The following is a 144179-nucleotide window of genomic DNA, read 5'->3' as shown; positions in this document are numbered from 1 at the left end:
TATCCGAGTTTATCATCAGTGTTTTGTTTCAGGATTTTGTCGTGTGCACAGTCTTACATTTGTATGTTTTCCCATCTTAATTTTTCAACTACGTTGTCTTTTTTCGATTAATTGTGTTAATGCCACTACAACAGTGTCTTGTCTTTTTTTATCATTTCCAACAATCGCCAACGAGTCGATTCTTAAGTAACAATTACTGATGTAGATTTAAATGTAAAGACGCAATCCCGCAATGACAAAATTGACTACTTTTGCTTCTGTTTCGGAGCCATGCTCCTTGAATGCTTTAAACTTATTTGCCAACGGATGAAAGTTCCCGCATAATCACTAAGTTTGGAGAAAGATGCTGCATTGTGTTTATTTTAATATAATTTTCGATAGTGATAGACACATCTTTGAAATCATATAGCGTACAAATATCCTGTTCGTTGCTACTGATGACAAAGCCATTTACGCCGTATCAATTATATTTCAGTAATTGAACGTATTGGTTATGGATTTTTCAGGGTGTCTAATAAAACCTTAAACAACTACAGATAACCGAATGATTTTGAACAATGAGTAAAGGCCATACTGTAAATTAAGCTGTAAAAAGACCTGGATTAACAAAATATGAAATGACATAAAGACCGGGTTTGAGTACAATTTGTTTTATGATTTTAGTAATATTATTATGTAAAACACATCTATGGCAGACGACAACCAAAATAATTAAATCAATTCTTTATAAATTTCATTCATCCGAAGCGCTTTTATGGATAACCTTGATCAGGAACGCCCAAAGTCGAATGTTTGGATGCGAAGTATGTATAAGAACCGAAATATTTGACGAGCTATATAACAAAACACAAACCTGAGTTTTAAAGTTTTATATATTGATATACATAGAGACAATTGAAAGCAACATCACCGTCGTCCTCAATATGAACGAGAACCTAAACTAATAAAGGTAAAAGCTTGAAAAATCTTAGAAATTAAATTTACGTTTGATTTCATTACAGATTAAACTTTTTACAGCTTCAACATGTCTTGATTTAAATCTTGATCAGCTTCTATTGATCCATCACTATAACTAATTGCTATAATAGTTAATAGTTAAAGTCAATGACACATGTTCGTGAAGCAAGTGAACAACAAACTGTATGTACTGGTTACGAGTCAGTAGAACAAATAAAACAATGGACATATAAATTGTATATACACTTAAATTCATAGTAGAAAGATATATACATTTATCCTTATTAAGAAGTACCTTATTCAGTTTTGGAAAGGAAAACAAGATGATACCACAAACCTTATATAAAAATGCAAATAATAAACAAGGAAAATATAACAAAAGACAAAAAAAGGTCCACAAACTTTTTTGCATAAAAGTGTAAATTGGAGAGATCGATTTTTACCGGCAATAAACCTAGGTGTTGCAGGAAAGTACGCAGTTGTTTCAACATAACAGCGAGAATATCTGTGATAACCAGATTACAATATGCTGATGAATCTAGGATGGGATAATTTCGGGATCACCAGACTTAGTCTTCTACGATTGTTTTCAGTGACCCCAAACATCTTTACCTATGTTCTAATCTCATCAATGTATATATTATTGTCCTGCTTATCGAGAGTGAAAATTAAGTATTGAGAACTAACTAAAAACTTAATATATCGATGCAGTTGTCCCACAGCAAATTCTTAGTCAGCGTTTAACATTGTTCAGAATTAGAATATGCCTTTTAATTCCTTGAAGACTTTATAGAGACCTACTGTATTGCTGAACAGAAAAGGCCATCATATTATGGTATAACTATAACAACACGAATGAAAAAAGAAAAAAAAAACCAAATGGTAACCATAAAAGAAAACAGAAAAAAACATATTAGGAAAAAAGGAAAGAAAAAACTAATTATATTAAAAACGTGTATGTTGAAATCTGAACAAAGCAAAAGCAAAAAATACAAAAAAAACAAAAGACTGAAGTGATACATAACTTCACGTACTACGAAATTGATAAATATTTTATTGCAATCGGCACATTACGTTGATTCGAACATTACGCAAAGAAACCCGGAAATTATGTCGATACTACTTCCATGCTGTCAACTAATTCCAAACCAGTTTCCGTCATTAAGTCAGATATATTGCCATCTTCTATAGACAAACTCTAATAAGCTTTCTATGGAGTAATAGAGGTTGATTAGTGAAATCAGACTTATTAAGCTATTCAATCGTGGCTTCCCTTTATTCTGAATCCTTAACAAATTGGTCAATCAACTTTTGTTATTGGATTGAATGACTTTCCATACTACAATGTCTGAATTCAAAGTAATATGGGTTATTGGATGTCTATAAAACATATTTTCGTTCAGATGCATGTTAACAAGAGTTTCTATTCGTTCCTTTTGAAATACAGATTGAAAGGATTCTTCGAAATTAATTGAAATAATAAAATTTACAACACGAATGATTCTGTGACGACTTATTATGCCTTGTGGAAATCGTTTTTATTTTGAACAAGAAACAATAAGAGTTGGAAGTAAGCAAGAAAAAAACATCCCATGACATTCATGAACTTGAATATATCAACGGAACAGTGCTTCTATTTGTACATGTATTATATGTTTCTTTGACAGGGTTCTCAGCTTGTCAAAATTATTGCGGTTTCAGTTAAAATCCCGCTCGTGGCAAGGTGAGTTCGTCTCCCATATTAATTGACTAGGATTGCTAGTTTTTCCGGCGAAGGTCAATGATTCTACCCAGGTAATGTGGCCCCTATCATGTCTATTGTTGTCGTGATTACCGAAAGTAAAAATGAAGTGTTGGGTACTAACTGTCAATTAACATGTCGGCATAATGGAATTCTATGCGACTTTCATGCAAGTGAGAGGTTTAGCTAGCTGTGGGGCCAGGTTAATCCACCGTTTTCTACATGGGGAAATGCCTGTGCCGGCTGGGCAATATGACAGTTGTTTTCCATTCGTTTGATGTGTTTGAGCTTTTGATTTTTTCATTTGATAAATGACTTTCCGTTTTTGAATTTTCCTTGGAGTTCGGTACTTTTGTTATTTTACTTTTTATAATATTGATGCAGCTGGCAAGACCTTTCAGAATGTTTGGCCCTCAATGCTTTTCAATTTTGTACTTTATTTTGCCTTTTAACTTTTTTTATTCGAACGTAACTGATGAGTCTTTTGTAGAAGAAACGCGCGTCTGTTTTAATTGGGAGTCATTTAGTATGGGACACAATGTGGGATTATATATACATTAACACAAATGATAGCATGCCTGAACTATTTGCCAAAAAAAAAGGACTTAAGGATGTTCGCTCCTCTTGTTTTTGATTTTTTGTCAGATATTCCGAATCCTCTGGTTTTATCCATGTTTTTCCATTAAGTAATTTTGTCCACTAACCCCTACTTTTCTTTTCATAATTTTATTACATATAGTTTAAAAAGCCATATTTGAAAATCTTATAAAATCCTTGTTATTTTTTCAATGTTTTTGAAAGAAAAAAGGTGCCTATGTTAAATGTATGGAAAATCTAGAGAGAATTATTTCCCGCCAAATTTTCAATGGCTTATATCTCGAAAACAAGCACACGGACCCTTCATCTTTTTCTGCTTTTTTAGTTTCTTCATTTATATACTATCAATTTATGACAGTCTTTCAAAAAGCTTGTTATTTTGAAACAGAGTAGCGAACATCCTTAATGTCGTGCTTTGTCAAAAATGTAATACAAAGTATAGGGTGGTTACAGGCTTTGCAATATTCTCATATTCTATAAAGAATATAGCAAAAAATAGCATCGTACATGTATGTGACTAGAAAGAAAACATTTGAAATGAAAATAGAACATAGCTCTTATGAAATGTTTTAGAAGAATTATATCATCGTACTCGTTTTCTTGCTGCTTTAAAAGATAAAAACATTTACAGTACATATGACTATGTTGTCAGAGCTATCTTAATTCGAGCATCATTGATGAGTCTTGTGTAGTCGAAACGCTCGTCTGGCGTGCAAAATTTAATAAGGCTGTTTTTTTTTTAAACATACACAATGTTTTTTTTATTTTTTGTATAAAAAAAAGTCTTACGAAAAAATCAAATTTCTGCCTCCAAGTTTATTTATTTTAGTGAAAATCTGAACCGATCGCTTTTGGTAAAGTGTTCCTGACTCTAAATGAAAGAAGATTCCCATTCTGACATGACGACTGTTCACAACCTATAATTACCAGCTATCGGTACGGCATATGCAATAGGTAACACCAATCAAAATATGCTGTATCTAGGATTGCAAAATCATATTTATTGCAAATGGAAACAGAGACAATGTGTTGTACACAAATAGCAAAAAAACATTTGTTTTAATACCAATAGGGAATATAAATCCTATTGTATCTATCGTACTTATTACTGGCAATAGCTTACCCTTTTTCTGTTTTATTGGTTCATATGCATTGATTTAATGTGCTCAATATATTCTTCTGAGTGTGTCTGGATTCTGATAGCTGTGGGATAGTTTAGACGTCGTCATTTTAGATGTTTTTGTAAACATTGGTATGTTTCCATGGTAGATGGGATAGGAGAATGTGGTGGCTGAGTTGGTGCTGGTGATGTTGACTTGTGTGTGCGCTAAGATGCTGCTCGAAACACGGTGTGTGATGCTAGAAAGATGTAATTTACGATATAGAAATACTACAACAAAATAAATTGGCAAATGCTTTTTATTTTAGCAAATTCTGTATTCTGGTATTGTACTTCTGAGGGAAAGAACGCATGTGATAATAGCCTTAAACACACATGAAAATAATCATCCAGAAAGTAGGAGCGTGGTGATCACAACTATACGAAAATGTATACGTATAGTTTTGAATGTTGTTATTGGACTGCACGTGTAAAGCCTTTCGAAATTTTCGGCACTCAAAGCTTCTCCACTTCGTACTTTATTTGGCATTTTTACTTTCTTTATGGGAGCGTTACTGACGAGTCTTTTGTAGACCAAACGCGCGTCTGGAGTACAAAATTATAAGTATGGTATAATTGATGAATCTTGATTTTATAGATCACTGTACATTTTCAAAAGGAATGGCGTATTTTTTATTAACAATTTATCTGGATTTTAATAATTTATAGAAATTTCATTGCATGCGTGAATTTTGAACTGCAATCACTGACAATAACAAAATAATGTTTTGTGTTTTTGCTTCATACATGTCCGAAATCGAAAAAACCTAACTTCCTAAACATGCAGCAGATATAAAGCTACAACTGCACACCTATGTATTGGCCTATGCCATGTACCATCACCATCACGACTACAACGTCCACACAACAAAAATAACCAAACTACACCACCTCCTCCTTACACGAAAAATAATCCCCCCCCCCCCCCCCCCAAACCAACCAAAAAATAATAATAAAATAACAAAAAACATAACAAAACAGCAATACATAAAAATAAGAACGAAACGAGACGTATGGTTTGTGTCGCATTCAATGAAATAATACCGAAAAACATATACTACCAAAATTATTTAAAGATTAACATACAATGGTATCTATTATATATTAGTCAGAAAAGAAAAAGAAAAAGAGATAAAACATCTGTATGCGTGTTAGTTTTCTCGTTTGAATTATTTCACATTTTCCATATCGAGGCTTTTTGTAGCCGACTATACTTTGTGTTGGTGTTGCTCACCAGGAAATTTAATAAAGTCATTCTAAGTAGTAAATTAACATGTATTTATAAAAATAAGAAGATGTGGTATCTCCACAAGAGACCAAATGACACAGAAATTAACAACTATAGATCACTGTACGGCCGTCAACAATGAGCAAAGCCCATGCCGCATAGTCAGCTATAAAAGGCCCTGTTCATTTTTTGTTATCGTGAAACGGTTAATTTTTCTATATCGTTTTGGCTTCATCAAATCAAAATGGCTGCCTTTCGAACGTGTATTATAGATCCGCTTCAGAAGAATTCTATCATTCCAAATAATTATTTCTTAAATAACCCAATCTCTGCAAAAGTCTATCTTTACAAATAATGGATTTTGTTTGAATCAAATCGCAGTATTTCTTATATACATGTATAATATGCATTCATTTTTCGTTAATCCTCCGTGTAACGCTCATCGCTCATCGTGCGTGGATCGTGGATCGTTCTTTCACCGTGCGTGAATGAAGGGAGAAGGGGGCGGGAGAAGGGAGAAGGGGCGGGAGAAGAGAAAAGAGGGGCGGGAGCAGGGAGAAACTTAACCCCCCTGTCCAGCCCCTCGTGTATCGTCCGTACGTGTATATGTCTACCACGATCTATGTATTTCTTGATATTAGGTGTATCCTTACTTATCATTTATCCACATAGTTTGATTGGTAAATATTTGTTCTTTCGTGTATATTGACACAGTAACATTACTCAAATTATAATCTTCTTACGAACTTAAATACCCGGATGTACTTCACGCTGTAATGTTCATTCCAATTAATAAAATAACAATAAGGGGATGTGGTATGATTGCCAATGAGACAAATATCCACAAAAGTTTAGATGAATTGGATGTAAGCAATTATTATAAACTGTACGATCTTTAACAATGAGAAAAACCCATACAGAACAGTCGGCTATAAAAGGCCCCGACATGAAATATATAAAATAATTCAATTGAGAAAACTAACGGCTCAATTCATTACTATACAATTTGCGAAACATAAATATGACAGACATAAAACAACAACACGCTAAACTACAGGTTCTTGACTTGGGACAGGTACATACAGAATGTGGCGGAGTAAAACATGTTTATGAGAGCTCAACCCGCCCCTAACCTGGGACAGCTGTGTTACACCACAACATGAGAACATTCTATAAATATTAGTTGCAAAAGGCTTAACCCTTCAGATCAATACAAAGCAGAAAAACATCTAACAAATAGACCGGACGAGGCAGGGTATTTTTACATCCCTAACTAGAAAAAAAGACACAAAGTACAGATCTGAGAGTATACTCGCAGTTACTGACAGCTAGTTCAAAGCCAATAACAACTAATAAAAAAGCATGTATAAAAGACTAAAATATCAATCAGTACAAGTCAAACATCCAACGGATTTAATGTTAAGACGTCATTAACAGTATCACCATCAATGATTAGTGGCAAACTAGGTTCAAAGCCTCTTTAAGGGGATATATGTTAAATATGACTTTGAAGACTAACAACTTGTTTGTGAAGGACATCAATTGATAGAGTGTTGTTTTGTTTGCTTCACGTCCATTGGCAAATATTGCATTCATCCTCAAGAAGAGAAGAAATTAATATTATAAAGGTAGTCTCTGCAATATAGGGATCGACCGGATTGACGGTCGGGACCACCAAAGGAAAATTAGGGTATGTTGGATAGGAACAGAAAATAGCCTAGCAACATGCCACCTATGGATCGCTCATAGAGTTGTTGAATGGGTTCTTCAACGTGCAGAGAGCATGGCGATCTCTCTTCATGGGGCATTGGATTAAATATCACCATTTCGATCGGACGTGCCTGTGTATTTATACTTCATACAGTCAAACAGACGCACCACTTTAGCAACAGTTCAGTTGTCGGTACGAGTCACAATCGGAAACTATTAGTTCGTATAAAGTTTATTATCCGGACGATGAGTTACATTTTTTACAAACTAATGGCTTTCGTTGTGTATTTTACTTTAAAAAGCGGAAATTTTGCTTCCTAATTAAACTCTTTTTATTTATGGGCTCAAATAAACCATAATAAAATAAGAAGTTAAAATCCTCGTTCTTTGGTCTCGGCTGGATAGCTGTCTCATTCAAAATCATACAACGTCTCCTCATTTTTACTGAGAAGATTTAAATTATGAAAATATTTAAAATAAAATCTTATCAATTTGATTTATTTATAAAAGAGGCGAAAGTTACAAAGGGAAACTTTATATTTAAAAGTTGGAAGGAAACTGACAACGCAATGACAAAAACAACCTATTACATAAACCACCATAAGTAGACTGCAATTTAACGAAAGAATATCAAGACGTAAATGTACAAAAATTATAATATAATTCAACAATTCTTCATTATGTTTCGTATACTTCGCTGTACTTTTACCAGTAGAAGATCATTTTGAGTTATTCTGAATATTTACCCAGCTTTAAACACTATTTTTGACCAGGCAATTGCAATATTAAAACATTGATTGTCTTTTCGCTATGAATGGGTCTACTGTGTACGTCGGATAACATATGAAAAGGACGGTGTTTTTCTTTTTTCAAATTATAGTAAGAATAGAAGAAAAATGATTTATTTCATGCAGATAATTTCTGAACAGATAATTTTCACACTACTTCAATTAACCCTTTTAAGGTTTCTACAAAATGATAGACAATCTTGTAGCTATATACCACACAGATCTGATTATCCAATCCGACATAAGAACAAGACAACATTCGTACAATTATTCTTACAGACCTATACAGACCACTACAGATCCATACAAATATCATTTTAACCAAGAACAATATTACAATGGAACTTTCTACCTGTATCTGCAGATAACATGCACTACTATTTACTGTTTCCAAGAACAGATTCCAATATCTGTTCTAAGCAAACATCTTAACATCTAAATAAAACATACGTTGTATATAGTTTTTACCAAAATGTATAGTACAAAAACAAGAAAAAGGAAATAATGTTGAAATGTTTTATTACTTTATTTTGTATATAATATTGTTTGTAAATAGAAATTAGAATCCACACAGGCGCGGCATAGTAACATTTGTGCCCGGCATGTTATCATCAGTAAGTTGATGGAGTAGTGAATTATAAAGAAAAACGACCATCTTTGGTATTTTCTCACTTACGGGGGAGGGGGTGTCTCTGAATATGATGAACGGAAAATAGCAAAGATTTGATAAATCTTTGAAAATGAGGCCTCTTTAATGGCCTATGTTTTAATCATTCTATATTTTTTTTATGATTACAATTTATTCAAATACATATACCACAAATATAGCAACAAACAGATTTGAAATGTTCTTGTACGTCAAGTTTTATCATTTTTCAAAATTTATATACAAAGACAGCAAACAACATGAACAATGAAACACATTTATATTGAACTTTAGTTTTACAATGTTGTTTTTCTCATTTACTCTAAAAGATAACATTTAATGACTATAATAGAATTTTATTCGACTGTCATACAAGGGAGAGGTTAAGCTAGCTATAAAACCAGGTTTAATCCACCATTTTCTACATAAGAAATTGCCTGTATCAAGTCAGGAATATGACAGTTGTTATCCATTCGTTTGATGTATTTGAGCTTTTGATTTTGCCATTTGCTTAGGGACTTTCCGGTTAGAATTTTCCTCGGAGTTTTTTGTTATTTTACTTTTTGAACTCCATGAAAAAAGAAAAATCATACTTCTGTAGCAAAAATAATGAAACATAACGATACAAACAGATCCGGGAGATCAAGCATTTTTGGTCGGAATTCCATATTTCGGAATAGAAGGGTGTGCTGTATTAGTTCTTACATAATAGCTATTTTTAACAAAGTGGTACGTGACAACATTCCCATCTGACTTTAGGATCTATTGTATAACACCTTGGTGCACCGTCGTACGGTAGTCCATCATCACGACAGTATACTATGTTACTATGGGGATCCATCGTAGAGAGGTCCAGGATACTGGCAGTAGTTACTATGGAGATCATCATAATGTGATGGTATACGTTCTTTTTTTCTTTTATGTGGATAATCACGATCCAATCTTTGACAAGCACGATCAGTTGCTGTACATGTAATCTTTCCTTTATATACTGCACCCGGAAACCGATTGTATAACATTCATTTGCTGTGAAAATAATAAATTATTCAAAGTGTAAAGAGAAATAAACATTTATTGTGTTGATTCAGCGATTTTATACCACTGTCTTATTTCATTGTTAATGTATTAATAATTTGGTGTTGGTGTTTTTGTAAAATATTGAATTTTAGACCCGAGCGATTAGCGCTCTTTATAGAGCATTTTCAAAGCAGTTTTTTGTATTTTGTTGGAGTTGTTGTTGTTGCTGTTGTCGATTTTTCACAAACGTTTACCCAATAAATCTTCCTTAGATTGTGCTTTATTATCTTAAAGGCTTACAAATGGTGAAAATATGGGGCATGAGTAAAAACATAACATAGGCTGACTTCATACAGGAACTTCTTATTTGGAAGAAATGAAGAAGTTATCAGTATCCTTTAACTTCACTTTCCGCTATATAGATGGTGTTTTCTTGACTTAATAATTCAAAATTTGGAAAAACAAATACAGTTAAGTCTGCCTCATATCTTGATTTACATATAGAAATTGACAAGGACGGTCAGTTGACAACGAAATATTACTACAAAAGAGATGATGTCAGCTTCCCAATTGTGAAATTTCCATTTCTATGTAGCAACATTCCAGCAGCTCCTGCATTCGGAGTATACATTTCCCAGTTGATACGATATTCCAGGGCTTGTATATCTTATCATGATTTCCTTGATAGAGAGTTGCTGCCTACAACGAAGTTATAAAACCTAGATTTCTTAGTGGTGAAATTGATATCGTTCCTTCGTAAATTTTACAGACGCCCTCACCAGTTGGTTGACCGTTATGGAATATCCGTTTCACGGATGACAACGGATATGTTCCAATTATTGTAACTACAATCTCGTCTCCTTTTCCCCGAATGTGACCTACCGAAATAGACTTATAACCGGGTTTGTATTAACATGAGAAACACGACAGGTGTAACATGTGGAGCAAAATCTTCTTACCCGGCTGGAGCACCTACGATCACCCCCAGTTTTTGGTGTGGTTCGTGTTGCTGCTCAGTTTTAGGTTTTCTATGTTGAGTTTTGTTTACTGTTGTTGGTCTGTTTGTCTTTTTTGATATTTTTTGCCATGGCGTTGTCAGTTTATTTTCGACTTGTGAGATTGAATGTTCCTTTTGTATCCTTCGCCTCTCTTTTTCTCTCCTTCATTCCCCCTAAAATGGAAGGTATTGTACGGCGTGGCGTCATTGAGTTGAATTTGTATCACATGTTGGCTCCTTTTCTCTTCCCCGATGATTTAAAGGAGATAAATTTCTATATGAACACATTGAAACCATGACACACGTGATCATACAAAATGGGCTCTTGGTATATCCTTCTTAAATACTTATAATGTCGTGCCTTCTGCTTAATCTGTCGGATGTCTTTGCCGTTTAATAATTTGTCGATCTAACAACTGTATCCGTTACATATTACACTTGTCTTTAGTCAACTTGTTTTCACCACATTCATTTCTATCCTAACCAAACTATCATAAGTATTGTTCAACCAGCCGCTAAAATGTATGTCAAAACATAGGAAATAGTTTTATCTGGTGTTATGATGGGTTATAGTGTCGGCGCTGAAATATCCACTTCCCTAATAGTTTGCAATGTGGCGTCGAAATGTCCTACGCCAATTTTTAAAATGTTTTTTTTTTTTTGGCAAATTATATTTTTTTTGCTTGTTATTTTCACATAATTCCGAATGTGTCTGCACCAAAGCGTAAATATAACATTATCAACATCTATATCTAATTTAATAATTCCGATTGATGCAATGTGATATAAGTGTTTGTTCTATTTTTTAACACCGCCCTTGCCCATGAGATAAAGAACAATAATAAAAGCACTTATCATTTGCTGTTGTTTTTGTCAAGTTTATGTAGCTGATTGTGTCATTCATTGATCCATAATATATCTTGTCTTTTTTATTCCACTTTATAGAGTGCTTCACTTTATTGAATTTGAGTATTCTTGTAGTAGTGGCAAGTTATATAAGAAAGCATCTGTAAAGCTCATGAAACTGGAATATTTTTACTAATTTTGGATAAGTCTAAAGTTGTGAAAATATTCCGTCACCTGATATTTACGGTTGAAAAAAAACAAGGGACAAGAACAACGCTAAATTGAAACATCTCGGACAGGGTTGGCCTTTGAAATCACGAAAGGTAAACTCTACCAACATTAACTCACTTTACAGCACTCACTAGTTAAATTGGCAATTATAGCTTGTATCGTTATACCAAACTTGGATTTAATAAACAAGCTAGACAATAACCTAGAAATTTCATTATAACGTTCATTGGGCCGTTTTTTCCTCTTGTTCATATTTTACATACCTGATAAAGACGCATCGAACACACTCCAGAAGTCTTAGTTATTTTGGGACAATAATCAAATGTATCAACATTCTGTTTAGTTAGTTACGTATAACGGATGGATGTTCTGCCATCTTTAGATTCAAACATACATTCCATTCTATCTTTCAATTGAAGTGGTTGGTTACATCCTCCTTAGAAAGAAAGAAACATGCATTTAAAAAAAATAACTGTACTAGTTTAGTTGCATGCAATCTTTTTTGGGAAGGTGTGAGGAAAAATCAGATTTCTTAGCGAGCTATGTATAGTAATATTAATAGTAACATTAACGGTACCAATTTTTCTGCACCAGATGCGCATTTCGACAACAAATGTCTCTTCATTGATGGTCGAGGCCAACACATTTGAAAATCCAAAGCGTATAAAAAATGCACATTCAACAATACCTACCGTTATCTTGATGATATTTTTTCGTTAAATAATCCAGAGTTCTTTAAATATACTACCGAAATTTACCTAAAGGAACTTATTTTAAATAAATCTAACATAAACAGCAATAGTTGTCCTTTTCTAGATTTAGATATTTTAATTTCTAGGGGAACTCCATACTAAAATTTATGATAAAAGAGACGAATTTCATTCCCTATTGTTAATTTTCCTTTTTTAGACGGCGATGTTCCTTTGGCTCCATCATACGATGTTTATATATCCCAACTCGTTCGTTATGCCCGTGTGTGTAGTGATGTCATAGAATTTAACAAACGTAATCAATGCATCACTGGTAAATTATTAAGTCAGGGATTTCGTTACCATGAATTACTTAAAATTACCATAAATTACCTAAAACTTTTACTAAATTCTTTCATAGATACAAAGATTTGATTAGTAAATTTTGCTGTTCCTGTATAATACAGTATTCCACTTCCTAAATTTTACGGTAATATTGTACTAAAAGCGGAAATCACTATGTGATCTGTGTAAACTCATCGAACCTTTAAACAAACTTATTAGTAAAGGTTATCTTATTAAAATTGTAATAAGATCTTTGAACATTGTTTACCTTGGCACAAAAATCGATTTTGTCATCAACAAATTAAACATAACTAAATTTATATTCTTTTCGAATGTTTTTTTTTATGTATAGATACACATCCACGTTCATTTTCTATATAGAGATTGCTTTATCTATATATAACATTATACATATCTATTATAAGGTTAAATCAAAACTATCCTACTGCTTGTCGATACTTTTATTTTGGCATTGCACAAGTCATGTCTTCTTTGAATGTCCATGGCGTTAAAACACTAAATCCCTGGGATGTGTTTTAGTTGATGTTAGTCTCTGATGCATGAATTATTATAATTAATTGTTTTTGGCTTTTAACTAGCTTTCAGTAACTGCGAGTACTCTCAAATCATACGTTCGTGTTAATTTGACCTGTTACACATTTTGTAATGCATTTTGTAATTCAATGTTTACTTGTTTTGAGTTATAACTCGTCTCACTATTTTTAATATGTACCACATTTGATGAGTATTTAGTATGATGATAAATTTTCACTGCTGTTCTCGTACTATAAAAAACAAATTTGTTTATTTCGTAAAAAATATCTCGGTTCTCTTAACAACAAAATTATTATATTTAAATTTACTTGTGTACGTTATTTTATTTAACGCCATTTTGTCCAAGGTTATATAGTTGTCGTTTTGACATTGTCTCATAGATCAAATTTATTCGTTCAGTGTATGTTTACTTGATTTTGTTAATTTGTCTTTTTGATTGAGTTAAGCCATTTCAATTAATATTTTATAGTGTATCTTTCTGTGTTGTAATGTTACACTACTATTTCAGGTTAGGGTGAAGGTTGGTGCCTGTTAAAACGTTTAAACCCACTGCGTTTGTTTGCACCTGTCCTAAGTCAGGAACCTGTTTCAGTGGTTGTCGTTTGTTGATGTGGTTCTTAAGTGTTTCTCGTTTCCCGTTTTTTATATAGATTAGACCGTTGGTTTTCCTGTTTGAATTGTTTTACACTAGACATTTTTGGGGCTCTTTATATCTCCGTGTTGAGGTTCGTACTTTGACCTATAATTGTTTACTTTTTACACATTGTGACTTGGATGGAGAATTGTCTCATTGGCACTCATACCACATTTTCTTATTTCTAGAGATATAAAACAGAAAGGACAAAAAGTATAGCCAAAGCCGGGCAAGGAATCAGAGGTTGTTTTGTCATTGGGTTGCTATTCCATCGACGGATACCAAACATCACTTTTTATTGATAGTCATATTATGTATATTTCAGACAATAAAATTAAAAAAAAAAAAAAAATATAACGTTATTCAGTGTTCGTCGTATGTTGCTGTCTGTCATATTTGTTTATGTTTATTTATTTTAGCATTGATCTTGTCGTTTGTTTTGTCGAATACATTTTTTTTAAAAACTTTATCACGTTGGAACCATTCATAATCTACTGTACGTTATGAGTTTTGCTCATTAGTGAAGGCAATGATTATTATAGTTGTTTACACTCTAGTCTGTTGGCCTGTTTTGGATATTTTTCTGATGGGCAATCATATCACATCGTATATTTATATAATGGAACACTAACTCATTCCAAGCACTTTATACGAAATATCCTGAAATCAGTAATACCTTTTTTTCTAAATATCTGAATGTGTGTATGATGGATTATCAAAAACAAGAACACAAGTTTATATGTATTATCTTATGATTTTGAAATCTGAGGCAGTTTGTCTTTTTTCAAACGACACTACAAACATTGACATATGAAAATGTTAGAATTTTAAATCCAGTATCGATTATCTCCATAGGGATCAGACAACTTTTCTTTGGAACATTCAATAATCAACAAAATCTGTAGTTAGAATATCTTGCATACGATTGTACAAAATACTCTCTGATTATATATATATATATATGTAAGCGGCAACAAGTGAAACTATGCATTAAGCTTAAATCCTAGGCAATAAGCTAACGCGTAGGCAGTAAGTCTATTGTCTAAATGATGTTAGGCATTATTCTTAAATCCTAGGATTTAAGCTTAAATCCTTCAAAATGTGTCCAGGCATTAAACTTAATGCCTAAAATGTAAATGCGAGTAAATAAAAATTAACTGATCTGTGTACAAAGTTAAAATACATTTGGTACATAATAACATGATAAAAACTGAAGTTTGAAATTTCAACTACCTGAAATAAAGTCCCTAGTTCCTGACACCTTAGTTTAACTCGGATATAACCAATTCAAGACCATTGTCACTTTGCAGTTTATGGGGCGCACCAAAAATTGTGTTTACATCAATTAAATCAAAAGTCATCTCTGAAGTACATTTTGACATAAGAAACCAATGTTACAAACTTTTGTTAGGTGATTTTAATACACCATAAGAAATTTATAGTTTCCATCTGGGTTTGATTCGGAAATCCATTAAATCAACCTGTCCTTCACTGTTGAACTCTTTGGATAAAAAGGGTTTCACTACTAATCCCTATCCCAAATACTTTTTCTTCATGTTACAATTTTCACAAAGTGAAAGAAATAGTTCGATGGAATCACGAGAAGTATTTGCATAGTCATTATTAAGATGTTTAAATCATACGGTATCTGTCGCCATGACCTGTGTATGTGCTTTTTCCAAAGTACCATACAGTTCCTCTAGAAAAACATATCTTTTTTTATATTTTCCTCATCATTCTCCTTTACTTTGCTTATCAACTTTTTTAAACCTCCAATGGTAAAAATGTTATACCTTTTTTAATTGTAGTAGTCTATAATTACCGTCTTTTCTGGGGATTCTAAAAGTTAAATGTGTAAAAGAACATTGTACTGTCTTGGGTATATGTTCCTTATTTTCCCTAATTCAAATTTAGACCGCAAAGATTCAACACTTTTTTCTTTATTAGCATGTCACTTAAATGACAATACTCCAGGTTAAGAAGTAAAGAAGACCAGAAGGCAAGGGGATATTTAACAAAATGTTTAACAGTTATTGTTTACATATCCAATAAATCCAACGGAAAGATGATGTGAGGAAAACTTCATATCTACATATGTCTACTTTTGACCAGACCAAAACCATCCCGACCAGTGAAGTGTGAATTTTCTTTAAATAATTTTCAGACAGAATTTTCAATCACCTCTCCTTTCATTAGATACAATCACTTGTTTGGAACATAATATTTTTGTAATACCACAAATAAATACAAATTAATTATGTAATGAATATGGAAAAATACTAAACTTTGAAAGCCTGTTAAATTAATGTATATTAGTATTTTGAATATAATTTACATCATGAATATTTCACTGTATGTACATGTACTTGTAAGATAAAACAAAAATCCCAAAATTCACTTATTGCCTGAAATTATGTTTGGCAATAAGTTGAATAATCATCATCAGATTTCAGGAAATAAGCTTAAAGCCTGAAATTTTCAGGCAATAACTTAATGCCTAGGCGTTAGTTTATTCAGTGGCGTAGCTAGACCATTTGTAAGTGTACGCCCGATACTCGGCGAGGCGTATGAGGGCCCAAAGCGGGTCCAGGGCAGAGGACCTCCTGGTAGGGGGTTGATGTGGCGAAGCCCCAGCTACTTGCGTTATCGAGAAAGAGATACCATTTCTGTCATTAAAAACTCATCAATAGCTACATATTTAGAGTAGTTTATTTATTTTTTTAAGTTTAATTTATTCATTGTGTTGATTTTGAATCCAATGATCACTTTTGTCTTAGAGAAAAATGTCCAAACCAGTTACTGCAAAATATGTTTATGATACTAAACCACTAACGGGAGGGATTGTGCTTGATTTTCATAATCTTTCAATCAGTTTAATTGAGGTCTGGAGCTGGCATGTCAGTAACTGCTAGTAGTCCTTTGTTAATTTATATATCATTGTCATTTTGCTTAGTTTCTTTTGTTACCTGTTCTGACATCGGACTCGGACTTCTTTTAAACTGAGTTTTACTGTGCGTATTGCTGTGTGTTTGTTTATTCTACATTGGCTAGAGGTATAGAGGGCGGGTTGAGATCTCACAAAACATGTTTAACCCCGCCGCATTTTTGCGCCTGTCCCAAGTCAGGAGCCTCTGGCCTTTGTTAGTCTTGTATGTTTTTTAATGTTAGTTCATTTTTATGTTTTGGAGTTTAGTGTGACGTCCATTTTCATTGAACTAGTACACATTTTTGTTTAGGGGCCAGCTGAAGCCCGCCTCCGGGTGCGGGATTTTCTCGCTGTGTTAAAGACCCATTGTTGGCCTTCGGCTGTTTTTTTTTACTCTATGGTCGGGTTGTTGTCTCATTGACACATTCCTCATTTCCATTCTCAATTCTATTAAAAGGAGATGCGGGGTATAACAATCAATCTACAAAAATCCAAAAGTTTAGAGAAAATAAAAAAGCAATTCTCCATTTCAATGTTGTCGTTCTATTAATTATTTTGACTTCATTTAAATTTTCACCCATTTTTATGCGCAAATTCCGTTAATAGACACATGAAATAAATAATTTTAATAGATTTTCAGGTGAAATATAAAATTCTTAAAGAGTTCCGTGGAACCCTGGGTCTCGCCTGGGATTGCTTCTGTCTATGTAAAAGTGTACTGTTGACTATGAAAAGTTATCTATTCATCAGACAAATACAGGATTTAAGAAAAAAAAAACTTTTTCTTTAGATGATTTTTCTTAATCTTGAAGATAAGCTTATTCCTAAGGTTCATAACAATCTAAGAAGGTTTTCAAATTTATCATGTAAAAAAATGAATAAATAATCGCAGACCGTCTGTTAATTGTAAAAAAAAAAGTCAGTAAAATACTGAAAAATAAAAAAACATCTTTTTTCAAAATTATCTCTTTTAAAATCATTAAAAAGCTTCTGCCAAATGTTCATATAATTCCATGAAGGTTTGACAAAGTAATTGATGTGTAACAAACTTTAACCTCAAAATGCATCTACTTGTTAATTACAAAACAACAAAGTGCTTTTATCAGTAAAATACGGAAAATAAAAAAAAAAATTTCATTATGCTCTGGATACCGACTTTTGATCATAAAAAAGTTGTGTCCAACTTAGGTAAAATTTCATGAATGTTCGACAAAGTTATTGATGTCTGAAAAAAAAACTTTAACCTTGTACTGCATCTAAATATTAACTGTAAACAAAAACGAAGTCCATTTAGCTGACCGAGCGAGACCCTCATTGGTAGTCAAGGTCGTTAAACACCCCCTAGTAGTAAGTCCATTTGTCACTATAAACTGTTAACACAGAGATATGTCTCGCCTTTTTGCTATTTTGATAGTAAAATGCAAATGTTAAAATTAAAATAGCAATACTTTAACATGTTTATTATGCAAAATATTCAAAGTCAATGAACCATGACTGAAAATAAAGGGCAAAACAATATCCATGGAAATGAAGTGCCACTGCTTATACAACTGCATACCAAATATATTTAACCTACCACTAGTGGTTCCCCATTAACTGGTCTAATCACAAACTGATACGTGTAAACTAAACAAACGTTTCAAATTCAAAGTCAATAGACTATGATTGAGGGGAAGGGGCAACATAAGTTCCATGGAAATGAGATGTGCTAATGTTAGTACAACTGTATACCAAATATCGTTGACATAACACTAGTGGTTCCCCATAAACAAACTAATGCATGTTAACTGAGCAAAAGTTTCAAAGTCAATAGACCATGACTGAGGGGGGAAATGAGATGTGCCAATTCTCATACAACTGCATACCAAATATCATTTGCCTACCACTAGTGGTTCCTCATAAACTGACCTAATCACAAATTTATACATAGTTGACGCCGCCGCCGACGACGACGCAGGAAACAGCATACCTATGTCTCACTTTTTGACTCCGTAAAGGCGAGACAAAAATAAAAATAAATATTTATAAAATTTTGATCTGAATACTGTCTTAAATTTGGTCTTAAAAAGCTTCTGTCCAACTTCCGTAAAATTCTATGAAGGTCTGACAAAGTTATTGATAAAATCAAAAATAACTTTAACAACAGACTGAACCTAAATGTTGACGACGCCGACGGAATCTAGGATCGCTAAGCCACGATCTCGTTTTCGCGACATAAATGTCGCAGGCTCATCAAAAAAGCAAACCACATATCGAATGAATTGCTTAAAACAATAGAAAACTGAGTAGAATTCACAGTAGATTCAGACTTTGACAGAAAATGAACAAATATGTAATATGATACCATTTCATTAAAAAGTAAATTTCGTCACTTTTATTATTGAAGAAAGAATAACAAGGCTCGTGCGCTTTTAAGGTTTTTTTTCTTATTTGTTTAGATTAAATAATTTTTTCTCCTAAATTCATGTGTACGCCCGGGCGTTTTGACGTAAACGTAGCTACGCGCCTGAATATAGTAGGGTATGTTAATGGTAAACGAATTCATAAGTGTGAGTAGGATTTTTGTCGTTGAAAAAATTACCAACTCGTATTAAAAGCATATTATTTTGTAAAATGTATATAATCCTTTTTTTTTTTTACAGTCGACGGAATTCTTAAATTGAGGAGAGTATCTGACTGCTATACAAGGAATGCAGACTAGGCGTTTAAAGGGACATAACACAATATGGATAAAAGACAACTACATATATGTAAACAAATAATGGATATTGTTTAAATCAAATCGCAGTATTTGTTGTATGTTGCTCGGTGTTGAACGTACCTTGACCTATAATGGTTTACTTTTATAAATTGTAACTTGGATGGAGAGTGGTCTCATTGGCACTCATACCACATCTTCCTATATCTATTTATACAGACTGTGTAGGTTTGAAATTGAGAAGCAGAACTGTTTACATACTATTAAAACTATACATTGAGAAGAAAGGAATGTGACGCATTTTGACAATACGACAGCAACCCATAAGCACAAAAACACAGAAAAATATATAATTTTTAACGGTAAGTTTACTGGTAATGATAAGGCAAACAAAAGTAGGATATGTTTTTATTTACACGAATTCGTAATATTGAGTCAGATTTATTTTTATAGTTGAAAAAAACTACCAAATCGTATAAAAAGCATAACGTTCCGTAGAATGTTTATTGCTTTTTTTAACAGTTTACTTACTGCTTGAATTGATAGGAGAATCCGAATGGTATACTAGCAGAACTGGTATCATACTATAAAGACTATGCCGTCTGAATATCGGAAAACGAGGCTTGAGAGGTACTCGTCAATATAGCAATGACACAAGCATGACAAGAGTATGTTAAAACACCAGGAAAACAGTACACAGAACAAATAGAAAACTAAAGTCTGAGCAACACGACCCAACAGAAAAACCGGATGTTGATAGCAGTGCCCTGAAATATTAAGCAGATCCTGCACCACACGTGTCTTTTATGGGTGTTGTATAATAACGAAAAACGTAGGATATATTATTGTTCAAAGAATAAATTAATAATAAATCATACATTTTGAATGAACTGTTTTCTTGATCTTGTTTGGAAAAAAATCTGAATAAATTACTATGATACTGAATGATTGATTGATTGTTTGATTGATGTTCAACGCTACTTTCAGCACTATTTTGTAAGTTTTAATTGGGAGAGGAAGGCGGAATGCCCGGAGAGAACCACCGAACCTCGATAGGAAAATTTACAATCCTAGTCAACTAAGCACACCTGCCACGTGCGGGATTCGAAATCACAACCTCGGTGTGGACAGGCTAGTAATAAAGTAGTCCATAATACTGAATGAAAGCAATTAATTGTAACGCATAAAAGATAATTTGACGATGAACTAAAATGAAAAGTAAATATACGGTCATAATAGAAAAGATTTTTAAGCAACGACCACAAGTAGACTCATAAACGTCAACTATGAATATAATAAGATGTTGAGTATACGTCATCAAAATTTGGGGGCCTCGGTGGCCGAGTGGTTTAAGTACTACTGTACTACTGGACTACTGTAATCACTAGCCAGTCAACACTGAGGTTGTGAGTTCGAACCCCGCTCGTGCGGGTGCACTCGACTCCAATCTTAATTGACTAGGATTGTCAGTTTTCCTATCGAAGGTCGGTGGTTTTATCCAGGCCCTCCGGCTTCCTCCACCATAAAAACTGGCCGCCACGAAATAGCCAAAAGCGGTGCTTAAAAGTGGTGTTAAAACACCAAAAATCAAAATTCAAATTAAATCATAAAAATTGCAATTCAATGCTACAAAAAACAACTGGATGTGTCGGAACGACACGAATGGCCCCTCTCGCTAAAAAAAAGCTTGAAGCCATTTTTAGGAGTGAAAAAATGTACAAAATTTTCAAAGTCCAAAGCTCCTTATTTCAGCAAAAATTAATGGAGCGAAACCAAACGTAAACTCGATCTGTAACTCATCACATTAGACTCACATACTAAAAATCAGCTCAATATGTGGAGGCGTTTAGAAAAAAAGTCCGTATAATTGATATTTTCATGCAATTTTCAAAGTCCAAAGCCCGTATCTTCGGCTAAATTTAACGGAGCGGAACCAATCGTATACTTGATCTGTAACTCATCATATACTAAAAATCAACTCAATATGTGAAGGCGTTTAGAAAAAAATTCCGTATCACTGTTCGTTGCGGAATGATGAAATGACGAAATCACGGAAAGAAAGAATGATGGAATGACGGAATGACGGATAAGGGTAAAACTATATGGCCAAAAGTTGTAGAGAGCCATAAATAGACGTCTAGAGGTCAACGAACGGACATAAGCAATTGTACAAGTTGCAGACATTGATATTATTAATAATGTAATCTCAATCTCTGTATTTCTTAATATAATAATTATCTTTTCTTATCAATCCATAATTTGAAGACTTGGTGACGACTTGTTCTTTCTAGAACATTGACACATTAACAATACCCAAATGTTAAGCTTCTTTCTAGCTTAAATACACGGATATACTTCAAATTGTAATACTCAATTCACTTAATTATTATCACTATCAATGATTCGTGGCGAATTATATTGAAGTGGATATTTGTTAAATATGACTTTAAAGAATAACAACTTTAGAAGGAGATCGATCATTGATTGATTGTTTTTTTTTCTGCTTAACGTCCCGTGACAAAAAATTCATGCATGTACAGGACAAAATAAGATAACAATAAATACATTTGGTAGGAATCGATCGGAATGAAGGGCGGGGATTTGATTTGCCACGGTACAATAACGGATCAAATGGATATAGGGACAAAAACATTTTGCCTAGTAATTTTGCCTAGTAACAGAACACCTACGGATCCCCCAGCATTGTTGCAAGGATTCTTTAACTTGAAGAGGCATCGAATTTAATGTCGCCTTTCCGACCGTGCGTGACTGTGTTTATATATCCCACATAGTCGAATAGACGCACCCCTTTAGCAAGGGTTTTACTAGCGGAATAAGTCACAATCGGAAAAAGTTGGTTCGAATAAAAATAACTACGAGGTTCAGCCCAGAGGGTGTCTGACATTTTTAGATGTGCTTACGACTTTCATTGTGTCTCTTACTCCAAATATTGTTTGTCATTTTTTTTTCTTTAAATTAGAAATAACCGTATTATTAAATCTCAATCAGCCAAAATAATCGTAGTAGTATAAAAGTAAACATCCTCGTCCTTTGTCCCTGGTGGATAGCTGTCATCACGGAAAAAAAATCAGTTGCAAAAGTTTGATAAATCATACAAAATGAAGCCCCTTTACTGGCTAAGTTGTGGTTTTATTCTTTTTGTGACATATTTAAGTAAAGACCCGAGGGAATTACGCTCGTTTTATAGTGCATTTTTAAGGAAGTTATTTGGTATTTTGGTGGTTTTGTTGTTTTTACTGTTTTTTTGTGGGTGTTGTTTTGGCACCGACGTTTAACAAAATGAATCATTCTATCTAATGTGTTTATCATCATTCTGATTTTCTTATACGTTATAAATAAATAAAATACATTAAACACAAATAAAACAAATAACAGATGAAAACAGATTATCTTGTTTACTCTATAGAATGAAATATTTGGTGAAATAGATAATCCAATATTCATGAAAAAAGTGTATTTAAGTAGTAAAATTAAAATAAAAGAAAAAAAAACAATTTCGGGAAATAAAGCGTTTTGAGTTCCGGAATTCCACATTTTCCCACTGAATACACCAATGTGCTGCATTAGTTTTTACAATAACTATTTTTTAACAAAGTGGAACGTGACAAAATTCCCATCTGACCTTAGGATCGGTTGTATAACACCATGGGGATCCATCGTACGGAGGTCCAGGATCCCGGCAGTAGTTACTATGGAGATCATCAGAATTTGATGGTATATGTTTCCTATTTCTTTTTTGTGGATAATCACGATCCCATCTTTGACATGCACGACCAGTAACTGTACATGTAATCTTCCCTTTATACACCGCACCATAGGAACCGGTTGTATAACATTCATTTGCTGTGAAAAATAAATTATGCAATGTATATAAACAAATAATTTAATTTTGGATGTAACACGTCTTCTGATTGGCTGAAGGCTTTTGTCTATCAGCTCATAGACATAATTTTGTCATGTGACCGTAACGTCATCAACGTTTTTATCATGATTTACTCCTTTTTAGAATTCAATTATAAGGAATGACTGTAATGTTTTTTTCTGTCTATTCGAAATAACAGAAACAATTTGGTGCACACTTTTAAATAACCCGCGTAGCGGGTTATTCAGTGTGTACCACATTTTTTATGTTATTTCTTCATAGACAGAAAATATTACAGTCATTCCTCAAATAGACGTTTATTGTGTTGATTTTGAGATATTACACCTCTGTCTTATTATATTGTTAATTCATTAATATTTGATGTTGGTATTATTATGAATTCTTATTTTCTTTATCATGATTTGTCTACACCGCAGTCTTTGGTGACTGGTATAGATCCGAGTATTTCACGTAAATTTCATAGTGCATTGTAGAGGACGTTGTTTGTAATTTATTGTTGCTGATGTTAATTGCTGCTGATTTTGTCATTGTCGTTGCTGCTAACATTAATATTTTTTTTGTTGATTTTGCACTGATGTTTACATAATGAATCTCCTCTAGATATTGTTATTCAACTTAAGGTTTCGAACAACTAATTCGGACCGGTCAAAAAGTAGTACATATTTTAATAAAACAGTTCCTATGCAAAGCTTTTACTTTGTCAGTATATGTTGGTCATTTTGGTATCAAATGAAAGTTTAAGGACTTGGCATCACTGTAGAACTCTTGGTGAAAGTTAAAAGATATGAAATTTGAATAGGAAGGCATATTTGCGCTGTTGCTCAGATCAGAAGTATTTCCGCGAAAGTAAATCACCTTACAAGACTTACTCATCACTTTGGGAATAGCTGAAATTGTTTTTTTGTATCGTTAAAAACACTTGAAATCATAAACATGCCAGAAAATAACACAAAAGATATATTATAACGATTATTGGGCCTTTGCTGTCTCTTTTTCGTATATTACATACCTGATAAAGACGCATTGAACACGCTCCAGTAGTTTTGTCCTTGACAATACGACACCGGACAATGATCAAATGTATCAACATTCTGTTTAGTTAGTAACGTATAACGGACAGATGCTCTGCCATCTTTAGATTCAAACAGACATTCCATTCCATCTTTTAATTGAGGTGGTTGGTTACATCCTCCTTAGAAAGAAAACAAATTGCATTAAAAAAAAAATAATTGTACTTGTTTATATAGTTGCATACAATCTTTTGTTGTGGGAACACAAAAGATAAGAACATAAAAAAATCTTTTGTATGAAGGTGTGAGAAAAATATCAGATTACAATAACATAATCAATTTCCTGTATTTAAGTACTTTAATTAATTTGCTTACTTTGACAAAGTTGAACCAAATTGGCTTCTAAAAGCGAATTATTATTTCACTATATCACTTTCATTAATGGTTGAACAAAAAAAAATCACATTTAATTTTTTTTATATCTCTTAGCTACTGCTCCTTTAAAAAAAAGTAAACGCACAAGTTTATAAGTATTACATTATGACTTTTAAACGATGACTTTGATATATTCGACAGTTCTTTTAAATGAATGTTGAAATTTCTGAATTAAGTATCTATTATCTCCATAGGGATAAGACAACTTTTTTCTAGAACATTCAATAATCATCAAAATATGTAGTTGGATTGGGACTGTTCAATTTTACATACATGTACGGATGTACACAATATTAAATTCGATACTACTCTCAGTTTATCTATATAAAGAAGTATGGAAAACGACCTCAGAATTTTAAAATAAGTTTTATTGGGGGAAAAACTGTAACTTTTATTAAACAGAATTTGAGAACTCAACATTTCCCTTTTTGATATGTATCGGTTGGCTACTAAATGGTAAATATAAGAATCCACAATGAAATCATAACAAGAAATTTATTATTACTAACATATATATATATTTATTGTTGTTATAAGAAGAGAGACACATTTACAAGCGAAAATGCTATTATGGTTATTTGATCGTTCAACATGTACCATTGTAAATCGATCCTTATCTTGTTACAGGCGCTTGGGGCAATGCCTCCCTCCCTTTTAAAAAAAAAAGTGTTTTAAATTTCTATATCAATTTTTTCTTAGTACAGTATTTCATGTTATATTTGCTTATTTTATGTGTTCATGTTGTTCTTATCCTTAAACACACTACTAACGATAATTGTAGAGTGCAAGTATAGAAATTAAATTAAATGAAAACAATATTCAACGTTAAACGTACCCAAACAATGAGGGTTGGGGTTTTATTCAACAACTTGATCAAAAACGTCTAGTCAAACACTTTCAATAAGTCTCTTTATATATTTACAGCCTCCTTAAATCACACGACTGAGATCACTACAGGAAAAAGGTACTCAAAATAATACGTACATGCCGGATTGGACAATTCAGAAATATAAGCCAATCGTAATACTTTTAGTATTAAGATCACTTAGTCAAGGTTTTCTTTGTTTATAAAATTTCACCTTGTTTATTTCTTTGTTATTAATTCCTTTCTCTTACGTATCCTAGTTTCTAATAGGGTAATTTGTTGCTATTACTTTTTCAATCTATTAGCACGATGCTAGTAGTATTTAATTTATACGATTGAGGAAAAACAAACAAACAAACGACCAAACAAACAAACAAACATAACGAGATAGAACTAAAATAGACAAATTAAAAAATGAAAATTAATTCTCAGATAATGATTTATGCATTTTCATAAAAGCAAGTTTAAAGAGGTAGACTAAATCTCAAGTAATTCCGAATTCCACCACAAATCAAAATTGGAATCAATAATATAGCCAAGTGCTTTTATAGACACCAATAACTAATCAATCAATCTTGTAAACATGAACTTTTCCCTTTAAATAGAGCAAAAGTACCACAAACAGAACAGAAAAAGCAAAAAATATCGCACAAGATAAAATTAAGCAGAAAATAAACAATTACTTTAGGATTGTTTGATTGATTGATTGATTGATTGATTGATTGATTGATTGATGTTTAACACCAGTATCAGCTCTATTGGCTATATCGTGGCGGTCGGGTTTTATCGGCGGAAGAAGCCGGAGTGCTCGGAGAAAACCACCGACCTTCTATAAGACATTTAATAACCAATGGTCTGCATTTTTGCGTAACAATCATGGCCAGGACAAAATATAGTTATTTGTCTTGATAACAGAGAAACAATATATATTTGTAGATTTAGACATAATACTCGCATTTTCTGATTTTGGTACATGCTGTTATTTAAAAATATAAATGCAAGACAGCTTTTTTAATTAAAATAGCCACTTAATTGTTTGACTTTGGAAATTAATGTAATACTATACCACAAGACTATGTAAATATAAAAGTTACAGATAAAGAGAGGAGGAAGATTCCGAAGGATATTCAAACTAACAAGTCGAAGAAAAACTGACAACGCCATGACAAAAAATTAAAAAAAAGACGAAAATAGTCACAACAGTCTACAAAACAAAAAATAGAAAACTAAACACTGAGCACTATATTTTTAAAACCTTTTAGTCTATGTTAACGTACATAGGTGTACATGAAACATAAATCGAATAAAAAATAACTCAATGATATTTTGACGGTGCAACTAATAATACATAAGCTTTGATTCTAGAAATAATATCTTATAAAAATACAAAGATGTGTTATTATCGCCAATGAGACAACTCTCCACCAGAGACCAAATGACGTAGATGTATGCAACTATAGGTCACCGTGCAGAATTCAAAAATGGGCAAAGCCCGTACCGCTTATTACAATGTAAGCTACAAAAGGCCCCGAAATGAAAAGTGTAAAACAACTCAAACGCGAAGAAAAAACGGCCTGATTTGTGTACAAAACAATGGACGAAAAACAAATATGATATCCAATGTACAGCAACAATCGAGAACCACTGAATAACAGTCTCCTGACTTGGGACAGGCAAATAAAGAATTTGGCGGGGTTAGACATGTTTGCAGGCGAACAGCACTCATCTAATCTTGGACTGTGGTGTAACAGCACACTTTAGAAATAAAAACATAGTACAATTGGTTTCGTCATCTCTGTCAATGATAATTCAGTAAAACGTATATAAAATGTTTGTCCAAATGCGATAAGAAACAAAATTTAAAGGAACATTTCAATTTCGCAATACCTGCAACTTGGCATGTGTGCATTGTTTTCTGAGCAGCAGTGGATTGTGGCTGATAAAAAGTTGTCGTCGCTGGTGTAGAAAATTGCTTTATATCGATTGTAATTCCTTCACTTTCATTTATAGATTTGTTGGCCTGGTACTGCAAACTTTGACTTGATTCTGAAAAATAAATTCTGATATTATTTCATATAAAACCAATGTAGGATATACGTCAAGGAGACCGTAACCTAACGACAAAAATGAAAGAATAGAAAACATCTGGAGTAAAGGATGTTATCTGCAACAATGAAAGGTATTCAAATCGTTCTGAGGTGGTTATTTGCTATTTTACATTGTTATTGGAACATGTGGGCATCCTTGTGAATGATAATCACCCTAGTCAGAAAATTAATGTCTATATGTCTACGAGATTTCCAATAAATAATTTGCACTTGCACATCGATACAGGAATATATTTGTTGATCCATCCTAAATGTCTTACAAGGAAGATTTAAAAATGCATTCTAAATAAAACCAAAATTATCGGGGAATGACTTTTAGAATTCAGTCAATTCTAAGGTAATATCTGTATGTCAGTACAACAAAAGTACTAGCTTCCATGCCACCCGACAGTTCAAAATTGTACAGCTTGCAGTTTTAAAATAATTAATGATTAAAACGTTTAAATATTATCTAACTGACATCATTTATTTATCTAATAGACTGCGCAATTATTTTATTCAATTATATATAGCCTCAACCACCTTTAAGAAAGAAAAAGAAAAAAAAAAAAAAACACTAACATATTAAATTAGTTATAACGAAAAGCTATTGATATTTACCCTCCGTGAATACATTTTTTATCACACTCACCACAATTAATATTTCTATGACATCCCTTGAACAAAATAGTTCCAGCAACCAAACAAATAACAATTGAGATAAGTATACCAATAGCTAGACCTCCACAGAATCCCTTCCATACCGGTCTCTTGTACCACATTGACTCGGCTTCATTACTGATACTTCTGTGAACATTGCAGTCCTCGTATTGCACACTATGCACGAGCTTGTAATCCATTGTGTAGCAAGTTTTCGGGCGTTGGAAAAACAAATGTTCTAAATAACGCACTTTAACAAGATAAATATGATATACATGTATATTAAAGCGCTTTTCACCTTTCAAGTTGAAATTTCCGTTCACAGTTTAGTAAATGCAGAGTTAAATCTGTTTAACGTTAATATGAATACTTATAAAGAATTAATTTTAATGATGGCATAAATACATTTATCCCAAGTAGCATGCCTATTTTGTTTGTGTACATTTTTGTAAACTGAGAGAGAGAAAAAAGATAAGAGAGAGAGAGTTAATATTTTGTCTTTTTTGTAAATATTTTTAACTTGTGTGCTTATTTTTTTAGATCTTAGATTTGAATTTATCATTTTTTTCATAATGATATAAATATAATTTGACCATTAATCTAAATGAATATCACGGGAAAAAATTATGAATAAACAAAACGGTCTTCAGTATTAAAACGTAAGAGTGACATGGCTATCATGAGTGTTAACACTTCTGACAATACGGGTCAAGATACCGCCGATACTTATCCAAACATAATAGTCTACTTAAACATGTCAAAACTAAATACTAGTATTTTACCCTTGTTAAGCTTCCTAAGATGGTACAATATGCATATAATTCTCTCATTCGTCACAACTCGGCCGATTCCGTACCTTCATCTAAGGAGAGTAGCGGATTCAACCGAGGATTGCCGATTGATAATTCTCTATGTTTGATGTGTTTTATTAGTCACTATTAACAAAATAGACCTTTCTTTATTTTATATAGGTTTGTTAAATACTTTTTTGTTATGTCATCTGAAATAGCCACACGATCAGATCGTACCATATAATTTACATGACGAAGACGGGCATGAATACATGTAGCTAACAACACAGAAAACCAGGGCACATTTAACATGAACTATAGTTCAACTATGAAAATGAGAAAATACACTTTATGAATTTGGTGCCTTTTATGCAATTATCTTCATTAGGAATGCTCAAACCCAAAACACTGAACACCAAGAAATGGTAACAGGGTTATATGGTAAAAAATTGAAACAACACGTTTAATAATTTCATGCGTCCGAAGCGCTTTTCTGGATTTACCTTCATCAGGAACGCTCAAAGCCAAAAATTTGAAATCCGAGGGATGTATAAGTACCGAAACAGTTAAAGAGCTATATGACAAAAATACATAAAACAAATAGCCAAATTCATCTAAGGTCAACTTTGCCTGAGGGAGTTGAAACCTTAGTTTCTTTATAATTTCAAAATTTATCAACGGACAATTTTAGAAAGGTTTGTTATAAATCATGTCAGTACCGAAGTACTGACTACTGAGCTGATGATACCCTCGGGGACTGATATTCCACCAGCAGAGGTATCGACCCAGTGATGTAAAAGATTGAAAACAACACGTTTAATAATTTCATGCGTCCGAAGCGCTTTTCTGGTAAGTTATGAAGTCAGGGATTTCGTTACTCTAAATTAAATAAAATCTTCACCAAATTCTTTCACAGTTACGCAGATTGGGTTAGAAAGTTTTGCTGTACCTGTAGAATTCTTATCAAAAATGAGAAATCGCATCCTAATTTGTACAGTGATGATGTTTATAAGGCCCGTAAATTTGGAAACGATCCATGAAAACTCATTGATCATTTGAATAAACTTATTCTTAAAGGTTATCAATTTGATATATTAGTAAAACCTTCAAATATGCGTGTTATGACGTCTTTACATATATGTTGTTTGTTTGGGTTTTTTGTCACTGGGTTGCTGTCTCAACGATGTATATCTTTCCATACGTAATGCAGATATTTGCCATACACATATTACATGTAGTAGTTCATTTATATGTAAAACATGCCTTCAGATTACTTATAAATGTGATATATATCAGGATTTAAGCACACTGTACACATATTCTTGAGAGTACAATACTTACAATATGTGATACACATATTAAAATACTCTGAAAAGCACTCGTGAAGATCATGCGATTTACGCATATCGCTCGATATATATATGACATTTACTTGTATTGACCTTCATAGATACATCATGCATGGCACCTTTACTATGAAGCAAACCAGTAACACAAAAACCCAAAAGCTATATTCATGCTATATTTGCAGAGCAGTATATCCTTAATTCATGACTGGATGTCAAAAACTTTATAATAAATCAAAACGTAATTTTTTCTTTTAAACCATTTTTGCGTGTTGATGTATCAGTTTCTTAATGTTACAATGACAGAAATGTATGAGGCAATATTATACAATGCTTTTTTTATTGAAAATAAAACATGTACTTTTACAGCCGCAATACGGATGTTTCAGAAACGTCCGTAAAACGGATGTTTTAGAACGTCTGTAATACGGAAGATCTGTTTTACGGACGTGGTACTGTTTCTCCGAAAAAAGTCCGTGATACGGATGTTTTACGGACGTATTTCATAACTTCTATTTTACCTGTGTACTAGCAGTTACTGACATGCCAGCTCCAGACCTCAAATAAACTGATCGAAAGATTATGTCTTCATATGAAAATAAAGCATACTCCCTACCGTTAGGGGTTTTAGTATCATGCCATCCTACATGTGTGTAGTTAGCACTGAATATATACCCAAACTAACCATGTTACCAGTAAGACGACCAGGAGAAAACTATTAAATCTGTAAGACAACTTCGGAAATAATAACTGCAATTGCAGTCTCTGGAAGCTGCTTTTAAAAGACATTTTTCATGACGTCATTAGAGTTTTTAAATTAATACAATGTCAATTCCGATGCAATGACAATACAACTCTAAAATCTCAGATTAAACAGTTATATACTATATGTTTTGATTGAAAATGAAAAAAAAAAAACTATCAGCCATGCATTGAACAAAGAACGAGGATGTAAACAATTATCAATTTAAAGTCGTCCAGTGAAAAGTATTTCAAGGTTCCAAGTGATCATTTATCTTGTTTATGCTTGCATTCTTAATGAAACTTAACAACCTTGGAACATCTGCTAAGACAATTGTTAGTAATACAGACGTTAGAATGGCTACTCCAAACAATCCAATAGATTTTGATGAAGTGCGGGGATCCTCAGCTGATTGCAGTTTTCTTTTTGTTGATGATAATTGTTGTTTATCAATATATAAGTTCTTCTTTATATCTTCTATCATCTCAAGTATTTCTGTTGAGTTTTTAAAACTTCTGCAGTCATTTAATGTACATGTACATACTGATGTTGTGGTTGTCGTCGTCGCTGTTTGAAATAAAATGTACATTGTTTTCAATAAATAATATATTTGTTCAAAATTATATAAGCCACATTTGTACATTTTGTTTATAGTTATAAAGTGGTAATTATCATTTTAGTGTAATAAGCACACAGGCACTCGTCTCTGAAAAAAACCTGTTTACCTTTATATAACACAAGGTACCCTCTCGCATTTTTTAAAATGGCAATCGGTCCTGAATTTGAGCTTATTCCGAGATCGTCTATTTCACTAAATATTCTTGTCATGGCGTTAATCTGCATTTAATCATCTTTAAAATGGTGTATGACACGTCTACCTTTGTTGGGGAATGACAAAGTTGACATTGCAATGAATATTAATTATAAAAAAAAGTATTTCCAAAGAATTAAAAGGTTACGTATTGCATTTTATACTCATTTGTTATAAAACACACTTGTACACAAGGCTTCACACAAAAGACATGCACACACACAGTAGTTCCTATTAAAACAAAACATGAATAATATTGGATTATTGAAGCTACCTCAAGTTTAACTAAGTTTGTGGCCTTGATTTTTGAAAGAATAAAATTCTATAACCGTCCAAAGTGGGAGTTGTGGGAATAGCAGTGTTGACGACGGACGGACGGACGAACAACGATATACCATTATAGGTCCCATAAACAGGCGTATACAAAGTATGCGAAATATAACATATTTTTAGTAGAAGTAATAAGTATCATTTATCGAAAATTTTACCAGCGATTTATAAATCATGTATTTACCATAAAAGATAGTATACATTTGATTGGCTTTGTTTGTGTTGACATCCATTTGATGTTCTTGTTTCCGCAGTTGGTTTAATATTTTCGTATCGATACCTTTTACGTATTGAAATAGAAATACAATCAAGATTTTAAAAATCTATAGGTTTTGGTTTCCTTGACATATGGATACTGCCAATGAAAGATGTAGTATGAATGCTATGTCTGTAATATCGTAAATTCATTATTATTCGTAGGATACAAATTTTCGTGGATTTCGTGGGTACAATTAAACCACGAATTTAAATGTTCAACGAATAACACATTTTCTATAAGGTTGTATGCAGACTTTGGCAAATCCACGGATGTAAGTTTTTCTCAATCCACGAAAATTGGTATCCACGAAAATAAATGAATCCAAAGTACTCAATACAATTTAGTTGTGCTTAAGGTATAATTTTTTTTAAAACTTACTTTGTACTAGTTCAGTTGTAGTCTCAGAAGAATTCACAAAACCTGTTTTGTAAATATAATTTACAGGATCATTCAAATTTCATTTGATTAATGTAATTTGCCTACATGAAATAGTGAACATGTTCAAGATTATATTTTGACATTCCCAGTTATATAATTTATTTTTTAGTTATTGCAAAAAGTAAAACACTGACGGGTTAAAACGCAAACATAATATCTACAAGAGACATACAATACATGAAATAAGTGTTAAACAAGTCAAGTTAATATTAATAATGTATATATAAGTATAAAGATAATTGACCAATGTGGACCTTATTTTCGCAATTCCATGGATTGCTTTATACAGCCTACAACACTAGACAAAATATCTTTATTGGGATCTAAAATAGTTTTTAGTTTATAGTTTGAGTCAAGCTGGTTAAAATTATGATTATGGGTTTTAATTGCATTTATAAAGGGATTTCTAATATTACTGTTGATTTGGCAGGCAATGAAGAAAAAAGTGTTCCTCATCATCTAAAATTTTACAAACTTTACACACTCTGTGTTCTCTTTGAATTTTTTATATCGACCTATTTCAATTTCCAAGTTATGGCCACTTACACGGAATTTTGTTAAAAGTTGATGACTATTTTAATTGTTTAGATTTAGTAGTCATCCAGTTTAATTTCATTTTTAAGTTTACTATAAAGGTAAAGTTTTAAACTGTCATCGATATTTGAAAGCTTTTCAAGAGTGATTTTATCATAATTTTCTTTAACAATATGTTTAAAAGTGTTTTTAAGTGAATTTTTTATAAGTTTAAAAGGTTTATCAAAATCAACATATTTTTTTTCATCAATATCAAATTCTTTAAAAATGTGCTTGCAAAAGTGTACCAAGTATATATTCCATCTTCAAACATAGACTTATTTACTTTGGAAGCTTCTTGAACAAAAGGGTTTATTTCATGGCAGTTAATTCTACAAAAGTATGATAAAACTTGAGTTTTTATAAAGGAGTCAAGTGGAAACCGTCCTAACTCAGACTTTGCATCTATATTACATGAGGTTTTTTTAAATCCAAGAACAGTTTTACAAAATTTATGATGCACTTTATATAAGTTTCAATCATTTCCCCCCTAAGTATGGCATGTTTCTTTATGGTTTCTGTTAGTGTCTATATACACAACTCTTTAGGCCATGTCTTTACAAAAATTTGAATACAAGCTGTTCTTTACTTAGTAAATTCAAATACGTTATAAAAATACACTTGCATGTGCTACTTTTAGAGATAAGTGGGTTAAAATTTAGGACATTTACATGTACTCCGTTTTTCTAACATTTCTATCCTTTTGATTATTTGATTGATTGTTGCTTACCGTTTTTGATTGATTGTTGCTTAACGTCCAGTGGCAAATATTTCACAAATATTCAGGACGATCTATCCTTTTGACGGACATACATGACTTTTTTGTTTCAAAAGATAAACACTAGCGTATTTTTGTAAAACCATTTCAAATATCTTTCCATATAAGTATGCTCTAAATTTGACTAAAAATTATCCGTTTTTTTTTTGTTTTTTTTTTTCATTTTCAAGATTTTAGAAGAGGAAAAAACGTAATTTATTTTTGCTGTATCCTTATCAAATCATCGGTGAATTTTTCATAAAATTGGTACAATAATCTTCCTACATAATTATGCAATTTTATTAAAAAAGCAGGATTCCATGTACTCCTTTTCTAGCTAATGATTAAAATCAGTGGAAACATACATCTTTTCCAAATATGTCACATTTTGAAATCGCAAAAATAAACGTTAAATGACCTCAGTTGTAACTGTATCATATGCCCTTAACATATCATTTGCCTTGTTTATACTTGACCCTTGGCCTCTGTTTTATTAATTTCTACACCGTTCATTTTACGTGCATGTAGTAATAATTTTTCCAATAATTGCTTGCAAAAATTACAAAATATAAGACAGCAGACGAATCAATTTAACCTTTCAATATTACAATGAAACATAAAAAAAAACATACGTGTACAAAGCAATCTATTTTAGATAGTTCAATTGTAGCTTATCTAAGTTACATACATTTAAAGCTGTTGTCGTTTAGTAAGGGGTTAGTGCTTCCAGTTTCTATTATTTCAAAGAAAACTAAAAAATAAAATAAAAATAAAAATGAAAATATAAATATAAATACATACACATTGTAATTATACATGACTTGGTAAAAAAAAAATGCACTGAATATTAATTTGATAATGTTGCATGATTATCTATTACAATATTCATTTTCATGGTGATGATAGCACTGCAAGCAGTATTTATTCTAGTCTATCATTCAGTAGTAGTAATAGCATGTCAAGCAGTAGATATTTAAATCGTTCATTCTATAGTATTCTTTCAAATAGCAGTCATTCTAACCATCTAAGCAGAGATGATTATAGTCTTTCAAAAATAAGTTATTCTAGTCTCTCATCCATTTGTAGGGATAGCTTGGTAGCAGTATTTATTCTATAACATAACAAAAAGGCGAAAATAATAAGAATTTCACTCAATGACATACACATCGGGTAACATGAATGTTTCAAACTTTATGTACCACTAAAGAAGGAACAGCTTCCGACTATAATACATACTTCTTTTCCATGAACTAAGATAGAACTTTGTCTTTTCCGTCACATTCGATATCAACAACTCATTTTTGTTTTCGAATTCTCCTGAGACACGATCCTTATACAAAACGCAATAATTTGCAGTCCAACTGAACAAAGCCGCAATACAATTCATAGCAATTGTGCAGACGTTTGTACAGTTTTCCCAATCCTTTGTGTTGCCCTTTTGTATCATTTCAACATTATAACCGGAGTACGATTGAACAGTAACGTTTTCAAATACTACCGGTTCAATGAGTTCATCTAAGAAAAAGTACAACACATATATGTATTACTATTCCTTTTACGACAATGTTTGAGGAGTGAGATAAATTTAGAAAAAAAGTCAATATTTTTAGTTCGAAACTAACATTTTTTTTGCAGCAACACTTATTGTGTGCACACTTATTTGGTTTACTTTTATTGTGTAATCGAAAAAGGTTAGTGTTACACTAAGAAAGTACGATAATTAAACGTTTGCAATAAATGAGTCTTAGGCAAGGTTCACTACGTTGCCTATAGTATCATGCGAGTACTCTCAGATCGGTACGTACGGTCTTGTTTGTTGTGGGGATATATAAAAACCCTGCCACGACCCGTCTGTGTTTGTGTTAGTTGCTTTTCTGCTTTGTATCGATCTGAGTCGTTAAACCCTTTTCAACTGAATATTATCTTTTGTTCTTATGTTGTATTGTTACACCACTGTTCAGGTTACGGAGAAGGTTGGGCGCCAGCAAACTTGTTTAAATCCGCTGCATTTTTATGCACCTGTCCTTAGTCAGGAGCATTTTGTTCAGTGGTTGTAGTTTGTTGGTGTGGTTTATATGTGTTTCTCGTGTCTCGTTGTTTATATATATATATATATATATATATATTAGACCGTTGGTTTTCCTATTTGAATTGTTTTACACTAGTCATTGTGGGGGCCTTTTAAAGCTTGTTGTTTGTTGTGAGCCAAGGCCCCGTATTGAGGGCCGTACTTTGACCTATAATTGTTAACTTTTTATTCATTGTGACTTGGATGGAGAGTTGTCTCATTGGCAATCATACCACATCTTCTTATTTTTTACGACTGAATTTCTCTCCCCACTCATAATACATATATATCTACATTGTGACAGTCCAAATTTTCAATATCTATCGACATAGGTAGAAGTTCCTTCTTGTTTGTTTTAATTATTCATATTTTTATAGCCCTAACATGAATTCAAGTTTTAACAGTGGAGGTTAAGTTTACAGACATTTTGGTAATGGCCCTTCCTATGTATTTGTATTTGTTTTTAATATTTTTAGGTAAATATTCCTTGATATTGTAACTTATTTTCACTTATTCAATGTGTACTTGCTCTGATCCGTAGGATTTTACAATAACAGTAGTTAATATATGATGCCTATCTATTCGAGGGACATCATATATAAACTACTGGTATTTTATTCGAGGGGCATCACATATAAACTACTGTTATTGTAAAATATTATGGATAATAGCCAGAACCCATAAGTTAAGTAAAAATAAGATAAATATTCAGAAATTTTATCTAAAACCAAAAATTCAGCCAACAATAATGTATAGATAATGTGGGGATCCATTCCAATCGGAAGTGACTGCGTATTCATACATTGTACATCATGTACGACCAAATGGCCGCTTATTTTAGTAAGAGTTAAACCTTTGTAAGTAGAGGTCTATGCTGATCATATTACTATACTACAGACAAAATTTGGGATCCAATTCATAAAGTATTATTGTTAACATACTATTAAGTATTCATATAATTTCAATGACCGGTACGAATGTGAATTAAAATAATACTTACTAATAGACAAACATAAATACGGATGCAGGGCCATGCAATCGGCATATCCGAACAACAGTGTTTTGACAGATATGTTCAGGAAAACACACTCTCTTTTTCCGGGCAATTTTGGAAAATCCATGTAATCCAGATTAATTCGGTTACACGTGTCTGAATAATATAGATGTCCATCATATTCTGATTTGATTGCTCCTATCCAAACGATGGAATCATTTAACCTGTAATAGGAACAAAATTAGATTTTAGATTGACATTGACGAGACAAAACATAAAACTACATAACAAAAGAGAACAGACATGTTTATATAGATTAGACTGTTGGTTTTCCTGTTTGTATTGTTTTACACTAGCCATTTTGGGGCCCTTTATAGCTTGCTTTTCGGTGTGAGCCAAGGCTTCGTGTTGAAGGCCGTACTTTGACCTATAATTGTTTAATTTTTACACATTTTGACTTGATTGGAGAATTGTCTCATAGGCACTCATACCACATCTTCTTATTTCTATTAAACCTGGCATATTCGTTAAGTTTACAAATATAAAAAAAGTAGTTATTGCTATTAAGACAATTATCAAACGGAGACCATATGACGTATATTTTAGCAAGTATAGGTCACCATACGGCCTGAAACATTTAGCAAAACCCATTTTGCGTAGCAAGCTATAAAAGACCCAAACACAAAGAAACGATAAAATTTATGTACAACAATCGACGAACAAATGTGATAAACAGCAACAACCGACAACCACTGAATTGGCCGTACGGTGACCTTTTAAAGTTGCTTACAAGTCCTTGAGTATTTTTTGGATTTTTGTCTCATTGGCAATTTTACCTATTAGAATCTCTTTTTTTGTAATTAATTTTGTTTGTGACAAATATTAAAGTATGTTATGAATTTATCAGTTAAGGTAGATTCATGGTATACCGCCATCTTGGATTGTACTATTGCAGTTCACTATCAGTCTAGTTATTTGCCCAAATCTGCAAATTTGTAAACAGATATGCAATTTTATTGATTAGACTGTTTATCTATATGAAGAAAACTTGCTGATTTATTGCATTATTCAAAATATTTAAACAAATACCAAACATTTGTGTTTAAGAATCAATTTTTTTTTAACTAAGCCATTTAAGATAACTCTTTTAGTTACAAATTTTCACTGGACTGATAGGGAATTTTTTTATTTTTACTTGTAGCAAGAAAACAAGTTCGGTGACACCATTTTTTCTTTTTATTTTCTTAAAACATATTATAAAACCTATCTTCTCACAATTTATTTCAAAATTCTATCTCATAGATTTTTTTTTATGCACAAAAAAATTTTTTTTTATGATAATTCTAAGCAAATTTAGGCAATTTTCAACGACTCATAGCTTGAAAAATAGCACGGTGACCTATCATTTTTATTATATTTTTGAAAAGAGCATAGGAAAAGCTTCATTTTGGCAAAGTATAAGAAAATTCTATCTCGGGAAACACATACCTATGATCTACCTTAAATGAATCATAAAACCTACTTATCTGATGGTTGTGTATTTTCAGCAAAAGTTTTCAAAAGAGTAGACCTGTGGAGAAGATTAAAACCAAACTGGCAATTTATCGCTTCTTTTGCTGAATACCACGTGACTTTCTCTTTCACAGCGAAAATCGTAGCATTATTTTTCCAGCCTTTACCAGCTGTCATAAAGAATAAAATAAACACCAGCTTTAGTTATTGATACAAGATAAGAAATCTATACAAGCATATCCATAAACCATTAGTTTCAAATACCTTATAGAATAATGATACAAAAATATAGCATGTCCTACGGAGTTCGTGCAGTACAATTTAGCAGGTTGTAATATTTTTATAAAAATGCTGGTAAGCATGTTTAGCTGGTTTTCCTGTTTGAATTGTTTTACACTAGTCATTTTGGAGTCTTTTATAGCTTGCTGTTTGGTGTGAACCAAGGCTCCGTGTTGTAGGCCGTACTTTGACCTATAATTGTTTACACATTGTGACTTGGATAGAGAGTTGTCTCATAGGCACTCATACATCATTTTCTTATTTCTATCTTTTTATCGATTGACTCAAGAAACAACTTTTAATTTTAAGTATACTAGTATCCTCGACATAAAAGATACTTGTTGTATTTTGTTAATGAATTAAAATGCTAGATATTTTTTTATATGTTCATAGTTTAAATTTGGTACGGACTAGTACTAATTATTTCGATCTCCGATAAAACGTTTGCATGCCTTTGCCTTAGATTTAATAAAATGCTCGTGCATGTGGTGTCATGGAATCTTGGTCAAAATCGTCATCCGATTATTTGTATTTATTTCTTCGTATCAAAATCGGCAGCCATTTCACACATGACGCACTGTCGTGTTAGCTGTCAATTGATTAACGTTAATTTTTGTCACATTTTATCTTTACAATCCCTACTTGGAAATCATATTTGGAAAGACAAATATGTCTTCTAACTAATCAGTATCAATATTGTTCTCTATACTACTGAATAAATTTGTCTTTCAAGTTATCAAGGCGAATTTCCAAAAGTTTAATACAAAAAAAAATCTATTAAAATATTTTGTGGAAGAGTAGACTTAAAATTTGAAAGGTTGACAACTAATAACTACAAATAACATATAAACATAGATTGTTTTAGCTTGTACATTTTGAAGATCCAAAAGTTGAATATGCCGTCAAGGATTTATGACATTATGATATTCAAGAGGGTTCATATTGATGGTTTCCATCATACAGTGGAAAAAACAGAAATGGCAAAAAAAAAAAAAAAAAATCGGAACAATTTCTGAAGTTTTTTTTATGGAAAGTTGGAAACACCTGATGACAACACAGTCATCTATGATAATTGTACATGATTGTAATTCTTTGTAATATTAGCATTTAGATCTACGAAATACAAAGATATTTTTGTTGATGGTTGCAGTCTTTCATACTTTTTTTTGTGTGTGTCATAAATCAGGCCGTTGGTTTTTTCTCGTTTGTTTTGTTTCCCATTATATGACCTGTCGAAACCTTTTATACATGTAGTTGACTATACTGTATGAATTTTGCCTATAAATGAAGGTCGTTTAGAAAGTTATGATTGTGTGCATCTAAGTCATTTGAACTCTTGTGGTGGTTGTTTCATTGGTAATTACACACCATCTCCTTGTTTAACAATAGTTGTAGTGTTTTATTAAAATGTTTGTCTTTGCCCCTCTTTTACGAAGTCTTTAACAATAGAAATATAGTGCATTATCTTGTTTTTCAGTTCAGTTTCATAGATCATCCAAAGCTATAAAAAGTGCAAACTCGATTGCAAAATCACTATAAGTAAAACATATTATACCATAAACTGTGGTATCTGCTGAAATTCTATCTGGGATTGAACATACTAAAAGAATAAAAGAATACAACGTATAACTTGTCATTGTAAGATCGGTAAAGATTATCTGGGAGACTCATCGTCTATAATATTAAAGAATTGAATGCTTTTTTTCTAATTTCATTGTGGTGTAAGAGCGTTGATCGAAGCACATTTTGTATAAAGCCCTTAAGTCTTACTAAAATGTCGGGACGATCAATGATTTTACAACCTTATAGAATTGTAAACAGAAGCATTTCGTTCTGATAATTACATGTTTATGCTTCAACAATGAAATTAAGGTATATATCAAGCTTTTTATTTGTTTTTATATGCATTGTTTAAATATTGTCATGAATAGCAGACGTGCATTCATAGCTTTTATTTTATAAGGAAATAAAATTTGATATGGGATTTCCTCGCTATTGGTGTCAGCCAATCAAATTACGGATCTAATAAAAAAAATGTATGTTATGTAATTATTGCAACATACATTGTAGGTTGCAAATCTTTCCGGAGCACTTTTATTAGACTAAGCAAAAACCTGTGATTGGTTAAAGACCCTTTCAAAACAGACGGACGTCATTGCTTTTAAAATATACTAATCGAGCAATTGATTATGCTGTCGTTGCAATTGTGTAGATATATATGTTTACAAAATGTAGAATAGTTTTATTTTTCTGTCTTTCTGTATTCACAATAATGTATGAATTATACTTTAAAAGAAGTGCATCGATCGAATATTAAAGATATAGTCTAAACTAGGTGGATTGAAGTAAATATAGGTCACGATACGGCCCTGAACAACAATGACCGAATCCAATACCATATAGGCAGCTATAACAGGCCAGACACGACAAACTGTGAAAAAGTTAAAAATCAATAAAATCAACGCACTTACATGTATCTATTACTAAACAGTAAACGAAAACCAAATATAACAGACAAGCAACCAACAACATCCATCGAATCGTGTGAATTACAGGCTCCTGACATGTACCGGCACATATAGATTGTATCGAGGTTAAACGTGTGTGTCAGAACTCAACTTTTTATAGTTTGTTCGTATTCATCTGGTAATTTAAAGCGTTAAATTTCTAATTTTATTTTTTGAATCTGAATAGATTTTGATAAGTTTGTTTTCCCTCTGTCGGTTTATGTTATCATTGTCTGATTTATGACCCTTTAACTTCATTAGACATGCCATCACTGAATAATTCAAAGTTTAGTGACTATGTGGAACGCATATGTCCAATTAATAAAATTAGAAAAAAGTATATATCAGATACAGTTACTATGAAAACAAGGATTATTCCACCTAACTTGACAAACTTAACAATAATGGTCGATTGAGAACTCAACTTTACGACAACAGAGATAATGTCAATTTCCCCATTGTTAACTTACCATTCTGTATAGCAACAGTAAACAACACCTGCATATGGAGTATACATACCAAGTTGATACGATATTTGTGTACTTCCATTTTGACTTTCTTAATTGAGGGTTATTTCTTGGGAAGTTTTTGATGATTCTTAAACTAAAGTTCAAGTCACCCTTACGGTTAAATGTACCTTTGCTGTCTTTTACCTCTCTTTTAGTTTAAGATTTTTGTACAGATTATTTACGCATAGTTACGAGTGTTTACGTGTTGTGTACGATTTCATTCCGGTCGTGTTACGATGGCTTTATGGATTGTTACGGATTATTACAAGAACTTTCATTTACGTAAACAGGTCGTGCTTTGGTAAATCATTACATTTCGTAATATGCAGGTAACAATCAATAAAAAGCTCGTTATATGTCCATACATGCAAGTTGCTCGTAGTTATCCGTGACAACTCGTACAACATCGTGGAATTATGGTTTAAAGGCATCGTTATAACTCAAAAAAATCTGTTTTAAACCGTTACAGTATATAGCTCATGACAACTATTAAATCGGTCGTAAAAGTTGTAAATCGTACGGATCCGTGAATTTGTGTGATTCGTAAGGAATCGTAATAAGCCGCGAGTATGTGAAGTGACTTTAAGGGTTTTTTTTGTTTGCTTGATGACGTAGTTTTTCCATGTTACATATCAGGACATTCAAAACTCAGACAATCTTATTGTAAATGATTTTTAAACTTACATATCAGAGAAAAAAATCCGAAAGATTGAATGTTCATTTCTAAATCATCGAGTAAATCCCACAAGACTGGTATTTACATCTCAACAACTCAACATTAACTCTTTGTGCTCTAGCCAACGATACCGTATTACTAATACATGCATACAAAATGTTTTGTAAAGTCACAATAGGATTTACAATCGATTTTAATTTACATCTAACACCATTAAAATGAGAATATATGTGTTAGATCATGGAAGAATTATATTGACCTTTTATTTTACCTCCATGGTTAAATGTAAGTTACATATCGTATTGATCTACTCTTTTTTGTTGAATTAAACTATAGACACGTTAAATTCGTTGAAATAAAAGAATTAAAAGTAAGCAAATACTAAATGCATTCGATACATTAAATCATCTCTGCGTAGTAACTTAACTATTTGCTGATGATTATCATTTGTGTTTTAATTGTTTTAATATTAAAAATTATAGAAGTGAAAATCAATGGAAAAAAGGTAATATACGACTAAAACAATAGAGACACAGAGACACAGTCAAAAATTGATACATCATAACCTTCCTCTTGAAAAAGAGAAAAAAAAAGGAAAATAACCATAAGACTTATAAACGAGAAGATGTTCTCCTTTTTTTTTTAAACTTTGTAAGACAAATTCTAAGGGAACGACAATTTAACTTTAAGGGGGGATATTGTTTTTTTCCAAAAAATATTCTGATCCCCAATTTGATGGAAACAAATATTGTAGTCAAGCAGATGACAAAACAATATTCTCAACCCAGATTTTCCCCATACCTTACAGTGTTAAATTTTGAAGAAAAAAAATAATTTGATTGATAGCGTCGAAAAACTAAAAAAAATGTTCGCACTTTGAGCGAAAAAAATTCAGACTCAGGCAAAAAACAATACCCCCCTTTTTGAAGTTAAAAGGTTGTTCCCTAAGTAGACCGAGGGAAACGTTTTTGTATAGTTTAAAAAAATCTTTTTTTTTTCGTTTAATTAAAAATGGATGATGATTTGAAGTATGAAGACTACTTCTACAACTTCTACAATGTTCCAGATACATTTATATCAGATTAATTAAAGAGGTAGACTTTATTAACATTTGGTCACAATATTTGTACAAAATGTTAGCATGAATCTGTTTAAGGTTTACTTGAGAACAATGATATTAACCAATACAAATTGAAAACAAACACTGTTAATACAGTACTAGTAGTTATAGAGCTTTTATCATAAAGAAATATCAACAATTCCGTAATATGGTTGCTCTTAAGAATAGATATACTACATTTTGTACTCATCACATAATTAGTGTGCGCTGCTATTTGTATTGTAACATGTAACCGGGCCGAGGCGTTTTAATATTTTTATCCTCGGGTTCGTACCAGTTTTCTGAGATTTTAAAAGCAATGCAAAATTTCGAAAGTCTAATAGTTTACGCTTTACTTCCAAATATAAAACAAATACTACATAAAATGAATTTCGACACCTAACAACCTAATCCGAACCTGGTAAATTCACACTGTTTAAAACCCTTTCAGTCTGATACTTGTGAAAACCAAATGTTTAGAGCTATAGGCTGAAACCTAAGTGCATTGAAATTGGCGGAGACCTAAATGTCATGAATGTATGGAACTTGGCTGAAACTTAAATGTATATAACCTATTAGAAAACTAATGTATGAAACTCCAATAAGAACTATGTAAACTTTCGTATGAAACCTTATTAAAATAATATGTCTAAATTGTCATAACAACAACGTAAGGCATGGTTAATCAGCAAACACTCACTGCAAAAGTGAGAGATGTGAAACGCAAAACCTTATCATCAGCTCTGTATGGACAACTTGTACCGAACCAACCGTCTCCTCCTATCTATATTCTATCAGCAGGTTTCAAACACTTCTTTTTTGGTACTCGTTTTAAACTTTTTACTTTCCTACCTTTCCGATGTGCGCTGTCTGCTGTCTTCTGTACAAAATGACAACTTTAACTATCTAGTAGGCTGATTTTAACTACATTGACTGGCTGTTAAGCCCTTGCGGGGTCGGTACAACTATGACTGAGTAGCTACACGTTATTTATACTAGGAATGCGGAACTCAGAGAAAACCCAAGCAACAACTGTACAGGTAAATAAAGCGTCTTACAGCAACCACGGATAAAGGGATGATTTTCGATACCCTTTTTCAACGATAAAAAGATGATGTGAGAAAAACTCATAGAGAAATCGGAAAATACATAACTCTAGAAATATTATGATATTTTTTAACTGTAAACCTTATTGAGAAAACAATGCTATAAAATGTTCGACAGTAAATAGCTATAAGAAATCAAATTAAAAAAAATCAAACCAGATTCAACCAAAACACATGCATATCACAACATTTTTAAAAATCGACTCTATAAAAGGATCTTTAGAATCATCATTAAAATAGAAATAAAACATAGAGAATCCAAAAATATGGGAATGGAAAAGGTCTGCCAATCGTCGAAGTCGACGTCTATAGGGTAAGTAAATCAAATTTATTGCTAATCAACATAATTATATTAGGTCGAACATGTTCATCTCCAGAAACAGAAAAAAAAGAAGACGCATACCAGAACTGCCTTATTTAAAATTTGAACTTTATAAATGAAAACGGATATATGAAAAGTGAGACGAGCTACCAAAAATACGGAAATCGCTGTGAAATTCAATGAAAGTCCAATGTATTTTCCTACTTAATCAGGTTTTTTGGACTTTTTTGGTCGTTTTTCGATATCGATATACGATAGTCTGGGGTACCTTTACAATCCATGTAACGCAAACATTAACACTTTTTCAATTCGGTCAATATAACATTTGTTTAGTGCTCCTTTAACGTTGGGTCATCGTCTATATACATGTATCTTTCATTTAGCGTATGGTTTATGGTAACATTTAGATTATTGTATATAGTACCATTTAGTGCATTGTATATGACATCGTATAGCGCTGCACGTATGCTCAGTAAAGTACAAATCTTTCATCTCAGTCCGAATTGGCGAAAACAAAGCTATACATTCATAACCATTTATTTTACAGACAACGTATCTAAATACTTTGATCTATTGGTGTTGATGGCAAAGTTTTGATGCTTTCTGAAAATGCAATACTCTACGATTTACACTTGATTTAATGCATGATAGAAAATTGTCTTTTGTTGCAGATTTATGATCACCTCTTAGTGTCTTGATGTTTTTCTGTAATTTCTATATTTTTTTTGCTATTTACACATGTTTTATTATATGTCGTAGATCATGTATCTCTTTTATTAACATTATTATACGTGAAGCATGTAGTCAGTCGTATGCAGTAATTGGTACCCATTGGTCTTCCACATTCTCACAAAATATGAATCTGAACCAAAACTGAATTACAACCACCAATCAAACATCTAAATATCTAATAATAGCTAATGGTTAAAAGAACAGACGATACTCAACACTAAAAACTAACATACTCACATGCAAAGGGAGGAGCGAAAGATACCAGAGGGACAGTCAATTGCAATTGTCGACAACAGTTTCAAATACATACGAATTATAGATTGCGAATTATTCCTAGTAAAAGAAAAAAAAAAAAGACAATTTAGACTACTTAGAATGTTAACATTGCATTCAAATACAGGCGTAACATTTGATTTATCTACAATAAATGTATATAATGTAAATTACCAACAGTCAAACAAAAATAATGGATGTCACGAAAAACAATTATAATTCCATCGATTTTTTTTTAAATTGAACAAGTGTATCACATCGATTTAAAAGTTTAAAATCAGTTTTTATTAAGTAGAAATACTAATTCAGTATTACAACAAAACTCGATTCTATTATTTTATTAAATAGATTGTCATTCATCTAAACTTAATCTACTCCAGGTTTATTGTCGCTTCTTCTGATTTGTCACTTTAAAACTTATACTTTAATTACTATGTGACAGAGCTTCTATCTGTTTTGTTTGTGTAAAATTATGATTTATTGAAGATGAAACGGATGGTATGGAAGCAAAGTTTAGTTGGTGTCAGTATACTGTAGAACTTGCATATCAGCTCTATATAGATCATTAAACAAAATACTAGTCATGTCCTTAACAAAACAGATATTAATAATACATGCATGCAAGTAATGGAATCTTGTTTTGTGTAATATACATTTCACTTTGAATATGGCAATGCATTGTGAAGGGTGAAAATCTTGTTTGATTCAAATAGGAAAATGAAAATTGTGTATGTAGTTTAAACCATTCAAAAATTGTACACTTGGTGAAATATTTTAAAGAAGAAGACAAACAGAAATATCATTATTAACTAATACAATATACTGTACAAATATATCAACTACATATGAACTGGTACATTCAAAAGTTTAAACATTTAGACGTGTCCAAACTTAATGATATCCAACCATGTTAGGTTTAGTCAGAAACACGATGACAGAGGCACCACTGTCCATTAGAAAACTATTTCGCAAATGCTTGTAAAAAACTATTTACAAGTGAAGTGTATGCTTTGTACGTAGACACCATCCGTATTGCAAAGCACGTGTTATAGAATGATTTTCTTAATTTTCGACGCCTACGTTAAATGATTTACTTCAACTGATGTCAAACCTTTACCAGACGATAAACATCTGGGAAACTATACTATGTCGTGAAAAGAATGCAACAAAACCTATTTTTGATTGAATAGTAAAACAATTTGAAATACCACGCATGTTTGAGCGGTCAGATGATGTGAGTTATCTATGAGCACTACCTCAGTAAGCGGATTCCGAAATACTCGGCGTTTTGATCACAACCACAGAGTAATTGCTGATATGTGTATTGTAGCACATGCTAAATGATAACCAGAACTTCAAACAGGAAGAATTAATATTTTACCACTACAAAAAGGTCCATAGAAGCAACATTGGTTGATCCTCTAAAACGTTAGTCTCTACTGGTCTTGGCAGTATAAAGATCATAAAAGCTACACAATTTCGTCTAACGTTTATCAACGGATGTTACATTACGTCAGTTTTTGTTGACTTTCCATTTTTTATAAAACCGTGGAGTTCGGAATATTTGTTGCTAACTGTTATTTTCCCCGATTGAATTGCTTATAAGAAACATACTCACTTACTCTATCTCCTGATCACATAATGTAGAGTTTTACTTGAATCATGAGGACAATTTGAGGCAATCTATATATTAAATTTATTCACAATGATATATTAGAATACTTCAAAAGGAACTAATGTTGTGTTGTTTGCTGCACTACTAATAGACCTGACATGCTACAGGCTTACGGCTATACATTTCATCTAAAGGACCTCTGTAAAAAAGGTTAACTTGGATTCATGCAGTTGTTCAATTAGGGGGAAATGATATTATAATAAATGCAGAAGGTATTTCACATTCATGCATTTGGTCATAAAATTAAAATTCAATCAATACTTTGAATAATAGATTTAATTTGTTAAAGTATCATATGGTCACTGTTAAAAAAAGTATACCCTTTTCTACCTATAGTTACTGTTAGCACATGTTAAACTAGGCCCTGTTATTGTACTTCTTATTTGCACATTTAGTTTAATTCAAAATATTACGGTTAATGTAAAAGTTAAGATTTCAATACACAAAGTGGGGTCATTTAGCAATGTAATCGTACTTTTGGTATTTTCATACAATTATAATTAATGAAATCTTAGTACAAATATTTGAAAATAAAAATAAATAAATCACTCACAATAAGTAGGATTTTTGATAGCGAGCATTCCTACTATACAAATTCTTGACAATACAATGAATATGCTACCTTTTAAATATTTTTTTGGGGATAAATTTAATATTCTAATATTATATTATATTGATTATCTTCATACAAATTGAATGTAAAGAAAGTGACTCCCAGTTATCGTTTAACCAAAATATTATATTATTAATCTATATAGTTTGATATTTATTCAAGTTATAATAGAGAAATGACTTTGTTTATGAAAAATTGACATGCATCTTTTTTATGTTTGAATATTCATGCTTGTATAAGAGAAATTTGACAATTCATGCTAAGCTAATATGCATTATCAAAAATTTTCATAAGTTGACCGTATATCAATAAACATTACGTGGTGGTCATATATTTTGTGTTAACAACTGTTTAGACAAAGTTCATCATGACTATTGTCTAGAAAATAAAACTATGTTATGCATTGTACGAAAATAACAACAACTTCTGGTGGATGAAATGTTAATAATTAGTACTAGTATTCAAATGTATAAACATTTAACATTGAATTATTTTACTGATGCATGATTAACATGATAAAACAGCGCCCTTTCAATTATTCTCTTCATTATTTATAATAGCTCTAAAAAAAAGTATTTTGAAGCCAAAAAAATAATTGAAATTTATTACTAAAGATTTATACGAACTCGTAAAGTTTGTATATCTCTATTACAATTTAGTACAAGACAATAATAAAAAACCCCACACGTAGTCAAATCGTAATCTGTTTGTTTACCAGTACGATTTTTGTTCTGTTTCAAATTCAAAGCTTCATTATGTTAGGGACAAATTTCCTGTCTGGCGAAAAAGAGGCCAAAGATACCAAAGGGATATTTTTTCAACTGAATCGAGTTAGCTATTAACACCATAACTAAGTATAAAGAAACTGATCGTGTGAAGGTATATTCCTAGTTTCTATATCAGTTGTGTGTTTACACATGGAGTAAAAGAGAGGTAAAACATATCAAAGGAATAGAGTTGAAACTCATCAGCTGAAAAAAGAAGACAATAGCATAACAAAAACAAAAAACGGCAAAATGACAAAGAATACTGTGGATTCATTTATTTTCGTGGGTATCAATTTTCGTGGATTGAGAAAAAAAATTGCATTTTCGGGGATATTTGATTTCGTGGTTTTGCCAATCTCTGAATACATATTCAATACAAAATTTGTAATTCGTTCAACATTTGAATTTGTGGTTCAACTGTACCCACAAAACCCACGAAAATTGGTATCAAACGAATAATAATGAATCCACAGTAGTTCATAAAACACAACATTGAAAACTATAGACTGAACTGAGCAGCACACTCTCTACAAAAACAACGAGAATGATCTCAGAAGTGTAATAAAATCCTGCTTCACAAGAGACACCCGACTTGTTATTCCTATAAAATACACCTATCAGTTTAAACTGATTTAAAAAAAGCAAAATAAATATTGTCTTGCATTGCTAGTGCACTCAGTTACACACGGCTTATATTGTGAAAGAGAACTTTATAAATAAACATCATCACTGTAATACTGATTTTATCAACGATTCCGAAATTATGGCAAATAAACTAAGGATTTAAATAACTTGTTCGTAGTGGTTTGGGGTTGATCGGTCATATAAGTAAAAATAGAAATAACAAAAATACCGAACAGCGAAGAAAATTCAATACGGAAATTCTCAAACCAAATGGCTTAATCAAAACCTCAAACACATCAAACGAATGGATAACAATTGTCATATTCATTACTTGGTACATGTATTTTCTTATGTGAATTAAAGCTGGTGTCATAGCTAGCCAAACATCTCACCGGCACGACAGCCCCACAAAATTATATTATATTGACAACGGATGTGTGAACAAAACAAACAGACATAACCATGAAAATAGGTAAACATGTCAAAAATAGGGATACAACAGTCAACATTGGGCTATAATCTTAATCATCTTAAATAGAATAAAACAAATTGTGCTATTTTTATATGTGCTGCTAGCAAATCCAAAAAAGATAAAATACTTTAAAAAAAAGTATCGAAAAAACCTAATCAACAGTTACAAATGAAACACACACTCCCCAGTACCAAGTAATGTGGATAATAAATATAGCAAATAACTCGGAGCTTATATTTTGTTTCTGTTTGAAATTGTATCCTTTGTAAATAATAGAATAGTTGATTTTAAAATATACAAAGTCTTGGTAAGTTCAGATTTTGAGAAAGCAAGAAGAGTTTTTTTCACAAGAATCTTTCCAAACGGAGTTCCAAATATTGGAGATAAACTGTAAATTCTGTATTATAACTCACACAGAGCGGTATTGTAACTGGTACTGGACTATTATCAATATGAAAATGTATTTTAGATCATACAGAATTTGTCCTTTACAACATATTTTTTGTCCGTCTTTTGGCAAAAGAGTAGGCTAAGCTATATCAAAATCTTTTTTTTCTGAAACAACGAAGCCAGTGGTTAAAAAACTTTAAAACAAGCATATGGAGCCTATCTAAATATAAAATTTCGTTGATTGTAATCAGAATAAAAAGTTTACTAACAAAGAAGTTTTGTTTCCTTCACGTACGTAGCAAAATATCGAATAGAATTCGACATAGATATATCTATGTCTTTTGTTAACAAACAATGCTTTTGTTGGTTGATTGATACAAAACGCCCGTCACTTGTATAATTTGACACTGTGACTCGACAAAATAGTATTATGTAATAATCGTACAAAATTACGGAAGTTTTTTCGTTAAATAAGATGATTCCATTAATCACTTTCAAATGAATCTAGTCTTGCAGAACATATTGTAATATGATGTACCTGTTTAAACGTTTGCACACATATTAGCATTTCAATGCGATAACCTACTGGATTGGAAGGATAATGAAAACACCAATCATGAGACTGTTCGTGCTGATTATTTTTATGGTATTACAAATCATTTATGTCCATGGATCTCATTTTCAAGGAGGAATGGTAACATGGAAGTACAGAGACAATCAGGTAATACATACATTTTGTAAATTTCAAAATAACATTTTCAAACCATAACAAAATATGAGCCCACAAATTATATTTTATTATTTACTGCATCGCGTTATTTTTTTTTTTAATTTTCCTGTGAATTCTATTTGGTGTATGAAGACTGCATTCTAGTCATAAGTTTATGAGACAATATTATTTTATAACGACGATACTAAATATAGAGCTACATCTATTACATATTTCACTCATTATGACAACGAACCACGAAAGTGTGAGATACAGTTATAGGGGAAGTTTCGACATAACCAGCGTGAAATCGTGCTTTTCATGACGTCAATTGCAAACATCGAATTGTTGGGAAAAGATGCATTTTCGACTGATTGAATGCTAGTTCATGGACTCTTCTCGGTAAAAATGATACTTGGCTTGATTTTGTATGAAAAATATTTGTACCAATTCTTATGAACAAATCACCGAACTTTTTTGCTATTTAGGAAATATGCCGTCTCTTTTTCTAAAATCAGGAAACTTTAATACAAAATAATTATTTCCAAAGAATTGTTACATAAATAAAGCATACCTATATCTAGAAGATGTTCCAAATATTTCTACAAAAATCCGTTTTTATTTATCTTTTCAAACAAAAAAGTTAGATTTGTCTTACCAAAGGATAAAAGTTTAAAAAAACACAAAACTTTGAGTAAATTTCTAAAATGTTGATCTAATTTATCTGTAGAAGTAGCACATGGATATATATTTTTTATAGAAACTAACGTTTTAAGTTTGTTGGTCGAAGCAAACAATGGTATCTATCATTTAAAAATGAAGCATATGAGACAGATTCATACGACGAACTATAGAAGATCAATTTACAAATTTCAGAATAAAACAGTCACATTAAAACTTTCAATATAAAATTGACAGGAAGCAAATTTACATGACCCACTAAATATATTTCATTATTACAAATGTACTAAATATAGTAGTAACGTAAGACTACAATTGATATGTAAAAATGTATTAAATAAATTATACTTCTTCGCAGAATACAACCTTGCGCTGTTTCCTGGTATTAGCAACTTACTGGACATAGATGAGAAATCAAACAAATTATTTTTAATTTGTAAAAAAACGAAAATGGTTGCACACATTAATTTTGTTTTCAAAACTTCAATGGTGTCTGTTAATCTGAAACTTAATAAAAAGTTCAATGATGTTGAAAATACTTTTTAGGTTTGAAAACATTGTGTATTTATGCAGCACTGACTTTCAGAAATTGAGAATATTCGTGGACCATATTAATAATTTTTTGTCTTTCTTATAATTTTTTATTGATATTTTTGTTTGCTTTTTTGCTTTTTTTTTTGTTTTAGTTTAGTTTTAAACTGATGCAATATGTCCCTATGCGATTGAAATCTCTGATTGTCTTATTCAAGAACTGATAGACACTGTCTAGGTTTACAGCAGAGTTGGCTGCTCATAAAATGATTTCCCGGTTGTTGTTGGTTTGGTTGATGACTGCCAAAATATCTTGCGTTTTCAAATTTTTAGTAAGTAAGGAGTAAGACTTTTGATTTTCCAATTTTATAAAGGACTTTCAGTTTTGAATTTCCCTCGGAGTTCTTTTTTTGTTTGTTTTGTTATCCCCATTTCCCCTTTTTAGTTGCTGAGTTAAAACTTTTTTAAATTTAAACTTCTATTAATTAAATTGGCACTGTTATATATGTTTTGTTCGTATTTACAATATTGTTTTTGTAGAGATAAGTGCTTTTCAGGTACATTTTATTGATGTTTGATATTGAGCATGTTGAAGGTACATTTTGTTAATTCACTGTTCAAGGTAAAAATATGGGATTGTTGTCGATGTCAAAACTAACAATTAAACCTATTTGTGTTTGTTATGATTTTAATGCAAGTTTTAATTCACTAATCTTAATGTTAAGAGTTTAAAATTAGTATAGTGTCTCAAACACGTTAAAAGCGTCTTCCTATTTTTTCACATGTTATTGGTTATTTAACATGATAATTCTAGTATGTATGAATACAAAAAGCTGATCTCAGTCTTATTGAATTTCATATACGTTTTTTAACAGGTATACATAACGTACAAAGTGTCATTCAATAATCATCACTGTGACAAAATGTACATATTGAATAGAATTTTGGTAAACGGTGAAGGATCGTTAATGTGCTATAGAGGATGCAATGACACTTTGACAAGAACTTTGGTAACTTCTTTGTCTTACTATTGCACAGAGTTCAGTGAGGATGACAACTGGACATATGGCCAAAGGACATTGAATGTTACGTTTCCATCTACATCAGATAACATATACGTATTTGGGTAAATATTATTTACGTGTTCGAACTTTTTGACATTTTTTGTATTCTGTATTACGTTCCTTGTTTATTTCTAACACTAGTATACTCGTTCGGGGAAAAAGATAATATAACCTAATATTTTTCAAAACGGAAAGTCCCTTATCAAATAAAATCTCCAGTACACCTACTTATGGTTAATCATGTCGTTGAAATGATTTTAATGCTGCAACACAAATCTAAAAACTGTGTGAATATTTATCCACACGGTATTATGAGTTTGTGTAATGTCAATTGCAATGACACTGTTTTTCGAATAAGATAGATATTTTAGAGCGAAACAAGGCATTCGGTCATGGCAGAACACGCATATTGTAATTTTAGTATCGTTATTCCTTTATGCGGACCCATTAAAGTTTGTCAAGGCAATTCTGATGTTTTGCTATTGGAGTTTGTCTTATTTCACATAACAATTTGATTTTATTTTGGTTTGCAAAGCTCTGAAACTTCTTATATGATTTGACCTTTTACGTATTTTAATTTGAACGCCATTGGTGAGTACTACCGTACGTAGAAGCAGGTTCTTTTTCATGGCCTTTTCATTCGTGATGTCCTGTCACTGAATAACTCATATTTCAGCCAATACTTGCATCTCATATATCCCAGTGAACTTGAAATTAAGGATACTACTGATACTAGAAGGACTGCTTCATACATGTACCTTGATCTTTTTCTCAATATTGACACAGATGGACGACTTCACACTAAAATATATGACAAACGGGACGATTTCAACTTCCAAATTATCAATTTTCATTTCTCAGCAGTAAAATGCCCTCTGCCCTATCGTATGGTGTTTACATATCTCAGATGATAAGTTATGCTCGAGCATGTTCACACTATACGGACTTCATATACAGGAGTGTACTCCTGGCGCAGAAACTGCTCCAACAAAGTTATGAGGAGGAACGATTAAAAATGACACTCCGTAAATGGTATGGACACCATCACGAATTGTTCGATCCATACGATGTGTCTTTGTCTAAACTTACTAAGGACATTTTTACCACGTCTTAGATTATGGTTTACCATTTACGTCGTCTGGTCTTTTAAGTACTGAACATGACCTTTTCCCGAATATGACTGTTTTGCTGAGTGTGAATTCGCATTGCTATAAGACGTGTCAAGGTATTTGTTAACCAACATTCATGTGTTTGGTTATGATGTTGTATTTATAAATCTGATCGGATATTGTTAAATGTCTTATTGTTTGTAGTTGTAATTCTATTTTTATTCATTTTCTATTCGGATGTAAGAGTATAGATAATTAATCTCCCAGATCATTTGTAAGATTTTTGTTTAAAGGAACTAAACGTATTCGATTTATTTGTTTTACAGTTTGATTCAGAGGAAAAACCGACATAGTTAGATAATACAATTAAGTATCTAATTACTAACACAATGCTATATTAATAATCTTGTAATTGTTATAAAATACATTAAATACGATAATGTCAAACCTAATCTTGAACTACATTTTGTATATCAATTTTTTAGAAATTTACCTGTGACGTCACTTTTATTGCGTCGATCAAGTCGTGTGATAGACAATGCGTGGTACTGTTGTGCTGTTTTTATGTGCTGCCCTAGGTTGTTTTACGTATACGTTTTTTATTCTGTGTTTTGCCAGCACTTCGGTTTTGACATGATTATCAATTATATGGTATTTTTATTTTATAAATTTAATGTTTGCAAAAGTATGAATTATTCTAAATACTAAGGATTTTCGTATCCCAGGCATAGATAACCTTAGCCGTATTTTGCACAACTGTTTGGAATTTTGAGTCATCAATGCTCTTTAACTTTTTACTTGTTTGGCTTTCTGACTGTTTTGATCTGAGCGTCACTGATGGGTCTTGTGTGGATGAGGTGCGCGTCTGGCGTATTGAATTGTAAGCCTGGCACCTTTGATAACTATTAGCATGTCGAAATGTATTATTGTATTGTTTATTTATGTATTTAGCTGTCCTGAATGTTCTTGCATTTATTTGTACTGTAGTCCTATCATGTAATGTTGTCCTTTCAGTGTTATAATTAACATTGTCATAAAAGTGCGAGGTTTGGCTAACCACAAAACCAGGTTCAACCCACCATTTTTTTCTTAAGATGTCCTGTACCAAGTCAGGAAAATGGCAGTTGTTATCTTATAGTTCGTTTCTGTGTGTGTTAAATTGTCGTTTGGTTTTTGTTGCACTTTAGTGTTTCTGTTGTTTTCCTCTTATAGTTGATGTATTCCCCTCGGTTTAGTTTGTAACCCGGATTTGTTTTCTCTCAATCGATTTATGACTTTCGAACAGCGGTATACAACTGTTGCCTTTATTTATCAGATATGTTTTGAATATAATAAATGACTATAATTCCAAAGATACAGAAGCGGTTCTTGGGCTACTCTTGTTGACGGTGGAGGCAGTTGGTCTTTAATAGCAACAGCAAATTTAAACATTCGACAAGATATTGGACGAATCAACTCCTCACCAATAGCTGCAATGCAACCATTTGTTACAGTAAATAAAAACTGTGCAATGCCATATGCCTTGAGAATTCCAGGTAAGCTAGTACTATATCTTTAGATCGTTTGGTAAATTGTTGTTGACTATTAATGTTAAAACATATCAGGTGAAAGCACATTTTTGAATGGTACGAAGTTTCCAGTTCACTTTTTAACTCAGTTTACTAAATGACCGGTTCAAATGTTAACGATGGTATTTGATCACAACTTCATATTTGATGAAGATTACTACATACAGAAGTCTGCATACTAAGTCTGCAAAGGTTACCAAAATGGCTACTTCTTATAATTAATATAGCCTTCGGTCCAAGCATTATACCACTCGAATATGATTGCTGATATATAGATATAAGCAGATATGGTATGAGTGCCATATATTTACTAATGATATATACTCTTTAAGCGCTTCATTGACAACTATTGTCAATACATGTGCATACTAATAAGGCAGCAGTTTATTTGACAAAACCATCATTCATTTTTATCAATATCCAATATATATTATATTGATATATTGTTATCTTATTGATTCCTTTTTTTTATTTGGAGTGGTTCTGTTAACCAATGACATACAACGTTCAACAGTCACCACTTCTTATTCAAACATCACGACAATACAATATAAAGTTCAAAATAATGCATTATGATGACGCGCTATGATTATGAATCAATATAAAAAGAAATCTATAACATCCATAAAAAAAGAAAAGAAAAACCGAATAAAAAATAAAAATATTTTGAAAGCACAAGAACTTTTATTCCAGATGTAAGGTTTGGAAATTATTTTAAGCTCAATTTTGTTTTCTGATATGTTGAACCGAACCATTATACATTTGTGACTATACAATGCTATAACACCTTAGTTATAAAATGTAAAATAGACATCCATTAGTACAATGACACATTCACGTGTTACGTATACAGAGGTTGTTTTTGTTATTTTCTAATTGAATGTAGCATTTTTTTTACGTATTTGTGAGTTTGTAAATAACATTTTACCAGTGATTGTTTTTTTCTTTTGGTCACACGTGATTCAGATAATCATAACGTCAATATTGAACGAACTCTATATTGAATACAGTCGAATGTGACTGCCAAAGCCGTTAAACCACTTGTCAAATTATTATTATTATCCATTACCATAAAAATCCGAAATGATATATTGAGAATAAAAAAACAATGACAATTATTTTTTAATCCGCATCCTATGGATTTTATTCACCCTCTATGATCCGTAGGGGGTCAGTAGTGAACCGTATAACAAATGTATCGCACGCTGGACTTTCCCTGCTGCGTTTTGTTGACGAATAAACAATGAAAGATAACAACAGTAATAGATTACGTTACCATTACTAATCCTCAACGGATCCATAGGGGTTACCACGTGACGACGTTAAACCAATCACAACGTGATAATTTACCCGCGGTGTGAGAAGAAAACCATATAAATTATAATGATGTTTATTACAAACGACAAAACAATAACGGATATAGCCAAACTGGTATTGCCATTAGAAACTAACATATATACATGTATACCTCAAACATTAAAGTACACTTGATTCATTACGGTACCATGGTTGGAATAATAACGGATAACTGCCTTAATTGTGGTTATACAAAATGTCTGACGGCCATGACTGAATATAAAATTTGCAAGATTGCAGACTCAATCTGCAACATACCTACTACATTTTAAATTATATTTAACACTTTGTCAAACTTCTAAACATAGATGTGGACCGTAAACATGGTAAATCCCATTATTTATTGCAAAAACTTATAACATTCAATCGCTTTACCAGTAAAGGGTTAATCTTGAGAGTAGTGGATTCTGAAACGAAAATCTAATTGCGACTAACTTAAACCGAAGACTATCGTTATTAATAGACCTCTTATTAATTCTAAGTCATGTTATAATTTTGTTTTCTATTTTCGTATACATTTCGGTTTAAGTATGTGTACTAGTTTGTCTCATGCTCGTGTTGAAAGGACGAAAGTCATACGTCCCGAATGTCACGATTGAGGGAATGTAAAAGGAAAATATTACATAACACAATTAATAATTAAAGTATTTATATTTTGACAAAGAGGTTCTACTTGAATCTCTTTGATTTTGAAAATTTCTGTGATCTTTTTTTAAAACTCGCAAATACATAGTTTGCAATCGACTTTCTCCCACAACAAAATTGCACATATAGAATGACACATTCCGTGCTACTCATTTCCTGTAAAAATATAGCTTATTTTGATTATTTACAAAGTACCTAATTGCACCTTTCACTACCACATATTGAATGTTTTGTTTAATTACTATAGATGAAATTTTAACAAGCGCAGATGAGTAAACAAGCATATCTCCAGTCAGTAACTGCGAGTACTCTCAGATCTGTACTTAGTGTCTTTTTGTTGTTGGGATATACAAGTACCTGGCCACGTCCACTGTGTGTAGTATTTGTATTTGTATCCATCTGATGAGTTAAGCCTTTTTCAACTGATTTTTATAGTTCGTTCTTATGTTGTACTGTTACACCACTGTCCCAGGTTAGGGGGGATTGGGATCCCGCTGATTTGTTTAACCCCGCCACATTCTGTATGTATGTGCCTGTCCTAAGTCAGGAGCTTGTAATTCAGTGGTTGTCGTTTGTTTATGTGTTACATACAATTTGTTTTTCGTTCATTTTTTGTACATAAATTAGGCCGTTAGTTTTCTTGTTTGAATTGTTTTACATTGTCTTTTCCATTGTTTTCGGGGCCTTTTATAGCTGACTATGCGGTATTGGCTTTGCTCATTGTTGAAAGCCATACAATGACCTATAGTTGTTAATTATTGTGTCATTTGGTCTCTTGTGGAGAGTTGTCTTATTGGCAATCATACCACATCTTCTTTTTTTTTTTTTATATATCTCCAGTTGATATACTATAGGTATAAAAACAAGGTTATTGACGATTAAGTAGAGACATATACTCTTTCGTTGTATTAATTTAGGGTAAGGGTAAGGGTTAGAGTTAGGGTTAGGGTAAGGGTATAAATTAAGGTAATTGCTAATCTTTTAACCTCTGTTTTTGTGGTGTTCGAATTCGAGCCATCACAATGAATTAGTTAATTATCCGTTTTGTTTTTGTATAAAAATTTGAGAATTCTGATTTCAGTTCAAGACGAAGATAGCGATGTTGTCAGATGTCGGTGGGCTAACAATTCTATAACAGATGAATGTGGAGGCGTATGCTACATATTGAGAAACTCCGTTTTGGATCAGGTAGTGTTTTATTATTGGATGTTAACATTTCAACATAGTATACTACCTAATTGTTCCAGAAAACTGTACCAAATAAAGTCAACATGCATTACTGTTAAAACAAGATATACTTTCAGTGAACACGTATTTAGACAATTTAACCCATATCCAATTTAAAGTGTTACTGTGGGCTCCTCGAGGGTCAGTGTTATGTTTTCTGTGTAGTATTTTGTAAATTTGTTTCACATGGTGTACCAGTAAGGATAAGTTCCTGTCACATTATGAGTTTTAAAAGGTCACATTGGATGGTCCGCCTCTTTTTTAAACATTACAAAATAATTCAACAAACAATACACTCATCATAGATACAACAATACAATTGTTTTAAGCCAGACGCTTGTTTCGTATACAAAAAAAATCATCAGTGACGCTCGAATCAAAAAAATTAAAAAGTCCAAATAAAGTACGAAAGTGAAAGTTATACATATGGAATATAATATGCATCTTTCGAAGATGAAGTAATCCAAGAAATTCAATTATTATAATGCAAAAGTGTAACAGACCGTAACATTATAACTTGACAAATACCGTGAATTCATTTATTTTGGTGGGTACCAATTTTCGTGGTTTGAGAAAAACTTATATAGTTATTCCTTTAGAAAATTTGCAATTCGTTGAATATTTAAATTTGTGGTTCCCCTGTATCCATGAAATCCACGAAAATTGGCATAAAACGAATATTAATGAATCCACAGTACACAGTTTTAACAAAATTTCGTATACTAGGTATTGCATATATTTTTTTGCAGTCAAATTGTATTCTATATATTAACGCAATACCTTTGACTGGTCGTTATGCTGTTGCTCTTCAAATTGAGGACTTTGGTAAACAACAAGATAAAATCGCACTAAGCAGTATACCGTTGCAATTCACTATAAATGTTATTGATGGTACTAGTATGTGTGATAAAAAACCAAGAATAGAAACACCACTGATAGAGATTCCTTCAAATACGATGTATCATCTAACTATTATTGCAAGATCAACAGGTTCACAGTAAGTAATAAGGGCTTCAACATTGTAATTGACTCTGCAAGAAGTAGAATACATGGGTTTAAGTACATAATTTAAAAAAATGGAGTGCTTTTGACACAAACAAACACATTTAGTTAAGCATAGAAAACTCTTAACCAATTAGGTTTATGCATATATGATGTATTGTTTCATGTGACACTTATATTCGCTAGAATTGTTTTGATGAGTTCATGCTGCAGTTGCGTTGTATTTTGGATATATTTACAGCAAATGTATTAATTTCGTCTGTCATATATTTTAAATTAAAAACATTCTAATACTTTTAGCTGGAAGAGTTATGAGCTACATGTCTTGCCGATATTGTTTAAAAAGTGGACTAGAGATATCTACTTATCATCAAATGAACGACACTGTACACCAGCTTTGCAGTCATTGAAACTCATTGATCCCTGATGAATATAATTCTTTGGGTGTTTTTGTCCTGTCGAAAACCAATAACATAGCAGTGACACATGAATGAGCGGCATTGAACATACAAGCTAGAAATGCAAAAATACATCAATAGAACTAAAAATAGTGTGTTCTATTCTAAAAATGAGTATATAAATTATTCTATAATCATACCAACAGCAGATTTATTTAGCTCATTTGCGGCCCCAGTGGCAAAAAACAGAGAACAATCCCGAACCCCTGGAATTATAAAACAGATAATTTTATCTGTAAAGGCTATGATTTTATTATTATAAAAGGTAGTTTATCTAGAAAACAATAAACTTGCATTAGCGCTATACAATAATAAGATTTTAGTAGTCAGTTCTTTAAAACTTTTAGTGAATTCATATATCAAACTGGTTAATTCATAAATACAACTTTTGCAAATATGATTTTACATAAACACTTCAAGTTCATACATTAGCCAAATTATGTTAGATATATGGTAAGAGATGATATCATATCATTGATAAAAAACTTTTTGTTTGAATGATTAATACTCATTCTCTGTAACCACTTAAACTTTTTCGGCACACATAGTCACCGATCTTTCTGAAAATTGGCCGATATGTATATCCTATTAGCCTAGTCAGAAAAATAATGCCAACCGATATATATATTGATTGGTTACCATGGTAACAGCGGAGAAAGTTGGGAATTTTGAGAAAAATACAATATTTGGTGTAGTGTTGTGAAATTATGCGGCTACATCTATTAAAAAGAAGCACAAAAACAATTAATTTCAGCCTTGTTTTTATAAAAAATCAAAAAAAGTTATGGGGAATCTACCTAGAAACATCTGAAATTAATTTCTAAAAAATGGTCATTGTGCAATATTCCTCACAATACGAATTATCTCCCTTTGACGGGCTACACTAATGACTGGACCAAAACGAAAATGCTAATATTTTTTTTATTTCTTAAAAATTTTGTCAAATTTGAATTGCTATAAACTTAGTCCATTTAATACATAACTATAAGAAAAAATATAGAAAACTTTTAAATCTTCATAAAACGTGACCTGACCAACGCTGACAATGACAGGACCAAATGAAAATGCTCATTACTTTTTTATTTCTTAAAGGATTTATGTTAAATTTGAAATATAATAAAATTTGATCATTTAATATATAACTATATGAAAAAATAGAAAAAAATATTAAAAAATTCCGAAAAATTCCGAAAACGTGACCCTTCTAACGTTGACAATGACCTGACCAACAACAGCAATGACCTAACCGATGAAAATTTCTGTGTTATTTTATATCATTAAAAAAAGGGGGAATATATATGTTTTTAGGTTAAAAAAAACTTGACCTGAACAACGTTGACGGTGTGCAGATCGTTGAACTACCTAATACTTATTTATATCTTATAGGATTTGCTTAAAATTTATATAAAAAAAACATTAAGATTGAATGGTAAAGTCTTTATCAAATAATAAAAAAAACTGGGAAAAACAGTTTAGGGTACTGTGACGGGCACCAGGTTATTTAAACTGTTTATGGTATTGAGAAGTATATTGTATTTTACTGTGTTGTAAATTATGTTGTATATTACCGGTTATAATTTGACCTGTTTGATCACAAATATAAAGTAACACACAAAAGGTGTGAAGTAGGCCAAAAATACATGTAAGTTGATAAATCCAATATAATTGTTTTTAAATATTTTCATAACAGTAAATAATTATTTCCACGCACAACTTAAGGCATGCCCGAGCCTTGTGTAGGATATCCTGGTAGTTTTAAATATTTTCATAAAAGAATAAACATTTCGCGGACTACTTGAGGTATGCCCGAGCCCCTGCATGCACGATATCTTGGTAGTTTAAAATATTTTAATAAAATATAAGTAAACATATTCAACGATTTAACTTGAGGTATGCCAAATGTTCTCGAAGTCAATACATTTATCGTTTGCTAATATGTTTGAAAAGCATTTTATATTTTCTTATTTGATACAATTAATGGTTCAATCTAAGTGTTTCTATAAATTTGATGCAAAGCCTATTACATATAAATAGGTATAAAGTAATTTTTCCTGGTCATGATAACGGTCAGAATATAGGACAGAAAGTCACAGACAGAAAGTCACAGACAAAAAGTCAAGGACAAAAAGTCACATGTATATATGTTATAAACATTGAGTCCTGTTTCAAAGTAAAATCTAATTTTTTTTTTTGTTAAAAGAAAGACAATATACTAATTTTGAGAAACATCTTTCTGTAATGGGCTTTCAGCATGTTCAGTGAAAATCAAATTATATGTACATGTATATAATTCTTTTAAAGTTACCCTTTCACGGTAAAGAGTTATCATAATTTATGGTCAATATTTTAATTTGCTGCTAAAAAGCCATAAAGATAATTGTTATTTTCTCAAATTTCAATAATCCAATGCCTAATACTAATGTTAAGATAGTGCTACCATAGGCAGATCCAGGGGCCCTGAGGGCCCGTCCCCTCCTTATTTATTGGAAATATTTGGTTGATTACATATGGAATCACTGAAGCATAAATGTAGCGGTCCATCACTTTAGGCAGTCAGTGCGACCCCTTATATGAAAATTGTCCAGATGGTATATTTCCCCCACTGCTCGTTTTAAGACCCGCAGCCACCGTGGCATCTGACAGATCCTCCCCGGCCAGAATGGCACACAAAAAATGTGTCGGATGGATAGCATGGACCATCGGGTCAACGGCCGACAGTACCCGCCCTTGTTGGTTACGCCCTTTGCTTGCTAAAGAACCCTTGTGTTAACTCTTTTAGGGGCACCCAATTTGAAATTTCTGTCCTTGTCCAATTGATCCCGATTTCCAGTGATATTTCAAATTGTCCGCCTTCATCCCAGCCTACCCATATTACCGGACCTTTTTGAAATTGTGTATTTTTTTCAACTTCACCTAAAAAATGATCTTCATGTAGATACTCATCATCCAATAATACAATAATATTCAAAACGTATAGCTATACATGCTTTGTCATTTCAACATTGAGTTAAATAATGAATAAGAAAAATAAACAGCTCATAATATAGGTATTTTTTCCTTTATAGAAAGAAAGGTTAGATGGTCAATTATCATTTACTTAGAGGACCAACGTCCGACTCTTTTTGTTCTATTTTGTATTGTGTTGAAGTGTGTCAAATTATTGCCTTTAATTAATTTTGGCTTAGTAGACTAGCACTGGACCAACAATGATCCTATTAAATTTATTGATTTTGTTCTCTTCTGAAATATGCATGAGATATTTGACACTGGACACAAAGAAAATTATAACTAATCGATCATTTTATTTTTACAAAATCTTCCCCTCCCCCCCCCCCCCCCCCCCTCCAACGATATTGATTATTTTCATTTGTATTTATTTCTGTGCCTCACACAAACAATTTTAAGCTTGGCCTTTCTTGAACTGTCAATGTTCTGATTGTATCTTCTTAATATTATGTATAAATAGTTAGAAGCTAGTAGCTAAAATTCCAAACTGTCAACACCAAGTGGCACTTTGATCTTTAATATTCACTCATTAAATTGAAAACTTACAGAAGAGAGATTTTGTATGAGAGATTTAGTCTATTTTCAAGCGTTTTCCAAGTTTATGCATATACATGTAATTTGTTGTTTCTATGGCAACACTATCACTAATAATGCCTGGAATATTATTAATATTTCTCAAATACAAGAAAACCTGCTTATGTAAGCAAAACTGTATACATTCATTGTTATATGTATCGAAGTTCATTAAAACGCATTTGTAAAAATTAGTACTTATCCGTATTTTTGCAAATGAACTACTTGTTTCCATGGCAACACTTTCAATGGCAAATATTGTACAATTGAATATGTAAATTTTTAAATGATTTTATTTGTTTTTTTCTAGATTGAGTAATTGTTTTTCTTGTATATTTTTCATGATCATAAAAAGAGACTGAAATTTCTTTACAATCAGCACTTTTATCCAGAATAGAGAAATTGTGTTTGTTTCCTTCAAGTGGTAACACCATTATCGAAATACTATACTAGCAAAATCATTTATATATACACATGTGTGTATACAGTGAAACTTAATAAGTGTTTTAGTTTTCCTACTTTTGTGCACATTTAAGAAACTAACTGAAACTTTTTTCAAAATTGTTTTAAACTTGTGTATCAAAATGAAATTGATTCCATAGCAACACAGTTAAAACTATCATACCGTTATATATGAATATGTTTAAAATTTTGATGATTACAATAATTTCTACATATTATATATATATTTATTTTTTTCTGACTGCAGAATTAGGTTTTAAAACATTTTTTTTCAAACTTTTCAAAAAAAAAACATTTTCTGAAAAAATGAAAACTAAGCATTTTGTATCCATGGTAACAAAATATTGAGGCATACTTCCCCATTACTTTTTCGCATCATTGATAAGATAAGACTATGATATTTATGAATTCATGGTTGACTTAAACTCAGATGTCCGCAAACAATTATGATGAGCATTCAAAAATGACCTCAAAAGGGTATTTTTTACCTAATGCAAACCACATAAAAAGGGGGGTATATGTGATCATGATTGAAATTGAATATGAAAATATCAGTTATTAAATTACATTAATAAAATGCATATATTTAATAAAATCATAAAACAATATTCATTCTCTTAATTATTTATTATGAAAAATTATGTTGAAAATAGCCTTTTCCAGCTTAAAATCATAGATATTCAGAAGAGGTAAAACTGGTCATCGGTTGCTATGGCAACCGATATGCTTAGCAACCAAAATTTTGCCATTTTTTGTTTGTTTCATCAAGACTAGTAAGTGTGTGAAGTTTGAAGAAAATCCATGACCATGCGTGCCACACTCCCTATATAAGAGTTTAAATTGTTACAGAGAACCAGTATTAACTACTGAACTTAACACTTATAGTATTGAAATGCGTACAATTTGTTATCAGAAAAGTTTCATACAGGTTTTAGGCATTACATGTTAGAAAAATTTCAGATAGGGTAAGCTGAAAGTAACTTAAGTCTTGTTTTCAAATATTGTAAAGATTTCAGGGTGGGGTATAAAAGGCACTTTATAAGCAATGCTAGGGTATATACAGTGATTTATTTTAGGCTATGATTCTGGAAAAATGTATATATTGTTGTGAGAAAAATATTTTTTTTTTACGATTGTTTTATTTAACAACCGCTAGTATAGATTGTACTTTGTAAATACAGCTGTTTCACAAACACGCCTCTTTTGAGAATATACACTACCGTACCAAAAGTGAAGATAATTTAACGACGTCATGTCAATTGCGGGTTGGAAGTGACAACTTCAAGAGCCGTTTTCTCTGTAAATAAGTTGGAATTATCTCTCTTTTTGCACAATATGAAAGTTATGAGGTCGGTCATTGACCTGACACGTCACCGGAAGTTTGGAATCGTCTGCTTTGTTTACATTTCGTATAGTTTTGAGAATGGCCCCAAAACGTAAGGAACTGTCATTATCGGAGAAAAATGCAATTGCAGTATTACATAAGGCTGGTATGAAAGGACCTGATATTACACGACAAACAAGACATCCGCTTCCAACTATTTATGGTGTTTTAAATCGTTTTAAAGGTCGGGGAAGTTTGGAACACAAGGAGAGAACGGGAAGGCCAAATCTGCTAACACCGCGGGATACTCGCAAATTTTGCACCACTGTCAAGTCGGATAGAAAACGTCCACTGCATGAAATAACTGCTGTTTTTAATGAATCTAGGGAAGAACCAGTGTCTAAGCGTACTGTTCAGCGAAAATTGTATGAAGAAGGGTTTAAAAAGCGTGTTGTTAAAAAATCCATCAGAATTCGTGCTGCAAATGTAAAAAAAAAGCTGGCATGGTGTAAATTAAACAGGCACAAAACTGTGGAAGATCATTGGAGAAGGGTCATATATAGTGACAAATGTAAGGTGGAAATTGGTATGGATAATCGTGTTTTAGTCCGGAGACGGCCCGGTGAGGAGTGGACTCCTTCTTGCTTAAATCCTGGCCGTGGGTCACGACTGAGTTTGATGATCTGGGGTTTCATTACCTATGAAGGTGTTGGTACTATTACTGTTGTAACTGGTAATATTATGTTAAAGTATATTGAGATTGTTGACAATTTTGTTTGGCCTGTTATTGCTCGTCATTTCCCCGGTGACAATTACATATACCAAGATGACAATGCCCCGGTTCTTAGAGCCAAAGTTGTGAAAGAATACCTAGAACAAAACCAACTTCATGGTATGGAATGGCCAGCCCAAAGTCCAGACCTTAATATTATTGAGAATATGTGGCGTAAAATTAAAATTGAACTGCAAAAAACAGGCTCATAACATCACTACAAAGGCTCAAATGGAGACAGCAATTAGGAACATATGGACAAATATATCCTTAGAATTCATAAGAAAACTTTATGATTCAATTCCAGGACGTTTGAGGCAAGTGATAAGGTCAAAAGGAAACATCACAAAGTATTAAGTGAGTTCAGATCATTTTATTCATATTATTACAAAGGTTGAAAAGTGACAGATACTTGACAACTGTATGTGGCAGCTATCTTGGAATTATCTTCACTTTAGGCACAAGTCTGTATATATTATTCATTATTTACAATATATATTTTGTTTTGTTAACATACTGGTCTTCAGATATGATCTCTATATTTCATCTCATAGAGACATAACTTGTGAATTTTGCTAGTCTAAATACATATAGATAAGGGCTAAATTGAATTCTGAGGAAGACCCAAATGAAGAGAGGGATAGTAAAGAGTTTAAGTATAAGTGTGAACTCCCGTTCGAGGCATATTAATAATGTTAAAAATATGCCGCACAGCCCTATGTTTTCACCTCTGAAAAAAATAAATAATAGTGCATATGAATTTGCCTTGCTAGGATATATTTTTTTAACGAAACTTCACAGTGACAATGGCAAAGTATTAGCCGTAAAAAGGGTTCCTACGGGAAATTGCAATGTCTATACTTAAATACGGAAAGTATACACTAACTGGCAAAATAGTGGCGAAAGATACGAACAGATATTCAAGCTGACAATGTCATGGCCATAAAAAAAAAACAAAAAAAAAAAACAAACCAAACAGCACAACACGAAATACACAGCGTAGAAAACCAAAGGAGGAACAGCATGACTCCGACATACATTGGCTGATCTCAGATATTGTAAATGGATAAATCGATTAAGAAGTTGAAGAACACGAAACACCACATATTCAAAAAACCATTACATCATGTACATCAAAGCTGGCTGAGGTTTACGGAAAGCAACACATGAGCTTTTAAAATTATTTAAACATTTAACATATGATCTGTTTAATAAGAAAACATTTCGAAAAAAAAGTCCCTTTGACATTAAAGAGAAATTCCCTCGGAGCCTGTGAAACGTTCACAAGTATTTGGATGACCCTCTGGAGTAGCAATACTATGATGTTTTAATATGATTTAATTGTATTTGTTTTACTGAAAGCATTCGAATGGGTTTTTTTTGTGTGGGAAGTTTATTGTTTGTTTTAATATTTCTTTAGTATAGCCTGAAAGAAATCCAACCTGTTTGGGGACAGGTTTGTAAAAAACCTTTGCTTGTTTATAAATCCGAGATATTTATTTCCAGTAAAGTATATGCACATGCGATGATTCATCTGAGTAAATATTGTTAAAATTTTAAATTTACAACAAAATGATGTAATGTATGCAATGCGCTCCCGAACTTAGCTAAACATTACATTAACGCATGTTTATCATTCAGAATTGTCGAGGTAAACATTGTATCGCCAGTTGGATTTATAAAGTCCGAGCTGTTAAGATATGGTTCTTCAAACGATCGCTGGTATTTCAATGTGACTTGGACTCCAACGAATGACGATATTGGAATCCACATATTTTGTTATACAGCGATAGGTGTTGACAGGCAAGCATCTTTCTTGTATGAATTAAATATAATGAACATCCAATACCAAGGTTAACTGTAAAAGTAGGTTAAAATTGTAATAAATATGTTGTGTACTACATGTAATTGGCTACCCTTTGGGTATTTCACCTTTGCCTCGAACTTGGTATTTGTTTGCCATTTTTGAAAACTTTATGAAAATATAAATTTGTCATTTATTCTATCTATAAGATGTTATTTTGGAACAGAAGAATATAAGAATCTATAGAAAAGCTTGATACCATTGATCATGTTGAAGACACCATACTCAACTATGATATTCTGATGACATCCTGTTCAAATGTAAAACAACAGTTAAAAGCAATACCCTGCTCAGAAGCACCATGTGAATACACAATGATAACTATTTATGAAAAATAATTTTATAAAGTACCTTTAGCCATGCTTCTTACTTGAATATTGTATATTCAAATTCGTGTCTTTCTTTAGATTATTTTGTTTTAAAAGTTTTTGATTGATGTTTATTTATATTCACTGACTGATGTATTAACAAACCTTGTTGTTCCTAATTGTTTGGAACGCCCCTGCGGTAGGCAACGGGGCGTTACGTGTTCCCCTTGACCGTCCGTCACTTTCATCCGTCTTCCATCCGTCCTTTCTTCTGTCTGTCCCATTTTCGTTTCTGCACTGTAACTTAATTTTGCTTCAATCAAATTTTCAGAAACTCATACACAATGCTTAAAACGACATTACCAGACAGAGTTTGGTAAGTGCGTCTTTTACCGTTCTAGAGGTATGCACCTTTTAACTGGAAAATCGCAAAGTTCGAGCAGGGGAATTTGAGTTCTTATACACTTTTCTTTTTTCAGGCAAGCATCAGACCAGAAATGTAAAACATTGAAAATAATAGGTGAGAATAAAAAAGATTAATCAGGCATCAACATCCCAAATAAATCTTACCATCAACATGTGAAAAATGAACTCATTTTGTAATACGTAGTACGATAAACTGCAACTAGTCTATGAATTGAATGTATTAAATGAAAGTGTGTGATATGAGGCAACAGAACAACCAGTAATATGGTTTAATGGCCACATTGTATTTAATTCGGTGATTGATCAGGACTTAAAAAAAAAATCACAAACTCATTATGCACATGTTCGACTTTATAAAATTTCATTGAATTAACGAATTATTCATTCTTTATAATATGCTTAATTTCATTAAATCAATCAAATTTGTTATTTTTTTCAATTAATTCAATATCAATCTGTTAGAAAATGAATTCTTAAACATACATTTCCCTTTTGCTACCGAGTATAGTACCCAATTCATTATTTGTATGATATCATCATATTTTGTAAGCTGTCTATGTCATGCTCTGTTTGTAATAAATTTCTTTTTGGAGGGGGTTAGTCCAGTGTTTGTGTATTGGTGTGTTAGTTTGTCTGCTGTGCTGTGTCGTATTAATTCGATTCTTCATGTACGTTATATTCTAAATATATGTTTGAAGATGCAGAAGGATGTGTATCCAATCCATGTTCAAATGGGGCATCGTGTACTCAACAAATACACGGGTATACATGTAAATGTGAGGCTGGTTTTACTGGCATATTTTGCGAAACAGGTAATATTTCTAGATAGAAGTAGTTTAGACTGCATAGTTACATCACTATTATATAACTTTATCATTGTTTGATTTTTTTTCATTAAAAGTAAAATTGATTTTTTATTTCGAACATAGGAATAGTATTAAGTACATTATTGTTATTGTGAACAAAACAAATAGACTAAGTGTGATTAAATTATACGTATAAATATGTTTATGTGAAATCATTATACACCCATAGCATTTAACATCAATGTATATTATCATTGCTAAGCTTATACTTATGCTTTTCAAAGGAATCCATCTAACAAGTGTAGTCAACTTCAATGTTTTGACATTTTATGAAACATATATACATGATATATGTGTAAATTAATTTGCAAGAAAAGCTGTAATTTATTTTTACAAAATATGTATATCTATCGGTCTGGATGTCTTAGGGGATCATCATTCGATTATTTTCTTGTTTGCTATCGTTATATATGTGCACATTTGAACAATACTTTTTTTAGGTTAACATACTTTCAATTGATATTGCAAAATTATTTTGAAGTCAGTCAATATACTTTGTTTGCGTATTATCCGATTCTTTAGATAGATATTTTTATTCATTCAACATGTTCCAGTCGCCTCAATTAAATTTTGTTTATCAATTACTTTAATTGAAAATAATGGGGATTTTTCACGAAAAAATATTAAAATAATAAACGTTGCCAATTTTTGTTCTTGGATTATTCAATTTCTCTGTGTAATATATGAGAATTGTCTGTTTTAATTACACGTACTTGCTTTTATCTTTACAGATATACCTGATTTGTGCCAAACATCAGAATGAAACGAAGCCGTAACTTGAAATTTGTTGTTTAAGTTAGGAACCCCTTATTAGTGTTTCTCATAGCAATATATAAAGTATGAATTTACAGCACGATTGAAATTGCAACTCACACAAGTTATCAAGTGTTTGTCTACTTAGTCTTGAACTTTGCTGAAAAATGTTAATGACTATGTGTACTATAAAAGTGGAATGATAAACCGATTACAATCTAGTTGTTGTCCATTCGTTTGATGTGTTTGAGCTTATAACACTGCCATTTGATTAGGGACTTTGCTTTTTGAATTTTCCTCGGAGTTCAGTATTTTTGTGATTTTACTTTTTAGGACGTGATTAAATAAAGAAAATATTTTATAAAAGTATTTTCCTTTGTTCTACATCATTTACACTAACATGTTTAAATGCATTGCAAATGAATTAATTTATGATTAATTTATGTTTGCGTAAGGTCAAGTGTGAACTATTTTGGGTACATTTAAGAGATATGTATTTGATACACACTATTTTACATATGATCTATTTAATATTAAATGCATTATACTTTCATAACAATATTCGAAAACAAAAGTTTTATTAACAATTACATACCAAACCAAAATCAATAGAATACACCGGATACTTAAAGATCAGTAAGTATTTTACAATTTTAAATACACCTTTCAAACATTTTATTTTCTCTTTTTTTCGGCAAAATGATTTGGTTAATACCTACATAATGTAGGTTCTGACATGCCAACAAAATAATGGTTATTCTTATAATGGAAATTAGGTGTATTGTTTTGTTTTGGTTATTTTTGTTTATTCTTTGTCTTGGGGGTGTCGATTTCTCGACTTTCTATAATTTGGGAGTCCCTTACAGTATCACATCTCTCATTGTTACTACAATAATTCAAAAACATAATAATTTTGGGAATATAACTCCCTCTTGCATTGTCTTGACATCTTTTTGTATATCTTGCTTGGTCCATTCAGTCTTATCAGCTCTTCAAAGTTTGATTTTCACATATCTAGTTGGCGAGCTTCACCGAAGAGAAGTACATGGTCCAAAATGCGCATCGGTGCAGTAGAATTGGTATCGTTCATCGTATAATCAAATAATAAAATACAAGCTCAGTTAAAAACAAAATCCCCTATTTAAAGTTTATCCTAACATAGATACTTAACCTGCGATTACACGCAGACAGTAATGTATAAGGGGGGTCCTTAATTTCTGTATTCTTTAATTTTTTAGGCCATTTTTCTCTATTCTTTATGCTTTTTTTTCCATTATTCTCTATTCTTTATATATTTTGCCCATTATTCTCTATTCTGTTAACCCCCATCCACACTCGCTTACATGAGAACGTTGATATAACACCACTTTTATTAAGTGCTAATAATTACAGTTTTCATAACAAAGAATTAACAACAATTCCGTAATATATGTTTGCTCTTTAGATATAATACCCGACACAAACTTAGTGTATGAAGCCATTTGTATTGGGAAAACAATGCTATAAAAATGTTCAACAGTAAATAACTATTATAAAACATTAAAAATAGAAATCAAACCAGTTTTGACTAAGTAATGATATCTGTATCACTGTTGTAACTAATGCCATTAGTATAAAATACACCAATCTCTATTTTTCAAAATAGATTGTAGCGAAGTTTTAATGAATGAGTTACACCGGTTGACCCGAGGTCAATCGGCGCAAATGACGTCATCGAACAATCGGTTCTTACTATGACGTAATAACATAAGCATTGTGACATAGGAAATTTAGGGGAAAGTGCACGAGTGCGAAAGTCATCTAAACATAAATATTTTTTTTCAAATCTGAGACGACATTGCACACACATGCCTCTCAAACACCTGTAAAAAGTGACTCTGTAAAAAAGAACGAACCATCATAAAAAAATGAAAAAAATAAAATAACAAAATGAAAGGAATGGCAAAGGTCTCGCATTCGACTATGCCATGTTTATAATCATTTATGGAGTACCGATAAATTAAGTCAGATTGTCATCATGCACGGAAACATTGCACGAAAATATCTTATATTTCTGAACACATTATTCTGACTCCAAGCCGATCATTCTTTGTTCTTACTTTAAAATCCGCATTTTTAAAAACATTTGGTTCATTTATTGTTTCGGAGTTTAGTGTGGCTTCCATTTCGCTGAACTAGTATACATAATGGTTTAGGGGCCAGCCGGGACCGGGTGCGGAATTTTCTCGCTGCGTTGAAGGCCCATTGGTGGACTTTTGCTGTTTTCTGCTGTTCGATAGGGTTGTTGTCTCTTCACATTCCCCGTTTCAATTCTCAATTCTAATCACTATTGGACGTTTTTTTTTATTTACCCGTATGAAACGACACAATTTCGGAATGATACATGTATCCAAGTTTTAACGATCTTTTAAAAGTTTTCCATATCGTGCATTTATGCAAAAAAATAATAAATATCAAGTGCAATTTTTGTGAATAAACTAGAAATAATATTTTGCCTGTTGCATTCGTGAATGGACCCGCAAGTTTTTATTTTATCACGTTTAGACTAGTGATACTGTCATTATCAGCGAGTAAACAACAATAGTAAAAATGTACAAACTACCTATAAAATAAGTACTAGATGATTCCCCTTGCCCTTGGCCTCCTACAATACAAGTATACAAGACTAAACAGAGACAACATTCAATACAATCGTCATGTATACTTTTCAATATCGAAATAAGATAAGACAATTCATGTCAAAGATAAACCTCTTTTAATGCTTCTGTTGTTTTTTTATATTAATATAAGATAAAGTCTGGGTACCTCTACAGTCCCTAGAACGTAAAAATTAAAATCTTTTTTATTCGGTCCATACAACATTCGCAAAGCGTTCGTTCAACGTTAGGCCATCATTTATTTTCGACGTTTGTCTATTGGTCTTTTTCTTTTTTAGCCATGGCGTTGTCTGTTATTTTCGACATATGAGTTTGAATGTCCCTCTGGTATCTTTCGCCCCTTTTTTCTCTTGTAAATCTTTCCGTAAGCGTATGGTCTATGGTATCGTTTAGCGATGTTTAGCGTATAATTTTTTGGTATCGTTCAGCGTTTCGTTTACGGCATGCATGGTATCGTTTATCGTACCTTTCGGTAATTGGTTGTACAATGACTAATTCCTATTACATATAAAAGCTTGTCAAAGGAATTTGTTGACCTGTATGCTAAGTTACTGAAAAATAAATAATTATTTAATCCTTTTGACTGCACTTTAACCGCCTATTCACAAAGTAAATATTTCCAACGCTAAACGAAAATTCATATACGCTAGATGAAACGATGCTTATTAAAGGATACTGTGCACGCTTAACGATATAATATACGCTAAACGACACGATGTACGCTTAACCATACAGTCTTGTTGCTGTGCTGTTTACATTGATGTATACCATGTATTTCCTTATTTTTGTATTCTTATACGAGAAGCAGGATGCCAAAGTATACAGTAATTGGTACCGATTGGTCTTCTACATACTCACATATATGAATCTGAACTAAAACTAAATTAGTATAGCAAACCAATCATCAAAAGATCGAATAATAGTTAACGATTCAAAGTACAGACGATACTCCAAACTCAAAACTCACATACTCGCTCGCATGCAATTGTCGACAATAGTATCAAATACACACGACTCATGGTACTGAGGATTATTCATGTTATTACAAAAACAATTTAGAATACCTAAAATATAACTATTGCTTTAAAATAAATGAATATTTTTTATGAAATTATCCGAAGGCAAACAGATATAATGGATGTTACGAAAAACAATCAGGATTTATTTGATTTTTTTACAACATTTGAACAAGTATTATATCGAATTTAAATATTTTGAAACAGTTGTTGTTAAGTAGAAACATCAATTTAGTTTCACAACACAAATTAATTCCTTTTTTTCAAAATAGATTGTAGTGAACTTTAACTTAAGCTGCTGCAGGTTTATTGTCGCTTCTAATAGCACATTGAGTGTATCCTTTATATCAAAATGAAATACATTGAATATGAAGTAATCGACCGGTTTGTATATTTCATTTTGAAAACGACAAATGGACGTCACTTCAAAGTATATACTTAAATTATTTGTTTTTGGTTTTATGATCAATATTGTTAAATAAATCACTAAATCGGTTTACACTACAAGCTCCATACTTAGTTTACTGTTTGGCATATTGCTGTTCTAAATTTTTTCAAAAGATACATGTTTTTTGTAATTGTTAAGCATGCGACTACACACTCTTTTCAAATATCAGATTGTTAATAAATTTGAAAAGTTCAGTTTTCCCTTTATCTATTCAAAATTCTGCCATTCGTGTAGTTTAAAATAATGAATATTCAAACCATATTCCATCTTTCCTTTAACAGTATCGCATTTAATCATTTGTAGCTTATGACCTGAATTAACAAAATATATACGATATCCTGTAAATTAATGAAATTTTGTTTAGCATAGGTGATTTACAGAACTGAAGTCAAAATCGAAATAAAACGATAATAGTTATATATATTTATATAGGTTTGAACGTTGTTTTCAATTTAGACTTGTTTATACATTTTCGTTTGGGCTTGCATTATATTTGCCTTCGGGTTTATATAATCCGTTCATCCTATTTCGACTCTTCAAAATTCAAGAGTCTATCCTAAATTGAGGTAAATTATATGGCCTTCCAAATACCGTTTCGATTCCTTACATCACTAAAGAGACATTAATTGTCGAAATCCGGATATGGTGTACAAATATTTGAACCTCATGTTTGCGGAAAACCATCTTTTCCGCGAGTTTATTGTTTTTTGTTTGGTATTAAATTAATAATTAAGGTCCATTTTGTTACATCTGGTTATCCGTTTATTTGACAATCGCCATGGCAGTCAGCAGGGTTTAAGAACAGTCGTTGTTCGACCTGCTAGTCAAATGAGCTTTGTTAAAATATACTTTTTAACTTTTTTGGTCTTTTGGAAAATGTTGTTTGTGCTGTATTTAGACCCTCTACCAAGAAATTTGTTTTGCATGCACACGTATAAAAATTGCGGTTTTTATCCAACGCAATCATAGGTTTGAACGTTGTTTTCAATGCAGACTTGTTTACATTAAAATTGCTATATCAATAGAAGTAAACTATTCTATAACCATGATTATTTCACCAACGAGAAATTAAAAAAATATAAACGAGATAAGAAGGGTGTAAAATGAGCTTCTATTTGGGTTGTTTGTGTAATAGTATTATTTTGAATCCCTTAATAATCATGTTTTATTGAAGAAAAACAGAATGGTATGGTACAAAAATTTTGCTTTGAAACACTACTTTTTGTGTCAGAATCCTGTAAAACTGTATTCTTAGATCATGTTTCGTCGTTTGACAAATAAATATCAGTCACATCCTTAACAAAGCATAAATCAATTATTCATGACCCTCTTTTGTAAACCTTCAGACTTACACAAAGTGCGTCCTTAAAGTTTTAAATTATGGAAGATAAACAGTTGTTACCATTATTAAGATTAACCAGAATAGGAATGCTTGGGATATCATTTTCCTTAGCATGATTAGTGTACTGATTTTTATCAAAAAATGATCCTATTATTGTCATCATTTAATATACCAGGTTATTTTGTAATGCAATGCATCTTGATTGCAATTGAAGGTGGATCAACACTATTTCCTCAGATAGAAATTTCTCATTTTTTGCAAAAATGGAGATTTTGCCATGCTTTAAAAAAAAATATACACAAAAGTATGGGTCACTGTGATATTTGGTTAGCTTCAAGTCGTCCAAAATTGCCAAATTCTGCATAGATTATTCATGAAAAAACACTTTTTTTGTGAATAAAAAGAAATCTATGACAATGTATGAGATAGAATTTGTAAATAAAATATGAGATGATAGTTTTTTTAATATGCTTTAAGAAAATAAGAAGAAAAAATGGTGTCACCAAACTTTTTTTCTTCCTACTAGTAAAAAACGAAAATTTCACTATCATTCCAGTAAACAAAATTTACTATAAGAGTTGTCTCCCCTTATATGGCTAAGTTGAAAAAATTGAATCGAACAAAAACAAATATTGTTAAAGCAGTCTGAATAATACAATTAATCACTTATTTTTCTTTTTTTAAGCAAACAGTATTACACATTGCCAATCTGTCTTAATATTTGAAGATTTAAGCAAAGAACTAGACCGATTGTGTACTGCTATTTTACAATCCAATATGGCGGTATTCAGTTAATCTTCCTTAACATGCTTAACTGTGTTAAAAATATTAAGGCGTATTTTTTCACATATATTTTCATCTCAAGAAATGCAAGTTTTAATAACTAGTTTGAATTTAATAGACATTTCACCTTGATTATGACAATGAATTCTGGTGAAAGTGATTGGAAGTTTACACCATTAAAGCACTGTGCCAAGGATTAATCATTGTGTCTAATATTTTATTCCAAATGATAAACACAAATATCATTATTAACCACGATAAATATATCAACATCATCTGAACAAGTAGATGTAAAAATTATAAGGTTAATTTCAGGAGAAGGTATATGACACAGAGTTAAAACATTTAGATGTTTCAACACTGAATGACATCCAACCATGTACATAATGTATTGTTGATTCTAATCAAACTACAGAAACACAATGGCAGAGACATCACTATCCATAAGAAAACTGATTGACAAAGTCATATAGAAACGCTAAGTACAAGCGGAGTGTATGATATGCAGAAACCAGAAAGAAGGTCAAAAGGGTTTACTCGAACTGGTTTAAAAAAAAAAAATCACAAATTAAAAAATTAAAAAAATTTTGATACAAAACCTATTATGGATCGAAAGTAAATTAATTTGAAAGCTCACGCATGTTTGAGCGATCAGATGATGTTTACTTTTCATGAAAAGCCTAGAACACAACCTCAATAAGCTGAGTCCGGAAAACTATGCATTTTACAGGCAGCCACTGTTGAATCCTAGATCAGATTGCGGGTACGTTCATTGTAGCACAGGCCAAAAGGGATGACCAGAATTTCAATGTGCAAAGGTGTCAAAATCATATTGATACCACTGCAAATAGGCCATAGTAGCAATATTGGTTGATTTTTTTTAAAAGTATGTCTCTTACTGGCCCAATCGTCGGTTATCCTTAATGGTCAGGCCATTACAGCAAAAAGTTTACAACTTGCCTGTTGTGTCTCACAGATTACGCCACTCAACTACAAGAAAACGGCTTTCCTCGACGCATAGTAAATTGACGACAACCTGTCTTTACATATCCAGATCAGGAAATAAAATGAGGCATCGTTCGTAGATGCTACTTCGACTGTACGCAAAACAGCTTGTAAATCATATGCAGAAAAAACCACCAACGTTGGCAAAAGTTTATTTTATTCTTACTATCCGTTAGTTGATTGAAAATCATGGATTCTGAACACGCGGAACGCCTCGACGACCCCGTGCGACCAGAAAAAGAACTCTACGCAATTTCAAGTGGATGCTGGACAGCCTGTCGAAAATCCGTCTGATGTTGCACACTTAGAGGAATTTCCCGAGACTAGGCGAGTACGTTAACTTACGAAAAGCGTGACAAGTTCTGTCAGGAACTAGAGGCCCTCTGGTGAGGTATTAAATTCCAGTTATTAGAAGTGGCCACGCCTCCTAACGAACTCCAGAAAATCTAATACAGTCCTATACGACGTATCGATGACTCACATATGAGTACATAGGTTTTCTGAAGGGAACGCGGACTAGACAGTCTAAAGGACTTGGACAATTTAAATTGCTTAACAGAGGTTCGTCTAATCAAGGCGGACATAGTAATGATAATGTTCCATGAAGATCGCCTCACCCTATCACAGGCCAAATCCACCAAAACCAAAGAGCCAGAAAACCTCTAAAAGCGGAAGCTTTAACGTATGCGATATGTCTAGCCTAGCACGGAGGAAGCGTGCCAAGGCAGAAGCTGTCAGAGAAAAATTGCCTTTGCTGATAAACAGGCACTCATCCTTAAACAGGAAGCTATAATTGAAGGAACATGCCCTTTATAGGCAGGCAGAGATTGAGCAAGAAGATTCCCGTAAACAGACAGAGATGGAACGGGAAGCTACCCGTAGGAAAGCTGAAAATTAACAGGAGGTTGTAAGTCGAAAAGCAAAAGAGACCGCAGTTGTCGTTCGAGAAAAGGCCGAAAAGAAGGCAGCTATTAATCTTTTTGAAACACAAAGAGAAGCTGCAGTTGCAGAAGCTGAAGCACGTGCCCTGAAATACGACGACAGTCAAGGACTGAGCGATCTTCCTGACGAAATTGAAGACCCGCTCTAACGCGTGCAAGATTTCGTCAATAAATATTTTGACCCCCTGCCGTACAGGAAGTAACAAGTCCACAAGAGGCAAAAACAAACTCTTTCTGTAATTGAACTAAGCCATGAAGCACAAGAGTTCATGGCATTGAACTGGCAAACACATACACCTGCTGTCTTGACTGCAGATGAGAAGTCAACAGAAATTACTTTATTCAAAGATCTGGGAACGGTAACTAACATACGAACACTAGCCGTTTCAGAGAAGATCCCTGTTGCACACCAAAAATAGAGTGTTTCAGAAGAGATCCCTGTTGCGCACCAACCTACACCTTTGGTTCAACCTTTCATACGAACGGATAACAACCAATATATCAACCCGACATCGGAGATAACTATATTTCTCCAGGTAAACAAACTTTAACGAGAGACCTGAATCCTTCCGTACATAGAAATCTAGTTTATGAACGTAATAGACGAATAACAAGTTTCAGAATCGGAACAGAGAGACCTACTGATCAAATGGCTTGGACCAGAGTCTGCTAAGCATGCCATTAATATGAGGGCATCGAATGCCAAGAACCCAACAAGAGGCATACAACGATTATGGCAGAGACTTCACCAGCGGTATGGTGCTCCTGAAATGTTTGAGGAATCTCTCATGAGTAAACTAGACAACTTCTCAAAACTGACCAACAAGGACAACTCACTTCTTTACGAATGGTCAGATATTATCTCAGAAATAGAATAACACATAGAATATCCCAAGCTGGGATGTTTCCTTGCTTATTTCGACTCTTCGTCTGGAATAAACCCAATTGTGGCAAAATTACCATATGGACTCCAAGACAAGTGGATAACAAGGGCTTCAAGATACAAGTCCAAATACAAAGTTGCTTTTCCGCCTTTCACAGAATTCTCAGAGAGATCAGCAAGATTAGGAACGATCCTGGATTCGACTTCGGATCATAACCGGTATGTCACATCAAATACAAAAGGTGTTACGCGGAGGTTCACACCTCACCCTTACTCTAAAATCAACGTCCATAAGACGGCAGTTGACCAGCAACTTCGAGACATCAGTCAACAACAAGATATTTGTATCTTACATAAGACAATGCATCCGTTGAGTGAATGCCGAGCGTTCCGAGCCAAATCAATTGAGGAACGCAAGGAACTGTTAAAACAAAACAATGTTTGCTACAAGTGTTGTGAATCAACTACACACAGAAGTCGGGATAGCACCACGAGCATCAGTTGTAACGAGCGTGGAGGTCAACGACACACCATCACACTATACTTAAAAAGGGTGCAACCACCCGCAATTTCTCAATCTAGTTCGCCCGGAACAATCCACGGCGGGGAGCAGACAGTGTCAGCTCAAATCAAGTTAACATCGGTAAAGTCAAGCAGCACACAGGTCTACAAGGATCACGAGAGTAAGAAATCTTGTTCCAAGATATTATCTGTGGACGTGTATCACAAGAACAAGAATGTGATAATATTCCCAGTAATCGGGACGAAATTCCGATACCTGGAGACATTTTGCATTATCCACACTTGAAATACCTTAGTACAGACATACTCCATCGTTTGATGAACAGTGCAAAATTCTAGTGCTTATTGGGAGAGACCTTATAGAAGCACATCACGTCCATGAGCAACGCCTAGGACTACCCAGAACTCCATTTGCCCAAAAGTTGAAACTTGGTTGGGTTATAAATGGAAATACATGCATTGATAGGAAATCTATGCAACTTGTAGTCAACACGAAGATTACTAACATCTTGCTTTGCAAACCACAACATATTCTTGCTTTAAGACCGGAAAGAACCTTCGACGACCAAAATCAACCCAGTAGTCCAAATAACGACCAAACATTAAATTCAACTGTTGCACAAACGCATGCCGTACATCCGCTTGAGTGTACAGCACTCAGCACCAAGTCTGGTGGATTCATTAATTTCTCTAAAGGGACAGCACCTGTATCAACAAAGGAAAAATCTGTGACCTTTCTGGAAAATGTTTTGGATAGCGCAAATTTCATTTTGGAATCAGTACCACATGAAGTTAACAGAGAAGACAAAAATGGTATTTACAGACAGCAACCTGTTACAAAGCAAGACCCGATGGCCAACCTCAATCCGCTTCTGGACAGGCAAGGATTTCTCCGAGTAGGAAGATGTATCGTTAAATCTGACTTGAATCTTAGTGAAAAGGAACCAGTGATCCTATCTGGACATCATATGGTGACGCCTTTTGTCAGACACTACAAGAACAAAATAAAAAAATCGAGGTCGCCATTTCACTGATAGAACAACTAGATCCGCAGAATGGGAAGTTAGATAGAAACGCTTGATTTCGTCTGATACTCACAAATATGTGACATTCCGCAAACTCAGCAGAGGACCAAGTACTAACTCTCGTCTGACCTACCAGATGACCATCTTCGGTCGTCATCGCCATCTACCAACGTTGGAGAAAATAGGTCATACCGTCGCAACAGCAACAATAGAAACTTCCATAAATCAGTATTATCTCGCTAAAATTCAACAACACTATCCGCAGATTGTTGCGTAATGCAAATTTTGGCTAAATTTCTGTCACATTTGATATCAATTGCGTTCAGTCCCTCTTCTGTACATCTACAAAATATAAACTGTTAACTCGGTTGAATTATTTTGTAATATTATACACATTAACATTATTCAAAAATGAAAATTATAGAAACAATATATTTCACTTCAAGATTTGCTTTTTATTGACTTTACCGTTTAAATATCATCTTCTTTAAGTACAAAATGTTGTATGTTGATTTTGTACAGCAAAAATCGTATGTTGCATTTTAATATATACATCAAAAACACAAGAGTTACTCGCATTGTTTCTACAGTGATATTGTGGTTAGGTAAAATAAATAGTTCAAGAAGCTGAAATGGTCAAAATGGTGTATTCGATATTTTATTTAAATGTTCGTTGTTATAATTTGAATATAGTACTAATGAATAGAATTTGAGGGGATACGGATATAATTTAATAAGGCGACTGTAAAATATATGGGCGCGGGTTCTTTTCAATTTTCGACAGAACACATAACATTATCAAACCTATTCACTGTTGTTATTTTATGTTCAGTGGCAACTATTATAGTTATTTCGGCAGTGGCAAATATTACAGTTATATCGGTAGTGAAAATGACGGTGTTAATCTTGATTAAAAGAATTAGAAAAGTAGTTTTTCATTGAAGTTAGAGACGTACAGATATGTTTTGAATCATGCTGTTTATTTTTTTAAGTTTTTTGTTTCCTATCTGAGAATAGGGAAGAATGAAAAATACTTTCAGTTTGCTTGGAATGCTATTTAAGACAATGCAATGTTTGTATTCGTTGTAAAGAGAAGAGGGGAAAAAAAAATATTGGGTCATGCATGAAACACTTCAAATGACTAATACTCGAGTACACAATGAAGATCATAACTTTAAAAATGTCTCCTCACAAGAACTCATTGCAATGCTTTTGCAAAGCATCTATGTCTGTTTTTTTCTCTCTGTTGATTCTGGGAGTGTTATCTGTGGTGAAAAAAGTTAAAGTGCTATTTTTATTTATAAACTTAAGGTAAATACAAATTGTCCTTTCGATACTTTGATTTTAATTAGAGAATGTATCCTCTTTGCCAAGAAACGTGGTCGCCTAGAATATGATTCAGCATGAGAATAAAGTTCAAATAAATGTCCAATATCTTGAAAGTTTAGATAGGACTATTCTGGCTGGAAAAACATGCAAAAAATCTTAAAAAGTTATAATCCTTATTTCATTTATTGTTTTTAAATAGAATACATAGATGTATAGACATAAATAGAATGTTGAAATCATTCATAAGTATCTATTATACTTGTGTTTCATGATATTTAGTTTGAATGTTTTATTTGTGTCTTCATTGTTGTTATTTGGTAAGAGTATAAGTGTTTGCAAATAATTGTTGACCCGAGTTTTCGCTTATACATACTGCTATACTTGATTTAAGTTAAAGTTAAATATCTTGGTTTCAATTCAAGCTGTTTGAAAAGCAGCATATCAGTTTATACATTAATTAAACTGTTTATGTAGCGTCAAAAACTAAGATAGTTTACCATATCAAATTCGCAACAATTCAGGATACAACCAGTCACAATTTATGAAAAGCATTAGTAGTACAAGTAGTAATGAATATCAAAATTAATGATGTACTGTAACTGCGATGTCGGTAGTCATGACATCTTCCAATGCAAGTAAAAGTAATTAGGAAAGAACGTGTCGATTCTGAATGTAAAACATCATGCAATATAAGAGGTCTTAACCAAAAAAAAAAGAATAAACTCCAACATAAATTTTAGAAATGGTGATGCCCACAAAACCTGCAAAAATCCAACGTTAGACCATATTAACTAAGGCACCTAATGGAACAATTTGTGTTCCTTCATTGTTATTCTTTCGGTTCAAACTTGATGTAAAATTTCATTAGATTTTTTTCTTATGATCGCAAGATCTTATGATGTTCAAGGAACGAACTCGTCATTTGTCTTATTTCTAAGTGAATTTTGTAAGATTTTTTGTAACTTATGTCCACAAGTTTGTAATTGAAGGATGTTTACAAAAAGTTGTCAAAATAAACTGTGTAAATATATCTTTATGTTTTGAAAAAAAAAATATGCACAAATATTGATCATGGTTTGCATATCTAGCATATGATAATAACAACGAACATGAATGAGATTAATGCTTGAATGATAAATGATTTCTAAAGCAAATGCAGAATAGAAACGTCTTTGAATATAAACCCATGAATATCTGTATACCGTGTTCAAAAACGTATGTAGTGTCGATTTCAGTCGTGCAAACTATTGATTGTTTGTGTGTACTATAAATTTACTAATGACCATTGAGGTGTAATTTTCCTTCGGCATACTTTTTTGTCATGTATTTTTTTTTTTTTGGGGGGGGGGGGGGGGGATTTTACAAACTGAATATTCGACTTTGACGTCTAAGGGAAGTTGCAAAACGCAATACGAAACCATAATATAAAAATACGGAGATTGCCAATGAGACTACTAACCACCAAAGATGAAATGAAGAAGTATTAGCGAACGATTGGCCTTCGACGATTAAATAATGTCATCTTTATCTTCAAAAGGTCTCCAATGTAACGTCATCACGGAGTGACATCATATATCAAACGACGTTACAGTTGGACATATGACGTCCATTTGCAGTACTTTCTGGCTTGGTATTAAATCTAACCAAATTATATTAGCGGCGACGCGGGCTAAGTCGCAGTCTGCGGACAGTGAAAATTCGAGAAAAACAATATTCAGTTCAACCATTCTTGTTTGACATCGGACTTCGTTTTCCTGACTTTGTTTGCATAAATTAACACTAAAAAAAATATTTATCATTAGTCTTCAATTAGGAAAAAAGGTCTTCTGTTTAAATATATGATGAAGTGAGTAATACATGATAAAATCCTTATCACATGCCTCAAGCCGTCAGCCCTCTGGCGGATATTCGTTACTCGGGTTGATACAGCTTGTGATACGGATTTTACCATGTTTTATTCTCTATTGATTGACGTTTACATGCTTTTGTGGATCGTTAAACAACATGCAAATTCCTGTTATATCTCTGAGAGCCACTATGCCCTCGTCTATAATAACAGATCATCAAATTTTTACTTTTAAAAAGAAACACGATGTCTTTCCTACGACAGTCGATACTGTATACCTACCCTATGCGTCTGACTGTTTTGTTTGTTTCGTTTTTATATTTTGTTTTCTAAGGTTTTATCTATATTTTATATCGTTTTGACTTTTGTTTTATATTGTGTTATTTTCTTTATGTTTTTCGTACACGAAGTGTCATTTGATACCAAGTTTTCTGTGCAGTGATTACTTGGTATGCAGTTATGAACTTCGATGCCAGTCTATCATCTAATTATAAATTGCATACCTTCTGTGATCTTCATTGTTTGTGTTATTAAATGTAGCACTTTATGACAAGTATTTCATGTACTACGGAATGGTATTGAAAGAAATGCATACTAGTACGGTGACCGGACTCAATATTTTTAGATTTAATCAGCAAATATACTACTAGTATATGGTAACATTATATATCATTGAATTCGTCAAAATAAGTACTTTGGAAATATCAATGCCGTCAAAAAGAAATGTGTTAAGAGTTTTGCATAAAGCAAAGTAAAAGATCAAATACTATGTTCGTTTCTTTCTTCTATATTTTCAAAATTGAAAGACAAATGTAGCAATTTAGTTCAAATTTCAGATACAGACATCTGTTAAAATCACTAATGAATTATTATGAAAGCTGAAAAAAAAAAACACTTTCAAAAAGTCGATTTTTATGAAAATTGAGGTTTTTCACACACTTGTTCTATTATCCAAGATCAACACATAATGATTTAAAATTACAGTAGTTACCTTGCTGGTGATATTCAACCTCTGCAATAAATGATAAATATTGTTTTTACTTGAAGCCGACTACCCTGAACGAGTATTTGAAAACAAAACTCATTCTTGTAATTCATAAAAAACCAAAACCACTAAATACCTTGCAAACAGTAACATTTAAACTAATACCCTCGAGTAGGTCCAAACAACAGAATTCAGCCACGAGTTTCTTCCGTTTCATCAGTCAAGGAATATGATGGAAATTTCTGCATAATTCTGACCCCTGACAGGAGCCCATCTCTGTAAATGTAAGGTTTTATTTTGAACAACACATGACTTTTTACATTGAGATTTTCCCTTACATGAACACACAAGATCCTGCAAGAATTCTGCTGCATATGCCCTTCAAAATACACAGGATGTAATGCATAATAAACTCTCGCCATTCGTACTCTAAAGGTGACGGATTAGGAGTTTAGCAATCTGTGATGCGGACCAAATGTTAGCTTGAAAAGAAGCACGTAAAACATGCTGTTTCAGTGCCACTTCACAGGGCAGGGAGGCAACCTGACTAGAATTACATCTTTACTAATGGCAAGCTTGACGCGCATTTTATTCATATCATGATGAAATTATTTAAAGTTTTTTTTCTGATCATAACGCTTTGTAATTTACTTTCTCGCAAATACAACGGCTTCATTCTTGTCAGGACTCCCGAAGCTCTACAAACCACTGAAATCATCTTGTGTGTCTTTCAAAATCATGTAGACTGATTCTTACCTACTCTAAACAGAGACGAAGTTGTGTCGCATCCGGTAAGAGTATATACATTAGACAGCAGTTTACAAGTAGTTGGAGAAAGGAAGGCGGGGAATGGGTAAAAATCTTTGCCCGTCCTTTCCACTGCTAATGTTCCACTCGCTTGTAGGTGTCATTTGTTTGTAGTAGTGTACACACAGAGCAATCACATCCTATCAGATGTCCATATGATTATTCTGCCGCTCTTTCCTATTTGTCTAAGCTTCGTGTCAAAGTCTAAAGCATGGAGTATCATACTAGTATCGACCTCCTCTTGAGTGCTGAACACTTCATGACAGTAATTAACAGAAGTGTCCGAAACGACTTTGATAATTTCCGGATTTCCAAACGATCCGGATAAGTAAAGCTGACAGTCAGGTGGAATCAAAGGAGTTTGTCAAAGTTTTGAAGAATAGAACAACCAAAAAAATTAAGGAGAACCTGTTTATTTTCTGTAACAGACAGACATTTATCCAGTTAGGAATACTTCTGCCTTCTATAACCTGATACACTTTGGTGGAAGCTGTAGTTTTTGTACGATTTTCTTTTCAGTAGACTTAATATAGTTTATTTTTATGTCGTAGCCGTCAAAAATATCTGCTACTCTGTGCGCTAGAATAAAGCATTGAGACATATTTTTATAATAGTCAACTGTAAGGTCACCGAATGTTTTATTGTCTTTGCATTAATACATTGAAGCAATGTCATACCATTTGTGATGTAAGTTGTGAGTGAGTTTCTATTGTAACATTATCTCTGCATTTTGCCAAAACCAACGTCTGAATACAAGCTCTGGATTTATATGAACTGAGACATATTTTCAAACGTTTAAAGTTTGACTTTGATATTGGACTATAAAATTCCTTCACCGACCTTCAGAAAGAGCACTAGTAATGAAATATTAAAACATTGTCATGCCTTCCTCGACAGCTGTAAGCAAAGAATCTTTATCAAATATCTCCTGTCGCATTCCAGAAGGGATATTGATAAGACATGGAGGAAGGGATTCGACATTAAAGGGATCAGTCATGGTTTGATTCAGATCGTTCATAATGACAATAACCTGATTTTTATCTCTTTTCATTACCGTTTGTCTTGTTTCCCACTGTGAATTTGCATTGCCTTTCTAACATAACGCCACTAAGAGAAGCTATGAAATGTCTAATAAGTGTCCATCTAACTAGTGCATATTTTTGATTTGTTACACCTTAAATGCCCCCTGAACCTTTTTGAATTTTTAATGACGGTATTTTCTGTTGCCATGTCGGTCCAAATAGCGTTAAAATGTCCCGGAGTCTGTCTAATAGCAAAGTCGCCACCTGTAAAAGCTGATAAAAAATTCTTTGGAAGTTGATTCTAGTGGTGCAACAGCACAACACAAGAACAAACTATACAAAACAATAAACGAAAAACAATTATGATAAAGAGCAACAAACGGCATCCATTCAATTACACTAGGCTTTTGTCCGAAAGATATAGAATGTGGCGGGATTATATTTGAATGTCGTGAAGGTGATAAAAGAGATCATCATGCTACTAGTATCAAATTATAAAAAGACATTAAATGATTCGATTTGTCATGAATTAGTTTCGACAGAACACCTGTTTGTGTCTTTTGAAAGGTGTTATTCTAGCTATGCGCATTTACTAGACCCTGCTACATGTATGTCTGTAGTGCCTGTAATTTTGTAGCTTATTTTCATGTCTCCCAAACAAAGTCTGGAAACTAAATGTTTTGCCCACTTTTTCAAAAATATTCTTCTTCTGAGCTTTTCTCATCTTTTCTTGCCCGCGGCTGTTCATTGAAAGCACAAGTTAGATGTACTTAAGTATTTGTAGAATGTAAACGGTTTGTGTCTTGTTGCCTTTTCTATCATTTTATTTATTCCTAATTGTACGTGAGGGGAAAAACGCAAGGTGTTGTGAACTATAGAAACATTAGGGATTTTATTTTAAAATCAGGTTCACAAGGTTTAAACTTGAAAACAAAAAGTGATAAAGACACAAGGTCTTCAGAAATGATCTACAAACTTAATGACCCTAATTCTGAAGTGTCTCATGGTCATTTATTACCTTGCATTTGAACTTGAACCTTGTTTTGGGAAATTACACAAATACTGTAATAGATATGAAGGATCTATTGAATGGAAAATGTTCTACATCGCAAGAAGGCACTAAAATCATTATTTTGTTAATGATTTAAAATGCTAGATATTTTTTGATATGTTCATAATTTAAAAATGGTATGGACTAGTACAAAGTACTAATTATATTTCGATCTCCGACATAAACGTATGCATGTTTTGCCTTAGATTTATACGTACATGTGTGTCCTCGTCACTCGATTATTGCTATTCATTTCTTTATATCAAGAAATCAGCAGCCATTGCACACATGACGCACTATAGTGTTAGCTTTGGTTCACGTTAATTTTTGTTATATTGTATCTTTACAATCCCTACTTGAAAACTATATTTGGAAAGACAAACGTTTCTTCTAACTAATCAGCATCATTTGTCCTCTATACTACTGATTCAGAATATTTTTGTCTGATTAGTTGTTTGAGCGAATACCGAAAGTTCAATGAAACACTTAAACAAATCTATCAAAATATTTCGTGAAAGGCCAAACTTAAAATGTAAAAGGTTGACAACAAATAACCACAACTAACATATAAAAATAGATTTTTTGAACTTGTGTATTTTGAAGATCCAAAATTCTAACATGACGTTCTTCAAACGCTTTGAGTACACACCCGTGGTAAAATATAAATATATTGTTTGGGCTGTTCCGATTGTACACCCGCGTCATATGCTTTTTTATCAATAAGCTACCCGACGTCATAGAACGATGACGTAAGAATATAAGCATTTTACGGGAAAATACACGCTTGTGAAACCGAAAATCATCACAACAAGGAAACGTAAACAAACGATGCTAAAATGTGTTATATAAGCCATATTTTGTATACATATAAGACATATAAGTACAATTATCATTTAGATTTGTCCAAACCTATCTAACATCACAGTTCCCAAATTGCATCGACTACCCAAATTGCACCTATTCAACACAATTCGCTGCGCAAATCTTACAAATTTTCTTTGAGACTAAATAAGTTGTATTTGTATGATTTGACATTATATACGTTTTCCAACAAAGGTAAATATATCTAAATATACACAAAACGTTCACAGTTCATATCAACAGATGAAGCATTCACTGGAAAAAGGAAATCTACGAAAACGTCGCCATGCAACGTTCACAAAAAGTCATCTTTTATAAATGAGCAAATTAAATATGTTACAAGTATCCATTTCTTTTATTTTGTATTTGCATTGTATCGTAGATCAAATTTATTTGTTCAGTGTATGTTCACTGGTGTTAATATGTCTTTTGATTGAGTTAAGCCATTTCAATTGATATTTTATAGCGTGTTTTTCTATGTTGTGATGTTACACTATTGTTTCAGATAAGGGAGAAGGTTTGGTACCATTAAAACGTTTAAACCCGCTGCAATTGTTTGCACCTGTTCTAATAGGTCAGGAATCTGATGTTCAGTAGTTGTTTGTTGATGTGGTTCACAAGTGTTCCTCGTTTTTTATATATATTAGACCATTGGTTTTCCCGTTTGAATGGTTTTACAGTCTAGTACTTTTTGGGGCCCTTTATAGCTTGCTGTTCGGTGTGAGCCAAGGCTCCGTGTTGAAGACCGTACTTTGACCTATAATGGTTTACTTTTATAAATTTTGACTTGGAGGGAGAGTTGTCTCATTGGAACTCATACCACATCTTCTTATATCTACTTAAAAAATGAATAGAAAGCATGGGTTATGTCAAATTGTTCTAAATATTTGAAGAAATAAAACAAAACATCTGTTATTCGATTTTTAAGGATGTGAATTTAAGCATGGTTGCAATTTAGGTACTCCTCATTACAGAATCATGGATCGTTCGGAAGTCGGTTCAAACCCATTTTTCTATGAATCAATATAGATACAAAATTGTATTGGTGGAACCATAAAGTAAATAATGACACATCTACAAAATAAACGCAGTATGGAAACTTTTGCCTGGATCATAAATAAACGTACTAGGTGAAAAAACTGTCAAAATAGGTGCAATTTGGGTACCGTCACATTAAATATGTTATTGTAAATAGATTAAGCATGTCATTTATTCAGTTTGCTCCGTTTTTTTACGTCAATTTAATAGTGGGTTTATTTATGGCAACGGCAAAAAATGCCTTCATCTAGAGCGCTTTGATCCAAAACATTTGCCGTATTTGTCCTTTTAGAATCGAAATAATTCATGGAGGCTTGAATATATCGTGATTTTACCACGGGTTGTCCCTTTATGTCATTTATGAATTTGACAGTTGTTTTCCATTCTTTTGATGTGTTAGAGCTGTAGATTTTGCCATTTGATAAGATACTTTTCGTTTTGTTATTTCTTTGGAGTTCGGTATTTTTGTTATTTTACTTTTTGATAGTAACATTCCGTAGTTTACTGGTAATGATTAATCAAAACCTCGTAACATTCCCGTAAGGTGCTCTCAGTTATCCGTGACAACTCGTAACAAATTTTGGAATTTGGCCGTAAAGACATCATAGTAACTCGTAATAAACCGTAAATAGCTCGTAAAAACTCTTAAACCGACAGTACGAGTGGCCAAATCGTAAGGGCTCCGGGTATGTGAAGGGGCACTAGGGGTTAAATCTTTTGCTTGATAAAGTTATTTGTACATGTTCCATATTCGGACATTCAAAACTCAGACAATCTAATTGTTTTTGATTTTTAAACTTACACATCAGAGAAAATATCCGAAAGATAGTATTTTCATGTGTAAACCATCGATTCAATCCTACAAGACTGGTGGTCACATCTCAACAATTCAACATTCACTCTTCGTGATACCAGGTTAATACTATATGCATACAAAATGTTTTTTTAGATTCAACAGAATGATTTGAAATCGATTATTTTACTTTTATATCACTACAATGACAATATATGTGTTCATGTAAACAAACTTTTTTCTCTAGACAGTGTAAGTAGTTTCGCGTTTTTTTTTTTGGTGTTAAAGCTCAGTATCATGTAGAATTTAAGCATATTAAGGATTATTCTATGTTTAAAATCACTTTAGTATGGAGAAAAGATAAGCTTAGTCTGTGATTCATCATATTAGGCATTAATACACGAAAAGATTTTCACTTCTGAACACATTATTCTGACTCCAAGCAGACCATTCTTTATTCTGACTTTAATATTCCATGTGAGACTTTGCATCTAATGCATTTTTTTATTTCTTGGCTTGTCCTAGATGGGACAAGTACGCACAATGACTTTATAGATGTGATATTATAATAATTCAGTTATGTAAACAAATACTCTTTTTTCATTATGCATAACTGACTGATTTATTGAAATATTCACAATCACTTTATGCATGACATAGAATACAAAGGGTCAATAATTTGCATAATTCGTGATATTAATGATTTATATGTGATTTTATGGTAGTTATGTAAGACACGCTTTAAGTCTTTTTTACAACAGAAACTGATATTGAACCTATACAACATAATTTAATGAACAACCACATACTTTGTTTTATTTTCTTTCGCATTTTATGTACTTGCAAGGTCATATCATTCATATTTCAGACCGTAAAAGGAATATGAAATGTTGAAGACCCCTCGTTGGCCTGCAGTTGTTCATTGTTCAAGTATTTTACCTTGGTCTACGAATATTTTTCTAATTGACAATCAAACCACATATTATCATAATTTGCACATGATAGACCTTTATCGAATGTGTGTATATTCAATGTTGTTTGTTTCAGCTCATTATATCTCATGCGTTGGCAGCACCTATCTGGTTAATAATTTGTGTGTTCGGTGAAAATATGAATTGTAACACTTTAAAGTGACTGAATAGGTTGAACAAATCCTCCTCCAGAAACAGACAAAGACGAATACGCCAAAACACAGCACCACCTTATTCAACTTTTCATCTTTATAAATGAAAACTGATATAGGAAAAGTGAGGCGAGCTATCAAAAATACGGATATCGTTGTGAAAACCAATGAAAGTCGACATTTTCGAATGTAATCGCCCTAGTTAATCAGGTTTTTAGGACTGTTTTCCAATAATCATTCCAAAAGTAATTATCACATAATGTACATGTAGTTGATTCAAAGAAACAATAGTAATGATACATATAAAAAAAGGTATAAATCACATATTTATGGATCATCATCTTGCTCTCCAAATTTAGGCTCATTTTTAGATATTTGGTTTGATTATTGACACAGTTAATTGACCTGTTGTGCGGATTGGTAAACAAGTTAATTGTTACAAAAAAATAGAGCAGGGAAGTACGTGTTTGCTTCAGCTCTCCATCCTCTGTTTTAACTATTTACTTGAATTATAGCTCAGCTCTCCATCGTGAACAAATTGTTGGGCTACATTTCAGCTATAATAAGAACAACATTAAAAAACATAATTATATTGACGATCAAAAATCAAAATAATCAATATTGGTCCTATTTTATCTACCCGTATGATAAGTCACACAATTTCGGTGATGGTGTGCATATTTTTAACGATTTGTTTTTAAGTATCCCATATCGTGCGTGTACATATATATAAGAAGATGTGGTATGAGTCCCAATGAGACAACTCTCCATCCAAGTCACAATTTGCAAAAATAAACCATTATAGGTCAAAGTACGGCCTTTAAAAACATGTCTGCCCATTAACAAATCACGTGCAATTTTGTGAATAAAAGGGAAAGAATATTTTTCGCGTAACACCTGCGTATGTCAGTTTTGAATGGACCCGATAAATTTAATTTATCACGTCTAGACCAGTGATAATGTCTTTATCAACGAGTAAGCATCAAAAGTAAAAATGAACACATGAACAAATTACCTATAAAGATAATAACTAGATTATGCCGCTTGTGTCCCTAAGGTACAAGGAAACAAGACTATACAATGACAACATACAGTGCATATCGTTATGTATATTTTTTGTATCGAAATAAGATAGCACACTTCATGTCAGATATACCTCTTTTAGTGTTTTTGGTCCTTTCTCGATTTAAATATACGATAGCCTGGTGGTACCTCTACAATCCCTGTAACGTAAAAAATAACACTTTTTCTTTTCGGTCCGTATAACATTTGTATGTTATTCCACTTTATTTCATATCGGTTAAGAATTAGCTTCTCTTATTCATGACATTCTTTATTCTTCAGTAATAATTTCTATCGGTCTTTAACAGAAAAAAAACGGCTCAGTCCTTATCGCTGTCTTAATCAATACCACTGTCCTTTGGGTAGTCCATACATCACGATAATGACCGGTTTTTCAATAATTATTATGTAAATATTCCACTGTATGTAAATATTGATACTTAAATCAACATTTGATTGGTTGAGAATATCCCACGTGTCATTGAAAAAAACTTCATATTCCCCTCTGAAAATCGGGACTTCATCGTGCGACGTTACACGGGGTTAATGTACATAATGTTTTGATGGTTAAAAAAAAGCAATAGTAAAGTCATTATCGTGTTCAAATTTATTCCAGACGCTAAACAAAAAGCCTAATAATGAAATTTTGATCCGTTACACTGTTTATCAATGTTTATGTAGTGTTTCCTTTTAAAAACAATCGGATGAATACAAAAATGTATGTAAATTAATATTTGATGTTCAGGTAGTAAACAAAGCATAGGCAGTGGAATTAAACATTCATTTCCCCCTAGCTTCGGGAGATATGAAGATTTGTTCACCGTCGAAAAATCATATTTCCCTCGGGCAGAGCTCTCGTGAAATATGAATTTTCTTGTGTGCACAAATCTTCATATCTCCCTTAGGCACGGGAAATAAATGTATAGTGTACGTTCAACGTTGGGTCATCGTCTATATATCCTTCGTTTAGCGTATGGTTTATGATAACATTTAGCTTATTGTACATACATAATACATGTTGTATCGTTTAGTGTATGGTATATGACATCGTAGAGCCCTTCGTTTAAGGTCAAGGATCAGTAAATGACCAGTACATAGAATTTTTTAAAATTTAGTGCTCGATTAGATATTGAAAATGTACATCAAAACATGTATAAAAAGTATATGTCACCGACTTTGTTTTCGAGAAAAAGCCATGTATAAAATGGTCCTAGAGGGTACTAAATTACATTTAATATATAGGGAAAATCCTTAATTTTCTTCTTCACTTTTTTGGTTCCCTCAATAGATAATGTGACTCAGTACGTAGATTTGTTTTTTTTAATTAAAAGTTTCTTCCTCTTTGTCTAATTAATTAAATGATGTAAAAAAGATATGGTCACCGAATTCGTTTTCCCTGTAGAAGCGACACAACCTTAACATTTAGTTCAAAAACATTAAAATACGTGACGTCGTCATATTTATGACATAACGTCAAGTTATTATGGAATGAATTTCCAACGTTCTTGGTGTTGATTATGCATGATGTGTTTACACTTCAAGTTAAAATGCTTTTTATCATAGGGGTCTGGATAGAGGGTCCTTCATTTATTTGATTCATTATTTTTTATTACCAGTATTCTCTATTCTTTATATGTTAGCACCCCATTATTTTCTACTCTTTATTTTTTTTTTGCCTGTTTTTCTTAATTTTCTTTTTATTGTTTTTTCCTTTTATTCTGCACTTTTTGCTCATGATTATTCTGTATTCTGTGAACCCCAATGAGACCCTGTTGTGTGGACGTGTATTTTAAATAAAAAACTTAGTGAGTACACGAACTCACAAATAGCAATTGCATCAAAAAGAAATCATCATAATGTCCAGATTCAATAAAAGATGTAATTGAAGCTATAATTTTTCTGTCTTTGGTGACTCTGAAAAAAAAAGTTCAGAGAGGAGGTTGGCAACACCATCATACCCCTCAAGTTCATTCTTATGTTAAGTGATGCTGTTCCAGTCCAGATTTAGCCATTTTTCGTACCATTCTTTTTGATGTAGCTAACGCGGGTAGAGTAAACATAGTCATTCTCTTATTCTTCGAATTCACCTATCTGACAGACTGTGGAACATATTACACTGAGAATGAGTGTTGTGCAATTTTCTCAGTAGCAAGCAAGAAATGCTCTACTAATCGCTGTAATGATTGAACATTTCCAAAGGCATTATGTGCGTCGTATTTGACAACAAGAATATCAAATACTAGACTCTCCCGGCTATACCTTTTGCCCGTTTGTTCCCTCTCTGGTAGCACTGTCTTCAGTAAATATAAAGAGTCAATAAAACCGGTACATATTTGTTCAAAACTTTTAAAGATATAATTATTCTCTTTGGAATGAACTAAAACTCTAGAATCAAAAAGCTTTGCATTATGGGAAGTAAAATACAATTGTCAGGTAAACAATGAATAAAATACATTAGACTATCTTGCAAGTCATCAGTTTCCATTATTTCACCGTTTCGATATAAGATTTGTCCTCTTTTTGAAAAACTAGCAACTTTAGCAGCTGAACATGTAATAGCTTGTTTTGGTAAAAAAAAGTGTTCTGCTCATATGTTGCTGCAATTTGTATTATATCAATGCAGATGTCTGTAATTATAAAGGATATCGTCTTCAATTTGGACATTTTTATGCTAAGCTTTAATCTAGGCAAGTTGAATAAGAAAATTTCTACTGACTGGACTGTAGAAACTAGTTCAATTAAACATGCGAACGAGTTGGCAATAGTACAATCAAGTAAGGGTGGAGTGTGATTAGATAAAGATCTTTCCATGTTTTTTATTTCCAAATCGGGATAAACAATATGGTTGGCCGATTTCGCTATTTTTAACTAGGCTAGCCATAAAAGATCATCATTAATTCTTTATTAAATATCCCCCAAAGAACAAGTTTTATTTCGACTGTAGAGAAATGAAATACACAGTTAGTTTTCATTTTTTTATATGCGTACAAAAATTCCCAAAAGACCAAACATAGGGAGGTTGAGATATAATATAAACACTTGTCTACTCTGGAAGTTCGTAGGTACAGATGTACATATATAGGTTTTATTTGCCTACCAAAATGATTAAAAAAAACCCCAATCATAAGGAGGCTGAGACATGACAAGAACAGTTGTCTGTTGTAAAAGTCCATATGCACAAATGTATATAGCCAGATGTCTTTTCCTTTTCTTTTTTTGTGGCCTGATGTTGTTTGGTTGTTGTCTTATTGAAGCCATGAATCACCGCGTGCTTTACATTTTACTTTGGGTACTGAAAGTGTATGTGCATATTTATCTTTTTTTTTATATAGTAGAATAGTATGATATCGACTTGATCGATAGAATCTCGTTCTCGACCTTTGACGTTTTAGGAGAAAAATAGAATTGAGAACAGTTCTATTCCATAATTGAGATGCAACTTTCCTGGCAGTGTAATTATTTTTTTCAGTTCATTTTTAACCATATATATTAAAATTTCCTTTGAGGAGACAACCATACGAATCAACACTAAGAAAATCCTTTTAGGATCCGCTGAATGTTCTTTTATTAGGAAAATATATCATGTACAACTCTTCAAACCATAAACTATTTATACATGTGTCTATTTAAGGATTTCTGTTCAATTTTTAGCTTTCCACAAAATTGCGGACGTGATAGAAAATAGATATAAGAAGATGTGGTATGAGTGCCAATCAGTCAACTCTCCATCCAAGTCAAAATTTGTAAAAGTAAACCGGTATAGGTCAAAGTACGGCCTTCAACACGGAGCCTTGATTCATACCGAACAGCAAGCTATAAATGGTCCCAAAAATGACTAGTGTAAAACCATTTAAACTGGAAAACTACGGTCTAATCTATACAAAAATACGAGAAACGAGAAACACTTATGAACCACATCAACAAACGCCAACCACTGAACATCAGGTTCCTGACTTAAGACAGATGCAAACAAATGCAGCGCGTTTAAAACACCATTACAGAAAAAGTAACTTAAAATACAAAATACAGCGATGATCCCAATTATTGTAAAACATCACTTTTATCTATTTTTTTATGTATTATAGTCTTAAAAATATGTTGTATAAATAGTAAATGATTGCTTCAACCGTGAAGAAGGTAAATGTAAATATAAAATCGATTTGTGTCTTTTGTTGACTGACTGACTGACTGACTGATTAACGCAGCTGAACATTTTATGTGGTTCATTTTTTTCTTGAAAATATAAAATATTAAAATTATTAAATCCTTATGACTGCACTTTACCCGCTTATTCACCAAATACATATTTCCAAGGCTGAAAGATTATACATAGAAAAATCCTATACTTTTTAATTCATTCTTTGTTTATCTCATAATATACGCTAGACGAAACGATGTACATTAAAGGATACTGTGCACGCTTACGATACGATATACACTAAACCATATAATGTACGCTAAAAAAGCGTTTATGGTATTGTTTTTGGTATGGTTTATTACGGACATCTTTCGTTCATCGTTCGTACAACGTTCGGTCAGCATTTCGTTTGCGTTCGTATAGCGTTCTGGAAGCGTACATACATCTTTTGGGCATCGTCGAATGTCATTCGTTATGTTTAGTTTTACGTTTTAGGGACTGTTAATATGTTCATTAAAGTACAAATCTTTCACTTATAGCTATAAATTTATTTTGTTGCAGACGATAAATACCTTGATGAACTGATGTCGGTTGCAAATTCTTGATATTTTTGAAAATTCTATAGTCAACGATCTACAGCTTGATTCAATACATAGGCACTTGTACATTGTTGAAGATCGTATTTTGATCTCTTGTTGTCTTTTAAAAATTTGTATAGGTTTTGTTGCCATAGATCTTCTTATTTTTATAATCCAATACGAGAATTAAGATGCAAAACTAATACAGTAATTGGTACCAATTGAAATCATACTTACTCATAAATATGAATCTGTACCAAAACTAAATAAGTACAACTAACCAAACATCAAAAGATCGAAAAGTTAACGATTCAACGTACAGAAGATACCCTACTCTAAAAACACACATACTTACATGTAAATGTCGGCAACAGTATCAAATACACACGAACCATGGTACTGAGGATTCATAATATTACAAAAAGACAATTTAGAATACTTAAATATAGCTATAACTTTAAAATAAATGCATATTCTGTATGTAAATTATCCACAGGAAAACAGATATAATTGATGTTACGTTTTTTTTACAACATTTGAACAAGTATAATATCGAATTAAAATGTTTTGAAACAGTTGTTATTAAGTAGATACACTAATTTAGTTTTACAACACAACTTAATTTCTTCTTTTTTTTTCAAATAGATTGTCATGTATTTAAACTTAATCTTCTTCGTTTTTGTTGCTTCTAATTGTATATTGAGTGTATCCTTTATATCGAAATGAAATACATTTATTAGGTAATCGACCGATTTTATAAGTTCTTTTGAAAACCGCAAATTGACGTCATTTAAAAATATGCTTTAACTAAAATATTTGTTATAGGATTAATATTTATGTTTAACTAAATCGGTCTACACTTAGGTTTTACATATCGCTGTTCAAATGTTTTCATAACATTACTGTTTTTTGTAATTGTTCGTCATGCGACTACAAACTGTTTGCAAATATAAGATTGTTAATATAATTATAAAGTTTAGTTTCCCTTTATTTATTCACAATATCGCCATTCGTGTTGTTTAGAATAATGAATTCTTACACCACATACCAAATAGAACATCGCATTAAATTATTTGTAGTTTAAGGCCTGAATCAACAAAATAGATAATATATCCTGTAAATTAATGAAATGTTGATGACGATAGGTGATTTAATGAATGACGGTCAAAATCACCTCCCAATTTATAATGAAGTGAAGACCGTTCAAACCGAAAAAAGGGGTATAAAATATATACATTGCTATATGATAGAAGTAAACTACAAGTCAAAATTGTGTATTCTATAACCATCATTTCACCGACGAGAATATAAAAATATAAAAGAATGTGAACAAGAGGGAGATGAACAGAGCTTCTATCTGGTATGTCATAGTAATATTTTCCATCCATTAATGAGTATGTGTTATTGATGACAAAAAGGATGGCATGCTACCACCGTTTAGCTTTGAAATAATACTTTTAGTGCCAGAATCCTGTAAAGCTGACATATTATATCATTAATGGTTGAAATTTTAAATAGCAGTCATGTCCCTAACAAAACTGTTATTAACAATACATGACCCTTTTTGTAAACCAGTTGTGAACAAGAAAATGTGCATCCTAAACATCTAAAATTATGAAATCATAACGTAACCTTTATTAAAATTAACGAAGAGAGGATTGACTGCGATATCATTTTCCTAGCTTGATTAGTGTCATGATTAATGGCATATAATGAGTTTGTTATTGTTACAAATAAATGTACCAGATTTATTTTGCAACGCATCTGGATTGCAATTTATTAACTGTGTTTTATAATTTAGCGGTACTTTTGTAATATATTTCAACCTTTAGGAATGAAATTAAGAACATATAGTTTTTGTGTAATAGACATTTCACCTTGATTATGACAATGTTGAAGGATGGAAATTGTGTTTGATTCAGATGGTAATGGAGGGGAAAAAATAGTGTAGAGGGTCGTCAAATTGGTAACGTATTCCTTATTCCTTATTCGTTTCTTATATTCGTAACTTATTCGTAGCCAATTCCTTATTCTTTATTCGCTACTTAGTCGTTATCTATTCCGTATTCCCTTTTTTTTCGTTATTGAGTTTACTTTTTATAACATTCTTTGCTTTGATCATTCTTATCTGAAATTTTCTCAAAGGCGGCACGAGTGCCAATCACAAATATATACAGGCCAAACTCATTCTGTAAGACGTATTTACCGTCTCAACGTTAAAATACCGGGTTTTACTAACTTGACGACCCTATAGAGTAGTGACGGTACAATGGGTTAACCAGTGTGTCAAATATTTAAACACAAATGACAAACACGAATATCAATATCAACTAATAAAATCTATTGTACAGATAAATCGATAACATATGAACTACTACATGCAAAACTGATCAGGTCTGTTACAGGAGATTGTATATGACAAAGAGTTTTAACATTTATACATTTTCCACACTGAATGACATTAACGCATGAATTGGTAGATCTAATTAGACTCAGTAACACGATGGCATAGATCCCACTGTCAATAGAACTATTTCGCCAATTCATGTACAAAATATATATATACAAGTGAGATGTATAACATGTAGCCATAAACAATATTACGGAAAAAGTGTTATGAGATGCTTTTTTATAATTTCTAGCTCAAACTGGTGTGTCACGCATGTTTGAGCTATCAGATGATGTCATCTATCCGTTGAAAAGACTTGACCACTAGCTCAGTTAGCTGAATCAGGGATACAATTGATCATGTCGTAAAATACTCACCTCCAAATATGTATTCATCCAGACAATGAAAATGAAGTTGGACTGAAAAAGTCCAACTGGGGCAAAAGTCGGATTCCATTTGTAATGTTTTACAATGCATCACCAGAATTTGTTGCTTATGCGTACATATTTCACATCTCGCAAAAACAGAAAACCCATTGACTGTTATCATGTTACATTAAGTGACTAAGCGTAGTTGTTGTAGAAATGTAACAAGTTTAATATTTCTGTTTCGGTTTATCGTTAAAACGTTAATGTTATGACGAAGTTTGCATTTTATCTTATAAGATTCAATTCGTCTATAGATTGAATCATATTTGCTACCGGAATATCCTCATCCTTCTAACTATTTAGCACCAAAAATGATCGCTTTTTATAGAAAATTTGATGAGATTTACATTTTTTTGCAAAGTTATCTCAAACTAGATAATTAAACGATGAACATGAACACAGTAAGACTCTGAAACTGTCATTCATATTCCACAATAAATGGCTCCACAAATATTTTAACAGAAATAGTTGCATTAATTTTGGTACGTCATTGCAGATTACACTTCCATATCGGAGATTCAAATCATACATCTTTTATGACCAGCGTCATTTGAAAACATGATTACTCGATAACAATAATCAACATCTACTATGTCTGTTAGTTTTGCTCACACATCGTGTCAACATAATGAAATTATATGCGACTGTCATACAAGTGAGAGGTTTAGCTAGCCATAAAACCAGGTAATTCACCAGTTTCTACACAAGGAAATGTCTGTACCAAGTCAGGAATATGACATATGCCGGTTGTTTTCCATTCGTTTGATGTGTTTGAGCTTTTGATTTTGCCAAGGGACCTTCCGTTTTTGAATTTTTCTTGCAGTTCGGTATTTTTGTTATTTTACTTTTTTATCGTGACTCATGTACATTATTATGTGTGTTCTTTTCATGCACGTTTGTGATTTGCGGATCCTATACATTACTGACCAATTGCTATTACCAGTTGTTTCTGCAAAACGCTTGCACGAATGGTAAATTTTCTCCTTGTATGGTTCCTGGAATCTAATGGGTTTTTAGCCAATATCCAGGGCAAATCACGACAGTTCCGTATTACTCATGATCATCTTGTTTGATTTGAATCTTTCATTTGTAATAGTTTTGCAAAAAATGAGCATGTGGTGTCAGTCGTTTTCGACCTTGAAAAGACATATGACACTACTTGAAAGTATGGTATTTAAAAAGATCTTTTTGATATGGGATTGAAAAGCAATATGCCAAATTTCATTTCGAATTTTCTCTCCGACAGGCAATCTTATGTTAGAGTTAACTGAATCATGTCTGACCTCAGGGGGAATATTTTCAATTGTCTATTATTGTTCAAAAAGTAAAAGTCTTGTTGAAGTTTTAAAAAGAAATATTGAAAGTTCTTTGTACGCTGATGATTTTTGATAAGCTGCAGAGACCAAAACATGAGTACTTTAGATTGTCAATTACAAGTATGCCTTGGTAGAATTGAAAAATGGGCTTCCGAAAATGTTTTAAAACTTTCGACATCATAAACCGTTAGGATGCATTTCTGCAAGAAACAGGAATTGTATCTTGATCCTGACCTTAACTTTAACGGGAACCAGATTATAATGGTGAGTAAACCAAATATTTGGACATAGAAAGGGAACCTTACTTCCTCATATCTAAATGTTAAAAACAAAGTGTCAAATAGTTTTAGATATTTTTTAAAGTTTTGTGGCCAGAACTGACTGAGGTGCTGACTGCAACATTGTTTAAAATCTATAAAGATCACTCGTTCGGTCTAAACTAGATTGTGGCTCCATAGTATATGGCTCCGCAAGGAAATAATACATACAAATTATCAATGTTGTGCATAACCAAGGTCTGTATCTGGGTGTGTTTAAAACTTTGCAGGTTGAGTCTGTATGTAGAAGCCAACAAACTTTCACTCTCTCATAGGTGTTTGCAGCTTGTTCCCCATTATGCCGTCAAGATTAAGGGGATTTCCAGAAAATCATGTCTAAAACTGTTTTTTTTAATCCTATTCATGAAATTGTTATGAAAAACATGATTATAAAATTCCTCCATTAGGAAATCGTTTAAAACCACATCTAGTTACAACTGAGTTTCAGTTCAAACTTGCAAATGCCCCCTATGGATACGTTAACTGCCAAACCCAGAAATTATATTTGATCTCCGTGTATACAATTAGGCTAAAACAAATCCTCTTTTAATTCAGCAACACTATGTTGAAATAAAATCCAACACATATGTTTTTTCAACTGTTTATACTGTTGGGTCGGGAATTAAGTGTCATCTGCTGCTGTCTTTGGTGACCAATCTGCAATTCTCCGCGTTTACCTCCTGCTGCATCCATTTTTACTTCAGAAGCTAAGGCAATAGTTCTTGCCTTTCAGCTTATTGGTACTTAAATGTTTTGACTTGCTATCATGTCTTTAAGCATTTCAAAAAAACAAAAATTAAAATCCATTACGTAATGTTAAATGCCTATGTGGAATTATTTCCATCAAGAACGATGGGACATTCTTCATTAGAATCAACCCGGACGATACCAAGTGTCAATGAATTGTGCTTCAAGGCATAAGATAACGACCTGTGTAAGGTCAATATTTTTTACTGATTAAATCGCAAACGACAGTTTGCTAAAGCATGTTAAAATGTAAACTTTATTTCCAGGAAACAATTTACTCTGAAAAAATTGTCATGAAAGAATAATAAATTACTCACCAAATGGCTTGTCTTTGTCTTTGTCATTCAACATAACAATTCATTTTATGTGTTGCTTCATGCATTTATAGAAAAAAAAATTAATGTTACTGTACAATTATTATTAGATTAATCTAGATTAATGAGCAGCATTTCACCTTATAATTGAGCCGTTGGGCGTTGTTATACCTATCTGCAAAGAAGAAGAATACACCATTTCAATTTCATCGGTATATTTGGATATATAATTTCCATCAAATATTTGTTTGAAATAATATATTTTGGCGGTATATAAGTCAGATAATGTATCTTTTAAGGTTTTGGCTTGTGGTATAACACACCGCGGTAAAAAATCTTAAAATATGCATTATCTATAACAGAAAGTTGTGTTTTCTTGATAATTATATTTCTATATGTGCTTAGTCATACCGGCAACCACAAAACACAGTTGTAGACCAGGAAGCAAAAAAGGCCCTGAACGACTTAATATTTAAATGTGAAATACAATATACGGACTTTCAATCGAATATTACAGAATGTGTTTTTATAACATGAACAAAAAGCTTTCTAGAAGAAATAATAGTCAAATTATTTAATGAAAAGATGATATATTTGAAAAGTGTAATATGATAAATGTATGATATGATAAACTATATATGTCGGTTTATCTTCATCATTGACCAACTACAGACTTACTGCTATACAAGATATAATGTTATTTGTATTTATACTAAATATTAATCATTATTCGGACTTCTAAAGTAACCATTACCGTGATATTACTGCCTCTACCCAAAAAGCTCAACTAAAGAAATGTGAGCATCGGTAAAGTATTAGTGTAAAAGAAAGGGTATCCATATAGGTAAAACATAAATCACAAGCTTGCATGAAGAGAACACACATAATAATGTACATGAGTCACGATAAAAAGTCAAATAACAAAAATACCGAACTGCAAGGAAAATTCAAAAACGGAAGGTCCCTTGGAAAAATCAAAAGCTCAAACACATCAAACAAATGGAAAACAACCGACATATGTCATATTCCTGACTTGGTCCTTATGTAGAAAATGGTGGACTAAACCTTGTTTTATGGCTAGCTAAACCTCTGACTTGTATGACAGTCGGATTGAATTGACAACAATGTGTGAACAATATAAACACACATAAAAATGCGAAAGATTGAGGTTCAGTAGTCAACATTGTGTTATAATCTTAATCACTATAAAAACAAACAAATATGGCTGTTTAAGACGTCTTTCCGCTAAATCTTTTAGATGTTGGATGTGTACTGATTGATATTTTAGTCTTAGATGCATGATGTTTTATTAGTTGTTATTGGCTTTGAACTAGCTGTCAGTAACATATCTGTACTTAGTGTCTTTTTGTGTTTTGTATGTATTATTCTAATGCAATTATTTTGTATCAATGGTTCTGATTGAATGACAGTAAGCGTAAAATTCTCTATCTCCTTGTTTGTAACTATGGAAGCCAACATTTTGAAATGCGGAATGTATTGACATGTAATTTCTACATTAATAAGTAAAAAACTCACATGTTGAACCTAGAAATCTTCTTTTTATCAAATTTTATTACATTCTGAAGCAGTCAAGAAGTCAGAAAACGCCCGGTGTTTACGTTTGACGCCGGAAGCATACCTATGACGTCACCTAATTTAAGGGCCAAAGAAGAAAACATCTTTTCGCGGAATTTTCTTTAATGAAAATTTTACACTGAAATAATGATTGAAATTGAATTATGTACTTGTTTTGCATTAGAATAGAGATAACTGTATTATATTTGAAGTTTTGCGGACGTCTATCGGTAGTTTTACTGTCGCAAATACCCTGACTATGCGGTATGGGCTTTGCTCATTGTTGAAGGCCGTACGGTGACCTATAATTGTTAATTTCTGTGTCATTTGGTCTCTTGTGGAAAGTTGTCTCATTGTCAATCATACCACATCTTCTTATTTTCATATGTTATATGTCAACAGAGAAAAACTAAATGGCATATAGACAAAGCACCTAAGCAAAGGTGAAAGACGAGAATACAAAAAATGACCATTGTACAATAACACAATGGCGGGATGTACCGAGCCACGTCAAAAAAATATTACCAAAACTGGACTGAAAAGTAAAGGTTAATAATATTTTAGGATTAAACGCCTTTTTAAAGGAATTTATTGGTGTATAAACTCGACCAATTCACTCACAAACAAATTAAAGTCCGAAGGACTTTTATGATATGTTTGTGAGTGACTTGGTCCAGTTTATACACCAATGAATTCCTTCAAAAAGGCATTTAATCCTTATAATTCTTTAAAATTGGAGATAAGGAATATATATTCCCACACTCGTTACCTTTATCACACGTAAATTGTATATTTGTGTCCTTGAATAGGCCTGGCATATGAATATATTTGTTGGTTAACGCAAACATATGTACTCCATGAAATTTGCTATCTGATAAAAAATAGAATACAAAAGCTCTTATAATTCCAGCGAATGATTTTGTGTTTATTTTTTAATTTAACGATTAACGTGCAGTGAAAATAATTTTGTTAATGTCGGTGTTATTATCGCCACATCTTGTTTACATTGGTTACAAAAAGAAGTTCGGTCAACGTCGTCTATCGAAAAAAAAAAAAACCAACGTCAAGATCAACTACCGGAGGTCCTCTCGGCCAATCATATCAACGTATTCCCTAATATGCAAATCATATAAGAATTATACAAAGACAGATAAAAGAACATTATAGCACGTAATTAAGATGATACATTTAAACAACGTTTGCACCTATAATCTATACTTCAAGACCATCATGTATCATTTGTGAAGTTGATATGGAATATTTATCAACAAGGTATTTGTATCTTCTGATGCACCTTTTCAGAAAAAGGACGAGACGTTCTTTGTCATATATATAACCCTGGTTCATCAACTTTTTGCTCAAACATACAAAGATAACAGTACGATTTCCAATACGATGTGAAAATTAAGATCTTTTCAAAAAATATGTGTTTAATCAATACCAGTTGTTCTATAACAGAGCAGCTTGTATTTGTTTCCGTCGTGTCGAATGTGTTATATGCCATTTACATTTTGAATTGAACCATTACATTTTTCATTTTGATTTCAAGTTCTTCACTACGTAAACTCAATATCATCACGTTGTGGTCAAATGTTGTCTTCATCGATCGTTTTCATCGTCCATCGTTTTTTTGCCATTATGGTCGGCGTAAGCTATATCAACATCTTTCGCCGGAAAAATTTAAGCCAGTTGCAAAGAAACTTAGAAACAGGCATAGCATACATAAATATAAAAGTTGGTTCATTTTTGTTGTAAATAAAGGTTAAAAAACAAATATAACTTGTATTCCTTCATATAAGTATTAACCAATGGTGGACTATAATACCACAATGCATATGTTTATAGCCTATTATTAACAAACATTCGCTTTTTTGTTTGAATGATACTAACCGTACGTTTAAATAATTTGACACTGTGACTCGACAAAATACTATTATGCAATTATCATACAAACTTTAGAAAGATTTATCTCTGGAGTAGATCAATACAATTTATCACTTTCAAATGAAATCTAGTCTTGCATAACATTTTGTAATATGATGTTCCTGTTTAGATATTAGCACGCAGATTTATATTTCAGTGCTGTAAACTTCTGCGTTGGAATGATAATGAAAACACAAATTATGAACCTGTTTGTGCTGATTATTTTTATGGTTTTACAAATCATCAACATCCATGGATCCCATTTTCAAGGAGGAATGATAACATGGAAGTACAAAGACAATCAGGTAACATATAAAACATTTCCGAACCAAAGCAAAATATTAGCAAAATAATTTTTCAAAACAAAATTATTTGTATTCCTATGGACACAAGGCGTTGTTGTGATTGATTAAATGCATTCGAGATATAATAGCATAAAGATGCATTTTTCGACTGATTTGAATAAATAGCTTGAATAGTTCATAGACCCCTCTCTTTTAAAATTACATTGCTTGATAATGTAAGAAGATTATTTGTACCATTTCTTATGAACAAATCACCGATTATTTTTTTTTTAATTAGATAAATATGCTGCAGAAATACCGTTTGTTTTCTGAAATCAGGAACATTTAATAAAAATGAATTGTTTCCTGGGAATTGTTACACAAATTTAGCGTACATATGATAAAAGATATTCCAAATGTTTTTACAAAAATCCGGTTCTATTTATCTTTTGAAATAAAAAAGTTTGGTTTCTCTTACCAAAGCATAGAAATGTCGAAAAAACCGAAACTTTGAGTAAATGTCTAAAATGTCGATCTAATTTATCTCTGAAAGTAGCAAATGAAGGTATATTTTTATATACCTTTTATAGAAACTTACGATTGAACTGTCTTGGTCTTACATATAGCTAACACTAGTTTTTTCTATTTCATTTATAAAAATGAAGATGAAAGAATATGCCAAATGAGACGGAATCAAACGACAAATAAGAGACCACCAATTTACAAATTTCAGCTTAAAACAGTCTTTACAAAACTGTCAAATATAAAACTTCATCTTTCTAAACAGACAGGAAGTAAATTTACTTGACGTACTAAATATATTCCATCATTACACATATACTAAAATAGTAGTAATTTAAGACTGCCATTGAAATGTATAAATGTAATATAATTATACTTTTTATCAGAATACAACCTTGCGTTGTTTCCTGGTATCAGTCGCCCAACTAGCCATAGATGAAAAACGAAACAAATTATTTTGAATTTGTAATAAAAAATGTTTGAATACATTAATTTTGTATTCATAATTGTTTCCTTAACTTCAAGTAAAATGGTGTATGTTTGTCAGAAACTTAAAAAGATTTCGAAGTGTGTAAAGGTGTTAATATCAGTGATATACACCTACCTCATGAAATTGCAGTAAATCTGAATACATGTATGGCCCCAGCTCCCATGTTATAACAGGAGACCTTAACATCGTTCGTGACCGAGAGTTGAAATCATTCCTCAGTAAAGAACCTAAATATCGACCCCCGTCAATTATTAATTGGAATGAGTGTCGTAACATCATCCACGACTCACTCCGTACTTACTGCTCATAATGGATAAAACGAGAAAAAACTGACAAGAAATTATTCGATTCTTATTTTAAGTTGGTAATGAACATATTCGATATACGTATTCAGCATTTTAAAGATCATTTTACTCCTAACAACAACCATAATAACCCAATTTCCCGTATCAAACATAAGCTAAAAGAACTCGCCAAAGGAATAAATTTTTGTCCCGGCTGATAAGGCTGCTAACAATATCATTATTGTTTGACATAAATTTTACATTGATGTTCTACAAAAGGAAATCACGAATTCACCAACATTCCAACTGACTCCATTTTCGGAAAATGACATCTGTAACAAAGATAAACTTTTAGCTACCTCTTTACATGCAGAACCAAATACAATGAAAGTTCCAACTATGTACTGGCTTCCGAAGCTGCATAAAACTCCTTACAAATATAGATTTATTTCGTCTTCAAGCCATTGTTCCACTACTAAACTATCTATTGTACTTACAAGTACACTTGGTACACTCAGAAACCTGATAATAAATTGTTCAAATAAGGCCTTTGAAAATAGTGGAATTAGTTACTTTTGGAGTGACAAAAATTCGTTGGAAGTACTTGATAAATTGCATGCTTATATTCATTTGGTGATTTCGAATCTTTTAAAAGTTTTGATTTTTCTACCCTATATACCACGTTGCCTCATAATCTTATTAAGAAAAAAATCACACACCTGATTAAATGGGCATTTAAAAAGTCGGAATGCGAATATATATGTTCAAACTCTTTTAGGTCATTTTTTAGTAACAACAAACAAAACAACTATGTCAATTGGACCTGCTTTGATACTATAACTGCCCTTGAATTTTTACTAGATAACATTTTTGTTCTCTATTGAGATTCCGTATATCGTCAGTTTATCGGAATTCCCATGGGGACTAACTGTGCACCACTTATTGCGAACCTGTTTCTGTATTGTTATGAGTTACAATTTATGACTAAAATCAGCAAAAACTTATCGAAAAAACATCTAATTCAAAAATTTAATAACACTTTTAGATATTTAGATGATATATTGGCTCTCAATAATGACGACTCCAGTATGTACACTAAAGTGATTTATCCTGCCGATCTGACTTTAAATCAAGCTAATACTAACAATGAACACTGCCCTTTCCTGGAACTTGATATATTTATCTTTAAAGGGAAACTTAATACCAACATTTATGATAAAAAAGATAATTTTTCATTTCCTATTGTTAATTATCCATTTTTAGATAGTGACGTTCCCTTGTCACCATCTTGTGGTGTTTATATATCTCAACTTGTTCGATTCGCTCGTGTATGTAACAACGTATTTGATTTCAACGAAAGAAATCTCTGTATTACTGAAAAATTATTACACCAGGGTTTTCGATATCACAAACTAGTCAAAACATTTACTAAATTTTATCATCGGTACAAGGACATCATTCGTAAATATAAATCAACATACAGACATCTTATACGTTCAGGTATTTCACATCCAATATCTTATGGTTACATTCTTTACAAAGCACAAAAATGTCGGCATTCACCTCAAAAGCTAACCAAACCTTTATACAGACTTATTTGTAAAGGATATAATTACGATACTGTTGTCAAGTCATTAAGGATTGCATATTTTGTTATTAATATTGATTCACTCATTTTGTCTTTGCATCGGAAATAAAAACATTTATTCTAAAACCAGTTGTTGGCATGATACGGGTTATGTTCTGCTCATATTATTTATGATGGTATGATACAAAACCCCTAACGGGAGGGATTGTACTTGATTTTCATATGATGAAGACATAATCTTTCAATCAGTTTAATTGAGGTTTAGAGCTGGCATGTCAGTAACTACTAGTAGTCCTTCGTTCATTTATGTATCATTGTCATTCTGCTTAGTTTCTTTTGTTTCCTATTCTTACATCGGACTCGGACTTCTTTTAAACTGAGTTTTACTGTGCGTATTGCTATTTGTTTCTTTATTCTACATTGGCTAGAGGTATAGGGGAGGGATGAGATCTCACAAAATATGTTCAACCCCGCCGCATTTTCGCGCCTGTCCCAAGTCAGGAGCCTCTGGCCTTTGTAAGCCTTGTATGTTTTTTAATTTTAGTTCATTTATATGTTTTGGAGTTTAGTGTGACGTCCATTTTCACTTAACTAGCAAACACTTTTATTTAGGGGCCAGCTGAGGTCCACCTCCGGGTGCAGGATTTTCTTGCTGCGTTGACGACCCATTGGTGGCCTTCGGTGTTGTCTGCTCTTTGGTCGGGTTGTTGTCTCTTTGACATATTCCCCATTTCCATTCTCAATTTTATTCAATGATGTTGAAATGGCTTATAATTTTGAAAACATAGTATATATTAGTCGCACTATCTTTCAGTAACTGCAAATATTTCTGGACAGTATTAATTGTCTTTTGTCTTTCCACTAATTTTCTTATTAATATTTTTGTTTGTTTTTTTTCGCATATCTTTTTTTTTGTTTAGTACTGAACTGATAAAATATGCCCCTTTTTCAATTGAATTCTTTGATGTTTTTATTGCTGAACTGTTAGACACTGTCCGGGTTTACAGAGGAGTTGTGGTTGGTTGATGTCTGCCAACATATCTTTCGTTTATTGATTTTACATATAACATATATAAGAAGCCGATGTTTTTTAATGTTGAAATGCATTTGTAATATCAAAATTGTTAAATATTATACGATTTCAATATATAATTTGTTTAACCTGATTTGTTCTTTTGAATATATTTGTATATCAGATTCGAACCCTGAAAATACCACGGGCATTACATTTTCTTTTTTTTTTTTTTTATATTATTTCATGTAGTGTATTTCTACAAAGTACTCTCTAACATGATTTTCTAAAATCCGTGTAAGGTATATCACTTCGATCCTAAAATATAACAATAAAGAGATGTGGTATGATTGCCAATGGAACAATTATCGGATAACGTTCGATGAAACTGGATGTAAGTAATTATAGGCGACCGTACGGTCTTCAACAGTGTGAAAAAATACATACTGTATAGTATGCTTTAAAAGACACCGACATGAAAAATATGAAACAGTTCAATAGAATAAAACTAACGACATAATTCATAACAAAACAATTTTCGAAAAACAAATATGGCCAACCTGAATCAACGACATCCACCGAACTATGATCAGGCACATCAAGAATGTGGCGGGGTTAAACATGTTAGTGAGCGCTCAATCCTCCCCTTTGATTTTTAAAGACTGCAGTTTCCTCTAATTGTACCCATGTTGACGTGAATGACTTCGAATCCGAATATATAGCAATTTCCATTTCATAATTATTTAAATTTCTGGATACGTAGAATATTCTAAATATTAACGGGTTTTAATTTGTTCCATTTGATACATCTTGAAAACATTAAATAAACGTAGATTACAGTTGAATTGTGTTCATTTATGATCTTTCTGTTCAGAAAGAACGATAAACATGAAAGCACTTTTATTTTTAATATCAGTTTCACTCATTTTTCTGTATCACTTAGGTCTAGCAATACACAACTGTTGGTCGCATTGTCAGGTGAAATGATTACAAAAATGAGTTTGAATTGTAATATGTACCTCGAGCATTGCAAGAAGGAGATAAAAAGACAGGCGAAAGTTACCAAAGGGACATTCAAACTCATAAGTCGATATTAAACTGACAACGCCATGGCTAAAAAAGAAAAGTCCAAAGACAAAAAGCAGTATACAAAACAAAACGATCGAAATGGGATCGTATGCAGTAAAGTTGACACCTATTTCGTTCATGTTTGTATTTATTGTTTTTTGTTCAAACCCGACATCGTTTGATTTCTGAAAGTTAATATGGATTTTCGTCTGATTATCCCAGGTTGATATATGGAACATGCATACAACTTACTATTTAATTATCTGTTTTAGAGGTGTTAAATCAAATCAATTTTTAAGCAACGTAACTTATTAAAATCAAATTAGCATTGATGAAAAGATTCCAGTTTTTTTTGTTTTTTTTTTTATTTTCATATTTATTTTGGCGATAATGAAAACATGATTAAGATTGAAACAGAATGAGACAATCTGTGTTCCTATGATTTCAGATTTACTGCTTTGAATATTAGTTGTAAAACAGCTTCACGAAGAACCCAAATGCTATTCTACATATCATAATTATACCATTGGACGATAAACTCCTTTTGAAATTAATGTCAACATTGATCAATGTCTCGTTTTCTATAATGATATGAATATGCATCATTTTCTTCTTCAAACATACACTTATGACAAACAGGACAACATCTATTTTGTTATTGTAAATATTCGCTTTCTTATTATAATATTATGCTAATGGCTCGGTACTTATACATCCCGCCATTGTGTTATTGTGCTATTGCCGTTTTGTATTCTTGTCTTTCATGTTTGCTTAAGTATTTTGTCTTTAGAATGTCTATATGCCATTTTGTTTTTCTTTGTTGAAATAGTGATTTTTTCATAGTGATTTAGATTATATTAGAGTGTTAACTGCTGTGGGGTACAGCATAAAAATTTTAACCTATCATGTCTCTTTATTTATGTTTTTTTTGCTCATACATTGTTGTCAATATAATGAAATTCTATGCAGCTTTCATACAAGTGTGAGGTTTTGCTAGCTATAAAACCTAGATTAATCCACCATTTTCTACATAAGGAAATGTATGTACCACGTCAGGAATATGGCAGTTGTTTTGAATTCCCTTGGTGTTCGGTATTTATGTTATTTTAATTTTCAGTTGCTGAGTAAGAACTTGTAAAAATTTTAAACTTCCTCTATTTTTTAATACGGCGCTGTTATAAATATTTTGTACGTATAAACTATATTGTTTTTGTAGAGATAAGTGCTTTACAGGTACTGAATTTTATTGAACATTGATATTAAAGGTACATTTTGTTTATTCACTGATCATGGTTAAACAGTTGGGATTGGTGTCGAAGTTAAAACTAACAATTCAAACCTCTCTGTGTTCATTATGATTTTGATACAAGATCTTATTCATCTTATTAAGAGCTTAAAATGTGTATACAGTCTTAATGGAGACACATTTAAACCGTCTTCCTAATTTCTCACATGCTATTGGTTACTTTACATGATAATGTGTATGAATACAAAAAAAAATGATTGCAATCTCGTTGAATTTCACATACGTTTTTGAACAGGTATATATAACGTACAAAGTGTCATTCAATACTCATAACTGTGACAAAATCTCCATACTGAATCGGACTTTGTCAAACGGCGAAGGATCGTTAGAGTGCTATGGAGGATGCGTTGACACTTTGGTATCTCCTTTGTCCTACTTCTGCATAGAGTACAGTGAGGATGACGACTGGACATATGGCCAAAGGACATTGAATGTCACATTTCCATCTACTTCAGATAATATATACGTATTTGGGTAAATATTATATGTATTCACATGTGTAGGCAGTATATGCATTCAGTATAACGTTCATTGTTGATTTAATTTGCTATTTGTGACGATATATCTGAAAGGGGTATACTCAATATAATAAGACCACAGCACGAAATGTTCGAAAAAAAATTACTGAAAGTATAACCTCACATCATCATGAATGTGTAGATCACTAAAGTTGCTTCAGTTTCACAGCTCTTTTTTTAAAAGCATGTTACGATTTAAATAGTAAGCTATCCAGTACACCTGCTAATATATACCTGCATGTTTAAATGGCCTAAATCGTATTTGGCGTAACTTTTTTAACTTATTTGTTAATGGTTTGAACGCAATTTGGTGAGTCTAGACGTACAAAACGAGAAGCCGGAAATCTAAGTTTTTTCATACTTGTATAGCAGATACATGTACTATTTGAATATTATAAATGATATATAATTCTAAAGATACAGAGGCTGTTGTTGGGCTACTCTTGCTGACGGTGGAAATAGTTGGTCTTTAATAGCAACAGCAAATTTAACCATTCGGAAAGATAATGGACGAATCAACTCTTCACCAATAGCTGCGATGCAACCATTTGTTACAGTAAATAAAAACTGTATATTGTCATATGCCTTGAGAATTCCAGGTAAGCGAGTGTTATATCTTTAGATCGTTTGGTCAATTCAATTTGTCGATTACGAATGTTAAAACACATCAAGTGAAAATACTTATTTGTATGGTAATGATGTTTTTCGATTAACTTGTAAACACAGTTTACTAAATGTCCGGTTCAAATATTCACGATGATATTTAATGACAACAACTTCATATTTGATGCAGATTACTACCTACAGAATACTTAATCTGCAATCTTATGGCTCCTTTTAATAATCACAATAGCCGTAGGTACATGCATGGTACCACTCGACTACGATTGCTGATATATAGTTACTAATTATTGACACTCTTGAAGCGCTTTATTGACAATTCTTGTTAATACATATGCATATAAATTAAGCAGCTGCTTCTTTGACAAAAAACCTCATTCATATGCAGTTTGTTGTATTGATATTTTGTTATTTTATTGATTTTATTTTTGAACATTTTTTATTTGGAGTGGTTCTGTTAAAAAATAAAGTATCACGTTCAACATTCATCATTTCCGAATCATACATCACTACAATACAATAAAATAAAGCGCTATAATTATATAGTAATACAAAAATTACAGAAAAACAAATTTGTAACAACTATAACAACGAAACGAAAAAAATGAATCAAACACTTTTTTGAAGCATAAGGACTTTTATTCCAGATATAAGGTTTGAACATTATTCGAAGTTTAATTTTGTTTTGTGATATGTTGAATTAAACCAGTATACGTTTGTGGCTATAGCACCATAATTATAAAATGTAAAGTTGACATCCATTATTCTAATGACACTTTCACGTGTTACGTGCACATACGTACGTATGTTTTAGTTTGTATAAAATATGCTATCAGTGTTTTTCGTTTGATCACAAGTGGTCCAAATAATCATTACTTCAACATTGAACGAACTCTTTATTGAATAAAGTCTAATGTGACAGCCACAACCATAAAAACACTTGTCTGACAGTAAAATAGAAACACCAAATTATTATCATTATCCTCTTCGATTAAAATCTAAAATACTATTTTGATCGAGAATAAAAAAACAATGATTTTTTTTTTAATCCGGGTACAAAGTATGAACTTCATTTTTTGTTCTATGCCGTTGTGACTTCCATTACCAACAACCAAACACGCACGGATATAGACAAATTGGTATTACAATTAGAAATTAACATATGTATACCTAAAAAATTAAAGTACAATGGATTCATCACGTTACCTTTGGTGGCATAATAGCGTGTAACTGCCAAAATCTTGGTTATACAAAATGTCTAACGGCTATGATTGAATATGCTCTCTGCACAATTGCAGACTCAATCGGTAACATAACTACTATATTTTTAGATATATTTAGCTCTTTGTCGAATTTAGTTCTCTAAAACGTGTTTGTTTGTTTGTTTGTTTTTTCATTTGTTTTTCCACTTTTGTTTAGTTTTATTTCGGTTTCAGTTTTCTTAGTTAAGCGACACAATAAGCGAACTAGTAGGTCAAATGGAATTGACAAAAGTCATACGTTCTGAGAGTCACGATCGAGGGAATGTAAAAGGAAATAATTACATTAGAAAATCAATAATAAAAATATTTATTTTGACAAACAGATTTTATTTAAATCTCGTTGATTTTGAAAATTCCTCTGATCTCACATAAATAGTTCACAATCTCTAATAACAACATTGCACACATATAGAATTACACACTCCGGTATACGTTTCAAGATATGTTATTTTATATGAAGCATGGTCTATTTCGAGCTACTCATGACCTTAAAAATATAGCTTTTTTGGTTTTGGTGAGAGTATGTGCATTGCATCATACACTGTTGCATTCCTAATGTTTTGTTTTATTACTATAGATAAAATTGTAACAAACACTGATGAGTATACTAGCATATCTCCAGTTGATATACAATAGCTGTAAAAACAAGTTTATTGTCATAATTTTTTCCTTTTTTTTTTTGTCGATTAAGTAGCGTCAGATACTCTTTCGTTGTGTAAGTTGAAGTAATTGCTGATTTTCTAACCTATGTTTTTTTTCGGTGTTAAAATTCGAATACTCACAATAAATTAGTGAATTAGTCATTTTGTTTTTGTTTTAAATTTGAGAATTCGGATTTCAGTTCAAGACGAAGACGGCGATGTTGTAAGATGTCGGTGGGCGACCAATTCCTTAACGGATGAATGCGGAGGCGTATGCTCCATATTCAGAAACTCCGTTTTGGATCAGGTAGTGTGAGCGTTTTATTGTCATTTTGTGAAATGCTTAGATTTCAACCTGGTATACTACCAAATTGTTCCCGAAAGCTGTACCAAATAAAGTTAACATGCACTACTGTTAAATATATTCTTTCAGCGAACAAGTATTTAGACAATTTTACCCATATCCAATTCAAAGTGTTACGGTGGGGTTCTCCAGGGTCAGTCTTATGTTTACATTTCGTCGCACTTATTGTGGTGTCATGGTTTAACAGTAAATTGTCAGTCCCTTTCGACTAATGAGTTTTAAAATGTTACATGGTATCGTTCGCATCTTTTTTAAACATTAACAAATAATTCAACAAACAATAAGCTCATCATAGATACAAGGATAGAAATTTTGTACGCCAGACGCTCGTTTCGTCTACAAAAGACTCATCAGTTACGCTTGAATCAAAAAAGTTAAAAAAGGCAAAATGAAGTACGAAGTAAAAGTGATACATATGGAATATAATATGCATCTTGTGGAGATAAAGTAGTCCAAGTATTCCAAGTACTGTATTGCAAAAGAGTAACAGACCGTAACATTGTTACTTGACAAATACACAGTTTTAACAAAACATCGTATACTGGGTATTGTATTTTTTTTATTTTTCAGCCAAATTGTATTCTATATATTAACGAAATACCTTCGACTGGTCGTTATGCTGTTGCTCTTCAAATTGAGGACTTTGGTGAACAACAAGATAAAATCGCACTAAGCAGTATACCGTTACAATTCATTATAAATGTTATTGATGGTACTACTATGTGTGATAACAAACCAAGAATAGAAACACCAGTGATAGAGATTCCTTCAAATACGATGTATCATCAAACTATTATTGCAACATCAACAGGTTCACAGTAAGTAATAATAGCTCTCGTAAGATAATGGACCATGTAAAAGGTAAACGACAGGGTTTAAGTGAATATTTTTATTTTAAATCGGAATGCTTCAGATTCGTACAATCACGTTCCCTTTTCACGAATGTGACCTACCGAATTAGACTATTTACCGGATTTGTAATAACATTAGCAACACGATGGGTGCCAACTTTCAAGCAGGGTCTTACAACTTCGGAGCATCTGAGATCACCCCCAGCTTTTGATGGGGTTGGTGTTGCTTAGTCTTTAGTGTTGTACTATTATATGTCTGTTTGTCTTTTTCTTTTTTAACCATGGCGTCGTTAGTTTATTTTCAATCTATGAGTGTGAATGTCCCTCAGGTATCTTTCGCACCTCTCTTTTCAGACTAAAACGCGCAACGTAAAATGAGTATGAAAACACTGAAGCAGTTAGACTTCTGCATGTATTGGTTTCTGTGACGCTTAATTTTACCAGAAGATATTGTTGACTTCGTGTTGTTTTTTGTTCGTTTTTCTTTGTTGTGTTATTAGGACATTTTTTCAGTAAATGCATTGATTACGTCAGTCATGTTTTTAATTTGCATGTGTTTAGCTCGAATAGTTGCATGTCTTGATGATATTGTTTAAAGAATGGAACCAGAGAGATCTGCCAATCGTTCAATGGTCAGTACTGTACCCTGCCTTTTATTATTTCATTATGAGTAACGAGACAAGCGAAATATTTCAAACATTTTAAATAGATTTGAGTTTTGGTTATGTGTTTGTCTTTTCGGTTGATAAGAATAAAAGGAGACGAGGGATAAACGACAAAGAGACTGTAAAAACAAAAACATAAGGGACAACATAAAAACATCTAGAAAGTCAAACAAGTAAAACGTGTCTTCATTATTAAACTTTCAAGTCTAGGCAATAAATAAACTCATGATAGGTACCAGGATCGAAATTTTGTATTTGCACCAGACGCGCGTATGTTGTGAATGATAGGACAAAGAAACGTTTCTTGTCTAATTCGAAAAAAGACAAACGCAACTGTGTTAGTGTTATAGTCTATATTTTTATTTGATGGTAATACATAGTGCATAAGTTAGGTTAAATGATAGTGAAAAAAAATGAAATCCCTTAAAAAGTACATTCAATTTGGTACTTGAAACATGCACTACAATTTACAGCCTCTTAAATAGAAAACCGTCTCTTAAAGCAAAGACATATGCTTGTAAAACCAAGACAAGATAGCTACTCTGGATATTTTGTAATGTTGTCTGGAAAGTTATTTATAATAATAATAATAATAATAATAATAATAATATCAAACAATATGTAATGATAATCGTCGCCCACAAACCAATATAAATTCGTTTTTCACATTTAACGATGTTGATGCCCAATTATTACCGAAATCGCTAAACATGAAATGTGTGTTGTTTTTGTAAACTTTAAAGATTGGATCAAATTAAATACTGATTTTTTTCCCGACTTGTTTTAATCCAGTAACATGTTTCTGAGTTAGTATACAGACAACAGTTGTTTAAAGGTTGTGTTTTCAATTCATGTATCACTTGATGTTTGAAAGTTATTTTAAAGCTTACAACCGAGAGAAAAAAATATTCCAATTTTAACATGTAAAACTGGTTCACATTTGTTTTCTTCTTTTGTTTGCTTCTTGTGGGAGATAGTTTAAAACACTATTGTGACTTACCGAATTAGACTATTTACCGGTTTTGTAATAACATAAGCAACACGACGGATGCCACATGTGGAACAGGATCTGCTTACCCTTCCGGAGCACCTGAGATCACCCCCAGTTTTTAGTGGGGTTCGTGTTGCTTAGTCGTTAGTTTTCTATGTTGTGTCATCTGTACTATTATTTGTCTGTTTGTCTTTTTATTTTTGGCCATGGCGTTGTCAGTTTGTTTTCGATCTATGAGTTTGACTGTCCCTCTGGTATCTTTCGTCCCTGTTTGGTATAAAACCTTTATGACCCTCATCGATATATCATATTGGTACAAGAGTGAATATCAACTTAGTTATTAAAATTATCTTCAAATTAAAAAAAAAATGTCATTAGAAAATAGAAATATATCAATTATGGAACAGCATACAATAACAGAAATTGTACATCGCTATGATAAAATTATCAAATTTGACGGCATTGTATCCAAGGTGTATAAATGAGTGCAAGACGGTTTGTTTTGTATATACATATGCATCAGTGAGAAACGAATCTTAACTTGTCAATCTTGTAATAAATTAAAAGATGATTATCACAAAACTCCAGGTATGAAAATAATAATTAAATCAAAGCGGCTGCATCAGGCATAGGGAAAGAAGAACGGAAACTTTTAAAATTGTTTTAACAGTTAGCATGTTTGGTAAGAAAAATTTCAAGAAAATAAAGGCGTCATTGATAATAAATAGTTATACATTTGGATGTAGTAAAATATCAACCAGTAGTTGTTTGATCGAGTAAGCGATCAATTATATCATGCCTTAACTGATTAAAATGTGTTTATGTTTCTATAAGCATAAGAATGTGTTTTTTTTTGTCAAAATTGAAAGTTAATTGCTTGTTTTGAAAAATCCAAGCTACACATGTATTCCGGAGACTGATATGTAAAACTTGCTAGTTGCTGACGTCTAGATATTGAGTGTATCATGTTGTTATGACATGATTTATCGGAATAAATATTGTTTAAACTAAAAAAAATCCAACTGGATGATGCTACGCATATAATGCTCTTCCGAATTAATCTCAGCTCAACATAATATTAAAAGCATGTTTATCATTTAGAATTTCAGACGTATATATTGTATCACCGGTTGGATTCATAAAATCCGAATTGTTAAGATATAGTTCATCAAACGATAGTTGGTATGTTAATGTGACTTGGACTCCAACGGATGAAGATATTGGAATCCACATATTTTGTTATACAGCGATAGGTGTTGACAGGCAAGATATTTTTGGAGTATAATTTTAATATTATGAAAATCCAATACCGAGGAAAACTTTAAAGTAGGTTGAAATTGTAATAAAAATGTTGCGTAATAATTGCCTTGACTTTTGGTCTTTCACGTTGCCTCAACCTTGGTAGTTTTTCCGTTAATGAAAACATTTTTACAATATAAATATGTCATTAATTTTATATATTCATTGTTGTTTGAGAACAATTGAAGATAAAAAAGCTTAATACAATTAATTGTGTTGAAGAAACCATACCCAACTATGACATTCTGATGACCTTTGTCAACACTTGAAAGCAATTACGTGGGCAGAAACAAAATGTGATTACAAATATTGATAACAACAATTACTGAATATCAATTTTAGAAAGTACCTTTAGCTTACTTAAAAATCAATTTATTTTCAAATACGTGGGTTACTTTTGATTGTTTTGTTCAAAAAGTTTCAGAATGATGTTTATTCATATTAACTGACTGATGTATAAACAAAACTGACTTAAATTGTGTGTTATTCCCCAGTTGTAGTCAATGGGGCATTACGTGTTACCCTTGATCGTCCGTCCATCAATCCGTCCTTTCTTCTGTCCGTCCCATTTTTGTTTCCGCACTTTAACTTTAGATTGCCTCGCCCAAATTTTATGAAACTCGCACACAATGCTTAAAACGACATTACACAGACAGAGTTTGGTCAGTGCGTCATTAACCGTCCTCTAGAGTTTTGCAACTTTTAAACGGGAAAATTGCAAAGCTTGAACAGGGGCATTTGAGTTTTTATACACTCTCTTATTTTTTCAGGCAAGCATCAGATCAGGAATGTAAAACATTGAAAATAGTAGGTGAGAATAATAAATGAAAAAAGGCATCAATATCCCAATGAAATCTTCACCATTTACATTCGAAAAATGAACTCATTTTATAGTACGTAGATTGATAAACGGCATCTTTGAATTAAATGATTTGAAAGAAAGGGAGTTTGTGATATGAGGCTAAAAAACAACCAGTGATATAATTTAATGGTCACATTGTACTTAATTCGATGATTGTTCAGGATTTTAAAAAAATAATCACAAACACATTATGCACATGTACGACTTTATAAAATCTTATCAATTAACGAATTATTCATTCTTCATAATATGTTTAATTTCATTAAATCAACCCAATTTGTTATTTTTTTCAATTAGTTCACTATCAATCTGTTAGAAAATTCTTAAACATGCATTTCCCTTTTGCTACCGAGTATAGTACCCAATTAATTATTCGTATGATATCATCATATTTTGTTAGCTGTCTATGTCATGCTTTGTTTGTAATATATTACTTATTGTAGGGGATTAGTCCAGTGTTGGTGTATTGGTGGGTTAGTTTGTCTGCTGTGTTGTGTCGTATTTTGTTCGATTCTTCATGTACTTTATATTTTAAATATATGTTTGAAGATGCAGAAGGATGTGTATCCAATCCATGTTCGAATGGTGCATCATGTACTCAACAAATAAACGGGTATATATGTAAATGTGATGTTGGTTTTACTGGCATATTTTGTGAAACAGGTACTATTTTAAAATAGAAGTAGTTTAGACTGCATACATAACTATATCATTGTTTGATTATTTTGCTTTAAAAGTAAAATTTTTTTTTTTAATTTCGAACATAGGAATAGTTCTAAGTACATTATTATTCTTGTGAATAAAACAAATATTGTGATTAAATTATATGTAGAAATCTGTTTATATGAAATCATTATACACTCATAGCAATTCACATCAATGTATATTATTATTGCTAAGCTTATACTTATGCTTTTCAAAAGACTTCTTCTAACAAGTGTGTTCAACTTCAATGTGTTGACATTTTATGAAACATATTCATATTAAATTTATTAATATGCTAAAGAAAACATGATTGTTTTTTTTTACAAAAGATGTATATTTATCGGACTGAATGTGTTTGGCTAATCATCGTTTGATTATCTTCTTGTTTGCTATTGTTATATATGTGCACATTTAATCAAAGATTTTTTTTTTAGGTTTAAACTCTTCCTATTGCTATTGAAAAACGTATTTTGGAGTCAGTCAATATACTTTTATTTTTCGTGTTATCCGATGCTTTAGATAGATATTTTTATTCATTCTACATGTTCCAGTCGCCTAAATTCAATTTTGCTTATCAACTACTTTATCTGAATATAATATGGATTGTTCACAAAAATATATTAAAATAATAAACGCTGCAAATTTTTGTTCTTGGATTATTCAAAATGTCTGTGTAATAGATCTGATAATTGTCTGTTTTAATTACACTAACTTGCCTTTATCTTTACAGATATACCTGATTTGAGCCAAACATAAGAATGCAATAAAGTCGTAACTTGAAATGTGTTGTTTAAGTTAGCAACCCTTTATTAGTGTTTCTCATTGCAAAATATAAAGTATGAATTTACAGCACGATTGAAACTGCAACTCACACAAGTTATTAAGTGTTTGTCTACTCAGTTTTGAACTTTGCTGTAATATGTTAATGACAATGTGTACTCTAAAAGTAAAATGATAAACCGATTGCAATCTATTTAGGACGTGGTTAAATGAAGAAAAAATTTTTTAAAGTATTTTCCTTTTTTCTACATCTTTTTCTTTAACATGTTTAAATGCAGTGCAAGTGTATAAATTTATGTTTGCGTAAGGTCAAGTGTGAACTATTTTGGGTACATTTAAGAAATATGTATTTGATTTCAATGAAATCCTATACGCACTATGTTAAAGATGATCTATTTAAAAGTAAAGGCATTATAATTTTATTACCATATTCGAAAAAAAAGTGTTATTAACAATTGCAGACCAAATCCAAATCAATAGAATAAATCGGATAGTTAAAGATCAGTAAGTATTTTCAATTTTAAATACACCTTTGATACATTTCATTTTCTCTTTTTTTTTTTAGGAAAAATGATTGGGTCAATACCTAGGTTCTGACATGCCAATAAAATAATGGTTATTGTTTTAATGAAAATTAAGTGTATTGTTTTGTTTTGGTTGTTTTTGTTTATTTTTTGTCTTTATGGTGTCGATTTGTCGACTTTCTATTACCTGTACAGTATCTCAATCTCTCATGTTTATTACAATAATTCAAAAGCATAATACTTTTGGGAATATACCTTCCTCTTGCATTGCCTTGACTTCTCCTTGTATATCTTGCACGGTCCATATAGTCCTATCAGCTTTGGATATTTTGTTATGCTTTTCACATATCTAGTTGACGAGCCTTACCAAATAGAAGGTCCAAAATGCGCATCGGGTGCAGTAGAATTGGTATCGTTCATCGTATACTAAAATCTTAAAATACGAGATCAGTTAAAAACAAAATCCCCTATTTAAAGTTTATCCTAACATACATACTTAACCTGCGATTATACGCAGACAGTAATGTATTAGGCTAACATAAACATAAGTAAAGGTAGATGAAAACTATCCATGAACAAATAACAAATATGTTCAAACTTACAAATTACAAATTACCTAGGTCATAAGATTGTTATGTGTGTCCTTCCTGTATAAGGTTGCATTTCTGTAAATATCTACAATGCAATTTCCCATAGAAACTCCTTTTACGGCTAAAACTGTACCACTTTTACTATGAAGTTTTGAAAAAAAAATATATCCTAGAATGGAAAGTTCAAAGGCACTACTATTTTTTTTCAAAGGTCAAAATATAGGGCTGTGCGGCAAATTTTCAACGTTTATATCCCCCGAACGTCTAAGAGTTTAAACTTACACTAAAATTCTATACTAGCCCTACCTTTAGGAGTTCCACAGATTTCGATATGACTGATATGCATATGCATAAATACTGGTAACATTCCCAAGTTATGTCTCTACGAGATGAAACATATAGATCAAAACTGGGAACCAGTACGTAAACAAAAGTAATTATCTATGATTATTATATATCTCCCCAAAAGAGGCGTGGTTTGAGAAACAGCTGTATTTACAAAGTGCAACCTTTAGCAGTCCCAGTACTAATTACTATGTAATAATAATGAACCCATACCTGTATAAAAGAGAATAATTAAGCTTTCGAACAACAAGGTAAATTCAATTAGTCAATAAAAACCGAAAATGAATTGATCAACAAACGGAACGAGTGAAAAACAACTGTCATATTCTTGACCGGGTATAGGCATACCATAAGATTAGATGTTAACTCTACAGCTAATGGGTATTTGTCTTTTTAACTTTTCACTAGAGCTGCCATATTTCAAACTGTTATATGAATTTAATTTGAAAATCACTAGTTTATTAACCCGAAACGAAATATTTACCACAAAAGATGTTTTTTTTTTACTTTGTGAACAATCATTGAAATATGTGTTTCATTTAAGATATTGGTAAATTGCATCAAAACGTTTACAACAGACAGTGACCAAATCAATAATTGGAGTTTGAGCAACGATGAAGTTTGAATGTGGTAGACAGGAACGAAATAAGCACGGAGCTAAACAATCGTATATCAAGTAGAATTGACGTTCGTTAGCATGATAACGTATGTCTAGAACAGCTTATTATATTCATGGTACCTATTGTACAGCAAAATTATTCATAATAGATATCTGTGGCACAATGATCGAGAATAAAATGGTCGTAAATAAAAAATCTCTTACCAACGTTTAAGAACTATTACAATCGAAAAGGACCAATTGTATTGCCTAACCAGGACACACCTATAAAGTAAAGCTGTAAAGACATAAGGAGATCAACATACGATCAATAATGATTTACAAGTTACTATACCATTATAAATGCGAAAGCGAGTTGATTAGGTAGAGAAAAAAATGTAAATCCAGGAATGCATTCTCTGTGGTGATAACATTATCCTCACAAGTAACACTAAAAGAAGCGCCTGAACTATAAAAAGACATGATAAAAAGAGGACAAACGTTTTGCTGTTTTAAAAAGGCCTATGTAGATGTAGTCTATTAATATGTATGCCTTCATTTGATTAATACGAAGAGAACATGATTTGTGATCAAATTAAAATTCAATATGTATTATTATAATTTCTATTATTCATATTTCATTTTGTTTAATTTTCACTGCCGAACTCATTGATAACTGAGCCGTTTGTAGTGTTTATATGTATGGTTACAACATAGAGACATGAATGTAGCCATCAATAAAGCTGTTCTTTAAATTTTTTAACTCAATCAGTTTTAGTCTATTGTAGTGACCGATTGATAGAAAACATTTCGAAAAAAAAAAAAAAAATTAGTTATCACACTTATGATAGAACAAAGCCATTAATAAATTTTGTATAACAGAAACTGCAGAGGAAAACTTAAACATCATGGATTTATACCACAATTGTTCACAAACAATCGATTTTTTGTTGCCATCTGTTTATTGACTTAAAACTATAAATATATATTTCAAAGATATACACCATATACTGAACAATGAAGAAAAAAAATAGTCCTTGCAAAATTAGAATTATATTCCGTTTCATCAACCAACGGAGTCGCCTTGAATAAGAGGTAATTGGCAAATATACATATTCTATCCTTGAAACTATTCGATAGAGAACTTTTCAAGTCAGGAATATGACAGTTGTTATCTATTCGTTTGATGTGTTTGAGCTTTTGATTTTACCATTTGATTGGGGACTTTCCATTTTGAATTTTCCTCGGAGTTCAGTATTTTTGTGATTTTACTTTTTTTTTCACACAGTTATAATTACCTGAAGGTCAAGAAAATTTACGTACGAATCCTTTTTTGAGGTGATGCCTTTTATTGACAATTATTGATGAATTAACAATATCAAATCTTCCTACTAGTATATTGTTTAGACCATATAATAAAACTAAGGGTATGTGGTATGATTGCCAATGAGACAAAATGAAGACATTTTATGTGATTCAGGATTAATTATTTTCCTTCATTGACCTAATGGAAATGGGGATCGGGCCTCGTAAATAATTTAAACTGATTTTCGGACATTAATAATTCGATCTTTTAGTGTTTTTTAGAAAATGAAATTTAATTCTTAGGATATTATGATACTACACCTTCTCTTATGCATTACAATTTTATATACATGTCATAAAATATCAGGAAAAAGCATTTCTATTTGAGTGTTTAATTTTAAATATATTTCTTTCAGGGACGTATGGAATTTAAAGGAAAACATATTTTTCTACAGATGATTTTAGATATGTTTTTCGCTTGATCATTATTTATCTTGCGTAATTATCAAGATCTTTTATAGGATATTTACGAGTTTTTAGTAGAAAGTTGTATACAATTACTGTTCCGAATAAATTGTCCATTCATGTTTTGTTGTAAACTGAAATATTATTGTTTGACATAGAGTATTTATTACATCATGATTATTAAGAAAATGATAAAGACGAATGTCTGAATGATAAATATATTCTTTATGCATACGTCACAAAAGACGAACAGGAAACTATAATTTGAAATATCAGCATCACGTGCTCAAAAATATCTCAAAAATTGTATGTGTCCGCAGATACTGAAGTTTTCATATACAATACAATTAAAATACAAAAGTATATTTAAAAATACATGTTTAAAGGATTGTTGAAAACTATTCATTAATTTAGCTCAACATCTATTATTTGAAAAGTTTAACAAATAAGACTGGCAAGATTATCAAAATAAACATACCCAAGGGGTTATAGCCATCTTTGTTGGATGAATTAATGACTACGGTATAGTAAAATTGTGTCATTATAAAACGAACATATCCCCAAAAAAATCTGTGAATGTAACGAAGCAAATGATACCCTCTTGAAGTTATAGTCTATCGGTAGATACACTTTTTACACCTGTTTATTTAATGAAGACACGCAGTTCTATATAAACTTTCATCAAGTACGACAAAGACATTTAGAAAAAATAGATAAATAGACGACTAGGAGTTAAAATGAAAAAAAGGTCTAAAAACTAATATTGCGATTGGGAGTTGCACCCTTAACATGCTTAATATTGAACAGCGGTATACTACTGTTGCCTTTATTTAAGTCAGGTAATGAATACACGAAAATTGAGAAGCTAATTTTATTATTTGAATAGCAAATGCATATATTGTTAACATACTGAAGTAAAATTTCAAATCATTATTAGGGTATTGAATGAAAGAAAGTCAGGAAAGATCAAATAACCTTAAATCTAATTTCTCTATGAGTTAAAGGTAGAGCTTTGTACGCTTGATATAATCTTTCAGCTGATCTGTTTTTATATGTATTATTTTCTTTATAAATACTTCATTTGAAATTTAAAATGATGTGGTTACGAAATTTGTTTTTCAATTGAATAACAATAAAAACTCCCGTTTGGAGATATCAATATGCAAGTTAGAAGCATTTACAATTTCACTTTCTATATAATTTAAAACGACCAAGTAGATCGAAATATATGTCCTTACTAAGTTGTCTTGAAACACGACTCTGGCGAAATCTGAACCGACCCCGCCTACATCAAAATTTAAAACCAAAAACATAAGACACCTACATTGCCGTCATCAGCAGCTTTGTTTCATTTCCACCGAAGAGTTACGACCCCTCCTTATGCACATAGGTTCTAGAATCGTAAGTTGTCTTGTGTCAGCTCGGAAAGTCGTATGCACATTGGACACCTTCATTTGTGATCTTAAATAATTTAAAGTCAGAGGTAAAAATGAGCTTGAATTCTCCACCTTTATTATCGTAATAGGATGAAGCAGTGAAATTTTAAGAAAAGTTAAAAAAAAAAAAAAGAAATATTAATGTCAACAAGCAGCAATTTTATAAAATGGAAGCCATTTCATCCGTCCCGTTACCAAGCTTTTTCCATAATAACAAGGAATTCCACAATTTTTGTGTATTTGTTTGAAGATTATTGTTGTCTCCCTTTAACTATATTTCGATTCAATTAATACGTGTATTTGTTTATTTATGTTTTGTAAAAAAGGGAAGATATGGTAACATTTTCACATGTACACATTTTTTAAAATGTTTTTAAAATAAATGTTGATTCACACATGATTGTGTTTTGAAATGTATTCATTTCATACCAAATATCGACACAATGTTTGAATTTTCCTATAGTGCTTTCAAAAAATGCATCACAGCTAGAACAAAGGTATATTACAATTAAAAAAATCAGCTTCATTATGATCAATTATGTTATTGACAATAAATAAAAGTTAAGCGGGGTAACAAATATTTATAACTTTGATTCTTTCTGCATTGCCATGGATAAGAAATATGTTTCTTCATAATTTTTACATTAGTTTTGCACATTGGGTATGTCAATTAATAGGCAAGTAAAACAGCTAAATATGGAATTTCAGCTCGATCCATCGAAGATCAGAGGTCAAGGTGAAGGTCAAACTCTAAAATGCTGACAAATTTGATAAAACCTGTATATTTGTATTGATGAACTTGGATGCTGTTGATTGTACATGTACATTTAAGAATATGGAAAGCTCTCAATCATCTTCCAAGTCTTCAAAATTTGTCAGTTAATTAGTTGAAACTATCAATGATTTGCTATCAACACTGAATTCTTCAAATAATTAAAACACTAGGCTTATATATAAGACAACTACTGGCGAGGCTCCTGACTTGGGATAGGCACGTTAATTTGTTCTATGTAACTGTGTACATTCTATTACACGAGATTATATATTACTCTAACTTGTACCCGTATCTGTGTTGTCTATTTCATTGGTTATATAATCAAAAGAGCTTTTTCGAACTAAGTTTTATTCTTGATTTCATCATTATTAGTGAATATTACATTGATTTGTAGATTGTTGTCTGTCTTTCCGTGTTCTTTTTGTTTTGTTTTCGTCAGGATATTATCTATTAGTCTTCTTCCGTTCGAGATTATTTTATGCATGTTTGGTATCTCTTACTTCTTTTTATTTATGACATGCCACGAAAATGTATTTGATCACGTTGACATTTAATTTACTAATCTCAGCCGTTTTATGCATAAATTTGAGTTACCAATGCAGCATCGACGCTTGATCGTGTACATATCTAATATAGAAGTAGAACCGTTGAGTTATAACCATCAAATAGATTTCGAAACATCATGAAAACATTTTTCTTAAATAACATGGGGGTATTGAATAAGTAATAAATGTGTTCATAAACAAATTTTTTTTCAGAATCACTAGAACTCGAGTAACGAAAAGACACTAACTGTCTAAAAAGTTTTTATAATTCATATTTTATGCAATTAATCAATTTAAAATACATTCATTACTGAGTTTACAAATGCATTTCCCCAATTACCATAATTACTTGCTGGATGACTGTATTATCAATGTCACAGCTTTTCGTGATTTTCATGTATAAGTAGAAGCCATAAATTACGTAAATATTTATAAATGAAATTGAATTTTAAATTGTATTTTGGATAGCGTATCAATATATGCCGTTTCTTCATTTTGATAAAGGTGGGATAGCATCAGGAGGAATGATCAATTCTTTACCAAATGTGCTAAATGGCGGGACATCTTCTTAGTTTTAGAAGTTACCCGTACTAGAAAAAGTTTTCCAGAAACATGGCTTTGGACAAATAAAACAACTGGGTATCTTAGAGATACATTGGCATTTCATCCCATTTCTATTTCATAAGCTCCTAGCTAGATAAAAACTAATTGTAGAGTTGTTCTCTTTAGCTTATATATATTTCAGCATATATCTTATGAATTTAGCAGGTCGATACCACTATAATAGATTTTTACGTGAAAATACATTTGCATAGTACAATGTTATTCTTAAAATACAAAATTTAAACATGCCCCTTAAGAGTTGACCTATTTAAAAAATGAGCCACAATACAGTGTAGCCTACAAGAAGTTTCCTCTTAAGAATAAGTTGTATTCGGTTAAAATGTGTAATTTTTTATTGTGTCTCGGAATCTCATGCTTGATTTCCCCCCCCCCCAGCTAATGTAATACATATAATGTATTAAAAGTAATACTATAATCGTCAATTTGCATGCTAATATTAAAAAAAAAGTATTGTCCACCAGCTTTTAACCTGTTTTCGTCTTGTCAAAAGAATGAACATGTTTAGTCTATTATTTTGCTCTGTAATTGAGCATTCAATTTACGTGAAATCAACTTCGTCCTGTATTTGGCCTTTCTTTTTTATTCGAGGGAGACTGATGGGTCTCTTGTAGACACAAATCTCGTATGACGTACACAATTTAAAGCCTTGTATATATGATGAGTTGATTCGCAATCATACCACATCTTCTTTTTTTTTATTTATACCAGAAATATCTTTAATGATAATGAATGTTAAGGTTAAGGGCCGACCAGCTCTGCTTACACTAAGTCTTATCACAATTATTATCAGTCATCCCTTTCATTCGCGATGCATTAAGCCTATAGTAAATTAAATATTAATTGTTTTAATATTCATACACATGGCTTACCGCAATTCAGGATACAAGGATTCGCTTCTTATATAAAGCGTTAGTGAAAATAAATGAATATCAATAGTAATGATATACTGTTGATACGATGTCTGTAGTCATAATGTTTCAATGCAAGTAAAAAAATATTAGGAAATTATGTGTTTGTTTTAGTTTTTGATTCTGAATGTTAAGCTTCATGCGATATAAGAGCTTAAAGGGAAAAAAGTGTAACTCCAACTTAATTTAAAAAGGGGGAATGTCCATAAAACCTGAAAAAATCAAACGTTAGACTATATCAATCAGCGGACCGAATGGAACAATAAGTGTTCCTGTAGTGTTATTCATTTTGTTTAAAGATTAAGAGAAATTTTATTCGGTTTTGTTTACAATATTTGAACAAGTATTTTCGATACAAAATCGTCATTTGGCTTATTTGTATATAACAATTTCACATAACTGTAATATTAAACTGTGTAAATATATCCCTCAGTCATTTGTTGTAAACACAATTATTATTCACATACGTTGGATAGAGTTTGAATATCTAACAGATGATAATAACGTAGAAAAGGAATGAGACCAAACTTTGAATGCTAAATGTATTTTTTAAAACATGTACGTTGCACAAAAGAAACACATTTTAGCGCGAAAACAAAGCCTTATCTGTATCACATTTCCAAAACCGTTAAGTTCATATTATTTATTAAATTTGTACTCATAGACTTCAGATTTACTACACAACAAAACAATTACAATGCAAAATAAGATTTAAAAATAAATGTTCAAATTTATTGAAAAACATTATTCAGTTACGCTCCACATCCAATATTGTAAAGGTAAACACCAAAAGAGATTCAATACGAACACTGTCAAAGGGTTTTAATATGCTTTGTGCAAGTAATTGTGTTAGACTTAAGATTCATGTTCAAAATTAAAACTAAATGTATACCTGTTTATATCAATATCTAGTTTTAAATATTGTCCAATTTATTTAAGTACGTTCGACTGACATTGTTAAAATATCAATAATTGATCCCTGAAAAAAGGTCACAAAATGGACTTTTACCGTTTTTTCATTTTCTGTTTTTTAACAATATCAAATCATAAATAAATATTTTGAAATCCGGAACCGTAGACTATTATTGAAGACATTATTTTGATTACAAATCAGCCTGAAGTCAGTTAAATTGAATACTTGATAGCCATTTATCATCTCTCTCTCTCTCTCTCTCTCTCTCTCTCTCTCTCTCTCTCTCTCTCTCATAGCGTCGTGCTTACCATTTCGCATTTTGTTTGTATGTTTTGCCTGTATGTAAGCAAGGCAGTTTCCCAGAATTTTCCAGGTGTCCAACATATTCAGTTTATAAATAGATTAACAATAAAATTTATTCGTCAGAATATACTATAACTGCATAATATTTCATGTTAAAATGTTTATACACATAATTCCTTTAAAGGTGCATTAAAATAAAATAAAATATGTATTGTGTTTGTTCAATCATTAATGAAACTAAATAGTGAAATAATAATTCGCTTCTAGCAGCCAGTTTGGTTAAATTTTGCCAAAAAAAGCTAAGAAACATCGCTGATGAATTATTCTTTTGTAAGTGAATAATTCGACCTCATTGAATGCGTATTCATGTGACCTTTAAATATAGCCTCTTAGCTAGAGACGGGTTACGCATGTATTTAGCCATTCAAAGGAAAAAAATGTCAACATTGTAATTGAAACAATGACAACCATCTACAATATGAAATCAAACAGACCTAGAAAAATCCAATTGCACGTGGTCGCTATCTGTTTATTTATATATGTGTTTATATCGGGTTATATGACCGTCGGTAGTCTTCGGAGGTCATCTCAATGGTTAATTAGATGACGTCTGGACAAAAAATACACACTAAACGCTGATACATATAATCGAGTTCATGCATTATAATTTGTGTATTAAAGACTTTTTGTAATTCGGATAAACGTTTTAGTATGTAATAAATCAAATATGAAAATATATGTCACATCGGTGAATTTGACAACTAAAACTCTTTTGAGAGTGAACAGATGATATTTCAGCTAAATATTATTTAATCTTGTATTGTAATTGATGTACACCGTAAAATGGTGCACTACCGGTAAGGAATCAAATTTGTGTCCTAGTTTAATCCATCATTTTCTACATAAGGAAATGTATGTACCAAGTCAGGAATATGACAGTTGTTTTCCATTCGTTTGATGTGTTTGAGCTTTTGATTTTGTCATTCGATAATGGACTTTCCGATTTGAATTTACCTTGGGGTTCAGTATTTTTGTTGTTTTACTTTTTACATTTAAATCCTTATTACATTTTTAACTTTTTTTTACTATGAATTTTATTTTATAAAATATAATGGAATGTATGAATTAGATGCGTCTACGAGTGAACGAGCTGACTTACTCGCATATCATCTGGTTTTTATAAGAAGAATGTACTGTTCTTGTGTTGATTAGTATGCATTTAAATACATTAGGAAATGGAGGTACAGCAAAACCTGGACACACCTACAAAATTAATTTACAAAGACAAACGAAGATCAATATAAGATCAATAATGATTTGCAAGTAACCATAACAAATTACATAGATAAGCGAGTTGTTCAGGTAGAGACTGTTGGAGATCCATAAACGCATTATCTGTGGTGAAACCAATATCCTCACAAGTAACACTTAAAGAAGACAAAAGTGTTGTTGTTATAAAAAGGCAGTGTATTTAGATGTTTAATATTACTATGTATGCGTACATACAGTTAAAATGTAGTTAACGTGATTTGTGACCAACAATAAAATATAATATGTATTATTATAATTACTATTACTCATATTTGACATATATTGATAACTGAGTAGTTTGTATGTATGGTTATAACATATTTTTCAACAGATTTTCATAGTTTATTCTTATGTTGAGCTGTTACACCACTGTCTCAGGTTAGAGGGGGGATTTGAGCGCTCACAAACATGTTTAACCCCGCTACATTCTTTATGTGCTTGTCCCAAGTCAGGAGCCTATAGTTCAGTGGTTGTCGTTGGTTCATGTCTGTCATATTTGTTTTTAGTAAACTGCTTTGTTATAAATAAGGCCGTTAGTTTTCTCATTAAATTGTTTAATATGTTTCATGCCGGGGCTTTTTATCGCCGACCATACGGTATGAGTTTGTCTCATTGTTGAAGGCCGTGCGGTTGCCCATAATTGCTTACATCTATTTCATATGAACTTTGGGGGAGTGTTGTGTCATTGGAAATCATACTACAGCTCATTATTTTTAACATAAATGTAGCCATCTAAAAGCCGTTCTGAAACGTGTTTGTACTCAATCAGTTTTTGCCTAATGTCCTGACAGATAGATAGAAAAAAAAAATCATATTTCACATTTGTAATCGCACAAACCATACACAAAAGTCATTAACTGGTTTTTTATACAGAAACTGCACAGGAAAGCTTAAACCTTATGTCTTTATACCAAAACTGCTCACAATGATCAATGGTAATATTTATCTCAAAAATACTCGCAATATACTGAATCAATTAAAAAAATATAAAAGTAGTCCTTATAACATTAAGATTATATTCCGTTTCATCAACCGACGCAGTCGCCTTTGGTAAGGTTCTGAATAGGGGTAACAGGCCAATATATATCTTTAATATTGGAAACTATTCGATACAGAGTTTTTATCAGAGTAAACATCACCTGAAGGACAAGGCAATATACGTACGAATCCTGTTTTGAGGTAGTACCTTTTATTGAAAACAGTTATGAATGAATTAAAAATATCAAAATCTTCCCACCAGTATATTGTTTACACAAGACTTTTTATGTGATTCAGGGTTAATGATTTTCCGTTTTTTTGTCCTAATGGAAAGGGACAAACGAATAGATTCCAAGATTAAAGATTAAAGATTTTGTTATCCAAAATGCTTCGTAAATGATTTTTACCTGATTTTCGTTTATTAATATTTCGATCCTTTAGTGATTGATAAGAAAAGGGAATTTAATTCTTTTTATGACACTACAACATCTTTTATGCGTAACATCTTTAAATACAAGTCATAAAATAGGAGGAGAGAGCATTGCTGTTTTATTTTTAAATGCAAAATATATTTCTTTAATAGATGCATGAAATCTAAATTGCAAGTTTTTTTTCTACTGATGATAACAGATATGATGTTCGCTTAAACATTATCATAATAATTGAATGTTTTTTTTCGACAGTGCATGCATTAATCACATGTGTAATTTCGGTACAAGGTCAAATGTTATCCAATCCTTACATAATTAACAATATCATTTGATAGATATGTACGAGTGTTTTTAGAAAGTTGTATACAGTTACTGTTCCAAAAAGGTTGTGTATTCATATCCATTCAATCTGAAATATTATCGTTTGACTTATATTATGTGTTATATTATGACAATGAAGAAAATGAATAATACCAATGTCTCAATGACAAATCTATTCCTTTTGCATTGTATTGCACAAAAGACGCATCATTTTGACAGGAACAATTTATTTTTAAATGTCTGCCTCACGTGGGAAAAAAACTCTCTTTAATTGCATATATCCGCGAATGATTTATCACATCGAAAGATATAACAATGCAAAATTATATTTCAACATACATTTTTAAATTTTTGCTAAATGCCATTCATTAATCAAACTCAACATTGAATATTTTCTTATCTAATTACGTCAAATGAATTTCAAAATCTCTAAATTAAATTGCCGTAAAATGGTCTAGACAGGGCTTAACGTGAAATAAAGTATCTGCGAAAATAAGTGGGTTTATAGTATAAGAAGCTACAGAGCCTCCAAATGTACACGCGCAACGGATTACAGACAATTTTGTTCTATTAAACATGTAATTTAATAAACGTCAATGTACAATTATTTTTATTTTTAATTTTTATACACAAATAATCATGTGCATATAAAGAAGCAATGACCACTGTGCGAAAGGTACCCTTTGATTATATGGTCAATCTGCAGAAGTACAAATAATCGGAAAGGAATAAATTTTTTAAACCAGTTTATGAGATTTAACTATCCTGCTATGTATATACCCATCATGTACGACGATGACATTTAGAAAAAATACAGATAATTAAATATAAGAAAAAAGTAAAATGACAAAAATACCGAACTCAAAGGAAAATTTAAGATTTCCTTAAAATCAAAAGAATGGAGAACAACTGTCATATTCCTAACTTGGTACTGGCATTTCCTTATGTACAAAAGGTCTACATGTAAAATACCAACGATACATTTTGGATTTGCAACCTAAAGTTAGGTACAATTACATAATCTATAAACATGAAATTTTATTTAATTGTATCATCTAAATCCAAAAATACACATGTTGTTACATGTAACTTACTAAAAATAAGACTTGAAATCATTAGATATTGAATTAAAAATAGTCGGGAAGTATAAACGCACTGAAATTGATTTATGTTAAATGTAGAATATTGTATAATCGTTCAGTTGATCTCTTTTTCTTTGTTTTTTTTTTTTTTCTATTTTAATTTAATTTGAAATTCTATTGACACGGATTAGAGACGATTAAAAATTGCCATTTGAAGATATTAATACCATGGAAGTTATAAGCATTTACAATTTTACTAACTAATCAGATATACTACAGAACACAGGCGATGTTGTAATAATGTAATCCCATAATGAGGAAAAGGCTAGGAATAGTATGTAATCAAAACGGGACAGGATCGAATGCTTTATTCGCCATCCTGGTATTTCCGTGAACAAGTCAAGAACGGACTATGATTTAAAGATTAGACAAGTCTTCGCAGCTAAAATTAAGGCGACCTGAGTTTACCGTTGTTCAAACCTCGTAAATCTATTAAATCAAGGTAGCAAAATACAGTTGAGGGAAATCTTAAAAAGTATCCAGATATAGCGCGGCGACATGGTTAGGGTCTCCTGTTATGCATCCATCACGTGCCAAGCGATTCCACACTAAGTCAAAATGTCACAATTGGTAAAATTACAGATCGGACGAATAAATGGGTGTAAAAAGATGTAAAGGACATACAAATAATAACAAATTGCATTTAAGGTCCCCTTTTTCTGAAGGACTTTGAATCTAAAACACAACCTAACATATAACAATCTTAATTCATATAATGGGGCCTGAAATAGTGACCCATTTTAGCGGATTATCATACCACTCATTTTCTTGTTATATTGTTTTGGAAAAAAAACTATACCTAATAAGTACATAAGGATGAATAAACTACGATTTGTTTTTAATTTAATAATAACTATGCATCAAACCATTGTCGCAGGTTAGGGGAGGGTTGGGTGCCCGCAAACATGTTTATCAACGCCACATTCTGAATATGCCTGCTTCAAGTCAGGAGCCTGTAATCAGTGGCTGTTGTTTTTCGTTTATTGTTTTGTACATAAGTCAGGCCGTTAGTTTTCTTGTTTGAATTGTTTTACATTTTCTTTCATAGCTTGCTATGCCGTATGGGTTTCATTGTTAAAAATTTGTAAATACAGCTGTTTCTCAAACAACGCCTCTTTTGGGGAGATATATAATATTCATAGATAATTAATTTTGTATACGCACTGGTTCCCAATTATGATCTCTATGTTTCATCTCGTAGAGACATAACTTGGGAATGTTACCAGTAAATATGCATATATAATTATTTATATTGAAATCTGTGGAAATCCTAAAGTCAAGGTAGGGGTAGTATAGAATTTCAGTGTAAGTTTAAACTCTTAGAAAGTTCGGGTCATATAAACGTTGAAAATATGCCGCACAGCCCTATTGTTTGACCTTTGAAAAAAATAGTAGTGCATATGAACTTACCAACAGTGAACACTGCCCTTTCCTGAATCTTGATATCTATATCTTTAACGGGAAGCTTAATACCAAGATTTATGATAAAAGAGATGATTTTCATTTCCTATTGTTAATTATCCATTTTTAGATGGTGACGTTGCCTTGTCACCATCTTATGGTGTTTATATATCTCAACTTGTTCGATTCGCTCGTGTATGTAACAACGTATTTGATTTCAACGAAAGATATCTCTGTATTTCTGAAAAATTATTACACCAGGGTTTTCGATATCACAAACTAGTCAAAACATTTACTAAATTTTATCATCGGTACAAGGACATCATTCGTAAATATAAATCAAGATGTAGACATCTTATACGTTCAGGTATTTCACATCCAATATGTTATGGTAATATTCTTTACAAAGCACAAAAATGTCGGCATTCACCTCAAAACCTAACCAAACCTTTAAACAGACTTATTCGGAAGGGATATAGTTACGATACTGTTGTCAGGTCATTAAGGATTGCATATTTTGGTATTAATATTAATTCACTCATAGGGTCTTTGTATCGGAAATAAACACACTTATTCTAAAACCAGTTGTTGGCATGATACGGGTTATGTTCTTCTCATAAACTTTATGATGGTATGATACTTAACCCCTAACGGGAGGGATTGTACCTGATTTTCATATGATGAAGACATAATCTTTTAATCAGTTTAATTGAGGCCTGGAGCTGGCATGTCAGTAACTGCTAGTAGTCCTTTGTTAATTTATGTATCATTGTCATTTTGCTTAGTTTCTTTTGTTACCTATTCTGACATCGGACTCGGGCTTCTTTTAAACTGAGATTTACTGTGCGTATTGCTATGTGTTTCTTTATTATAAATTGGCTAGAGGTAAAGGGGAGGGTTGAGATCTCACAAAACATGTTTAACCCCGCCGTATTTTTGCGCCTGTCCCAAGTCAGGAGCCTCTGGCCTTTGTTAGCTTTGTATGTTTTTTTTAATTTTAGTTCCTTTATATGTTTTTGGAGTTTAGCGTGACGTCCATTTTCACTGAACAAGTACACAATTTTATTTAGGAGCCAGCTGAGGACCACCTCCGGGTGCGGGGTTTTCTCGCTGCGCTGAAGACCCATTGGTGGCCTTCGGCTGTAATCTGCTCTTTGGACGGTTTGTTGTCTCTTTGACATATTCCCCATTTCCATTGTCAATTTTATTTCCATTCTAGGTTATATTTCTTTTTCTTCAAAACTTCATTGTAAAAGTGGTACAGTTTTAGTCGTAAAAGGAGTTCCTATGGGAAATTGCATTGTCGATATTTACAGAAATGCAACCTATAGGCTGCACGGTAACCTATATTTGCTTACTTCTACGTCATTCAGGCTCTGTTTGAAAATGGTGTACGAATTAACGGATACTCCAGTCGTTCTATTTGAGTAGTCAAAATGCGTGATTAGTATAAATGTATGTGATATACAGTCAATGACCAATACTGATTTAGGCCATGCCTACCCTTTTAAATTCGTACTGAAATGTACACACTTCGAGAGGCGGCCATTAAAATAACAATTTTGGCCACATTTCTCATACACAAATTAAACAAAAAAAAGTGTTCTTTCTCTTCTTTGTTAATAGAATGTTTTTGATTATATAGTTTAATGCTCATAGTTGATTTTCCTTTCTGAAATCGGCCAAACTCGTTCACACGAATGATTTCAACGTATTGAAACATAACAATTTAACTTGGCCAACGAAAGAAGTTAGACCGGTAAAAGTAGTTTTTTTAAATATTTACTAACTAAACGATAACACATAAATGACATAGTTGATATACAATCATTCAAGATTGCAGTAAAAAGACAATAATAGTGCATTAACTTCACATACAATGTAATAACGATACATTATTTAAAGATTCAACACAAAACCAAGTAAATGTACAGAGCTTCGCCTTTTCCCCGTCTCTAAAGCCTTATCATTATATCGGTTTTATGTCAAGTCAATTCAAGTCAATTCACAATCATCGTCATCAAGTAATAACCTACACACACTTGACAACAATAAATAGAATATAAAACGACTTTGATCCAGTTGATATTTGATCACAACTCTACAATTCCCTTCTAATTATAACATACGTGAAGCAAATGACTGAAAGATGATTTGTGTACTAAGATATCATCAAATGAGTTGCACATGGTTTAAATTTGAATCATGTACACTTACTGTAAGACATATAAATGGATTTAAATATCCATATTATATGTCAAAACGTTATCGTTCTATTTAAAATTAAATTGTTCATTTCATTATATCAAAGATTATAGCATACACTAATAACAAGGCAAAATTGTATAACAGGATTAAATATCGGTGCAGGATGGAACGGATTGACACTCGATATAAACATTGCTTTTAAGTGAAATTAGAAAAAAATGAATACATCGATGCCTAAAGATTTAATTGGGAAAACAATCATTTGAATTTGCACTTAGAATTGACGTCAGTCGTTTCGGGCTTCAGATGGCAATTTTCATGTAAATTTCACAATCTGCATATGTCAGTTGTAGTATTTGATGGAAAAACACACGTTGCAACCGTATTGTTATGTGGATATTTAATGAACTATTAATGATTGGAATTCGGATGCTAAACTGAATGAAGCTGACAATGTGAAAAATTGATTGATAGGCAATATGGCAAAATACAAGATAACTTGGTAGTAAAGTTCTGCATAATAAAAAAAAAACTGCATAATATAAACAATGTCAAATAAATATATGGATGTGTACTATTTGGCTAATCATTTTGACTAGGGCCCTATGTTTCTGCTGGATAGTTTACGCGGAGAAAATTAGGCATAGGACCGGGATCCAATGATATAACTGTTGGTATACATCTATTTTAAATGTTCCCATCAGCGTTAACAAACAGAATCAAAATATAATGTCCACCTGAATAACAAATCATTGGTTATGAACTCTTTCAATAGCATAAGGTACTATGTTTCTTTATAAATGAATATTCTATTTATTTTGCCAATTTTGACATGTCATTATATAATTATAGTACTTTTAAAGATGTTGTCAAAATCCGTTGAGTGTGTTCATACTTTGGATTCAAAACCTTGACAGGAACGATCAAAAACTTCCGTAGGCAACGGATGCCAAAGCTAATATGTAATCACTAGACACACACATTTCTGGACCATGGTTTGAGGCAAAAGTAAAATAGGCTAAACACTGTTTGAAATCATGGACAAAATTTACCAACCGCATGATTCAGGGGTCATTACTCAAAAAATTCTAATGTGTGGTTTCAAGTTATTTTTTATGAATAGTAATGTCACATTTATTTATTTTTAATTAAAATTGGTGGTATTTTGGCATGGATAAAAGAAAACAATTAAAAAGTGAGGGCCAATTTAATCTTAGTCGAACCTATCCCTTTTTTAAAGGGGAGATCAGGTGTACATGCATCCTTTGTATGGCTAACTGCCTACATTTTACAGATCTCCTTAGTTCTGCCCCGGTATTACGTGGTGTTTGTGTTTTTTGATCGTTGATGGTGAGCAGGATAAAGATAATCTTTAGTGGTTTTCTCTGCATCATTCGTATTTTCTATCATACGAAATTGCACTTCGTAAAGGGAACGTTCAGTATGGATTGCGTTGAGGTTTACTCACAATATCACATAGCCAGAAATTAGTAGTACTTTTGCTAATTAATATTCATAATATGTAAATGAGAATTGTACCACGTGATAATAGTTTGAACTGGACTGGCTTGATATCATTAAAATCTTTAAAACACGAAAATTATAAGTTGCCCGTCACAGAGTCACTCTGATATTTCCGTAAAGTTGTCAGGCGGTTAAAATCAAATCAATGAACGCAAATTTAGTGAAATTTTCGTGTTTTCGTGAGTTTATTCTTCTTGAAATGGGAGCATTTTAACGTTACGTGGGAACATAGAGTTCAACGAATACACATACTAGGTCTGGACTTGCTTTTTCTTTGGACATTCAAGTTTCAAGTTTCATCCCGGCAACCTGGTTTTGTAATGACCTTGTTAGCCAATTTTCAACACGAAGTTTTCAAATTTGACGTTTTAGCCATTTTAGCCTGTATTTTATACTGCAATGTTAAAAGCCTCTCGCTTCGATTTTTAAAATAGCTCAGGAACCTTGATTTTTGCAACGACAGTCATTATGTTTCGTTTAAATGGTGTATATTGTTGTTTATATTTATTTTCTGTCAATCACTTAAATTTAAGTTAAAACAGACATTTTTTTCAAAATTCCCTATCATTTTAATATAATTTCCGTGACTCGTATCCGATTTCTTTAGTTAATATTCAAATAAGCAAATTGGCGTTGATTTCTGGACATGAGCAGGAATTCACAGTTTTTGTTTGTGCATGTCCACAGTCAGGACCTGTAAATCAGATGACATTTTTTTTTGTTTGCTGCCATATTTGTTGTTTTTTTTTTGTATTGTTTTCAAATATAATACTAGGCCGTTTATTTTTTTGTTTGAATTGTTTTTCATAGCGTACTTTACGGTAAGGAATTTGGGAATTGCATGCTGACGTCCAGTGATCTCTAGTAGATAGTTGTCCACATATATACAGCCTCGCCTAATATTAATGCATGTTTGATTATGTTAAACACATATAAGAATAGACAGTATAAAGGTGAAATCTTATTTCTGAAATAAAAAACCCGAAAATAAATCATTTTCTATTGATATACTTCTTGCATTATTTTAAGAACAAATCAACTTTATCTTTTTATATAACATG

At 32.0% G+C, this 144179-nt stretch overlaps 3 protein-coding genes across 14 annotated transcripts; 1 reads left to right on the top strand and 2 right to left on the bottom strand.

Moving 5' to 3' along the window:
- Positions 1-23165: 23165 nt before the first annotated feature.
- LOC127716311 (uncharacterized) lies at positions 23166-28996 on the bottom strand. The gene is made up of 4 exons (XM_052222484.1): positions 28718-28996; positions 27866-28024; positions 24678-24860; positions 23166-23628 (listed from the first exon to the last, which is right to left on the bottom strand). The coding sequence occupies exons 1-4, from the start codon at positions 28923-28925 to the stop codon at positions 23372-23374; spliced, it is 807 nt and encodes a 268-aa protein (XP_052078444.1). The 5' UTR covers positions 28926-28996; the 3' UTR covers positions 23166-23371.
- Positions 28997-31237: 2241 nt separating this feature from the next.
- LOC127716314 (uncharacterized) lies at positions 31238-36190 on the bottom strand. The gene is made up of 4 exons (XM_052222486.1): positions 36009-36190; positions 35461-35523; positions 33383-33424; positions 31238-32171 (listed from the first exon to the last, which is right to left on the bottom strand). The coding sequence occupies exons 1-4, from the start codon at positions 36157-36159 to the stop codon at positions 31855-31857; spliced, it is 573 nt and encodes a 190-aa protein (XP_052078446.1). The 5' UTR covers positions 36160-36190; the 3' UTR covers positions 31238-31854.
- Positions 36191-51853: 15663 nt separating this feature from the next.
- On the top strand, positions 51854-130131 carry LOC127716301 (uncharacterized). 12 transcript variants are annotated; one of them, XR_007988855.1, is made up of 10 exons: positions 51854-52111; positions 54187-54437; positions 56838-57019; positions 60135-60241; positions 61030-61277; positions 69519-69680; positions 70529-70569; positions 71174-71287; positions 72073-72178; positions 126475-127296. XR_007988855.1 is itself a non-coding variant. In XM_052222465.1 (9 exons), the coding sequence occupies exons 1-9, from the start codon at positions 51992-51994 to the stop codon at positions 126513-126515; spliced, it is 1266 nt and encodes a 421-aa protein (XP_052078425.1). In that variant the 5' UTR covers positions 51854-51991; the 3' UTR covers positions 126516-127296. The 12 variants fall into 12 exon arrangements, 11 of the variants coding, with proteins under 11 accessions (XP_052078425.1, XP_052078430.1, XP_052078428.1 ...); XM_052222465.1 differs by lacking the exons at positions 71174-71287; positions 72073-72178 and adding an exon at positions 123536-123649; XM_052222464.1 differs by lacking the exons at positions 70529-70569; positions 71174-71287; positions 72073-72178 and adding exons at positions 122895-122935; positions 123536-123649 and having other exon boundaries at positions 51855-52111.
- The last annotated feature ends 14048 nt before the right edge of the window (positions 130132-144179 follow it).

This window comes from Mytilus californianus, unplaced genomic scaffold, assembly GCF_021869535.1.
Source record: "Mytilus californianus isolate M0D057914Y unplaced genomic scaffold, xbMytCali1.0.p SCAF_9, whole genome shotgun sequence".
Classification (NCBI taxonomy): domain Eukaryota; kingdom Metazoa; phylum Mollusca; class Bivalvia; order Mytilida; family Mytilidae; genus Mytilus; species Mytilus californianus.
Note: the sequence above shows the minus strand (reverse complement) of the source record. Positions and strands in the feature narration are given on the sequence as shown.

Bases quoted from the DNA above. Each gene is read 5' to 3' on its own strand.
- LOC127716311 (XM_052222484.1), bottom strand. From the start codon at position 28,925: ATGGATTACAAGCTCGTGCATAGTGTGCAATACGAGGACTGCAATGTT. The intron at 28,025-28,717 runs GTGAGTGTGATA...TTTATTTTTCAG, and splicing joins TCATAGAAATATTAATTGTG to AATCAAGTCAAAGTTTGCAG. The intron at 23,629-24,677 runs GTATGTAATATA...TATTTTTCACAG, and splicing joins GTTCAATGCGTCTTTATCAG to CAAATGAATGTTATACAACC.
- LOC127716314 (XM_052222486.1), bottom strand. From the start codon at position 36,159: ATGAATTGTATTGCGGCTTTGTTCAGTTGGACTGCAAATTATTGCGTT. The intron at 35,524-36,008 runs GTATGTATTATA...TTTATTTTTTAG, and splicing joins TCTTAGTTCATGGAAAAGAA to TTTTCTTTGAAATAATAGAA. The intron at 32,172-33,382 runs GTAAGTTTTAAA...TATTTCAAACAG, and splicing joins TACAACTGAACTAGTACAAA to CGACGACGACAACCACAACA.
- LOC127716301 (XM_052222465.1), top strand. From the start codon at position 51,992: ATGAAAACACCAATCATGAGACTGTTCGTGCTGATTATTTTTATGGTA. The intron at 54,438-56,837 runs GTAAATATTATT...ATAATTCCAAAG, and splicing joins GATAACATATACGTATTTGG to ATACAGAAGCGGTTCTTGGG. The intron at 61,278-69,518 runs GTAAGTAATAAG...TTTATCATTCAG, and splicing joins GCAAGATCAACAGGTTCACA to AATTGTCGAGGTAAACATTG.